This window comes from Pan paniscus, chromosome Y (assembly GCF_029289425.2).
Source record: "Pan paniscus chromosome Y, NHGRI_mPanPan1-v2.0_pri, whole genome shotgun sequence".
NCBI lineage: Eukaryota > Metazoa > Chordata > Mammalia > Primates > Hominidae > Pan > Pan paniscus.
The window spans coordinates 42,379,497-42,523,675 of record NC_073273.2 but is presented as its reverse complement, the minus strand read 5'-3'; positions in this window follow the sequence as shown (position 1 = coordinate 42,523,675).

Genomic DNA, 144,179 nt, shown 5'->3' with positions numbered 1-144,179 from the left:
ACATACTGATGACATCTAGTGTGTCCTGGCCTTGCCTTCCTTATTCAAGTCGACTGCATATATTACTAAGAAATCCTGTGTGTTGAATGAAAAAGGCTGAAGCCAATGAGGTCTGCATGTTGACAGAAAAGAAGAGAGGCCAGCATGTGAGAGAGAGGAAATAGGAACAAATCATTGTGATTTGCAAATTCACTAAAGTTACCAATAACGCCTAAATCAATACTCATGGTGGGCTGGGGATCCCTCAAAGATACTTGTAGGGTAGCAAAAAATCAGCACACAGGTTTGCAGTTGAGGGGAAATGAGGTGACTCTCTGTGTTCTTGTTTCGACTCTCATGTAGTAAACATGTGTTCTTTTCATGAACTATTTTGTGCTAGGTTTTTCATGTTTTTGTCCTTTTTGTTGGTGACTTTGATGTTTTAAATGGTCCCCAAATGTACCCTGGAAGTGATGTTTAATGTTCCTAAGTTCAGGAAGGCTGTGACTTGCCATACAAAGAAACTGTTCAGGCATGAGTGTCAGCACAATTGGTCATGAATTCAATGTCAAAGTATAGAAAGCATATCTCTAATAAGGTATTGTATCTTTAAAAGAGAAACATGCATTTAAAAAGTTTTATATTTGCCAGGAGCCATGACTCATGCCTGTAATCCCAGCACTTTGGGTTTGAATTTTCTGTGAAAAAATAGAAAAAAAACAGAAACCCATTAGGAATAGGATTAGAATTTAGTTATGATAGAATTTAATTTATGATTGCTCTGGGGACAGTTGCCATCTGTCCCCTCTTAAGTCTTTCTGGCCTTGACTGTTGAATGGAGATACATCTTGCATTGGAGCAAGACTTAAGAGAAAAGGTGAGCGATTAAACAGATTCATCAAGATAAATAAGGTGATCTGAAAAGATACCTCTGGACAAACACAGAAGGGAGTGTGAACCAGGGATCAGATACATGAGAGAGGAACAGATAGAATGGGTTATTTCTGTGCACTGGTGGTAAATGAGCTGAAGGCATCTGACAAGATCCAATTTATAGAACAGAAAATACTTCCCAGCAAAATTCTATTCCTCCTAGCTATTTTGACTGTTATCTCAAATATTGCCTCCTCAGAGATTTTTTTTTGCTTATCATATAGTCTACTCTATTTACCCAGTTTTACTATTTTTAATAATTTATGCACACTTGATTTTTGGCATGACACTCATCTGCAATCCTCAAACAAAATGTAACCTCTGTATGAACATATGCTGTATATTCTTGGTGTTCTTTACATATTTGCTTGCCTGCACCATAGAGAATGCAGCATGGAGGTGGCATTGAGTAGAGAAAGATACCTGTGCTCTGAGGTTTTGGCATTTGGTCAATATAAGTACAGGTGATAGAATCTCAACATATCAATCATTCTTTCAAAGAAGGCTCAAATTTCTGAAAGAAAGGAGGGTATAAAATAGTGCACAGGTTTTGAAGAACATCTGGCAGTAATGAACTCATTATACTCAGGAGCATAGGCATTTCCGGTAGTAAGAATATGGAATATTATTAAAGAATACAACATATAGAGTACTATTCAATGAATATAAAAAATCTTAAGGGTTTCAGACTGTTCCTGTATCCAGTGGGTCCTTTTGAGGTGGTTGGGCATACATTCATCTTTGGGCTAGATTGTACATTCTTTGAGATAGGGCTCCTTTAAATGTATCAATACTGGCTGGACACAGTGGCTCAAGCCTGTAATCCCAGAACTCTGGGAGGCCAAGGCAGGAGGATTACTTGAGCCCAGGAGTTGATACAAGCCTGAGCAATGTAATGAGACCCTATTAAAAATTAGCCAAGTGTGGTAGAACGCACTTCAGGTGTCTGAGTTGAGAGGATCACTTAAGCTCCAGAATTTGAGGCTGCAGTGAGCCTCAAATGATCATGCCATTTCACTTTAGCCTGGGCAACAGAGTAAGACCTTGTCTCAATTTTTTTTTTTAAAGTATTAATATATCCTCAGCACATACAAATAAATAGTTTTTCACTCAGGAGTTGTTCCATAGCAATTATTGAATTAATTTTGTGTATATAAACTTTTTCTTTAACATGCAAAATGTATATATATGTCAGCATGTAATAATGTAAATTCTTCAGAAAAAGTTTCATTAAAATGCCATACAGAGAAGTGTCATTTGATCAAATTTCTTTGGAAAACTCTTTCTATCATAACCCTTGATTTCCAGTCATTAACATCCTGGATCTTAATCCATTCTTAAGAATAATTATGGCTATATTTACAAGCCTGAAATTATCCCCAAAGCAGTTTAAATTTTATATCTCCTAATACAATTTTTATATTTATGTGAAATACAGTTGCTTTCAGTATGTCTAAAGATAGTATGGAGACTCAGAAAACAAATTAATATCATTTCAGGTATCTAATTTCATGTAGCGTGCACTGCAGGACCAGTTGAAATATTGACATAATTGTCCTTTCCTAAATTGGATTTCTTCTCCTTGATGTTGTTTATTATTATTATTATTGTAGAGACAGGGTCTTGCTCTGTCACCCAGACTGGAGTGCAGTGGTTTAATCACAGTTCACTGCAGCCTTGACTTCCTGGGCTCATGTGATCCTCCCACATTAGCCTCTTGAGTAGCTGGGATGTCAGGCAGCTGTTCTTTTTTTATTTTTTGTAGAGATGAGACCTCATTATTTTTCTCAGGCTGGTCACAAACTCCTGGGCTCAAGTGATATTCCCATCTGGGCCTGCCAAAGTGCTAGTATTTTAAGCGTGAGCCACAGCACCTGGCCTTCCCTGGATATTCTGTACATGTGATGTGTATGTTTTCTTGTTGTACTTACTCTATATTATATTTAAAGCTTTTCTGATTTACTTATGATTTAGGATGTAAGATAAGATGAAATATTTGGAGGTCAGCCTGTAGACACATTAGCTCAGGTATTCCTATGAACTCCTACTAATGCTATTGGTAGTAGGACAGATGTATAACTAGTATACTTCCCATTGCTTTAAATTTTTACTCTTGTATCTGCAAATGGTGAATGACTATAACGGAAAGATGCATTGCAATTTAAATAGAAAATCCATTGCAATTTCTACAGAAATAAAATATCACTAATAGAGTTTTTATAGAATCTGTTTAAATCAAATTTTAAGGAATGTCATATTAAAATGTATCAGACTAGTAAAGGCTGTACATTTTTGGATGTATCCTGTAAAAGGAGAAAATGAAACTTGTTAATCTAAGGACTCTTGAATTCGTACTATCTCTATTTTATCAAATATGCTAACGTATTTAATTAAAGGTATTTGTCAGATGTATAGCTAAGTCATTGTTAAGATTGCCTAATGAATCAAAATGTGTTGGAGCATTTCCCCCTGGAAATGTGGAAGCTGGAGATTGGGGTGTTTTGTTGAAAGAAAATTATGCTCCTTAATGATTTGTTTACATGTCACTGGAGCAGGCTGGCAACTGCTGGGGATTAAGTGCATGGTGATTTTTTAAAAACATTGTTGAAATATTACTGGGATTTTAAAGATCATTTTAGCTAGTGATTTATTTGCTTCTGTTAAATCTGGCTTAAATATATTTCTCATTGATTCAGCATGTCTTATGGTGAACATGCCAAATTTCTTTTTCTCCAAATCAATAGAAACAAAACCTTAAATGTTTTGAACATATATGTTTATATAGGAGAAATATGCCCATGCATGAGACTGAGATATTTGATCCAAAGCAAATGAATTTTTGGGCTTAAATGTTTTATCTTTGGTGAACACACGTAGAATCATGGTTAACCACAAGGTAATAACACTTAGGATGTACATGAATGCAGGGACTGGAATTGACTGTTTCTATATGAGACAAATATTCCAAAAGAATTTCTGTACTAAACCATGATGCCAAGACATGTATCCTTGTGCCTTGGCCGACAGAAATTCAAAATGCCTTCTCTGGAAACTTTGCATACAGCAAGTGTTCTGGCTTGGAGAGCCAAACAGGTTAGTTTAGAATATGTCTGACATTGAAATGACAAGACAGCTCATCAGCAGAATTTGCAGCACACTCTAGGAGAGCAATGATGCAAGAGGAAGTGAAGATATAAAACAATGTAAATAAAATTTTTAAAATAAATATGACTGAAGTTTATATTTTAAAAAGAAAAAGACGCATAAGTAAAGAAAGAACGTAAATATGACAGGAATATACATATGTATGAGGATATATATGATAGAAAAATGTATGGAACATGTACATATACACACACACGCACACACACAGCACACATGCAAAAATACAGGACAAGGATATACATACAAATCTAAACATAAATGTACATTTTCATACACAATAAATTGAAGTGCATATCTATATCCTAAAAACATTTTTTTTGATATTTTTAAATATCAAAACTCGTGTTCAAGTTAAGGAACTAGAAACGCGTTTAATCATCTAACTTCTTTCATAACTGTGAAATACTGTACATGAATTGTTTATCAGATGGTGTTGGAAGTTATGATCAAGAATATTAGCTTACTGATGCTTACTGATAATAATATTATTTTCCTGTAAATGTGAAAATACATTGGAAAATTTGAACAGTTCTTTATTTTGAATGGTGTAAATGTAGATATATTTTAACTTATCTATATGATGTATCTATTAATTTATGCATATCTTATGTATGTATTATCTGTATATACGTAAGTGTATATATCCATGTTTTACTGTTAGCATGTGTTTATGTTAAGTAAACATAAGTAGATTTTTTTTATATTGGGAGCAGGATATATAATCATTTAAATGAATATAAAAGCATTTCTGTTTTTCCCTAAATTGTGTATAAAGAACAATGCTTCAACTAGTAACAACTAAAAAATAGCAACAATAACAATAGAGAACAAAAAACAATTTAATGAAGCGTCAGATGGTTGTGGTGAAAGCAAGAACTGAAAATACTACAACCACATGGATAAGGGCAAAACGTACAGGTTGGTGAGCTGCAGCTATTTTTTTACTTCTGGGCATTTTTCAAGTCACAGTGCTAGAAAACAAGCTAAGGCATCCATGAAGAAATTCCTACTAGGCAAGAAAAGAAATCACCAGCAAGTGAACTGCAGAGCTGTTGACCCTATAACACAAGAAAGACAAAATTGAGAGACTTGAGAGGCCAGGATGCCGGTAAAAATGAATTCTCAGAGTCTCAGCCTGAGTTTCTGACCATTTTCCTCATTAGATATTTGCTGATTCTAGATCTTTATGAAGAAGGACACTAATATGCCTAGTATCTCTCAGAATATCATTGTTTCCTGAATTATTTAATATAAATATGTTAATTTCAATATTTGGGTTACCGAGGGGTGTATTTCTATTGCCTCATTTTCTCTTTCTGGTTGAAGATTTTGTCCCATCTCTCTTTTTGCAAGCATCATTTGTTCTTATCTAATTTGCAGTTGTAAATAACATTTGCAAAATCTCTGAAAGATCATTTTGCCTTATCAAATATCATACATATTACAAATGTATGGTTACTAAGTGGAAGGAAGTAGTGCAGATACAGCCCAAGCACTTTTTTCATGCAGTATTATAATTTCATATTGACAATCAAAATATTTAGAATATTTTTGAGAATCTGATGATAATAGTTTTGGATGTTTGAGAGGATAAATATAATAAGTTGCTTTCCATGTGTAAATTATCATAGCCATGTGGAAGGGTTTAGAATTGTTTTTGTGTAACTGGAAATGTATATTTTATATACAACACGTTCAAATAAACGTCTATACATTAGAGAAACTTTGATTCATTTTCATATTCGAGAATATGTGACATTTTCATGTCTACCCTGTTTGTAAGTGTGAAATACTGCAAATAAATTATTCATCAGATGGTGTTGGAAGTTATCATCAAAAAAGTTGTTAGCTTAGTGGTATGACTTTTTTTTCCTTTAAATGTGAAAATATACCGGAAAATTTGAATGAGTGTTTGTGAATGGTGAAAATGAAGGTGAATTTTAGATTGTAAGCTCAGGATGAGAATGGAACTAATAATAAACATTGGTGCTTATTACATGCCCATTCTTTTTCCAGATTATATTTTATTTACTAATGGTTAGTTATATTTGTTACATTATTCTTTGTATTTTAATGTGATCACTCTCTCTTTTTCTTTCTTTCTTCTTGAGATGGGATCTTGCTTTATCACCCAGGCAGGAGTGCAGTTGTGCAATCCTAGCTCAGGGTAACCTCGAACACCTGGGCTCAAGCAATCCTCCCAGTTCAGTTCTCAGATAGCTGAGACTTGGTATATTAGTCCATTCTTATCCTGCTAATAAAGACATATCTCAGACTGGGTAATTTATAAACAAAAGAGGTTTAATTGACTCACAGTTCTGCAGGGCTGGGGAAGCCTCAGGAAACTTACAATCATGGCAGAAAGGGAAGCAAACATGTCCTTCTTCACATGGCAGGATCAAGAAGTGCTGAACACATGGGGAAAAAAGCCTCCTATAAAATCATCAGATGTTGTGAAAACTCATGCGCTATCATGAGAACAGCAGCATGGAGGTAACCACCCCCATGGTTTAATTTCCTCTTACTGGGTCCCTTTTATGACCTGTGGGGATTACAGAAACTACAATTCAACATGAGATTTGGGTGGGGACACAGCCAAGCCATATCACCTGGCCTCAAGCAATCTTCCTGCCTCAGCCTTTCAAAGGTTAGGGATTACAGGCATAAGCCGCCACACCTGGACCACTCTTCTTTTCTAAAAATAAAAAGCCCTTTAGCACTGGTGAAATAAAGTATGCTTATAACTTTTTTTTTATTTTTTAGAGAAACTAATTAGAACACATAAAATAAATTTTGGCAACTATTAGTTTAACTTTCTTTAAAATACACAGTCTGATTTTCTTTACAATGATTTAATTGTAGCATATTTGATAATTAAATGTATCTAAGCAATTATATGAAAAGTCCTTTAGATACTATGAAGTAATAATTTTTTTCTGAGTTTTGGATTCTCTAACTTAAATTCTAATTAACTGTACAGTTAATTTCTGTATCTGACTTTTCAAAAATAAAAAAAGATAAAAGCAAGGTTATTATTTGCAAATGTATGTTGAACATTGATAGTACCCCTGTATTTCCATTTTCACTTGATTTTTACAATAACCTTTTGCAATATACAATGTATATTGCAGTCTACATTTGATATGTAAAAACAGAGATTTAGGCAAGATGTGTTTTTGCTAGATGCCTATCTGTTAACAACTGGTTGGGCTGGCTTGTGAAAACCCAGCATTAAATTGATAGAATATTTAGTTGACTCAGGTCTCTCTCTCTCTTCTTCTCTCCTTGTCTCACTCTCTGTGTGTGTGTGTGTGTGTGTGTGTGTGTGTGTGTGTTTCTGAAGACAAAACCATGGCTTGATTATCCATCAAAATTCGCATTTATAAATCATCACATTCAGTGTGTCATTTCTAAAGTTTTGTCACTTATCACTTTTATTATTATATTTTTTTGCACATCTTCTTTCTCCTAAGTGAAAGGTGGCCTCTGAGTATCTAATCCCCTCCACAACCTAGAATAGAAATGTTTAATCTGAAGTTCTTGTTCAGTTAATTGGTGTGTAAATATCAATGGAACAGTTAGCAAAATAGAACATCAAGTAGACAACATAAAAAGCTGTAATACTTTTGTTTTAGCCTAGTTTGTTAAATCAACACCTCATGAATGCTGTCAAAATAGCAACATAACCTGCATACCATACTGTTTTGCTCCAGCAAAATAGAGAGTATCACATCAAATTTGCAAACAAGTTCAAGTCTGCTTAAATATGTATTTCAGAATAGTTTTGCAGAAAAATCATTGTGAGTGGACTTGGCTACCACGGTATCTATAACTGATCTAAGTACTGGAAACTGAGTATCTATTCTTACCTTTGAAGAAAAATCTTTTTCAAACCTCTGAGACATTGACTATGGCTCAGATTATGGACCACTAATTGCCTGGCTACTGTGCTGTCATTACAAGGAAACCATCAAGAAATGTATTAGGAACATTCATTAATCACTTCAGCAGCTCAATGTTCATCTATAGAAATATCTGCTGGAGGTGAAGGATTCTGTGTAATAAGAACAATGTGTTGCCCCATCTTTCTGGAGTGACAGTCAACTCAGGATTCAATATCTAATTTCTGTTAAATTTGTCCCTTCCTTCACCTCATGGTCATCTTCTCAGTTTAGATATCCATAATCTCTGTCAAAAATTATTGCCATAGTTTCTCAGCCAGTTTCCCAATCTATAGTTTAAATTTATTTTCTGAATTGTTAGACTTATGAAATGAGAAGAGCTTTCTAATACTCAGATAGAATCCCATCACCATAAGATACTGGCTTCCTTCTATATCCTATTATTCAACAATTACAGATAACAACAGTCTCCTAGCCTATAGTAAGACAGTCCTTTATCCACCACATCCTCATCTCTATCTCTCCAGCCCCCCATACACATTGACTTAAAATTGCTAGAAGCTTCAGAATTTGTGCTTCATAATTATATTGGGGAATATTTTCTTCAACTTCTGTAGCTAGTAATCTTTTCTGGGACTTTCAAAACCTCTCCATAACAGTTTAAGCATTTTAAAATCTATATTCCCTGGCCATTTGGGACTGTTAATGTCTGAGTAATTAAGCAGATGAAAGGGTTACATTACTGAGCATGATATTTGATCCCGTTTTTCAGAAGGCATTTCTTTTTACACAAAAGGGGACAAAAAGCAGTTAGTTTTTAGTACAGGGAATTAATGGGGTGCCGCTTTTATCTCATTAAACTAATAATGTTTGCCAGTGGGAAAATGAGTTACCCCAACAAAATCAAAACAATCAATGAGTCAGACCCTAAAAAAGGTAAAGGATTGGAAGAACTTACCAGGAAAAACCTACCCAATTCAACTCACTTGCTAGAAGAAAGCAAAGAGAACATGGAATGATTTGTGGAGCATCTATTAATAGAATACTGATAAAATATGATACCATGTACACTTTTTTATTGCTTATTAGTACAATAATGTTTTCAGGCTTATTAATCTGTACCAGAGAAACCAGAGAAAATTAGCGGTGAGGCACCATTGTGGTATGGCTCTCTAGCATCTCGCTACAGATGCTGTTAATTGATTCAAGACCAGCGGATGCCCTTCAAAATCTAGCCCAGCATGTTTGCAGAGGTAGTTGCTTATGCATGGTAGCTAACATTCTTCCACCTAAGCGAGACATGCTTCTCCTCTTTTCTCCTTCATTCTGTGTTAAACTATCCTTACTTACTGCTGGCTCACAGAGCCTTTCCCAGATTTCTCCAGACTTCTTTCCCACCTACATTTTTCCTAATAAAAATAAAAGACTGGGCCAGGCACAGTGGATCGTGCCTATAATCCCAGAAGTTTGGGAGGCCAATGCTGGTAGGTCACTTGAGCCCAAGAGTTCGAGACCAGCCTGGGTAACGTAGTCAGATCCCCATTTCTACAAAAAAGTTAGCTGGAGCTGACGGCATGAGCATATAGTACCAACTACATGGGAGGCTATAGTGGGAGAATCACTTGAGCCCAGAAAGTCAAGTCTTCAGTGAGCTATGACTATGCCACAGCACTCCAGCCTGGACAACATAGTAAGACCCAGCATCAAAAATAAAAAAAATAAAAAATAAATAAAAGAACAAAAGATTGATGATAATTTCATGGGCAGCAGTAATATATTGCTTTTGCAAGTTAAGTGATATAAAATAAAATAAAGAAGGTTTACAATGCAGAAATACCAAATGACCAAGGTAGTTTTATTGATATTAAGAGTTAGGATAAAAGGCTGGGCAACATAGCAATACCTGTCTATAATTTCTTTTTTAACTAGCTGGATGTGGTTATTTATGTCTGTGGTTGCAGCTACTCAGGATACTGAGGGAAAAGTATCACTTGAGCCCATGAGTTTGAAGCTACAGTGAGCTAGGATAACACCACTATAATCCAGCCTGGGCAACAGAGCAAGACCCTGTCTGTAAAATACATACATACATACATATATACATACATACATACATACATACATACACACAAATTTTAGCAAGTGCTAGGATCCAAAACTATGGTTCAGAGGACAAACACTTAGTTCAATTACACGGATGTAAAAGACCAAGTACTAAAATTGAGAAAGAATGAAATATAAACTTAGCCGTATAGCTAAGAGAAAATAAGAATGTATCAGTGATTTTTTTCTCTTGATTCTTCTAATAACTATGATGGAAAAAACAAACAGAAGGTACCATGCACAATCACATTGGTGCCTTGTGATTTATGTTTAGCTTAGATACTAAATGTCAAAACCCAATGTTTATTTAATATAACATTTAAGTTTCATCAGTGCCACCTGCATGAGTTTCTCGATAATATAAACTTCTTACTTAACAAAGCATAATTTTGTATAAGGAATTACTGGCAAATTAGACCCTGCAATGCCACATCAACAAACAGGTCCTAAAAATCCAACCAAGAATTCATAAACTCTATCTGCTTGGGCATAAGCTCTTAGCTGTTCATGAAAAGCAAAGGCAAACTCAACTATCATGGTGGATGAGCAATGTTTATCTCTTCCTGTGTCTAATTTGTGTTTAGGTAAATTTACAACATCCAGGAAACCGCAATATGGTCAACTCAGCCATCAGCCCTGTGGCTCTTAATAATTCAGAGATCAAACTTTTGTTATCATCAGTGAATTGCAGGCCAATAAGAATTTTTCTTTGTCCTGTTGAAGACACTAAAAGGTAGACACAGTTTTTTTCATAACTACTTAGGATGCCCAGAACTGACCAAATAATTCTAGGGAATTGAAGCATGCAAAATGTGCAAAAATAGCAAGAGGCAAAGGAAGTAAAATCCTGTGTCCATAGCTCCAAAGCGTTTTCTTTAACTTCAAGGCCATTTTATTTTAATTTTTCATAAACTGTCTTCTCTTGATGTACAATTTTTATACATATGATAGGCATTGTGGATATTATTTCTCAGTAGAATATAATCTAAGAAAATAATTTGACTACTGTATGCCATTATATGACCGGGGTAGATTGCACTTTTACCTGTAACATGGTTTTCATCACATATTTTAATTCTAATCACACAGAGCTCATCAAAAGGGACAAAGAAAATGCTACATATCCCAGTGTAGTAAAGGTTGTTATCACTAAGTAGTAATTTTTAATAAGTAATAAATTTTAATTAATGATTATATATTTTCACTGCCATTAAATTCACTTTTCTTCAGAGGTTATTTGGTACTAAAATTTTAGTTAATTCTTTTGAATAGTTGTGTCAACTCTAAATATGTTTTGAACAGATATATATATGTGCATATATATGTGTGTGTGTATACATATATATTTATTTATTTTATTTTTTAATTTTTTTTGAGACGGAGTCTCGCTCTGTTGCCCAGGCTGGAGTGCAGTGGCACAATCTCAGCTCACTGCAAGCTCCGCCTCCCAGGTTCACGCCATTCTCCTGCCTCAGCCTCCTGAGTAGCTGGGACTACAGGCGCCCGCCACCACGCCTGGCTTATTTTTTTGTATTTTTAGTAGAGAGAGGGTTCTACCGTGTTAGCCAGGATGTTCTCGATCTCCTGACCTCATGATCCGCCCGCCTCGGCCTCCCAAAGTGCTGGCATTACAGGCGTGAGCCATGGCGCACCGCCGCAACTTAATATGTTGTTAATAGTATCTTACTACCTGCCAGGCATTCTTGCAATCACTTACCAACTATTAACTTATTGAATTCTCACAGTAACTCCATGGAGTAGGTATTTATTTTTATGTTTATTTCACATCTATAAGAATCAGATGCATACATGATAATGAACTCTTCCAAAATCTCAACAGTCAATAAATTCCTGACCTCTGATGCTATAAGCGATATTTGAAAACCAGCATAATTTAGATCTTCATGTCTGTATTTCATTTTAATTTCTGCCTCTCCTACGAAATTTTAGGGTCTCATCTTCTCATTTGCTTTGTAATTAAAAGTATTAATACAGGATGTTGGAGTTCTGTTAGTATTTGTCAGCATTATCTTTGAATATGTGAGTTTAAAGCAGATGTAAATGCATTTATTTATTAGTTTGAAGAGCTATAGAAAAAAGTAAAACTCTTCAAATGATATCTTTGGATAATATGCAAATACCAAATGATCAAGGTAGTCTTCAAATGTGAACCTTAATAGTTCTGCGATCCAAATTTTATTTTGAATTAAGCAAAGTAAAAGCTATGAGACATTTCCTAGAAAGTTGTATTCAACACTTATACTTTATTTCCTTGAAATTTTAAGATACCTATGATGCAAATAAAATATACTATTATTAAGTTAAAACAATGAAAACATGACTATTGCACACATTTTTATTAAAAAGTTACAGTCATTAATTCTATGTTGTGTGGCATTTAAAATATGCCTGAATCATTTCAAACTTTGTGCGACACATCTCCTTCCTTATATTCTTAAGGATTGTCTTTTGCATGAGATGAACAGAGCCATTTGCATGCAGTTCTCATTCTTGGCTGATATAATAACGTCTACAACTCAATAAATAAATTAACGTACTTGAAAGAGCTGTGACAGTGATACAGTAATTACGTGTCATGTTGAATCTGCCTTTGATGACCATGTTTGCAGATTGTATCTCCAGTTCTTAATTTGTTACTCTCTTCTTTCCTTGTTCCCTTGCCATCCCAATCCCTTAATCTATTTTCATGTTCTTGCAAGTTTACTTCACCTATTGTCTTAAATTTTCATGTTTTCTAAATTTCCTCCATTGGCATATCCTCTGAAACAGCTTAGTTAAAAGCAAAAGGACAAAATGATCAACAATGCATAAAAATAGTCCAGGTGCAGCGGTTCATGCTGCTATTTTTATATTTCACTCATGCCAATATCTTATTTTACTAGGCAAATTTATCTGAGATTGGCTTTTGAGAAAGGCTTATGAAGGCAGGCGTGTAGAAATAAAGCAAATGTTTCTCTTCTTCCGTCTTTTTTTTAATCATAGAGTCTGCACCATTCTTATAAGGGAGCACCAGCGACTCTCACATTTTGAAGCATGTAGCAATAGAAATGGATTCAGCCCCTTGGGCAAATGCTTTGCCATCTGTGTGAAATTTATATGTCCTTTTTATGACGAAGAAATTTCACTTGTTATTTATCCAAGATAATTCAAATAAGATGTAAACAAAGACACTTGTTTATGAATGTTCATTTCAGTTTCATTCATTACAGCCTCAAGTTGACAATAGCTCAGATGCTCATCAACAAGATAATAGACCAACAAATGATAGCATATGCATAACACAGTTCTAGTAAACAAATACAGCAACTTACTCAGGCAGACAGTGACAAGGATCAAATGAAAAGTTGAGAATAAAAGAAATCATGCATTTCTTTTAGAAAACTTTAACTTGAGTACTTTTTTTAAAAAATAAAGATCATTTATAATTCTAACCACTTCGAAATAAGAAAATTAACTATGAGGTCAAGGGAGAAATTACATGTGCAATAACAGATTATTTATAAAACAAAACCAATGAGAACACTAGACATTATAGACAAAGATTTTTAAATCGTTATTATAAATACGGTAAGTAAATTAGGGGAAATGATGAACCAAATGGGTGAAAATATGGAGAAATCAGCATAAAAATGTAATCTGTTTTTAAAGTTCATCTAAACTTATGGGGTATACCTGCAATTTGGTTACATGCGTAGATTGTGTAGTGGTCTAGTCAGGGCCCTTAGGATGGGTATCCATCACCCAAGTAACGTGTATCGTACCCGTTTAGTAATTTCTCATCCATCCCCTCACCCTTCCAAGTCTTTGTTGTCTCTCATTCCACTCTCTACATCCATGTGCACACGTTTTAGCACCCACTTAGGGATGCTGTCTCAACATTTAGTGGGTGCAGTGCACCAGCATGGCACATGTATACATATATCACTTGAGTACTTTTAAGAAAATTTAAAATGCCAATTTCTGCTTTTAATTGGAGTATTGTATCTATTTATAGTCAATGTAGTTAATGATACATGTAGGCTTAGGTATAGTATTTTTCTGTTCATTTTGTATTTGCCCATTGATTCTATTTTTCTGATCCATTAATTCCATTTCTCAGTAGATAGCTTTCTAACTTATCCCAAGGAGTGCAAGTAATTTTTAATGTTGTAATTTGTCTAATGGTTATTTATCTACAGCTCTTTTTAAAATTACTTTTCTAGTTGATATAGGAAAGTAAACAAGTATCTTTTATTTAATATAGCCTATGGAATGTTTTCTTTTGCATTTGTTTTTTCAAGATGTAGTCTCACTTTGTCACCCAGGCCAGAGTGCAGTGGTACAATCTCAGCTCACTGCAATCCCTGCCTCCCAAGTTCAAGTGATTCTCCTGCCTCAGTCTCCTGACTAGCTGGGATTACAGGCATGCATTACCATGCCCCAGCTAACTTTTGTATTTTTAGAAGAGATGGAGTTTCACCATGTTGGCCAGGCTGGTCTCAAACTCCTGACCTCAAGTGATCCATCCGGTAGCTCAACCTCCCAAAGTGATAGAATTACAGATGTGAGCCACCATGCCCAGCCTATTTAATATAGCTTATAATAACGTAATTATTACTATTCCTCTTCACTTATAAGTAAGAATGTTAGTATAATCCAAATGAACTCCATGTGTACTTTGGTTGCCATAAACTTAATATCTACACATGTTAATGACTCTACAATGAAATGACACAATTTATATCATAAGATGCCTTTAAACATATTATTAAAAAGGAAAAAAAAATATTTCTTTACCCTGATGAGTTCCCCAATCATTCATTCCTTATGATCATGTTGTCCTTTAAATCTTTGAAGATACGTGTAGTTATGGCTTTAAAGGAGTTGATTGCTAAGTTCAATATTTGTACTATTTTGGATTCAGTTGTTTTATCTGCTTTTTCTCTAGAACACAGGCCATAATTGTCTGTGTATTTGCAATAGACAGTTATTACTTTTTCATGGTGGATTGTGTATTGCAGAGAATTTTGGTACTTATGACCTTTCGAGCAATTTTTGGTTATTCTTATTATATGACTGGTTGATAGTCTTGGTTCTGTGAAGGACTGGATTTATTTTTTGTTAGTGTGTTTGTTTTTTGGTTTTCCAGTTAGTCTTAGATCAATTCTATAAGCTCCAGTACATGGCATTAACTCCTAAAGTGTGGACTTCAGGAGTTTAACTCCACACTTTTGGAGTTAATGCCATGTACTAGAGCACCTTCTGACTAATCAAGACTCAAACCCTAAAATCCCTTTCCTGTGGGTGGCAGCAAATGAAACTAGCACTTCAGTGTTTCAGTCTTCTGCTGCTGGTTTTGATGAGATCTCCTGAAATTTCCCACCAGGAATTGACAGTTCAGTCACTACTCCAGAGCTTGAGTACAGTTGTTAATCCAATGAATCTTTTGTTTCAAGACATTCCATTGAGATACCTCTAGGAAAAAATGACATTGTTTTTTTTTGAGTTCTAATTGTCTATCTCACACCAGCTTATGTTGCTCTTAAGCTAAATGACAAAGTATAAATGTGTAAACCACCAAGTGTGTCTCCTTTCAGGAGTTAACATCTGCTAGTTTTGGCCTACTTTTCATCATTCCTCAATCTCTTTTGTTTGCAATTCCTATCAGTTGAACTAGTATTTATTTAAAATGCAATCAATGTAACTTAAAATAAAAAGAGAAAAAACGTAATATTATTTTTATATATTGTGTGAATCATTATAAAATTCAAAAGGCATTGATGTGTATAAAATAATGTTTTTTTATTTTATTATTATTATACCTTAAGTTTTAGGGTACATGTGCACAATGTGCAGGTTAGTTACATATGTATACATATGCCATGCTTGTGTGTACACCCATTAACTCATCATTTAGCATTAGGTATATCTCCTAATGCTATCCCTCCCCCCTCCCCCCACCCCACAACAGTCCCCAGAGTGTGATGTTCCCCTTCCTGTGTCCATGTGTTCTCATTGTTCAGTTCCCACCTATGAGTGAGAACATGTGGTGTTTGGTTTTTTGTCCATCCCATAGTTCACTGAGAATGATGATTTCCAGTGTCATCCATGTCCCTACAAAGGACACGAACTCATCATTTTTTATGGCTGCATAGTATTCCATGATGTATATGTGCCACATTTTCTTAATCCAGTCTATCATTGCTAGACATTTGGATTGGTTCCAAGTCTTTGCTGTTCTGAATAGTGCCGCAATAAACATACGTGTGCATGTGCCTTTGTAGCAGCATGATTTATAGTCCTTTGGGTATATACCCAGTAATGGGATGGCTGGGTCAAATGGTATTTCTAGTTCTAGATCTCTGAGGAATCGCCACACTGACTTCCACAATGGTTGAACTAGTTTACAGTCCCACCAACAGTGTAAAAGTGTTCCTATTTCTCCACATCCTCTCCAGCACCTGTTGTTTCCTGCCTTTTTAATGACTGCCATTCTAACTGGTGTGAGATGGTATCTCATTATGGTATTGATTTGCATTTCTCTGATGGGCAGTGATGGTGAGCATTTTTTCATGTGTTTTTTGGCTGCATCAATGTCTTCTTTTGAGAAGTGTCAGTTCATGTCCTTTGCCCACTTTTTGATGGGGTCGTTTGTTTTTTTCTTGTAAATTTATTTGAGTTCATTGTAGATTCTGGATATTAGCACTTTGTCAGATGAGTAGGTTGCGAAAATTTTCTCCCATTTTGTAGGTTGCGTGTTCACTCTGATGGTAGTTTTTTTTTTTTGCTGTGCAGAAGCTCTTTAGTTTAATTAGATCTCATTTGTCAATTTTGGCTTTTGTTGCCATTGCTTTAGGTGTTTTAGACATGAAGTCCTTGCCTATGCCTATGTACTGAAGGGTAATGTCTAGGTTTTCTTCTAGGGTTTCTATGGTTTTAGTTCTAACGTTTAAGTCTTTAATCCATCTTGAATTAATTTTTGTATAAGGTTTAAGGAAGGGATCCAGTTTCAGCTTTCTACATATGGCTAGCCAGTTTTCCCAGTACCATTTAGTAAATAGGGAATCCTTTCCCCATTGCTTGTTTTTCTCAGGTTTGTCAAAGATCGGATAGTTGTAGATATGTGGCATTATTTCTGAGGGCTCTGTTCTGTTCCCTTGATCTATATCTCTGTTTTGGTACCAGTACCATGCTGTTTTGGTTACTGTAGCCTTGTAGTGTAGTTTGAAGTCAGGTAGTGTGATGCCTCCAGCTTTGTTCTTTTGGCTTAGGATTGACTTGATGATGCAGGCTCCTTTTGGTTCCATATGAACTTTAAATTAGTTTTTTTCCAATTCTGTGAAGAAAATCATTGATAGCTTTATGGGGATGGCATTTAATCTATAAATTACCTTGGGCAGTATGGCCATTTTCACGATATTGATTCTTCCTACCCATGAGGATGGAATGTTCTTCCATTTGTTTATATCCTCTTTTATTTCATTGAGCAGTGGTTTGTAGTTTTCCTTGAAGAGGTCCTTCACGTCCCTTGTAAGTTGGATTCCTAGATATTTTATTCTCTTTGAAGCAATTGTGAATGGGAGTTCACTCATGATTTGGCTCTCTGTTTGTCTGTTTTTGTTGTATAAGAATGCCTGTGATTTTTCTACATTGATTTTGTAGCCTGAGACTTTGCTGTAGTTGCTTATCAGCTTAAGGAGATTTTGGGCTGAGACAATGGGGTTTTCTAGATACACAATCATGTCATCTGCAAACAGGGACAATTTGACTTCCTCTTTTCCTAATTGAATACCCTTTATTTCCTTCTCCTGCCAAATTGCCCTTGCCAGAACTTCCAAAACTATGTTGACTAGGAATGATGAGAGAGGGCATCCCTGTCTTGTGCCAGTTTTCAAAGGGAATGCTTCCAGTTTTTGCCCATTCAGTATGATATTGGCGGTGGGTTTGTCATAGATAGCTCTTATTATTTGGAGATACGTCTCATCAATACAGAATTTATTGAGAGTTTTTAGCATGAAGGGTTGTTGAATTTTGTCAAAGGCATTTCCTGCATCTGTGGAGACAATCATGTGGTTTTTGTCTTTGGTTCTGTTTATATGCTGGATTACCTTTATTGATTTGCATATATTGAGCCAGCCTTGCATCCCAGGGATGGAGCCCACTTGATCATGGTGGATAAGCTTTTTGATGTGCTGCTGGCTTCAGTTTGCCAGTATTTTATTGAGGATTTTTGCATCAATGTTCATCAAGGATATTGGTCTAAAATTCTCTTTTTTGGTTGTGTCTCTGCCCAGCTTTGGTATCAGGATGATGCTGGCCTCATAAAATGAGTTAGGGAGGATTCTCTCTTTTTCTATTGATTGGAATAGTTTCAGAAGGAATGGTACCAGCTCCTCCTTGTACCTCTGGTAGAATTCGGCTGTTAATCCATCTGGTCCTGGACTCTTATTGGTTGGTAAGCTATTGATTATTGCCACAGTTTCAGAGCCTGTTATTGGTCTATTCAGATATTCAACTTCTTCCTGGTTTAGTCTTGGGAGGGTATATGTGTTGAGGAATTTACCCATTTCTTCTAGATTTTCTAGTTTATTTGCACAGAGATGTTTGTAGTATTCTCTGATGGTAGTTTGTATTTCTGTGGGATTGGTGGTGATATCCCCTTTATCATTTTTTATTGCATCTATTTGATCCCTCTCTCTTTTCTTCTGTATTAGTCTTGCTAGTGGTCTATCAAGTTTGTTGATCCTTTCAAAGAACCAGCTCCTGGGTTCATTAATTTTTTGAAGGGATTTTTGTGTCTCTATTTCCTTCAGTTCTGCTCTGATTTTAGTTATTTCTTGCCTTCTGCTAACTTTTGAATGTGTTTGCTCTTGCTTTTCTAGTTCTTTTAATTGTGATGTTAGGGTGTCAATTTTGGATCTTTCCTGCTTTCTCTTGTGTGCATTTAGTGCTATAAATTTCAATCTACATGCTGCTTTGAATGTGTCCCAGAGATTCTGGTATGTTATGTCTTTGTTCTCATTGGTTTCAAAGAACATCTTTATTTCTGCCTTCATTTTGTTATGTACCCAGTAGTCATTCTGGAGCAGGTTGTTCTGTTTCCATGTAGTTGAGCGATTTTGAGTGAGTTTCTTAATCCTGAGTTCTAGTTTGTTTGCACTGTGTTCTGAGAGACAGTTTGTTATAATTTCTGTTCTTTTACATTTGCTGAGGATAGCTTTACTTCCAAGTATGTGGTCAATTTTGGAATAGGTGTGGTGTGGTGCTGATAAAAATCAATATTCTGTTGATTTGGGGTGGAGAGTTCTGTAGGTCCATTAGGTGGAGAGGTCTATTAGGTCTGCTTAGTGCAGAGCTGCGTTCAATTCCTGGGTATTCTTGTCAACTTTCTGTCTCATTGATCTGACTAATGTTGACAGTGGGGTGTTAAAGGCTCCCATTATTATTGTGTGGGAGTCTAATTCTCTTTGTAGGTCATTCAGGACTTGCTTTATGAATCTGGGTGCTCCTGTATTGGGTACATATATATTTAGGATAGTTAGCCTTTCTTGTTGAATTGATCCCTTTACCATTATGTAATGGGCTTCTTTGTCTCTTTTGATCTTTCTTGGTTTAAATTCTGTTTTATCAGAGACTAGGATTGCAATCCCTGCCTTTTTTTGTTTTCCATTTGCTTGATAGATCTTCCTCCATCCTTTTATTTTGAGCCTATGTGTGTCTCTGCACGTGAGATGGGTTTCCTGAATACAGCACACTGATGGGTCTTGACTCTTTATCCAATTTGCCAGTCTGTGTCTTTTAATTGGATCATTTAGTCCATTTACATTTAAAGTTAATATTGTTATTTGTGAATTTGATCCTGTCATTATGATGTTAACTGGTTATTTTACTGGTTAATTGATGCAGTTTATCCCTAGCCTCGATAGTCTTTACAATTTGGCATGATTTTGTAGTGGCTGGTACTCGTTGTTCCTTTCCATGTTTAGTGCTTCCTTCAGGAACTCTTTTAGGGCAGGCCTGGTGGTGACAAAATCTCTCATCATTTGCTTGTCTGTAAAGTATTTTATTTCTCCTTCACTTATGAAGCTTAGTTTGGCTGGATATGAAATTCTGCTGAGAGATCCACTGTTAGTCTGATGGGCCTCCCTTTGAGGGTAACCTGACCTTTCTCTCTGGCTGCCCTTAACATTTTTTCCTTCATTTCAACTTTGGTGAATCTGACAATTATGTGTCTTGGAGTTGCTCTTCTCGAGGATTATCTTTGTGGCATTCTCTGTATTTCCTGAATCTGAATGTTGGCCTGCCTTGCTAGATTGGGGAGTTTCTCCTGGATAATATCTTGCGGAGAGTTTTCCAACTTGGTTCCATTCTCCCCATCACTTTCAGGTACACCAATCAGATATAGATTTGGTCTTTTCACATAGTCCCATATTTCTTGGAGGTTTGTTCATTTCTTTTTATTCTTTTTTCTCTAAACTTCCCTTCTCACTTCATTTCATTCATTTCATCTTCCATCACTGATACCTTTTCTTCCAGTTGATCACATCGACTCCTGAGGCTTCTGCATTCATCATGTAGTTCTTGAGCCTTGGCTTTCAGCTCCTTCAGCTCCTTTATGCACTTCTCTGTGTTGGTTATTCTAGTTATACAATCATCTAAATATTTTTCAAAGTTTTTAACTTCTTTACCTTTGGTTTGAATTTCCTCCTGTAGCTAAGAGTAGTTTGATCATCTGAAGCCACCTTCTCTCAGCTCGTCAAAGTTATTCCTCATCCAGTTTTGTTCTGTTGTTGGTGAGGAACTGTTCCTTTGGAGGAAGAGAGGTGCTCTGCTTTTTAGAGTTTCCAGCTTTTCTGCTCTGTTTTTTTCCCCATCTTTGTGGTTTTATCTACTTTTGGTCTTTGATGGTGGTGATGTACAGAGGGGTTTTTGGTGTGGATGTCCTTTCTGTTTGTTACTTTTCCTTCTAACAGACAGGACCCTCAGCTGCAGGTTTGTTGGAGTTTGCTAGAGGTCCACTCCAGACCCTGTTTGCCTGGGTATCAGCAGTGGTGGCTGCAGAGCAGTGGATTTTCATGAACCATGAATGCTGCTGTCTGATCGTTCCTCTGGAAGTTTTGTCTCAGAGGAGTACCCGGCCATGTGAAGTATCAGTCTACCTCTACTGGGTGGTGCCTCCCAATTTGGCTGCTTGGGGGTCAGTGGTCAGGGACCAACTTGAGGAGGCAGTCTGCCCATTCTCAGATCTCCAGCTGCATGCTGGGAGAACCATTGCTCTCTTCAAAGCTGTCAGACAGGGTTATGTAAGTCTGCAGAGGTTACTGCTGTCTTTTTGTTCATTTGTGCCCTGCCCCCAGAGGTGGAGCCTACAGAGGCAGGCAGGCCTCCTTGAGCTGTGGTGGGCTCCACTCAGTTCGAGCTTCCTGGCTGCTTTGTTTACCTAATCAAGCCTGGGCAATGGCGGGCGCCCCTCCCCAAGCCTTGCTGCCACCTTGCAGTTTGATATCAGACTGCTGTGCTAGCAATCAGCGAGACTCCATGGACGTAGGACTCTCCAAGCCATGTGCGGGATATAATCTCCTGGCGTGCTGTTTTTTAAGCCCATTGGAAAATCACAGCATTAGGGTGGGAGTGACCCAATTTTCCAGGTGCCGTCTGTCACCCCTTTCTTTGACTAGGAGAGGGAACTCCCTGACCCCTTGCACTTCCCAAGTGAGGCAATGCCTCGCCCTGCTTTGGCTCGCGCACGGTGTGCTGCACCCACTGTCCTGCGCCCACTGTCTGGCACTCCCTAGTGAGATGAACCCAGTACCTCAGATGGAAATGCAGAAATCACACGTCTTCTGCATTGCTCATGCTGGGAGCTGTAGACTGGAGCTGTTTCTATTCGGCCATCTTGGCTGCCAGCCTAAAATAATGTTTAGCAAAGTAGAGATGAAAGAGACATTCCTAAATCTGATCAAGAATATCTGCAAAATATCTCATTTAGATATTATGATAATGGCAAAATACATTTTAAAAATAGTGAATAAGTTAACTAGCCACTCTTCATCATATTCTGGATATCTTAAGTAACTCAAGGAAAAACAAACATTATCTATATATATAGGGAAGAAAGAGAGAAATGGGACATTATTTGTAAGTGTCAAATCCAGTCAATAGAAAAATCTGAAAGAAACTATGGGCAGACTATGGGAATTATTAAGTGATTCTACAAGATTGTGAATAAAATTGTATTTTTATATCCCAGAGAGAATCAAAGAGCATATCTGAAAAGATTATACTCGAAATAACACAATAACAGTCCAATATTTGAATATATGTTTACTAATTTTGAAATTGTTTAAATATTCATGTAAGGGAGAAATAGTCTACATTTTTGGTTCAAAAGAATATTTTAAAGTTGTCTTTATGGTATGTACCTTCCACGGTACAAGGGGCAACAGAAAGAGTACCTGATCCCTGAGTTAACCTAGAGAGTCAGTGTTTTTCAGAGATGAGATTTCTACTTCTACTTTATGTTTCCCTTCAGTGCTGATTTTGGAATTTGAACAAGAATCTCCACCTGAGACTGGCTGTGAGCCATAGTAGTGTCTGTTTAACGCACCAAGTATTAGCACCACCTCCTGCACACTGCTAGGAGCAGCCAGTGCTCTAAGGGCTGGAGTTTCCCCCAGAGGAGTTTGCAGGGTGCCCAAGGAATACAATCAAGAAAAAAACCTTAGGATGTGTTGACCCATCAAAAGAGAGGAATGAACCCTGGGACAGCTGGCAGGAAAATAATATAAGATAGAATTATATATATACACACACACATACAGAATTTTATATATGGAATTTTCTATATATTTTTGGAATCATTTTACAGATAAATATATATGTAGAATTCTATATATGTATAATCATATACATAAAACTAGATATATATGCACATATACACACATTATATATAAAAACACATATATACACATACACTGTGTATATATATATATGTATACTATTGTTAAAATAAAAACTTTCAGTATATTAAACTTAACAGAGTTTAATTGATCAAAGAAAGATTCCAAAATCAGACAGCCCTAAACTATAGCGGCTCAGAAAGTTTCTGGCACAGCAGAAACTTTCGTCTTTCAGCATCATTTCAACTATTTCACCCCGTTACAGGCATTGTAGTTAATGCCCTGAAATGTAGTTTCCTGCCAAACAAAATATCTTGAGAACACATTGTGGCTGAGCCTGTATATTTATCTACATTGTCTAAATAGCTATAGGTCATCGGAGAGCAGAAATATGCTATGCACTTATGTGACCCTTTCAATAGAGTTAACCACTTAGGACATCTCCAAATTCCTACAAGTGCAATGTTGCAATGATGTTTTCTAGTTGGTGGCTCACTGTGAACATAACCTATTGAAATATCTATAAAGATAGATATATAAATGTGCCCACTTTGGTCACTGGTCTTACTATGCTCACATCATGTGAAAAAGATGAAGTAACTGACTAAATATGAAATATTGATAGGAACAGGAGGCAGGTAAATTCTGGGTAGAAGAGGGTGGGTCCCTGGCAAGGGCCTCACCCTCAAGCTAAAAAGGCTAACACTGAAACTGACAGTGAGAATTGACATCCTTGCTTTCCCACTCAGATGTTGCCTTTTCTAAAACCACCCATTGTCTGCCCTATCCTGCTCCTGTGCCCAGAAAAACCCCAGGCTCAGCAAGCAGAGAAAGGAGAAGAGGAGAAGCAGCAGGACCTCAGGGACTACGGTTGGACATCAGAGAGATGCAGCTTGACTTCACAGGGACAGCTTGACAGTGTAGCTTTGGTGAGGAGTCCAGCTGTCCCCAGGGGAAGATTACTTTCCCTCTCTGTCACTGTTTCATCTCTCTTCCCGCTGAGAGCCACTTTCATCATCAATAAAATCCCCACATTTACCTCCTTCAATTCATTTGTGTGACCTCTTTCCTCCTGGATGCAGGACGACTTGGGTGCCAAGAGTGTAAGTGCAAACGGCTGTAGCACTGACCCTCCACTGAGCTGTTAACTTTTAAGCCATCCATGGGTGGCAAAGCTAAAAAGGTACTGTAACACTTCTTTGGGGATTCAGGAGTCATAGGTGAGGGGTGGAGCGCAGTGGGTCAAGTGAGTGGGGTTCGCTCCTGCTGACACCTGTGCACTGCAATTCCCACCCCTGAAAGGGTCAGGGAACTATCCTGTTTCAGTATCATATCTGATAATATAGAATTTGCTGTTATTTGCATTCAATAAATCTGGAGTTAAACAAAACAAAACCATTTGTAATTCCAAATAATAAACACACACCTCCTCAATGATAGTTTCAGAAGGAATGATACCAGCTCCTCTTTGTACCTCTAGAAGAATTCAGCTGTGATGCCTTCTAGCCCTGGGCTTTTTTTGGTTAGTAGGCTATTAGTTACTGCCTCAATTTCAGAAGTTGTTATTGTTATATTCAGGGATTCAAATTCTTCCTCGTTTAGTATTTGGAGGGTGTAGGTGTCCAGGAATGTATCCATTTCTTCTGGATTTTCTAGTTCCGTTGCATATAGGTGTTTATAGTGTTCTCTGATGGTAGTTTGTATTTCTGTGGGATAAAATACTCCCTTTATCATTTTTTGGGGGAGTTAGACATAAATATTATGGAAGTTAAGAAACGATAAAACCCTAAGCTTCTCTGGCTTAACAGGATCAACTCTGTTGGAGATGAGATCACTGTGGTGGGGAATAGATTGGAAGCCCCTTACCACCATGAGTGCCTTCTGTTGGAGAGTCATTTCTTCTTCCAGCCTGTATGCATTCTGTTCTCTAAACTCATATTTTTATTGCTATAAACTACAGCAGCATTATTTCTGGAATTATTTTCTTTCTTCAACACCTATGTTTGTGATTAATTTATAACATATGAGATATATAGGAATCTATATCTATATAATTTTTGCAGATGTAATTGACATAAGATGAAGCAATACTGGATTATGGCAGAACCTAAATCTGACAGCTGGTATCTTTGTAACAGAAGGAGAGGAAGAATTGGATAAAGAGACATATGGAAGATCTGAAGATGGAAGCTATGTTCGAATGATGTGGTAACAAGCCAAGGGATTCCTGAATCAACCAGGAGCTGGGAAAGGCAGGAAAGGTCCTCCCTTGGAGCCTGTGGAGGGAGAGACGCACTGCCTCACTTTGATTTTTAAACTCCCAGCATCAGGAGAGACTACATTTCCTAAGTAGTGGGGATTACAAGCATGAGCCACCAGGCCTGGGGAATTTTTGTAATTTTAATAGAGAAAGGGTTTCACCATGTTGGCCACACTACTCATCAAGTCCTGACCTTAGGTGGTCTGCCCACCTCGGCCTCCCAAAGTGCTAGAATTACAGGCATAAACCAATGCGCCTGGCCAGAAATTCTTATTGTTTTAAGCCACCCAGTTTGTAGTTATTTCAATGGCAGGCATGGGAAACTTCTAAAACACATATACATGGATGTATAGGCATATTCACATACACACTTGTATGTACAGTCATATGCTACATAATGACATTTTAGTCAATGACAGACTACATATATGATAAGAATTCCATGAGATTATAATGGACCTCAGATATTCCTATTATAATGCGCTGTCCTAGGCTTCCTAAGGTTGTAGCACAAAAGCATTACTCATGTGATTGTGTCCATGCTAGTGTAAAGGCATGTTGCCAGTTAAATAAAAGTGTGCAATAATGTTGCAGGTCTTCATATCCCCTCATCACCCACTCACAGACTCACCCAGAGCAACCTCCAGTCTTGCAAACTCCATTCACGGTAACTGCCCTATACAGAGCTACCATTTCATATTTTTGATGCTGCATTCTTACTGTACGTTTTCAGTGTTTAGATGAACAAGTACTTGCCACTGTGTTGCAGTTGTCTGTGGTGTTTAGCATGGTATTGTGTGTACAGGTTTGTGGCCTAGGAGCAATAGGCTCTACCATATAGCCTAAGTGTGTAGTAGGCTGTACCATCTAAGACTGCATAAGTACACTCTAGGATGTTCGCACGAGAACTAAATCAAACAAGGACACATTTCTCAGAAGTATTGTCATTAAGTAACACATGACTGTTTATACATACACATAGGCATAGGCATATAGAAAAAACAAATGTAACTGAAATGGGATCTGGCAATGTGCAGAAACCAAGGCAGCTTTTCTCTGGGTCTCTCTCACAGGAGTCAGCATCCCTTTGCACATGGGATCCAACATGCTTCTCTGCGTATATGATTCGTCTTCTATCATGGGCCATCATTAGTCCTAGCTTAGAGTACATTAATAAAATCATGGCCTTTAATAGGTGGGAGTCACATCAAGTTTTACATTATCCAAGTGGCTGTGTGTGACACCCTATAAACAGTAGCAACAACCCCTGAGATCTCTGTATCTCTGTATCTTGCTTGTCTTTCTAGAGAGTTATAGCAGAAACACAAGGTTTGTAACCTATTTGCCAGAGTGTAACCATAAGCTCCCCTTTTTCCCATAACTAATGAGGTAGTGGTAAATTCAGAATAGGTCTATATATGCAGGTGTGTGTGTGTGTGTATATGTATATGTGTGTATATATGCGTATATGTGTGTGTGTATATATATATATGATATAGTGTTCTTTATACTCCTTGTGAGAGAATGTAATATATATCCACATATAGATAATATTGTGTATGATATTATATAATACATATGAACTGTATTGTATGTTTATATTTATTAAATATAATGCTTTTATATTATAGAAATATACATATATTTTTATGTTTTAAAAGTAAATATATAAATATAATTGTACAAATATGATGTGTAATATAAGTATTACATATTTTATTTATATGTAAGTTGTATTTTATTTTCATGTAAGTTATATATTACATATATGTAAATATTTGTGTACTGTATGTTTGCATATTTTATATTTACTATATGTAAAATTTATATATATAAATATACATATATTACATGTTTAAGGTATATTTCTATTATAGTACAAGTTTATATTAGAAATAAATATATACATATATTTCTATATTAGAAATTTATATATTATATGTATTACATGTATATGTTTTTATACATAATATGCCCATTATACATATTCTAGTATCTATTATATTTACATATTACATATTATTTAGTCTTTGTGTGAACATCCTAGAGTGTACTTACACAATCTTAGATGGTACAGCCATGTATATATACTCATATATATATGAGGTTCTCCAAAGTGTTTCCGGTAAAAACACTAGGTCACTGGCCATTGTGCTGTGCTAGGATTCATGACTAGAAGCTACACTAGTATCTTCCCTCAAGAGTTTAACATTAAAGATGCATGGACACACAATAATAAATATAGTGGTAATATTGTAACTTCTATGTTTCTTGCCTAGCCACACCAAATAATTAGTGTGGCAGCTGACTGCAGCCGGTGATAGAGACACAGACCGATAGAAAAAGCTGTAGGCTTTATTGAGCAGAGTGAAAGTACAAAGATTCCACAGCGTGGAAGGGATCCTGAACAGGTAGCCAGAGTTAGATTATAGAAATGCCTTCTAATTTCTTTAAGGTGGGAAATACCTGTGGTGGGAAAATGTTACCAAAGCAAGAAACAAAGACAGTTAACAATTTGCGGCATGTTTTAGATCTTGAGGAAAACTGGAATTGTAACTTAGGATTTATCTACTTTAGGACCTTGCCGCAGTATGGCAAAGGAGACAGAATATCACAGAACTTTACAAAGCATGTTTACAAGGAATTGGAATTGGGAGCATAGATAAGGTCTGCTGATCCCAGAAAAATGGACAGCTAACATTCCTTTTACTTTAGTTTTGTGGGAGGGGAAGGCGGAGAGGGAGAGAAGACACAGGAAAACTTACAGCAAAATTGTTCCTGTTCATAGCTTTCTTGGGGGAGAAAACACATGCACAAATCCTGGTGTTAGGAATAGTTTAAGCCTATATCTTCGGTATCATTCATCCAGGATTGAGGTAATTCCTGATGCAGGAAATCAGTGAGTTTCACAGCTTTCTGGGTCCCTACTGAATCCAGGAAGCCCAGCTGGCCCCTCCTTTCAGTCCCCCCTGTAAACAGGACCCTCCAACTGCTCTTGAGAACTGGGTGGCGGTCGTTCTGGCTACTTCCTGCTTGTTAGGGGCAAAGAAGGGACCCTGTAGTTGTGGTGTTCTTCAGAGGGGAACTTTCTAGGCCAGTCAAGGATCCAATGTGTCAATCCAGGTGTCCTCGGTAGAAGCTGTGATTTGAGCTCATTTGAGGTTCCATTTGTAAGGCCATTTGTAGCATGATGGCCTCGATCCTGGAGGAAACAAATTTGACACAGAGGTTAAAAATGCAAGGCCTAAAGGTGAGTAAAAATAGTATGGGTGTCACAGGACCTAGAAAGGGGAGTAGCCAAGGTATCCATAGGTTAAACATATTTCAGGGTTCAGAGTGATCAAACTCCTTTTTCCTACTTTTTTCCGTTCTCTTATTTATTTAAACTTTTCAGTAATGATTGCTGACTGGTTAATGAAATAGCAACATTCTTCTCCCAAGAAGATGAAGGTTCCTCTTCTTTTAGCTGTTAATAGGTCCAGGGATCTTTGGTTTTGGAGGACCACTGCAGCTAGAGAAGTAAGCTGGCTTTGTAGGGTCACTAGGGAGTTGGAAATTTGTTCCATGTCATCATTTAATTTTCGTGATAATTTATAATAGAATTGAGTGGAGGAGGTTATGCCTCCAATTCCAATAGGAGCCCACCTATTATTCTGGCTCCTACAATAAAAGAGACAATAAGGGCTCATATGTGGCAAGATTGTGTTATAAGGAGACTTTGTAACTCTTGTTCAGTGCATATGGACATGGGAGTTGCTATAAAGAAGAGAAAGCATAATTCTTTTGGAGTGCTATTTAGGCATCAACAGGCTGTGTTATTATAGATGAAAAAGATGCCTGAAGTTAGACAGGTGAAACCTGACATTACTGACATCCAGGAATGACATTGGGAGGTGTTTTTATTGAGAGTCATGCTGAAGTTCATGCATGTGAGATTTGAGGCCTCTGTGGCTGGTAAATTGGTGACTATGGGACCGATTAATTTGGTGGTGTTTAGGACTGGGATGGATAAGTTCCACTGTCTGGGGACAGGGACTGGGACATATGGCTGGAAACACAAGGGGAGACACATCCAATAGTTGGTTGGATTATCAGGAGAGGTCTCTTGTATTCTTGTAAGGGTGGTGTTAAACAGGCTCCAAGGAACAGTTTTATAACATTCTTTTCTCATGTAAGTATGAGTGGCAAAAGATGTGGCTGTTTGGAAGGGGCTACCCAATCTGCAAGAGTTTCTGATAGAATGCCAGTTGTCTCCTCCAGGGGAGGCACACTGACACGGGTGTGTGTTGTTGTTGGAGAAAGGGACACGAGAGGAATCATGAAGTGTTGTAAGTGAAATGGTCACAGGAAAGAGGAGGGAAAAAGGAGTGAATTGCTGTTACAAGGAAGGAAGATAGAAGAAACGTTGATGTGATTAAGATTTTTGTCCCACCCGGAGCTACAGTATATAATCCTACTGCAAAGAGTATAGTTAGTATACTGCTTAATAGTGTAACAAAACAGTAGAAGTCTTCCATTAAAGAGAGCAAGGAGAGAAGTTAAAGATCATGTTGGGTTTTTTTTTTTTTTTCCCCCCCCACTGATCCTCCTTTAGGTAAGGAGAAGTCCCTCTTTAGGATTAACTGCAGGGTTTTTTCTGGTCTGAGGTGTTCCTTTCCAAAATAGGAGATGCAGGTCCTCTTGTGGCGGCCAGGTGTATCGAAGCTGGTCTGGCTGACTTGTGACTCATGAGTTGATGATCCTGTAAGTTTCTCAGGAGGTGTCCAAGGTTTAATTTGGGTGTGGTGAATCCAGGATTCCATTCCGATCACTTTAACTGCAGTGGGGGTAGAGAGGATTACCAAGTATGGTTCCTCCCATAAGGGATCCATAGAAGGAGAGCTAGAGGGGAGAGACTTGACCAATACTAGATCTCCTGGTTGAAACAACTGTATTCCTTTTTCCCTGTCACACTTTTCAGGTAAAGTTTTAAGATTTTGTTGATATTTTGCCAGAGAAGTTATATCTTTTAGTAAATTGGCCTTTTCCTGATTGAGCAGGAGGTCATCTGTGAGAAAAGCCATCCATACAACATTTCATATGGACTGAGCCCCATTCTGTGAGGGGAGTTTCAGATTCTTAATAAGGCCATGGGCAACAGAGTGGGCCGAGCAAGATGAGTTTCTTGCTCTAGTTTTCTCAAATGCCTCTTGAGAGTTTCATTTGCCTTTTCAACTTTCCTTGAGGATTGTGCCCTCCAGGCACAGTGAAGTTGATATTGTATTCCTAGTGCCTTGGAAATTCCTTAAGTTGTTGTAGCTTTAAAAGCTGGACAGTTGTCACTCTGTAAGCTATGGGAAGTCCAAATCTAGGAATTATTTCATGAACTAAGACTTTAACCACTTCTTGGACCTTCTCTATTCTACAAGGGAAGGCTCCTACTCAATTTGTAAAGGTATCAACCCAGACCAATAAGTATTGAAATTCTCTTGGGTTTGGCATATGGGTAAAATCTAACTGCCAGTCCTCTCTGGGATAATGTCCTGTTCTTTGTCCTCCTGGAGAGGCCTTACAGTGGGCCAAGGGGTTGTTCTTTTGGCACATTTCACAGGCTTTGACTACTTGCCTGATGGTTTTGAGGAGGTTTGGCCCTGTAAATAGAGACGTGGTCATGTTATGGGTACTTTCAATAACAGTATGAAAAGTTTGGTGGAAGGTTTTAAGCATTTTCCAGTGGCTGGCTTCAGGTATGAGCACCTTTCCTTCCTATGTTATTAGCCACCCCGATGGGAGAAAACTATGTCCTTGTGAAAGTCCCCATTCTATTTCAGTTGGAGAGTACTGGGGCTTAACCTCCTGGAGGGAGGTTTCTCCATACCAGGTGTCCTTCCTTGGGCATTTCTGAAGGAAACTCCTGCCTGGCAGCAATTTTGGCCTCAGACTCTGTTTGGCACTTTCCTTCTGCTTCTTCTCCTTCACCTTTCTGATGGCCCCAGCAGTGTAAAACTGCCACCTCTTTAGGTTTTTGCACTGTGTGCATTAATTCCATGATTTATCTGTGGTATTTAATAGGTGTTCCTCTGGAGGTTAAGAACTCTCTTTCTTTCCATATTGCAGCATGTGCATGTAAGACTAGAAAAGCATACTTGCTATCTGTGTATACATTTATGCTTTCTTCTTCTCCCAGTTCTAAGGCTCAGATTAGCACAATGAATTCTGCTAACTGAGCACTGGTCCCTAGAGGAAGAAGTTTATTTTCAAGTACTGCTGTATCACTAACTGTGGCATAGCCTGCCTTTTGTACCCAATTTTCTACAAATGAACTTCCATCAGAGTACAGATTAAGGTCAGGGTCAGTTAAGGGGACTTCTAAGAGATCTTTTCGGGTGGCAAAAGTATGAGCTAAAATTTGTTGGCAGTCATACTCAATTGGCTCCTCACCCTCTGGGAGAAAAGTGGCAGGATTGAGGGCCACACACATGCATATTTGAAATACTGGTACTCAAGTAGTAGTGCCTGGTATTTAAGTAGTCCATTATCCGACAGCCACAGACTTCGTTTAGCATTTAATATACCATTTACATCATGAGTGGTCCAGAAAGTGAGATCTTTTCCTTGTATTATTTTAACAGCCTCTGACACTAAGATGGCTACTGCTGCAACCACCCATAAACAGTGAGGCCAGCCTTTGACTACTACATCAATTTCTTTACTTAGGTATGCCACTGGTTGTGGGGCTGTACCAGGAGTCTGAGTAAGAACTCCAAGAGCTATTCCTACTCTTTCAGTGACATATAAAGATAAATTTTGTCCTGGGGGATGCTCAGGGCTGGAGCTTGTACCAGGGTCTGCTTTAAAGTTTTGAAGGCTGTTTCCACCTCCAGTTCCCATTCTACTAGGTGGGTATTTGCCTTCTGATTCTCCTTTATCAGGGTATAGAGTGGCCTGGCCATTTCACTCTATCCAGGAATTCACAGTTGGCAAAAGTCAGTGATTCCAAGGAACCCCCCTCAACTTTTTCAAAGTCTTAGGGTGAGGATAGGCCAGTATAAGATAAATACACTCTTTGCTGAGGACTCTAGTTCATTTGGCCAGGATTAGGCCTAGATACTTAACTTGTTGTAGACAGAGCTGGGCCTTTGTCCTAGATGTTTTGTGCCCTTGATTAGCTAGAAAGTTTAAGAGGTCTAGAGTAACCTGCTAACATGTGGCTTCCAAACTCATAGCCAGAAGTATGTCATCCACGTATTGAAAGGAACAGAGTGCCTGGACTTGAGAATAGGCCTAGGTCCCGGGCCAGTGCCTGCCCAAACAGATGAGGGCTATCTCTAAACCCTTGGGATAAGACTGTCCACATAAGCTGGGACGTGTGCTCTGTATAATCCTCAAAGGCAAAGAGGAACTGGGAGTCAGAGTGCAGAAGAAGGCATCTTTGAGGTCCAGAACAGTGAACCATTCTGCTTTTTCTGGTATCTGAGAGAGCAGTGTATAGGGGTTGGGTACAGCTGGATATAAAGTAATTACTTCTTCATTGATGATTCTGAGGTCTTGCACTAGTCTCCACTGACCATTTGGTTTTTGTATTCCTAGGATTGGGGTGTTGCAATGACTGCTACATTTTCTTACTAAGCCTTGAGCTTTTAACTGTCTAAAAATATCTTGTAATCCTTTGTGAGCTTCAGGCCTTAAGGGATATTGACTTTGATAAGGAAAAGAGGTGGGGTCTTTTAGCCTGATTTTAACTGGATGGGCATTCTTTGCCCTTCTGAATTGTCCATCCAAGGACCAGACTTCAGAGTTGACTCATTCTTCAAGTAGGGGACAACAAAGGGGTAATTTGTTTCCCATATTCATGTAGATAATAGCCCCAGCTTTGGCTAATATGTCCCTCCCTAATAAAGGTGTGGGACTTTCAGGCATAACAAGAAAGGCATGTGAAAAGAGCAAAGTGTCCCAATTATAGCTGAGGAGGTGAGAGAAATGCCTGGTTACAAGCTATCCTAAGATTCCTCGGATAGTAACAGACTTTGCAGACAGTCGTCTGGGGCAGGTGATTAAAATTGAGAAGGCAGGGCCAGTGTCTAGGAGGGAGTCCACTTCCTGGCCCTCAATGTTCAAAGTTACCTGGGGCTCTTTGAGGGTGATGGCCTGAGCTGTCGCTTGCCCTGGCACCCTCAATCCTGTTGCTGAATCACCTGAGTGGGTGCTTCTGGCCCAGAGGGCCTTCATCCTCTGGGGCAGTGTGACTTCCAGCGATTACCTTGGCATCTTGGACATGGGTAAGGGGGCAGCAACTGGCCTACTCCTCTTTTGGTTCCCTCTGAGCTGCCAAGGTCTGCCTGTCTGAGGGCCATGACTAAGGCTGGAGACTTTCTCTTATATCTCTTTTCCCTTTTGGCATGTTCCTCTTGGTCCCTATTATAGAACACTGAGGTTGCCAAGTTCAATAATGCCTCCAAATTTTGTTCTGGGCCTAAGGCAGACTTTTGGAGTTTTTTCCTAATGTCAGTCACTGACTGGGTGATAAATTTATCCTTTATGATAAGTTGGCTTTCCATGGAATCCAGAGCTAAGGAGGTGTGCTTTCTTAGGGTCTCCTTTAACCTTTGTAGAAAAGTTGAGGGGTTTTCCTCTTTTCCTTGCACAACTGTGGATAGCATTGAGTAGTTCATAGGCTTTTTCCTAGTTTTCCTCAACTCTTCCAAAATGCAAATTAGCAAATGCCTGTGGCTCCAGTCTCCAGGATCTGAGTCAGTATCTCAGTGAGGGTTTACAGTAGGGACTGCCTTTTGCCCTGTGGGGAATTTTTCCCTCACCTTCTGGGCCATTTGATCATTTACCTGGCTAAGGTACCACAGATCCCAAATTGCCAGGTTGTTGTTAAAGCTTCTTGCTTTTCAGTAGGACATAATGTCTAATCAAGAAGTAAAATTATATCTCTCCATGTTAGATCAAAGGACTGCCTTAATCCTTGCAAGACATCTATATAGTTATCACGATCATCTGAGAATTTCCCTAAGTTTGACTTTATTTGTTTTAAGTCTGAGAGTGTGAAGAGACACGTACAAGGAAGGGCCCAAATTCCTCTCCTACTGCTTGTAAGGGACATAGTTTGGGTGCCTGGCTTGGGGAGTTTACATTCTCTTTACCACTTCAGTGGGGCAGGATGGAGGAGAGTCAGTGGGGGAAGAGAGTGGGGCTGAGGGAAGAGGCTGTGAGTATGGAGGTAACTGTGGGCCTTTGTCATTTTGGCAAAGCTTGTAGGCTTGGCACAGGGCAGTATTGTCATGAAGGGCAAAGAAAGCCTGTACATAAGGGACTATACTCTATTTATCTTCCTGTTCACAGAAAAGATCTAGCTGTAGAAGGGTATTATAATTAATACTTCCCTCAGGGGGCCAAGTTTTTCCATTTTGTAAGAAATTCCGTGGCCAGGCAGTGGTATAGAAGAAAATTAGCTGCTTCTTTTGTAAGGTTTCAGGGTTGAATTTGTCCCAGTTATTCAGGATACATCTTAAGGGGGTGTCCAGTTTTGAAGGTATGGAGCCCATCTGGAATTTTACACACAGAGATGCCCACACCCCTGGTTAGTACTGGGACTCTTCTTCTCTTAGGGTGTCCCCCAAGGGTCAGGTCCTATTGTGCTCAAAGCTCATGGCTGCATTTCCTGAGCCCTCCGTCTACCGGATTTAACCATGCTTACCAGCAGGATGGAAACTTCCTTTGCCCCTGCCATGCACCCATTGACCACTAAATGGGGCACAAGGACTGTTGGATTTATTGTGGTCCTTCCTCCAACACATCCTACCTTTTCCAGGGTGACAAGGCCTGGGTCGGGGCACCACTGATGCTTGCATGCTAAAGCCCAATTTATGTGGGCCTGGTCATCAAAACTGTCCTTCAAGGAGAAATCTCTGAATTAGCCACAGGAGGCTTAAGAAGCTTTAAGGGCGTGGTGGATGTCCTCTAGGCCAGGGCCGAGAGAACAGCTGCTGTACTCTAGCCTTCTGTCCCCACTTGCCATCAAAGTAGTAAGCCCCCCTTTCAAGGTGGTACTAGTATCACGTGTCCAAACTGACAGTATATTCACCCTTCCATTACCAATTATTGAATGGTTGAAACAACCATTCAACAACTCTAAGACTTTGCCTATGCACCACAGATTGTCCTTGAGTGGCCCCAGGTAGGTGAAAGTCTATCTGGGGAGCAATGGTGGAAGTGCCCTAAGGCTTCTACTATCCACATGAAAATTACAGACCTGTCTTTAAATTGTCCTGATGTGGGTGACCATACACTATGATGGGGGACTGGCCTTTCAAAGTGGCCATCAAATGGTGACACCTGCCTAAATCCCAGAGGGCAACATGAACAGAGGTCTTCTGGGCACCACCCCAAGAATTTAAGACTTCTAAATAGGGAATCTTGATCCTGCCTAGCAGGAATAATCTACTTGTGAGATGAGGAAAGAAGTTTAGCCATTGGACATAAGGACCCAGGAGGCAGGAGTCAGAAGATGTCTCATGCTCAGTAACCTCTGCAGGGGTAGACTCTGGTGGGACCATGGTCTCAACCAGGGTATCTGGAGACTAAGATGTTCACTGAGCACTCCCAGTTGTACTTTGGGACCACCATGGAAAGCAAAACTGGGAACAAATTCTCCCAACCCCAAAGAGTCGTGGGTTGTTAGAGAGCCCTTTTCCAGACAGCCTGACATCCGTGTCTTTAGTCCAGTGGCCATGCTAATTGCCTCTAAGTGGCCAACTGGTTTTTATCCTCCTAATTCTAATGAAGGATACAACAGAATAGCAAGAGAAGTAGGTCCAATCATACCCACCACCTGAAGATCTAGGTGCTTTTCCTGGAGCCTCCTGGCTGGCTCACCGAAATGTCACAGCTAAGGTTGTTGCCTAGCCATGCCAAAGAATTGGTGTGGTGGCTGAACCTGGGCAAGTGATAGTGACATGGCCCGATGGAGAGAAAAAGCTGTACATTTTGTTGAGCAGAGTGAAAGTACAAAGCTTCCACAGCATGGAAGGGGTCCCAAATGTGTAGCCAGAATTAGAGTATATGAATGCCTTTTAAACTCCATAAGGTGGAAAATATATGCAACTTAGGTTTTATCTACTTTATGACCTTGCCACAGCATGGCAAAGGAGACAGGATTTTACAGGATTTTACAAGTATGTTTACAAGGAATTGGAATTGAGAGCATAGATAAGGTCTGCTGGTCACAGAAAAGTGGACAGCTAACATTCCTTTTACTTTAGTTTTGGGAGAGGGGGAAGGCAGAGAGGGAGAGAGGACACAGGAAAACTTAGAGCAAAATTGTTCCTGTTTATAGCTTTCTTGGGGAAGAAAACACATGCACAAATCCTGGTGTTAGGAATAGTTTAAGCATGTATCTTCAATACTATCCATCCAGGATGGAAATAATTCCTAATGCAGGAAATCAGTGAGTTTCACAGCTTTCTGAGCCCCTACTCAACCCAGGAAACCTAGCTAGCTTCTCCAGTCAATATTGCAAGTTATTACATTAAAAACGTAATTATCTGAACAAAGCTTTATGAATGACAGTGCTTAACAAGGTGGCAGTGAAAAAGTGAAGATAAAGAAGACAGGGTTTCAAGAACTGTATACCTACTTTGCAGCCATGTCAATAAACCAGTTGTGATCAGAATGACAATTCAGAGAAAGAGGAGTATTCTGTTTAAATTGTCTCTGAGCTTGAGGAATAAGAAGTATAAAACATAGGAGAGACTGATTGCATGGAAATATAGTGGAAACAAATTGTGGATGAGAGTTTGCATCCACAGAAGCTAGTGATGGGATGGGAATTCAAGGAACTCCTAGTGAAATGCTCAAACATTTTCAGGGACATAAGAGAAAATTCCTGGAAAGTTTACAGAATTGGAAAAAGCACAGGCAGTACAGTCTCATTGTGAAAATAATTGCAGCTAAGTTATAATGGATGTTTAGACTATATCACATTTGGCACCAGCTATTTATGCTCATTTCATAATTTATCAGTGCATCAGTTGTACCAGGCAGATAATAATATTCAGCTGCTTTCCCAGAGTCTGAAATCATCTGGACACATTCCAAGGGTGACAGATGGCAGACTTGCTAGGGGACAACTGTCTTCTTCCCTCTCCCATAGAAACCTTTCAAATTCTAGCACGTGTAAAAGAGGAAGCCATTTCCTCAAAGCACCATTTTTTCTTTGCTTATTTCCCCTACCAAACTTCTTCCTTTGATTTTAAGTCCAACTGCTGTCCTTTCAAAGAATCAAAATCAGCAGCAATGCTGTTACTTAACAGCAAAAGTTACTCAAATTCTGAATTAATAAGTGCCATTTGGAAATTTAGCTGCAGAAACTCAAAAAATGAAACTAGAGAAACCCATAACATAATAGGGGATTTGACAAACTTCTCTAGGGAACTGATAAAATAACTAGACAAAAAATCAGTAGAAGGTTATAAATATTTAAAATTGGAATACATGATTAGTAAACTAGTCTTGTAATCTATAAAACCTTACATCCACGGTGTAAAATACACATTCTTTAGAACATGTGAAATAATAACTGTGGAAGGAAAATATCTGGGGGCTCCAAAATCACTAATCTAAATGGAAAAGTCAAGCTGGGAACTGCTTAGGGCAAATCTGCCTCCCCTTCTATTCAAAGTCTTCCCTCTGTTTACTGAGATAAATGCATATCTGATTTTCTCCTTTAAAGAGGCTAATCGGAAACTCAAAAGAATGCAACCATTTATCACCTATCTACTTCCAACCTAGAAGACCCCTCCCAACTTGAACCCTTCTAGGCTGAACCAATGTTTATCTTACATATATGTTGATTGATGTCTCCCATCTCCTTACAGTGTGTAAAACCAAACTGTACTCTGACCAACTTGGGCATATGTCCATGTGTCCATATAGAAGACCACATGAACAGGCTTCGTGTGAGCAACAAGTCTGTTTATTCAGTTGGGTGCAAGTGGGCTGAGTCTGAAAAGAAAGTCAGAGAAGGGAGATAGGAGAGGAGAAGCTTTATAGGGCTTGGGTAGGCAGTGGAAAGTTAGAGTTAAAGGTGGTTGTCTGTTTTCAGTAGGGGAGGGGGTCACATGGTTCCTGGTGGAGAGATGATGAGACTCATTGTCCAGGAGAAGAATGTCACAGGATCAATTGATCAGTTTGGGCAAGGCAGAAACAAGTCATAATGGTGGAATGTCATAAGTTGGTGGAATGTCATGAGGTCGGTCAATCAGTTAGGGCATGTTAGAATCTTGCTCAAGATTCTACTTCGGGATGGGGCCACCGCCAGAGACCACCCGACACGGAGATCACAGCAAAGAGCACACTTTATTACTAGCGCGCTAGGGTCTCCAGCACAAGAGGCCGAGAGACCCCGAACGGCTGTTTTCACACAGTTTATATAGGCAAAAACCACACATCAAAACAAGGGAGGGGTTACACAGCAATTAGCGGGAGGTTACAAATTCAAACAAGGGGGGGATACACACATTTGATTGGGTCACATATTAAGGCGCGAGGATTGGGAGTAACTGATTGGTTCTTAATTATGGCCTGAGCCAGCTGTCTCACTCTGGTTGGTCAGGGGGCTTACAGGTGGCGGGCAGTATTTCCTGGAAATGTTTTTCTGTTTTTAGTTCCCGGAACAGGGGAGGGGGACCGGGACTCCCTGCCCTGCCCTGGGCTTCTGGTGCCCTTGATAGCCATCGACACACCCTGACTCCTGACCATCAGGTGTTTTTCAAGTGGCCATCTGGTGTTTTTCTCTAAGAGACTAGCTGGTGTTTTTCCTTAAGAGACTGTCTAGCGTTTTTCTCTAGGGTCTCTCATTCCCTCCTCTTTTTGTGACTTAGAGGCTCAATCTTGAGTCTCTTCGTCAGTTTTGATGGCCTGGTACCGCTGAGCCAGGACCATAGCCTGCACTATGTTTAACTTACTCTGAATAAAAGCCATCAAGCGGTTAAAAATGCAAGGTCCAAAAGTTAAAATGACTAGAAGCAAGATTAGGGGTCCTAAGATAGTGGAAATGAGAGTGCTAAACCAGGGGGATTGGTTATACCAAGATTCAAACCAGCTTTGTTGGGATTCTCTTTCTTTTTGTCTATCATCTAGTCTGTTTCTAAGTTTTGCCATAGAGTCTTTAACTACTCCTGAATGATCAGCATAAAAGCAACACTGTTCTTTAAGGGCTGCACAAAGGCCGCCCTCTTTCAGAAAAATTATGTCCAGTCCCCGTCGATTTTGGAGTACTACTTCAGACAGGGAGGTTAAAGATTCTTCAAGTTTGGTAATGGAGTGTTCTATGGCCCTGAGGTCTTCATCTACAGCTGCCCTGAGTTGTTGCATTTGATAACTGCCGGGCACTAATGCTGCGGTGCCTGTCCCGACCCCAGCCGCTACTCCTAATCCTAACATAACAGCTAGGGTGAGGGAAACAGGCTCTCTCTTTATTCTAGCAGTTAGGTATTTTTGCTGAAACTGGGACTCAAAAGACTCTCCAGTTTGATAATAAACTCGGGGCACAATTTGGACTAATATACAATAGTCCTCACCGTCCTTGAAGACAGCTGCGGACACACAAGGGGTGAGCCCAGTCTTGCAAGCCCACCAGTCTGGCCCAGAGGGTATTAGATAGTGACTAGTTCTGGGCACTGCCAGGGTTCTATTACAAAGATGCTGATGACTAGGGGGCACCCGGCCTATACAAGTTCCCGACCCTGACACTTCTGCTAGGGTAAGTTTCTTATGCTGGTCCCATGCACACCCAGAATGGCTAGTGGAGTTAGTAAGATTACCAATAGAGGCAATACCTTCATAGTAAGGGGGGCTCGCGGCCAGGCAGAGCCAACAGGAGGTGGTGAATTCGGGCTTTGTCTGGTTCAGGGCGAGGTAGGCGCCTTTGATGAGGTTGAAGAGCCTATTGGTTACTTCCGGGTCGGGAGGCCGGTGGGGGGTCCCCGGGAGCGCCGAGGGGGAGGAGTTGGTCGACGAAGGGGACAGGGAGGAGTTGGATGACAGAGTGGAGTTGGACGACGAAAGAGACGGGGTAGGGGCCGGGGAAGTGGTGGTAGTGGTGGTTGGGACTTTTTGCCGACTCCCTGACTGAGGAGGTGCTCTCCCTGTTAGAACCGGGTTTGGCCCTACCGGGACTGAGGCTGAGACCGGGTTAACTAATAGCCTAATTTGGATAGGGAGCCCAGATGCTGGAGTTTGGTATAAATTTAGGCCCCAAATTAGTCCAGTTGTCCAGCGGGGGTCAGTTTTTGCGGCCTCCTCAAATTTGACACGGATTAAGTTACAAGTGGCCGAATACCTGGTCCTAGTACAGGGCTGGACATAGGACATGGTCACATACCAGGGTTGGGTTTCCCATTTCCATTCTCCATCATTAGTAGTTACACATGACCAACTTGCACAGTATAGGGACATTATTTCACCACAGGTCTTTTTCATAGGCCCCGTCCGGAATCCAGGGCAGGCATAAAACCCGTTTCTACTTAGGGAGACTCTCCTTGCTCGTTTTCTCCACTCGCCATCCTCCATTTCATCGATCATGGCTATTTTGTCAAGATTAAAGTACAAGTCAGGGAACCAGGTATTTAAAGGGGCTACATGTGAAGTCTCGTTGAGGACTTCATGGGTTTCAAAGTTAGTTATTTGCCAAGTCAAGCGATAGGGCTGGTGGGGGTTACTGCTGCTGGTAACACAGGGAAGCAAAAGCAAAAGGGCTAACAGTAGGTGGGAGGTTAGGCACGAGAGAGTCTTATCTTGAGGGGGTCGTCGGAGCGGCGAAGTTTCCATTTCTCAGGCGATGCTGATCCTGACGCCTTCGGAGCAGCTTTCACGTGGGATGCGTGGATCCAGGCGGCGACCCCATCAACTTTCACAGCAGTGGGTGTGGTGAGAAGAACGATGTATGGTCCCTTCCACCGGGGTTCTAGTCCTTGGGAGCAGTGTCGTCTGACATAGACGGAGTCTCCCACTTGGAATGGGTGACTGGTGTGTGGGTGGCCCGGCTGGTAAAGTTCTGCCAAAGGAGCCCAAATTTGGGCTTGCACTGCCTGTAGTCCTTTTAGCCGAGCCTGCAAGTCAGTCTCAGGGTTAGAGGGGGAGAAAGAATCAAGCAAGGTTGACAAGGGAGGTGGTCCTCCGTAGAGGATTTCATAAGGGGTGAGCCCAAAGCGATTAGGCGTGTTTCGGGCCCTTAAGAGAGCTAAGGATAGGAGGCATCTCCAATCTTTTAAGCCAGTCTCTAAGGTCAATTTTGTCAAGGTCTCTTTAATAGTTCTATTCATCCGTTCTACCTGCCCTGAACTCTGGGGCCTGTATGCACAATGAAGTTTCCAATTAATCCCCAGTATCCTGGCAAGTCCCTGACTTACCTGGGAGACGAAGGCTGGCCCATTGTCTGACCCGATTACCTTGGGAAGTCCAAATCTGGGGAAAATTTCTTCTAATATCTTCTTGGCCACTATGTGGGCCGTTTCTTGACGGGTGGGGTAGGCTTCTACCCATCCTGAAAATGTATCTACAAACACTAATAAATACTTATATCCAGCATGGTGAGGCTTTCTTTCAGTAAAGTCTACTTCCCAATAGGTCCCAGGGCGGTTGCCCCGTGCCCTTGTCCCCGCTGGGACTCGCGTAGCCCCGGCGTTTACTTGTTGGCAGGCCTTGCAAGCGAGCGTTACTTGCTACAGGAGGGCGCCGACCCTGGGGATTAGGAAGTCAGTCTTTTCAATGAGCAGTTTTAGCTTCTTACTACTTAAATGTGTCCAAGAGTGCATCTGCTGCAGCATGGCCTTGGCCTCTTTTTGTGGGAGGACTGTCTTCCCGTCTTTTTCCCAATTTTTAGTCTCTGGGTTTTCTGTGGCTCCTAAGGCTACTGCTTCTTCCCGGTCCTCTGGTGTATAGATATAGCTTGTGGAAGGGGGTACCTGGTCAGCCTCTTTGGTTCCTGAAACTAAAGTCAATGTCTCTACTCTAGCGGCCTGCTTGGCCGCCTGGTCAGCTTGCCTGTTACCCTGGGCGACAGGGTCTTGCCCTTTTTGATGTCCAGGACAATGGATTATGGCCACCTTCTTAGGGAGGAAAAGGGCCTTTAATAAGGCGATTATTTCGGCCTTATTCTTGATTTCCTTTCCTTCTGATGTCAGGAGACCTCGTCTCTCGTAAATGCTCCCATGGGTGTGGGCTGTGGCAAAGGCATACCGACTGTCTGTGTAGATGTTAGCCTTTTTCCCCTGTGATAGCTCTAAGGCCTTTGTCAAAGCTATCAGTTCAGCCTTTTGAGCAGACGTGCCAGGAGGCAGTGCTTGCGCCCATACTGTGGCATGTCCATCCACTACCACCGCCCCCGCCCTCCGGGTACCTGCGTCCATGAAGCTGCTACCGTCTGTGTACCAAGTGTGGTCCGCGTCTGGGAGTTCGTAGTCCTGGAGGTCTTCTCGAGTTCCGTGGGTCTCCGCTAGCACTTGCCGGCAGTCGTGGGAGCTCAGCGGGACCTCCGGTACAGGTAGCAAGGTGGCAGGATTCAGAGTGACTGGAGGGCCAAAGCTGACACGGTCCGTGTCTAGTAGGAGGGCTTGGTAGTGGGTTAGGCGGGCGTTGGTGATCCAACGGTCCGGGGGCTGCCGCACTATGGCCTCCAAGGCATGCGGGGTAATGTCAGTCAGTGGTTGCCCAAGGGTTAACTTAGCAGAGTCTTTGACTAGCATAGCGGTGGCTGCCATGATGCGGAGGCAAGGAGGCCATCCAGCCGCCACAGGGTCCAGTTTCTTAGATAAGTAGGCTACCGGTCTCTTCCAGGGCCCCAGTTTTTGAGTCAAGACTCCTTTGGCTATCCCCTGCCTCTCGTCTACATAGAGGGTGAAAGGCTTGGATGTGTCAGGTAGCCCGAGGGCTGGGGCAGAGAGGAGCGCCTTCTTTAAAGCCTCGAAGGCCTGCTGGTGTTCTTCCGACCAGGTAAAGGGGTTGCTCCCTTTAGTGAGGGCATAAAGAGGGGCTGCCAACTCAGCAAAACCAGGTATCCACAGGCGGCAGAACCCGGCAGTCCCTAGGAACTCACGCACCTCCTTGGGACTCCGGGGCGGTGGAATGCTGGCTACAGTCTCTATTCGCCCAGGGGTGAGCCACCTCTTTCCTTCACTTAGGATGTACCCCAGGTAGGTTACCTTAGTCTGGCAGATTTGTGCTTTCTTGGCAGATGCTCGGTATCCTTTCTCTCCGAGCTCCTGGAGCAGGTGTCTGGTGCCCTGCAGGCAGGCTTCCTTGGTGGGGGCGGCCAGGAGGAGGTCATCTACATACTGGAGCAGAGTTAAATCTGGGTGCTGGGTGCGAAAATTAGTCAAGTCTCGGTGAAGAGCCTCATCAAAGAGGGTAGGAGAGTTCTTGAACCCTTGGGGAAGCCGAGTCCAAGTTAATTGGCCCGAGATCCCCTTCTCTGGGTCTCTCCATTCAAAGGCAAAGAGTCCCTGGCTTTGGGGAGCCAGGGGCAAGCAAAAGAATGCATCTTTCAGGTCTAGCACCGTATACCAGTTGTGATCTGGCCTTAAGGTACTCAGCAGGTTGTAAGGGTTGGGGACTGTGGGATGTATGTCCATGGTTCTCTTATTAATTTCTCTCAAGTCCTGGACGGGCCTATAATCTTGGGTACCAGGTTTCTTTACCGGGAGGAGCGGCGTGTTCCAAGGTGAGCGGCATGGCCGCAAGACTCCTAATTCCAGAAATTTATCAATATGCTGCCGGATGCCCATACGGGCTTCTTGGCTCATGGGGTATTGCTTAATGGACATGGCACTGCAGTGGGTTTGAGGTCAACTATAATCGGAGCTTGAAATTTAGCCAGTCCAAGTCCCCCTGTCTCTGCCCAAGCCTGGGGAAATTCTTGCAGCCAATTATCAGAAGGGCTGGTGGGGATAGGAGTCTCAAAAAGCCGGTACTCATCTTGCAAGGATACGGTCCGAATTTGGATAGGCTGGCCATCCTCATTTAGCACCTGGGCCCCTCTCTCCGAGAAACGTATCTGGGCTCCGAGCTTGGTCAACAGATCCTGCCCCAGAAGGGGATATGGGCATTCAGGTACTACTAAGAAAGAATGAGTCACCATACCTTTTCCAAGGTTTACTGTTCGGTGGGTCATCCACTTGTGCAGCTTTCCTCCTGTTGCTCCTTGGACCCAAGAGGTGCGGGATGAAAGAGGCCCGTCTGCTTTTGTCAAAACTGAATGCTGGGCCCCGGTGTCTACTAGAAAGGTGGTGGGGCGCCCCCCTGTAGAAAGGGTTAGCCGGGGCTCGGGGGGGGGGGCTTCGGAGCCCTGACGCCTCTAATCACTGTCCTCTCCCAGGGTCAGGACAGGAGTGGGCTTCTTCCGGTCCTTAGGACGTTTAGGACATTCCTTGACCCAATGTCCTCATTCCTTGCAATAGGCACATTGGTCTTTATCCACCTTCGGGCGCCTTCGTTCTCCCCCCTCTCTCCCTGGCCCTGGCCCTTTCCCTGTCACTACTGCTGCCAGGATTTTAGTCAAATGCCTGTCTCTCTTACGATCTCGTCGATCTTCTCGTTCCTCCTGTTCCTTTGCTAGCCTAGCTTCTTTCTCCTCAATAGTCTCTCTTTTATTATAAACTTTTTCTGCCTCTCTAACTAGTTCTTGCAGCCCATAGGTCTGGATCCCGTCCAATCTTTGGAGCTTACTCTTTATGTCTAGTGCTGCCTGATCTATGAATGACATTGCCACGGTGGCCTTGTGCTCTGGAGCCTCGGGGTTAAATGGAGTGTACATCCGGAACCCCTCTAAGAGCCTTTCCATGAAGGCCGCCGTGCTTTCATTCTTTCCCTGAGTAATAGTTCTTACCTTAGCCAAATTGGTGGGGCGCTTTCCGGCCCCTTTGAGACCTGCCAACAGAGCCTGGCGATAGATTCGGAGACTCTCCCTACCTGTTGCAGTTTCATAGTCCCAGTCCGGGCGGGTGAGGGGAAATCCCTCATCTATCTCATTAGGGAGTTGGGTCGGGAATCCTCCTGGCCCCAGCACATTTTTGCGGGCCTCGAGGAGGACTCACTGTCTCTCTTCTGTGGTCAGAAGAACCTGTAAGAGCTGTTGGCAGTCATCCCAGGTGGGTTGGTGAGTGAGGAGAATGGACTCTATCAGAGAGGTCAGAGCCTGCGGGTCTTGGGAGAAAGGGGGGTTATGGGTCTTCCAATTGTAGAGATCTGAGGCCGAAAAGGGCCAATACTGGACCGTGCGGTTCACGGTGCGGAGGCGAAAGAGAGAAGACTGCCAGGTGGGCTGGTCACCGGAGTCCTTGGCCCGCCGTAAGCGGAGGCGGGGTGTCTGAGGCGGGGTCTGAGGGGTGAGTTCAGGTGGAGCCGGAGAAAGGGATGGGTACAGAGAGGGGGTGGAAGAAGAGGAGGTCGGTGCCGAAGAAGGGGAGGTTGGAGAAAGAGTAGGAGCCGAAGGGGTGGAAGAAGGGGCAGGGGACAACATGGGGGCTGAGGGTGTGGAGTAGGGAGGGGGGTTGAGGAGAGGGTTGTGAGGCGGAGGAGGGAGAGGGTCTAGAAGGAGGAGGTCCCTCTGACCCTCATCCGGGAGAACAGGTTTCAGGGGGACCGAGGTCAGGTTTCGGGGGGCTTTCAAGGCGAGGAAGGTCGACTGGGAAGGAGGAGCTGAGGAGATGAAGGGCTTCACCCAAGAGGGTGGATCCCGAACCAGGTCTACCGAGGTGATGATATAGGCCACCTGGTCAGGGCGGCCTCGTGGCCCTGGATCCATCACTTTTGCCTTAACCTGTAAGATAATTGAGAGGTCAAAAGTTCCATCCTGGGGCCACCCTACACCGAGGATGGGCCATTCGGAAGAGCAAAAGGTTTTCCATCGCCCTTTGCGAATTTCAACAGAAAGATTGTGGGCTCGAGCCTTTACGTCAGGAAAGTGAGTCAGAGTCAGAGAGAGAGGAGTCGTCAGTGTCTGTCCCATAGTCAAGCCCAAGTCAATTTCTAACACACAGACAAACAGGACAACAGCAAAAACAGTGACTGCACACACACACAGAAGCCGCGTGGCGAGAGAACGGCGCCACAATTCCACGAAGGATTCAGATGGCCGGGAGAACCGGCCTACAGAGGTGAGGAGACTGACGGTATCGTCAGTTCTCCTCCAGACAACCGCCAGAGTGGTTCAGATGGCCGGGAGAACCGGCCTACAGATGGCAGGAAAAACCCGCCTACAGAGGTGAGAAGACCGACGGGATCGTCAGTTTTCCTCCAGACTACCACCAGGGCGTCCCCCGGGGCGTAAGTGGGAAGGTGCCGGGCATGTCTACCCCCCTTCCACACTTATACAGACTGAGCACCAGTACTCTTCAGATGGCAGGAAGAACCCGCCTGCAGATTTAGCCAGCTACAAAAATACACAAGTCAAGCAGACAAACAGAACAAAACGAAAGTACCTGCGCAGGAGGTTTGGACGTCCGTCGTTGGCCCGGGCCGAGCGGGTCTTCACCATGCGGGTCGTGGGGGTGTCGTCAGGCAGTGACCAATCCCGGACGAGCCCCCAAATGTTAGAATCTTGCTCAAGATTCTACTTCGGGATGGGGCCGCCGCCAGAGACCACCCGACACGGAGATCACAGCAAAGAGCACACTTTATTACTAGCGCGCTAGGGTCTCCAGCACAAGAGGCCAAGAGACCCCGAACAGCTGTTTTCACACAGTTTATATAGGCAAAAACCACACATCAAAACAAGGGAGGGGTTACACAGCAATTAGCGGGAGGTTACAAATTCAAACAAGGGGAGGATACACACATTTGATTGGGTCACATATTAAGGCGCGAGGATTGGGAGTAACTGATTGGTTCTTAATTATGGCCTGAGCCAGCTGTCTCACTCTGGTTGGTCAGGGGGCTTACAGGTGGCGGGCAGTATTTCCTGGAAATGTTTTTCTGTTTTTAGTTCCCGGAACAGGGGAGGGGGACCGGGACTCCCTGCCCTGCCCTGGGCTTCTGGTGCCCTTGATAGCCATCGACACACCCTGACTCCTGACCATCAGGTGTTTTTCAAGTGGCCATCTGGTGTTTTTCTCTAAGAGACTAGCTGGTGTTTTTCCTTAAGAGACTGTCTAGCGTTTTTCTCTAGGGTCTCTCAGGCAGGAGCTGGCTGTTTCACCTCTCTTGTGGTTTTTCAGCTGCTCCAGACTTCTTGGCTCCTGCAGGCCATCTAGATGTATATGTGAAGGTCACAGAGGCTATAATGGCTGAGCTTTGGCTCAGAGACCTGACAAGACCGCCAAACAGACCACATCCTGGGCTGTAAAGCAAAGTTCAATAACTTCAACAACTCTTTTTCTCGGAACACAAAGTTTCACCACTAGAAAAAACCCTAAAATGTTTGAAATTAAGAAAGAACGTTCTAAGTAGTTCCTTTACCAACTGAAAATAAATATGGAAATGAGAAAATACTCAAAAATAACAAGGAAACTTTCATATGACACCTGGCAATTTTTTGGAGGCCATGAAAAATGGTGCTAAGCAAATTTAATTATTTTAAGTAAATTTGGCCCTACAACAACATAAAGATTAGGGACATGGATCCCCACTGACAATCAACAGTCTGCATTTAATTTCTGACTGCCCTGGAACTCTACTCTTAATAGCGTACTTTTGACCAGAAGCCTTATTGATAATACAAACAGCCAATAAACACATATTTTGTATGATCTATGCATTACATACTGCTATACTGTATTCTTACAATAAAGTAAGCTACAGAACAGAAAATGGTATTAAGAAAATCATAAGGAAGAGAAAATATATTTAGTAATTATTAAGTGGAAGTGGATCATCATAAAGGTCTTCATCTTCATTGTTTTCACATTGAGTAGGCTGAGGAAGAGGAAGATTAGGAAGAGAAAAAGGAGAAGAGGTTGTTCTTGCTGTCTCAGGGGTGTCAGAAGTAGAAGAAAATTCATGCATGTATGAACTCATGTGGTTCAAACCGATGCTTTTCAAGGGTGAACTTAGTCATGTAAAATTGAGTTTGGAAAATAAGTTTGTAGCAGAGGGATTAAAAAATGAGTCTTTCTGATATGTAGATGACATTCAATGGCATCCCACTGTATGAAAGGAGTGAATGTCAGTAAAAGACTGAGTCAGAATTTAACAATATCAGGGAAAAGCAAAGGAAATGGCAAACTGAGAATTAGCAATGGGTATAGTAGGAAAAGAAACACACACACAAGCAAGGCAGTGCATTGTCCTAAAGACCAGTATGCAGAAGTGACAAGTCATTTCAAGATAGAGACTGTGAATTGAAAATAGAATTCAACACTCTGACGTTATCAGTGACCTTTACATAACTTCTCAGAAAGGTAGTAGAAAATTTTGAATGGACATTATTAAAAGAGAATGGCAGGTGGAAAAAACAGGGGCATGGTGAGGAGACACAGCTATCATGGAGGAATTTTGCTGATATAGGAGCACAAAGAAAGGAGTGGGGTTGGTGCCACTATCTGACTGATAAAATGAGATTGTCTTAGCTCACTCAGGCTGTTTTAACAGAATACATTAGACTGGATAATTTGGAAACAACAGAAATTTATTTCTTACAGTTCTGGGGCCTGAGACGTCCAAGATGAAGACATGGCAGATTCAGTGACAACTTGCTTTCTGCCCCTCTTACTGTGTCCTCTCTTGGTGGAAGAGGCAAGGGAGCTCTATGAGGTGCCTTCTATAAGGATACTAATCCCATTCATGAGGATTCACCCTCATGATCTCATCACCACATGAAGCCCCCACCTCCAAATACCATTGTAATATGGTGTGGCTGTGTCCCTTCCCAAATCTCACCTTGAATGATAATGATCCCCACATGTTAAGGGCAGGACCAAGTGGAGATAACTGAATCATGGCAGTAGGTATTCCCCATGCTGTTCTTGTGATAGTGAATAAGTCTCATGAGAACTGATGGTTTTATAAAGGGGAGATCCCCTGCAGAAACTCTTTTTCCTGCCACCATATAAGATGTGCCTTTCTTCATGATTGTGAGCCTTACCCCCCAATCATGTGGAACTGTGAGTCAGTTAAAGCTCTTTCCTTTGTAAATTGCCTTGTCTTGGGTATTAGCAGCATAAGAAGGGACTAATACACATTGCATTGAGGTTTATGATTTCACCATAAACATTTCAGAAGACACAAAAATTCTTACCATAGCAAAGATCAAGATAATTTATTTTACAATTATAGAAAATATGACAAATGTATGTGTTTGTTGGATGGAAAGGTTTCACTAGGGCAAGAGCTAAGTAGCTGTATCCTTGAAAGGAAAAGGGAAGAGAGAATCTATTGCACAGATAAAGGGATTAGGTTTAGAGGAAAACATGTACCACTCACCCACATTAAGAAACTACAGGGAAGAGTGTGTAGGTTGAGATGTTGGTAGCTTGATGCATGTGCAGGTGGAAGCCCATGGAAGCTTGTATCTCATCCCTTCCCTACTCTTGATGAAAGAGAACTTAATCTCCCGATTAGCAGAGAAAAGTGTTGGAATTCCAGGAAAAGAAACTATAAAACATCTCTCAGAAGGAGTTAAAGTATTCATAGACTGGGAAAGTATAGCAACAGCTCCTGGAATCCCAACTTGGAGCTAACTAATCACAAATATAAAGTCTGAGCAGCTGGTATGCTTATTTGTGTGCACAGATGAAGGCCAATGGAGTGTAGGCGGAGTTTTATTTAGCCAGAATTGTGGTTACGACCCAGTATAAAAGAAAGCAAGAACGAAGCAAGAGATTCAGGGAATCCCCGTGGGAGTGATTGTGAGGTTTGGCAATGTGATTTCAGTGGGGAAATAGGAAAAAGAAAAGAAGATGCATTTCAGTAAAATGTAGTGGTGTGCTGCAAATACTTGAGTTATTAGAAAGGGGAAGTTGTGCTATTAAGATTATAGAGGAGTGGTACTTATTGGAACTTATAACACGTAAGAAATTACGTAAAATATAGAAAAATATATTGGAGGTAAGATTTTAGAGAATTTGAGAGGTGAGTGTGCTGAAAAATTACATGTATATATCCTAATATCAAGAATTAGGGCTTGGTGAAGTGGTTCACACCTGTAATCACAAGACTTTAGAAGGCTGAGGTGGTAGGATCACTTGTGGCCAGGAGTTTGAGAACATCCTGGGTAACATAGTAGACCCAGTTTCTACAAAATAATTAAAATAATTAGCTGGGCATCATGGTGCATGCCTGTATTCCCAGCTATTCCAGAGGTTGAGGCAGGATGATCACTTGCCCTCAGGTGTTCCAGGCTGTAGTGAGCCATAATTGCACCACTGTACTCCAGCCTGGGCCGTAGAATTAGATCCTGTCTCAAAAGAAAACAAAAAAGAATAACCTCACTAGGAGATGATGAAAATTAAGAAGGAGGAACAATGTTGAGAAATAATTGGGACTAAGTTGGGTGTCAGTATAGGAGGTTGATATAATTTGATATCATAAGATCATAAAACGATGAAATTGATAAAATCAGATGCCATGACATCCGAAGCTGGTTGGTTTAAGAAGCCAGAGGACAAATGATCTGAAGGTGGAAATTTGAACGAGGCAAACATGGAAGCTAATTCCAGCATTAAGAGTCCAAGGCTTTAAGGCATTTCTTCTTATGACCCCTCCACTTAACCCAGAATCTTAAATAACTGCAGGGGTGGTGATGTCCTTGAGGGAGGGTTTTAGAAGCAGTAGTAACAAGATCACCATAATTCCATGAAGCAATAAGAAAATTTCAGAGGTTGTATACAGGAAGGAGATGAATCATCAGATGGGTTCCATGGATTATTGGAGTCCAGGAGGTGAAGCGTGATGACCTGTAAGCTACTGCTATTGTATGACTGATAAACACAGAGAAATGGAATGCCAGGCCACAGTGGGAGCCAGGACATGAGTGCCGCAGGTTAGGGCTGTCTGCATTTCAAAAGTTTTCTTGTTACCCCTGGCAATGGAGCCTGGAAGAGGAGGTAAAGTATTATCATGTCCCAGAGCCTCACTTTTGGGTAGTTATGTGGCTCTGGATTCTCTGAAATATCTAAAATCACTCTTATCTACACAACTGTATAAGTATTTAAGCGTTAGACCTAAAACCATAAACACCCTAGAAGAAAACCTAGGCATTACCATTCAGGACATAGGCATGGGGAAGGACTTCATGTCTAAAACAACAAAAGCAATGGCAACAAAAGCCAAAATTGACAAATGGGATCTAATTAAACTAAAGAGCTTCTGCACAGCAAAAAAAAAAAAAAAAAAACTAACATCAGAGTGAACAAGCAACCTACAAAACGGGAGAAAATTTTCACAACCTACTCATCTGACAAAGGGCTAATATCCAGAATCTACAATGAACTCAAACAAATTTACAAGAAAAAAACCAACAACCCCATCAAAAAGTGGGCAAAGGACATGAACAGACACTTCTCAAAAGAAGACATTGATGCAGCCAAAAAACATATGAAAAAATGCTCACCATCACTTGCCATCAGAGAAATGCAAATCAAAACCACAATGAGATACCATCTCACACCATTTAGAATGGTGATCATTAAAAAGTCAGCAAACAACAGGTGCTGGAGATGATGTGGAGAAATAGGAACGCTTTTACACTGTTGGCGGGACTGTAAACTAGTTCAAACATTGTGGAAATCAGTGTGGCGATTCCTCAGGGATCTAGAATTAGAAATACCATTTGACCCAGCCACCCCATTACTGGGTATATACCCAAAGGACTATAAATCATGCTGCTATAAAGACACATGCACACGTATGTTTATTGTGGCACTATTCACAATAGCAAAGACTTGGAACCAACCCAAATGTCCAACAATGATGGACTGGATTAAGAAAATGTGGCACATATACACCATGGAATACTATGCAGCCATAAAAAATGATGAGTTCATGTCCTTTGTAGGGACATGGATGAAATTGGAAATCATCATTCTCAGTAAACTATCGCCAGAACAAAAAACCAAACACCGCATATTCTCACTTATAGGTGGGAATTGAACAGTGAGAACACATGGACACAGGAAGGGGAACATCACACTCTGGGGACTGTTGTGGGGTGGGGGGAGGGGGGAGGGATAGCATTAGGAGATATACCTAATGCTAAATGACGAGTAAATGGGTGCAGCACACCAGCATGGCACATGTATACATATGTAACTAACCTGCACATTGTGCACATGTACCCTAAAACTTAAAGTATAATAATAAAAAAATCTATGGTGGCATTTAGGAATTGCCTGGATACACTAGAAACGAAACCCAGGCAAAACCAACCAACAATCCTCAGTATGCATTTATTAAATCAATGCTATAAAATCATCTTACGTTGTTAACATTTACAAAGTCCCCTGGAGGTTTTCTTCAGTGACTTAATCAGCTTGTGTCTTCAACACCTTCCTATATCCCTTATTCATTATAGATCCTTCCTATATAGATGGTCTATGGGAACTGGCTGATTATTTTTAACATAGCACACATCGAAATAGTTTTCCACTTTTTTACCTTGGAATTCAATAATTTTTAACAAAAGACACTGGTATTGTTTTCTTTCCATGAGTCAGAAATAAGTCAATTTGCTTTTTAACTTTCACTAAGTAAGTCATAGCAAAGAATCAAAAGTAAGTATCTTATGTATGCAAAATGTAGACAATGCTATTGGAAGTTTAGCAGTAATAGGTGTATACATGTTAAAGAAAAAGTTGAGTATACCATATAGCACAAAATATTACTGAAGTTGGCTTCCCGATCTTTCAACAGCACTGAACAACAAGGTGCATAAAATTTCAGAGACATGGGAAATACTCTCAAGCAGAAAACAGAGTCAGCTCCTTATGGGACAAAATTGGCTCGAGCAATTATTCCTTGGAAATGTTGCAAAGAGTTCAATGGCCACCTATTGTCACCAAGAGCTGCTGATTTTGCTGGAAAGAGCTTCCCACAATTGCCTCAGGCAGCTGCTAGTGGAAGACAATCTGAAGCTCATGGGACTGGACTTGACTTCAAGTTTGTAAAAAGTAAAGTAGAGGTTCCTCTTCAAAGACTTTCCTCCCCATTTAGGAATAAATAGTAACTTCTCTTAGAAGCAATATTTATTCAAAGACCTGTGCTAACATTCTTAAATGTCTGCTAGCCATAATGAATCAATGTATTTTATGTTCTTAGCTCCCACAATTTAGCATAAATATTTGCCCTGGCATGCTTATACTGGTCCAAGCAAGTGTTAGGTCATAGTGTGTTCTTCTTCCTTATTTAAAAGTGTTTTTAACTTTCTCAGCATCTCACAAGTTACTTCCTCCTTCCTTTGTTCTCCTATACCTTTGTGTCTTTTGAAAAATTGCAAGTTGCTGGCCAATCGGGACAAATACAGAATGTGAGGTCACATTCCAGCTGATGGAGACTGGACACGGCAGTAGGATGGACGCATCAGGATATAAATGACCCTGTCACCTTTGTTCGGTGTACTCTCGTGACAAAACTGCTGGAGAGTGTACCCTTTCTACAGGAAGTAAAAATTGCCTTACTAAATAGATTAAATTTATGTTCGGGTGCTATTTCTTTATGGCACCAGGCCACAAACACTTCAGACAAGTTCATAAACTACCAGGTATGTTAAATTGATTGGCCCCAATATTTCTATTGTCTACTGCTATACCAGTGTAAATCATTTTATTGGACATTTAAAGATGTTCGCAAATTTGAAGTTAAGAGTTTATGTGAGATAAGTAGGCAGGGTTGAAGGGAGAAGAAAGGAATTCTGTTACAACTATGATTACCATTTTTAGTAAGAAAGAAGAAAAATAAAAAGAGAATATTTAATGGCATTTTAAAAAATGTTCAGATACATAGTCATAAAGAGAAAAACAGTAGTTCTTAGGGATGGGGTGACAAGTAGGAAATGGTAAGATGTACATCAAAAGATATAAAGTAGCAAATATGTGGATGAATAAATCTAAAGATCTAATATACAGCCTATGGACTATAAGTAATAACACTATTGTTTGTAGGATTTCTACTAAAGGAGTAGATTATAACTCATCTTGCCAGAGGGGTGAAGTGAGTAACATGTTATGATAAATATGTAAATTAATTCCATCATAGTAAATGTTTTACTATATGTATGTAACTTATAACATCATGTTGTATACCTTAAATATATACAATAGATTTATTTTGTAAACAGTACATAATATGCAATACACATGTGTGTATACATATACACACATATGTGCAAATATAAAATTTAAATATGCTTATAATTTACAATTGCCTATACCATAATTTACACTTGAATTTACAGAATTTTTCACATGCTCAGAAGAGAAGAGAATAAAATGTAAAGGCAGAAAGAAAATACGATGGAATTAAAGCAAAGTTACACAAACAACCTGTTTTCAGATTCCCTCGATCATGCTATTCTCATTGCCAGAGAATGTTTTGGGTTTAATGCCATAATTTGCTATGGTTGACCATACTTTATGCATTGAGCACAGTGTGGAAATATGAAAATAAAGATTGTCTGCAGACAATCTTTTTTATTTATGCAACCTACACTTAGAAAATGCAATTTCATTTTGCTAAATTAGGTCTTTAGTAAAATCTCATACATGTATTCTAGGACTTCAGTTTTCAAAGGATGTTTATTGTATATCCTGAGTTTGAAAATTAAGTACAGTCTTCAGATGGATTCACTCCACTTTCTGTTAAAAGTCTATGATAACTTCTTCTAAAATGTGAGGTTAAATATTTTTATTGTCGAACAACCATGTCAATAACCATGCGTTTAAAGATTCACGATACATGAGGAAAGGGCTTATGTAAAGAATATGCTAAAACAGAAGTCTCTGTAAGTAGTGATGATATTAAGAAATATTTCTGGACAAAGACTGTACAACCAGTCATAATCAGTGATAACCTAGCTAAAGAATATGGTAACATTGTACTTTATCTCTACAAACAGGTTTTATTAACCTAATGTATCTTCTTTATGTTTGTTTATAAGTTAGCAAATTATTAGACTGTCTTCACCTGTTCAACTACATTAAACAGTTTTATCACTATCCTTGCTGTCATAGTAAATTACCTTGTGTTCACAAGATAACATAACATACATTGTCCTGCTTGTCTTTCTGATGTAGTTTTGCTTGGTGAAAATGCCTAAAATTGAGGAATAAATGTATGGTAGATTTTCTAGTTGGATCTTTGAGGTGGAGTCTCATTCTCTGGACCAGGCTGTAGTGTAGTGGCCTGATCTCGGCTCACTGCAACCTCTGCTTCCTGGGTTCAAGCAATTATCCTTCCTCAGACTCCCAAGTAGCTGGGATTACAGGTGTGCACCACCACGTCCAGTGAATTTTTGTATCTTAGTAGGGATGGGCTTTCATCATGTTGTCCAGGCTGCTCTCAAACTTGTGACATCAAGTTGTCATTCCACCTCAGTCTCCCAAAGTGCTGAAATTACAGGTGTTACCAACCATGCCCAGCCAACTATAAACATATTTAGTGATACACAACACACATATAAATATAAATATTTCTAACAGAGTATTAGATTGCTTCTTTCTTTAAATTTTGCAGAGACAATTGATAAACGAATCGAATGGTGACTCCTACCTTAAAGGGAAGTCAAATAATTTTCTTATAAGAGGTCTAAAATCTTCAGATTGTTTTATTACAATATGCAGCAGTAAAAGCACAAAAAGTTTCATTACTTATTGGCAGCTCGGCCTTACTGTATTTTCCCAGAAACTGTTATAACATTTTTATGTGTTGGGTTTATTAAACACTTCTATGGCATTTAACCTGTAATAAAATGTGTAATTTATTGGCCGGGCGCGGTGGCTCACGCCTGTAATCCCAGCACTTTGGGAGGCCGAGGCGGGCGGATCACGAGGTCAGGAGATCGAGACCATCCTGGCTAACACGGTGAAACCCCGTCTCTACTAAAAATACAAAAAAATTAGCCGGGCGTGGTAGCGGGCGCCTGTAGTCCCAGCTACTCGGGAGGCTGAGGCAGGAGAATGGCGTGAACCCAGGAGGCGGAGCTTGCAGTGAGCCGAGATCGCGCCACTGCACTCCAGCCTGGGCGACAGAGCCAGACTCCGTCTCAAAAAAAAAAAAAAAAAAAAATTTGTAATTTATTATAAGGCATATATGTTGTATAATGCTTAAGTGTCAGGAACTACAGAGTAATACTTCATATACCTTATCTTCCAAAACCATACTTGATTATGCCTAATGCTCTTGGGTCAACAAGAAGTCTAGAAATAGAATAGTCCCTGATTCTGATCTTTGATAATGAAAGAAAATCCTGCATTTGACATATATAAAGGAAGAAATAGAAAATCCATCTATTGCCTCTGATCAAGGAGGGTCAAGATCTGTGTGAGAAGGAGAAAGGTGTTTGCTGAGCATCCAACATCGGTTGGGGTTGGGGGAGGCATTTTCTAATGGTGATGTAGGTGCAAAGTGATCATCTCAATGGCAGGCAGGAAGACTATTTTTTTTAGCTGGAAAGAAAGACCAGTGGACTGCCCATCACTGTTATTTTTTGCACAGTAAAAATAACTAACAGCTTTATTATTTGTACTTTAACCAGTTTTTATTGTTTTGTTTTGTTTTTGAGACAGGGTCTCATTCTATCTGCCAGCCTGGAGTACAGCGCTGCAATCAAAACTCACTGAATCCTCAACTGCCTTGGCTCCAGTGGTCATCCCATCTCAGCCTCCCAAGTACAGGTGTGCAGCACCATGAGAAGGTAATTTTTAAATTACTTGTAGAGATGGAGTTCTCACTATGTTTCCCATGCTGGTCTCAAACCCCTGGGCTTAACCAGTTCTTCCCACCTTGACTTCCAAAGTGCTGGAATTACAGGCCTAAACTGTTGCTCCCAAACTTTTTTTTTCCTTATATGCAGGATATTTATAGATAACTAGTTTTTACTGATTAACACTATCTCATACTAATTTCTAAAAATACAAATTATATATTATTTTCTATGATAAACAACAATATACACACCACTACATATACACACATACATATATATAATGCACATCCTATACAGGCAATAATGTGCATATGTTAAACACACATATATACACATATTTGTGTGTGTGTTTATATATACTCAATACATGCACACTCATACCTGTATAGAGTGTGCTTTATCTACATTCCTAGAGCACCTGCAGCTCAAACTTTAGAAAACATTTCCTCAGTATTCCTCTTTCCTTTGTTGAATATTCACCACCCAGAAGAGGGAGGGCTTATGGAAATAACTCATGGCTGTTGGTATAGCAGATTTGAAGTGAATTTTATACTACTGGGAAAAAATATACAAAATCATACATGCACACATGTGCGCGCGCACACACACACACACACACACACACACACAGAGCTGGTTGAATTTCACCTGGCACAACTTTGATACATTCTTTTCTTTATCTACTACATTTATGGACCCATGTGATTACATTGGCACTACCTGGAGAATTCAGGAAAATTTTCCATTGTCAAGGTCAACAAATAAATACTAAATTCAAAGCAGAAAAAGAAAACACACCTATTGAAAAATTTCACTAAGCCACCAAATATTCTTAATGGTAAAACAATAATAGATAACATACTTTGACTGCTTACTGAATTCTATGTGTTATGATAAGCATCTCCAAACATTCTCATTTCTTTCTCATTTCCACCCTATGAACTAGGTATTTATTGTTATCCCATTTCACAGAAGAAGAAACTGGAAATGGGGACCTAAATAAAAACAATATTCATTGGGAAAGATACACTGATTTTCTGGGTTAGGGCTAACTAGTAGGAAAACCAGAGTTTTGTTTTTTTAAAGACTCTTCCCATTTTGGATAAAAATAAGATTCAATTTTTCTTTTACATCAGTTTCAGAAGGTTTATTTGATGATTAAACATGGTAATAATAATTAACAACCTTAGAATAATTCTTGGTTTTTCATAGTTGCGGTCTATCTCTCTTATTAGTTTTAGTTACTGCTCATCTTCTCTTATTAATATCAAGATATGTTAATGCGAAGAGAACTAGCCTAATAGAAAGTCTGTACTCTGAAAAAATCCTAGGTCTAAAGCATATGCATTTTAAAATAGCAACAAAATGAATCTTCTTGCCCATCACAACAGATTGCTTCTAGTATTGTATTTGAAGAGAATGAATTAGTTATTTCAGTCTAAATATATACAATGTATACATAAATATATATATATATATCTAGGTGATAATGTATGTTATTATTTTCTGTCAACTTCATGGAAACTAATCCAGTCTAAGATTTTTTTATGGGCTAATTTGTTAAAAATTGCATTTATCTCATAAGATACCAAAAGAGAGTAAGTCAATTAGAAATCTACATAATTTTAAAGTCATATTATTGTGAGAGGCTTTAAAACCTTAAAATATTTTTAAAAGCAAACAATAGAGAACATATAATTGTGTAACATGCTAAGAGACTACTCTTCCTGTTTACCCTAACAATAATTTTCTGCCTATCTTCTATACTATTCCTATTGTTAAGAAACCAAGCAAGTTTTTTACAGTGACTTTCTTCTTTTTTTTTTTTTTTTTTTTTTTTTTTTTTTTTTTTTTTTTTGATTCAGAGTCTCACTGTTTCACCCAGGCTTTAGTGCAGTGGTATTAATACAATCATAGATTACTGTAGCTTCAACCTCCTGGGCTCAAGTGATCCTTCTACTCAGCCTCTTGAGTAGCTGGGCCTATAGGCATGTGCCACCACATCTGACTAACTTTTAAATTTTTTGTAGAGACAAGATCTTGCTGTGTTGCTGAGACTCATCTTAAATTCCCTACCTCAAGGGATTCTCTCATCTCAGCCACTCAAAGCTCTGGGATCTCTGGTGTGAGTCACTGCACTCGGCCTCCCTTCCACATTTAAAGCTAGCAGAGCCTGGTCAAGTCTTTCTCATGAAAGACCCTATCTATGGTTTTAACTCCTCTGCCTCCCTGTTCCTGTTATGTAACATCAACAGAGACATATTGCATTGATGGTTTTGTGCTTTACAATTTTCATTTAGTGATGTTTGTCTTACTATTAAGGATTTATTAATATTAAGCAAGGCTTGTTCTGATTTTCTTTACATGTATTTTCATAGAGGTGTTGACCTCTCTTAAATTAAAAACTCTTCCGATTAGATTTGAGTGTATGTATTGACTGTATAAGTTTACATTTCATTTATTGATATGGTGTCAGAATTCATAAAATGTTAATCCAGCATTTGATTGTGATAATTTTTTATGATATCTCTTGTTATCACATGTCTTTCAACGGGCAGCATGTACATTATTTTAGTACTTTACCTCCCTTATTTGATGCACCCTTTTGGTGGATGAATGATGTGGTAGTGGTTCATGCAACTATTTCTCTGTTTGTAACAAAACAGTCGAGAGTAAGGCTTTGGTTCCTCAGGTGCAGTATTTCTCAAGATAAGGGAAAAGACCATTGCAATAAACCAGCTGAGTGATTGAAAAATATGATTTCCCTTTCAGATAACCACTTAACTAGACTCTCTTAAGGACAGCATTTTGGAATATGTATTTCATAAGAACTCATGTAATTTTAATACACTGTAATGTCTAAATAACACCCTTCCAGGCATTACCTATTCTGAAACACTATTTGCCCATTTTCACCATTAGAATATCTTGTACACCTACCGGGGAAACAAACAAACAAACAAAAACTATGAAACTAGCAAGTGTTAAATCTTCCATCTTTCTCAATTGACATCAAAATATTTAAAGGTGCATTATAGGTACTTTCAGTTTTGTAACTGAAGTTTAAAAATTGTGGACAGATGGCTATTTATTTCAGTGGATTCAAAGTTCACTGAGAATCGTTTATAGACTTGTTTTCATACATGATGAGATATTTACTTCACTTTCTTTCTTTGGCTGGCTGGAGTTTTATTTTTCCAAAAATTGTCTCAATTATTTGTTTGCCATTTGGGTTTTGATTAGATGATTTATAAAGAGGTGGTGACCTCTATGATTCCAGTCTTCTTACTTTTCATAATGACTGCTTTCTTCTGATTTAAGTGGGAAGTAATCGAGGTATCCAAATTTGAGAATCTAAATGTATTTACTATGTAAAAATTGTGTTAATCTATTCTCCCAGTTAGTGTAGCCGTGGAGATGTCTGAAGGAAACGTTATCACTTTCTGCCAGTAAATTGCTTGCACTCTGAACCTTATTCACATATATATATATACACATATATATGCATAATATATCATATAGATTATATGAGTGTATGTGTCAATAACATATGGTTACTCTTTACTGTGGATTGAAATTGAGCTCTATTTTTCCTTGGGAAATAATGTATAATTTTGTATCTGTACTTTGGAAAATTATTTGATTTTCTTTCATGATGTAATTGCCCAATAGATTCTTCTTGCCTGCTACATAGACAGAGCCAATTCACTGATACAGCAGAAGTGGAAGGGTTTAATCAATGCAGAGCTAGGCACAGGGAAGACATTAGTTTATTATTCAAATCAGCCTTGCTGGACATTCAGAGACTAGGTTTTTAAAATAATAATTAGGTGGGCAGGTGGCTAGGAAATGGGGAATACTGACTGCTCAGGTTGGGGTTGAAATGATAGGGAATTTTGGCTTTCTTCTTGCTGTCTCCAGTTTCTGTGTGGGAGTCACAAGACTAGTTTGAGCCGGTTTCTTGGTATGGGTGATGGATCTGACTGGCACCAGCTTGTTCACCAGAATGCAGGGTCTGAAAAATACGTCACTCACCAATCTTAGGTTTTACAATAGTAGTTTCATCTATAGGAGGAACTAGGGAGATTGGGAATCTTGTGGCCTCTGGCTACTTGGCTCCTGAGACATAATTTCCAATCTTGTAGTTAACTTGTCAGTTTTCCAAAGACAGTGTTAATATATTTATTTTTTAATTAAACTATGAACTAAATTCAATAGATTCATAGACATATACTTATCTTAAAACACATCACAGTGTGTATAATACATATGTACAGCTTTTTGTATGACAACCATACTTCAATAAACTGGTTTTAGAAAAAGAACCATTTATAGGGTAAAATACTTTAATTTCTTTCAATATTTATGTAATAAATATTAACATTTATTTTAATATTTTGATATTTATATTTAAATATACTTAATAATAATTTACTATTATGTAATAATAACATAACTATTGAAATAATCAAAATATTTTACCCCAAAATGTTGTCAACCAAGCGCAATAAAAAAATGTCAGAATCTAGTCTCAAGATAGTTTATTCAAGTCTGAGGATGGATGACATTCCAATCAAAGATTCTGAAGAAGAGAAATCCGGGTTCCAAAGGGTAGATGTTTTGAATTCCTTATGTGGACAAAGTTTAGAAAAGTGTGACAGAATTTCATCATCTTTCTCTGTATCGCTTGATGCATGGTTAAAACAATCTGGTTACTTAAAGTGGTGTTCTTCTTTTGGGAAAGGTGTATGCAACATTCCACACTGAAGATGTAACTGACATCTTGGGCACCATCTAGTCTGAGCTAGGTACAGGATGATAAAGAAGGCAGTTAGTCTGTAAGATCGATCAAGGATTGTTAGGGGGAAGTCTAGTTTCTGGTCTCTGGTAGGAATTTACAGAACAACATCAATACGGAAGATAGTTAATCTACAATCTAAAAAGCAAAATTGCAGACATACTATGTGTCTAAGTGTCCAGGATTTAACTTTTCCCTTGGCATCATGAACATAGAGGGTTCTGAAATTTTGTTTTCTTTTACAATGTATTTCGTTTGCATATTTCTGTATGGGTAGTCAGAAGTGCAGTAAATACAAGAATTGTTCAAAAGCTGTCTTTTGTGGGGGAGATTTGCATCTGTAGAAAAAATCTGAGGCCAGATGCAGTGACTCATACCTGTAATCCCTGTACTTTGGGAGGCCCAAGCAGGCAGATCACTTGAAGTCTGGAGTTTGAGACCAGCCTTCCCAACATGGTGATAGCTTTTCTCTACTAAAAATACAAAAATTAGCTGGGCATGGTGGCAGTGCCAGTAATTCCAGCTAATCAGGAGGCTGAAGCAAGATAATTGCTTTAACCCAAGAGACAGAGATTGCAGTGAGCCAAGACTGCACCACTGCACTCCAGCTTGGGGGACAGAGTGAGACTCTGTCTTAAAAACAACCACAACAACAACAGCAACAGCAACAAAAACCAAAAGAAAAATCTGCATTGATACAATCAGGTTTTCTCTGAGGTCCTGTTTGTCTAATCTAGGAAAGATGAACTGAGAATCCAACACCATTACCGATCTGAAAGAAACATTCACCATCTATTCTCTCTGAGTGCTGCTACCTGTGAGGTTTCATCTGCATGCCACCACCACCTTTGCTAGCTAGATGCTCTTCTCCCTCTTCCACAACCTGTCTGGTGTCCATAACCTGAGTTACCAGGTTTTATAATCTGTTTTTGCACATGCTGTAAGACCCAAGCCCAGGATGGTATAAAAGCATCAATAATCTGGCCACTTCTTTAAGAAATTTTGTACTTTTCCATCCAAATTAATAAATTCGTATAGAAACCTCCTTTGCAAAATTATGACAGTAAGAGAAACCTGACATAGCTCACTCCATCTTGCTTCTAGCCTCACAGGTTGGCTATCTTCACTCTTTCCTGGGCATGTGCCAAAGCTAATGTTGAGAGAAATTTAGTTTATAGTTTATTTTATTATCTTTATTATTTTTTTAAGAAAGGGACTCCCTCTGTCACCCAGGCTGGAGTGCAGTGGCATGATCTCGGCTCACTGCAACCTTCAACTAGCTTGGGAGTTGAAGCTATTCTCCCACATCAACCTTTTAAGTAGCTTAGACTACAGGCACGAGCCACCATTGCTGGCTAATTGTTTTATTTTTTATTTTTTGTTTATTTTTTTTTAAGTAGAGATGGGTTTTTTCCATGCTGCCCAGGCTAATTTTGAACTCCTGAACTCAAGCAATCTTCGTGCCTCAGCCTCCCATGGTGCTGGGATTACAGGTGTCAGCCACCACTCCTGGCCTGCAAGTTAAATTATAAAAGCATTTTCCAAAACAAAATTGCCTGTATAAAGCTAAGGAAAGCCTACCAGGTCAGGAGGATAAAGGTCTGAATTCTACTATGATATAAGCATAGTTAAATAATTACCAGCCATTATTTAGGTGGTCATAAGATTTTGAACTTCCCCAATTACTCCTTCAGATAACATCACTATTGTAGAACCCAGGATTGACATTTTGAGATAGCTTTTCAGATTTTTTGCATTTCTGACTACCAATAGCTGTACCAGGACTCACCAACTGGTCCTTTGCCTTCTACTCAGGAACTGATGCAGGGCAAGAGGACAGCTTCAACTCCCTATGATTTCATCTCTGACACAACCAGTGGGCACTTCCCACTCCTGGGCCCCCTGCCCACCAAACTATCTTTGAAAAACCCTGATCTCCAAATTTTTGAGAAGACTGATTTGAATAATAATAAAACTCTGGTCTCTTGTTTGTCTGTGTATGCATGAATTAAACTCTTCCTCTATTGCACTTACCTTGTCTTGATCATTTAGTTCTCTCTGGGCAATAGGAAAAAAGATCCCACAGGGCAGTTAGGTTGTGGAACGTTATTAATCTACCTTTCATCAGGTGATTTGTAGCGAACCTTCAGAGAGCAAAGGGCAAGTTTTTCCTTGGCTTCTATAATATGAACAGGCATGGTTATAAACATAGACATAGACATTGACATGGAAAATGATGTAAGCTGTTTACAGTTAAGGAGGTGCCATAGACTAAATGTCTGTGTCCCATCACAGTCACACACCATATGCTGAAACCCTAGCCCCCAGTGGGTTGGTATTTGGAAATGGGGCATTAGAAGGTAATCAGTTTTAGATGACATCCTGAAAGTGGGTCTCCCATGATGGGATCAATGTTTTTATGAGAAGATGACCAGCCCAGTGCTCTTTTTTTTTCTCTCTGCCTTTGAAACCACCTTTGCAAAATTATGACTGAGAGTGAAAGACATCTTGTTATAGGTAGGTCTTTGTTCTTAGAGCTCCCAAGATGGTGGTGGGCTGCTCCCAAGATGGTGGCAGCTGCTCCCAAGATTGCAGCCAGACTTTTATTCTCTGACCTGGGTTTCTTGGCCTCTCAGGTTCCAAGGAATGGAACTTTGGGCCACACGGTGAGTGTTATACCTCTACTACAAGCCATGGGACATGGAAGAGAACTGTGGAAACTGGTGACTAGTGTTCAGCTCTATTAGGATGACCCTGGGCACCTAGCCATGCAGGAACAATAGCAAGCCTCTAGCTTGAACGGGAACAGCAATAGGGGCCTCATTGGATCAGAAATGCAGCAGACACCCTGCCAGATCTGGAGGGGTGGAAGTCAGTGGCAGGTCTATGATGGTGGTGTACAGCAGTGGTGGACAATGAGCGAAAACTCAGCTTGAGCTGGAGCAAACACAGAACAGAAGAGTGTGCAACCGTAAGATTTAATAGAGTGAAAACAGAGCTCCCATACAATGGGAGGGGACCCAAAGGGGGTTCCCAATCCCAGCTCAAATGCCTGGGGTTTATATCCCAATCATTGTCCCTCCCCCTGTGCTCTCAGATGATAGATGATTTGACCATTTCTTTAACTCCTGTTTTTAGCCTGATTGATATTTAGTGAGCTCTCTTTACTACCTGATTGGTCAGGTGTGAGCTGAGTTACAAACCCTGGGTTTAAAGGTGGTTGTGGTCACCTTCCCCAGCTAGGCTTAGGAATTCTTAGTCGGCATAGGAAATCCAGCTAGTCCTGTCTCTGAATCTGACTTAACTCCATCTTGCTTTCAACCTCCAAGCTGTTGTTGCTTATTCCTGGGTGTAGGCTGAACTACTTTTGGGAGGGACTTACGGTTTAAAACAAAGATGATAACAGCCCTTTCTCAAAACAAGGCTTATTTTTCCCTTGGGACTAGACTGCCTTTGTTGGACTAACAAATCAGCCACAAGATTACAAATTATGGTTTAGGAGTCGACTATTCAGCTGAAAACTACAAGATTCTGACGTTCTCTAAAGTGCTCCTAAGACCAATGCTTGAGATATTTTGCAGAGCCTACACTTGATTGATCAGCTGGAACCACCCAGACTGATAAACTGGCTCACCTGATGTTGTGGCCCCCACCCAGGAAATGACTCAGCACAAGAGGATGGCCACGACTTCCCATGATTTCATCTCCAATCCCACCAATCAGCACTCTTGACTCACTGCTGCACTACCCACCAAATTATCCTTAAATACTCTGATCCCCAAATGCTCAGGGAGACTAATTTCAGTAATAATAAAACTTCAGTTTCCCATACAGCCAGCTCTGCATAACATACTCTTTCTCTACTGTAATTCCCCTATCTTGAGAAATTGGCTCTGTTTAGGCAGTGGGCAAGGTGAACCCACTGGACAGCTATACTATGTGGACTTAGAGTGAGAAACTGACCGTCAACAAACCAGGAAGAGAGCTCTCTCCAGAAACCAGGTTGACATCTTGATGATCTTGGACTTCCAAAATTCTGATAAATAATTTTTGTAAGCCCTCCAGTTCATGGTATCTGTTACAGCAGACTGAGCAGTCCTTCAAGAATCCCTCACATAGCCATAGATCTACCTACACACATACAAAAATCTTTAACAACCTAGGACTTGTCTTTCAGGTACCTATGAAAGTGTCACAGATACAAAGATAGTGTCAACTTTAAATAACCAAAAAGGTTAGAGTATAATTCAAACAAAGTTTAAATTCAAGACCCAAGTGTGAAGATGGATGGTTCACACCCATCATACCAACTCCAAAATTATGGAGTAGGGAAGTTAAGGTTTCATGTATAGAGCCAGAGACAGATGAGTTTTTAGCAAGATTACCACATCATTCCTACAAGATTGGCACAGAGTTGCAGCCATTAGATTGGTTATAGGCAGTTTTTATGGGGGGAAGAGTACATTTAACAATTTTTTTAAACAGAGGCTGTAACAGTCATGGATTTTCTTTATCTACTCTCAGTGAAGCTGGACAACCCAGGGGAGCTTAATCTATCACAAGTATCATTAATTAAGAAGGGCAGACAGGGGCCTGGCATGGTGGCTCATGCCTGTAATCTGGAGGCTGAGATGGGCAGATCACAAGGTCAGGAGAGCAAGACCATCCTGGCTAACATGGTGAAACCATGTTAAAAATCTACTGAAAAAAAAAAAAAAAATAGCCAGGCATGGTTGTGGGTGCCTGTAGTCCAAGCTACTTGGGAGGCTGAGGCAGGAGAATGGTGTGGACCTGGGAGGAGAAGCTTGCAGTGAGCTGAGGTCATGCCACTGCACTCAGCCTGATGTTGCTTAATTCTCCCTAGTGTTTTTACAGAACACGGAGAATTAAAAAGTGAGTTAATCTATAATCTGAGAACAGAAGTTGCTACCATATGTGACTCAGATGACAGTCACATCTCTCTCATGGCTTAAAGTGCTCTTGTGGGGGAGTGCCATAGCTTTTAAATTATACATATTTTCACAATAAACATAGTCATAGGCATAGATGCAAACTGTTAACAATAAATGAGATATCCTTCAGGAATCAAGGATATAGACATGACAAGGATGAGGTTAGCTCAGGAGTTTAATAAAGGAAAGAAAGCCCTATGCCGCAGAGAGGCATCCCAAAAAAGGGTTGCAATTTCACAGTTGAATATAGAGCCTTTTATAAGAAATCGTTGAGGGATGAGTGTTTCATTTGCATAAGGTGTGAAGTTCTGGTAGCTCCACCCCATCCTCCTAGTGCACCCACAGGCCTTTAGCTTGAGTTACTCCATATTGTTTTGTTCTCCTTACTATGCCTGTGTCAGGGGATGGAATTTTCCATTGCAGGCAAGTCTAGTCAAATCAGCTATATAGACTTTCTTATCTGCATGGCTGTGGGCATGTCTCAGTCAAGCTCCCCTGTGTAAGTTCCCTTATGTGTGCCTGCAGGCTATTCTTTTGTTTAAAAGAATTCAACCATTTAACCTTGGAACAACTCTAACTGGCTGCTTAATGGGTTTCTTCCTTTTTTCCCTCTCAGTACTAGATGATCTAGGCAGAAATCTTGACCCCTACTAGATGATCTAGGCAGAAATCTTGACCCCCAAGCTCATCTCCTATCTTCAACATATGTAAGGATAAGCTTAGTATTCAGCAAAATAACTGAGAGCTGGTGAGGGCTACTTTGCGGGACATTTTCAAGTTCTGTGCATTTCTCTTCTGTTAGGAGAGTATCAAGGAGATTCCACGTGAAATTGATTGAAGGGACGTCAAGTGTCTCATCCAGTTTGGGCTGCAATAATGAAAATACCATAGACTGCGTAGCTTCTAAAAAGGATAAATTGATTGCATACTCTTCTGAAAGCTGGAAGTCCAAGATCAAAACGTGGTAGATTTAGTGTCCCGTGGGGACTTAGGTCCGGTGAGGACTTATGTCCATAGACAGTATCTTCTAGCTGTATTCTCACACAGTGAAAGAGGTGAAGAAGATCTACTGGGTCCCTTTTATAACAGCACTAATTCCATTCAGGTGGGCTCCACTCTCTTCACCTTCCATCTCCTAATACCATCACCTTGGAAGTTAGGACTCAAGATGTTATTCTGGAAAAACACAAACATTTGGAGCATAGCATCAAGAGACTTTCTCAGTGAATCTGGGGGTCACAGAATAGAGAGACTATAGGCTGACTCTTCTTTGAAGAAGGTGAATGATACTAGGTTGTCTGCAAGTTTAGTGAAGGGTGAATAAAGAGGTGAGACTGCAAGAACACAGGCTTGGCCATCTGGTGTTGTTGGGCAGCAGAGAATGATTGACAATTTCTTTTGGCCAAGTGTGCTCTGAAAGATGACAGCCTTGATCACCCAGATGGGACACTGACAAAGTTTCTCCCTTCTGAGAATGTGACACTACAGGAAAAATAGAACCAGAAGTATAGTCAGAAGCTAGAAGCCAGAGATGTGGGTGTTGCAATAAGTCCTATAAAAGCAACAATGCCCCAAGGAAAAAAAAAAAAAAATTCTGTAAGTGAGTATGACATCCTTCTTCAAATATCTTTGCAAACTTGATAAAGTTTGACAGATGAATGGAAAGTGAGATTGTTTTTGTTTGTTTTGAGACAGGGTCTCATTCTGTTGCCCAGGCTGAAGTGCAATGGCTTGCTCTTGGTTCACTGCAACCTCTACATCCCAGGCTCTAGTGATCTTCTCATCTTAGCTTCCTGAGTAGCTGGGACTATCGGTGTGCACCACCTTGCCAAGCTAATTCTTTTATTTTATTGTATAGGTGGGCTCTCACTGTGCTGCCCAGGCTGGTCTTGAAATCCTGAGCTCAAGCAATCCATCCCAAAATGTTGGGACTACAGATGTGAGCCACTGCATCTGGTCTGGAATTTTCAAATATAATGAGATATTGAAATTATACTTTAGGTTGCATTGGTCATTTAAACATACGTGAATCAGATTATTCACCAATATCTTGAATAGTCCAGAAAATATTTGAAGTGTGCCTGAAATATCACCTACAGAAAAGATATGAAAATGTGATAGCATGACAAACTTATATTTTCCCATCATTTTATCCAGTGACTCAAAGAAAGAGAGAAGCCTGCTGAGAGACATACTGAGAAGAAAAATGTAAAAAGACTATTCAAAGAAGGTTGAGTGTCAACAAGGAACTCTTATTGGGACAAGAGAGGAAGAATAGACGTCTCTTCTTGCAACAAGAAATAGAAGAGTAGTTGTGAACTCTAGGGAAAATCACAATCATGCAATGTTTTCAAGTAATGTGCTAGACTTTAACAAAGAAGGATATGACTCTCCCGATACATGAACTCTTCTTAAAGCAGTTCATGTTGAATATCGTGGGACCAAATCACATGGGTTTCTGTAGATTCATTCATACTCTCTGGGGTCCACTGGTAAATATCCACACAAGGATTATTCTCAATTCTATTGATCGGTTTTTGATTTTCAGAATTAACTTTATTGGAAACCAATAGTAAGTCATTATTTTTACGGATTAAAAAACATCAGTTTCAAACGTTAATTAATTAATGAATGGAAAAGCCAATGTAAATTAAGGACGGAAAGAGAGGATATCAAGGAAAATATATAATGCTTACTTTGCTAATCACTTAAGAGTAAGATGTTATATCCTACAGTCCAAATGTAATGGTTCAAGAAATAAACATAGAAAAAATTACTTTTAGATTCAATCTTTCAAAAAATGCAGAATTATAAAAGTTATGATATTATGAGCAAGTATTATTTGTCATTGTTATGTTGGAGTAAATAAATATATCTTAATGTTTGTAAAGATGTTGGAAGTATCATCTTGGCTCAAGAAGACTTAAAGAAAAAATGATGAGAAATGATTAACGTGGTGAGAGAACTTGGCCTGAGGGCAGGTGAACAATTTTTCCATTCCATTATTAGTCTTTTGTGTGGCTAAGCTTTTTTTTTTTTTTTTTTCCCATGGACATCCCAAAATATTAGTTTTAAATGGCATTTGAAGTCATTCTCCTTTAAGAATTTTCCTCCCTCCAGTGAGTAAAGAGGGGCTTAGTGGACATAAGTCACTTGCAAGTAACTTGCCTGTATTTAAGGTCACAGTGTGATATCCTACCTTGTTTTAACCTGAATTGACTCTCCCTTAGCTGAGAGAAGTGGACAGACTCCATTTTGGCTCCTTCACTTGCAGCCCCTTACCCACCCCCTTCCTCAAAGACTTAACTTGTGCAAGCTGACTCCCAGCACATCCAGGAATGCAATTACTGATAAGATACTGTGGCAAGCTATATCCACAGTTCCCAGGAATTCACCTGGTTGATAGTACTCAAAGCCCCAGTGTTTGTGTCCAGTTGATAGCGCCCAAAGCCCCCACATCTATCACCTTGTGATAGATTTAAAGCCCCTGCACCTGGAACTGTTTGTTTGCCCGTAACCGTTCATCTTTTTAACTTTTTTTGTCTGTTGTGCTTCTGTAAGATTGCTTCAGCTAGGCTCCCCCTTCCCTTTCTAAACCAAAGTATAAAAGAAAATCTAGCCCCTTCTTTGGGGCAGAGAGAATTTTGAGCACTAGCCGTCTCTCGGTCACCAGCAAATAAAGGACTGCTAAATTAGTCTCAAAGTGTGGCGTTTCTCTACAACTCGCTCAGTTACAACATTTGGAAGTCCCGGCGAGATTTATTTGCCATCAGATGAGTACTGAATTCATTCCAGGCTCCCCTGGACAGACAGTGGTCTTATAGGGGAGGTGCCACCTGAAGACTTTCCAAGGCACCATAGGCCACCGTATTCCGGAGGGGGAACGGATCGACTGCTGGTGTGTGCCCACCAAATTCAACTCCTGAGTCCTCAGTCTCTGGTCCTGGGAAGGTAAGTCAGATCTGACTCTGTTTCTCTGGGAGGGAAATGGCCCTATTGAGGGCCCTCCCTCAGACTCTGTCCACACTCCAGGACACTGGAGGGCAAAGTCCTGGTTTCTGTCAGGCTTCTCTGTTAAGACTCTCACACTCCCTCTCTGTCTCTTCTTCTTCTCTCATTCAGGTCTCAAGGAGACCTCTGTTTAAATGGGTATAAAAAATTATAATAAACTCTGAAGGAGTGAGTGAGTGAATGTGGAGTTCAAGGGCTTTTGCTTGAATTTCAAGTTTGTAGCTCCATGGCAAAAGCTACAGAGTTTGAGTGGGCCCTCACCTGCGGTTCCAGGTGACCTCATAAGGCTTAGGGTAGCAAAGGGCATAGCTCGACCTGAGCTGGGGGTTTATACTGGCCTGCCAATGTCAAGAGGAGCCTAAGTCCCTGCAAGGGGAGTGGCCAGGCAGGCATCTGACTGATCACATCACAGAAGCCCCTCATCTTGTCTGTCTATAAAAACTTTCATAACTGTTTATATACCCCAGTGTCTATTCTCCTGTCTGGTGTTTGCCTAAGTTTCACATGTCAGGTCTTCAGTACTGCCCAAGATGACTGGGCAAGGACTTCTTGAAGGTCCTTAGTACAGATTTTCTATCCCAGGAGTTCAAATCTTTCATTAGTCATTTGGGCTGGCCATCCCAGTCCTGTCTTTTCTGTCAGAAAAAAATCAGGTGTTGTTATGGGGAGGTGTATGGGAAACAGTCTCTCGTTTGGGATTTCTGGCACCATAAAGGTTGCTGGCATTTGGATTGCCATACCCCAAACCCCAGTGACTGAAACACCTCCTCCTTAGATCAGTGGGGGATTCAAAATAGCCACCCTGCAGATTTCCTTGCTCACCTTTTCTGTCATCCTGTAACTTTTCCCATGCCCTTGGATAAGGCACTGTGCAGAGAAACCTACGCCTGTACTGCCTTATTCCATCTGGACTCTTATTCTATCCCTCTGTAGCTACTCTCCTACCTTAGGAAAGATCCAAGTGGCCCCTTTCCTACTCATCCCCATCCCTTAACCCGTACATCTCATTTTCCTGTGTCACAGCAAGCCCAGCACCTCCAAGACTTGGCTCTGCTCACCCTCCTAAAACCCTTAAAAGAAAAAGCCAAGTTTGAACTTTTTGCCTTTGAGTCATGAAGACACCAAAAATATTCAGGCTATAAGTCAAAAAGGAAGGAGGGAACATGTAGGTCCCACAGGCCTCAGACCCACCCCTTGTCCTCTCCCTAGATCTCAACACCTAAAGAGAAAGAGCTTATGTGGCAAGAAGTGTTGGCTATAGTTGCTTTCCTACTTCTTCTGGTCGTAATATTTCTGTTCTTCTGATACTACAGGCCCCCAGAGAGTGAATTTCTCTGTCCGTGCTGGATTTAATATTTCTGCTCAATCCTTGTTAAATTGCTTCCAGAATGGGAAGCTCTTCTTCCTGGCCTCATAGAGATTGGAGCCCTCTCCAATGTATGTTACAAAATTTCTCCCTGGGCTTCTCAGAGGATTATGGGGTTTGCCTTAAAAAAGGCAAATTCTGGACACTCTGTGAAGTAGAACAGCTACAGTTTGGAACCGGGTGGCCCCCGGAAGGGTCACTGAATGTGTGTGGCAGTTCGTTGCTGGAACTCCCAGTCACCCTGATCAGTTTCCCTACATTGATCAATGGCTGAGCTTGGTCTGGGGCCCTTCCCCTTGGCTCCACTCATGTGCTGTTCATAATCCTACCTCCAAGGTCCTTTTGAGCCAGGCCTCACTGTCATTCTGACCCTCAGCCCCCTCAGCTCCTCCTGTACTGCCTTTTTCTGAAGAAGAGGAAAGTTTTTCTCACGCATTTCCACCACCCCATAACCCTCCTGCTCCACCAAAATCTTGCCTCGTTTCTTTGACTACATCCCCTGTGGCCTCTCTGCCTACAGCCTCCTGATTATGACCGCTGGAGAATAAAGCTAATCCTCTCCTATTGTATCTACAGATTGTGTTTCCTTGAGTCTGGGCCGAGTCAAAATCCCCAGGACTAGCAAAGCGTCATCCACTGTTAGTTGTAGAACTCCTGGTCACTGCCCTGCCAGTCCAGGTAAAAAAAACTATCCTATGAGTCAGCGGGCTAGAGAGGGAATCAATCCCCATATTCAGGGGCTATTACAAGCTGGTATACTCACAGCGTGTTAGTTTGCCTGGAATACTCCATTTTTGTCGGTCCAGAAACCTGGAACAAATAATTACCAGCCTGTACAGGACTTGCAGGAAGTTAACAAGTGGACAGTCACTGTCCATCCAACTGTCCCTAACCCTTATACTTTATTCAGCCTGCTTCTGCCAGAACATACAGTATGTGCTGTCCTGGACTTAAAAGAGGCTTTCTTTGCTATTTCTCTGGTCCCCAAATGCCAACCTATCTTTGCTTTTGAATGGACAGATCCTGGCTTGGGAGACACCACTCAATTAACCTGGACTCAGCTACCCCAGGGTTTTAAAAATTCCCCCACACTTTTTGGAGAAGCCCTCCAACAAGATCTCATACCATTCCGAGCCAGTCACCCTAACTGCACTTTTCTCCAGTACGTGGATGACCTTTTATTAGCTGCTAAAACTACTGACAGCCGCCTGCAATATACTCGAGACCTGCTTTGCCTTCTCCAGAAACTTGGGTACTGGGTTTCAGCTAAGAAGTCCAAGCTTTATCTCCCCAGGGTTTCCTATCTGGGGTATGAGATGGACAAGGGAAAAAGGGCACTCACCAGTGCTCAAAAGGAAACCATCCTGTGGATCCCCACTCCCATCACCAAGAGACAGGTACATGAATTCCTGGGGTCTGTAGGATACTGTCATCTATGGATATCAGGGTTTGCGGAAATCACCAAGCCCCTAAACTCTGTTATAGGAGAAAATGACCTGCTAGCTTGGACTTACACAGAGGAACAGGCTTTTCAATACTGGAAAAAACCATTAACTGAGGACCCTGCTCTAGCCCTCCCAAATAATCTCAAAACCATTTCACCTTTTTGTTCATGAAAGCCAGGGAGTCACTAGACGGGTACTCACTCAAACTTTGGGGCCATGGTGATGCCCAGTGGCCTATTTGTCTAAGAAACTGGACCCTGTGGCCTCCAGGTGGCCAAGATGTCTGCGAGCCATAGCAGCCCCAGCAAGCCTGGTTCAGGAGTCTGATAAACTGACTCTAGGTAAAAATTTAACCCTTATGGCTCCTCGTGCCATAGAGACATTGCTACAAAGTGCTTCTGCCAAATAGATGTCGAACACTTGCATCCTGCAGTATCAAAATTTACTGTTAGATCAGCCTCGTTTAACTTTCTCTCCCACAAGGTGTTTAAATCCATCTACCTTGCTCCCTGATCCAGACCTTACCACACCTATCCATGACTGTGAGGAACTGTTAGTGACTATAGAAATTGGCTAACCTGATCTCCAAGATGTGCCTTTAAAGGGGGCAGACACCACCACATTTACAGAGAGTAGCAGCTTCCTCAAACAAGGAGTATGAAAGGCTGCTCCAGCCATTACTATGGAAACAGATATACTGTGGTCCCAGGTGCTGCTGGCAGGCAACTTGGAAAAGAGGGCTGATTAGTTGCCCTCACTCAAGCCTCCGATAGGGTAAAAATAAATGCATTAACATCTACACTGACAGCAGATACACGTTTGCTACTGTGCATGTACACAGAGCCATCTATCAGGAGCATGGGCTACTCACCTCAGAAGGAAAAACTATCAAAAATAAAGAAGAAATTTTGGCCTCGCTTGAAGCTGTTTGGTTCCCTCAACAGGTGGCTGTAATTCACTGCGAAGGACAACAAAAAGAAGATATGGTCGTTGCTTGTGGTAACCAAAGAGCAGATTCTGCAGCTAAAAAGACAGCTCAGTTTCCAGTCATGCCTTTGACTCTGCTGCCCTCTATATCCTTTCGGCAGCCTGACTTTCGAGACCACCCAGAATACTCCCTAGAGGAGGAAAAAGAGGCTTCAGATCTTCAGGCCAGTAAAAATCAGGAAGGTTGGTGAATTCTTCCTGATCCCAGAATCTTCATGCCCCAAGTCCTCGGGGAAACTTTAATCCGTCATCTGCATTCTACCACACATTTGAGAGCAATAAAACTGGCCCAGCTTCTAAAGAGCCATTTCAAGATCCTCCACCTTCAGGGCTTAGCTAACCAAGCAGCCCTCTGGTGTATAGGTTGTGCTCAGGTAAATGCCAAGGAAGGTCCTAAACCCAGCCCAGGCCACCGCCTCTGGGGAGACTCACCAGGAGAAAGGTGGGAATTGACTTTACAGAGATAAAACCACACCGGGAAGTGTATAAATACCTCCTGGTGCTAGTAGACACCTTTTCCAGATGGACCGAGGCATTTGCCACCAAAAACGAGACTGCCACCATGGCAGTTAAGCTATTACTCAATGAAATCATTCCTTGACATGGGCTGCCTGCTGCCATAGGGTCTGATAATGGACCAGCCTTCACCTCATCTGTAGCTCAATCAGTTAGTGAGACATTAAACATTCAATGGAAACTCCATTGTGCCTATCAACCCCAGAGCTCTAGGCAGGTAGAATGCATGAACTGCATCCTAAAAAGTAATCTTACAATATTAATCCTAGAGACCAGTGAGAATTGGGTAAAACTCCTTTCTCTAGACCTTCTTAAAGTAAGATGCACCCCTTACCAGGCTAGGTTTTCACCTTTTGAAATCATGTCTGGGAGGGCTCCTACTACTTTGTCCAAACTAAGAGATACCCATTTAGCAGAAATCTCACAAGCTAATTTGTTACAGTACCAGCAGTCTCTGCAACAGGTACAAGACCTTATCCAGCCACATGTCTGAGGAGCACATCCCAATCCAGTTCCTGACCACAAGGGGCTCTGCCACTCTTTCCAGCCAGGTGACCTGGTGTATGTTAAAAAGTTCCAGAAAGAAGGACTTACTCCTGCCTGAAAAGGACCTGATACTGTCATCCTCACCACACCAAGAGCTCTAAAAGTAGATAACATTCCTGCTTGGATACATCACTCTTGCATCAAGAAGACTAACAAAACCCAGCAAGAAACATGGGTCCCCAAGACTGGGAGAGGCCCCTTACAACTGCACCTAAGTCAAGTGAAGCCAGTAGATTAATTCTTTTTCTCTTTTGTTTGTTTCTGCCTGTCGTGCCCTCTGCTTCTTCCTACTCTTTATTCCTGACTTCTTTCATGACAGGAAGTGTGTTAGCAAACACCACCTGGAAGTCGGGGACCTACAAGGAAGTCTCTTTGGCAGTCGATTTATGTGCTCTGTTTCCAGAGCCTGCTCATACGTTCGAAGAGCAACACAATCTGCCAATCATAGGAGCAGGGAACATCGACCTTGCTGCAGAGTTTGGACACTCCAGAGGCTAGACTGGATGTGGGAGCTCCAAAGGTGCAGAAAAAGGACTCCAGAACGTTGAACTTTACTTCTGTCCTGGAAATCACCCTGACTCTAGGTGTCAAGATTCTTACCAATTTTTCTGCCCTGACTAGACATGTATAACTTTGGCCACCTACTCTGGGGGATCAATCCGACCTTCAACCTTTTCCATAGCTCATGCTTCCCATCCTAAACTGTGTGCAAGGGGAAATTGCAATCTTCTTACTATAACCATCCATAACCCCAATTTAGCTCAATGGCATTATGGCATGTCATGGGGATTAAGGCTTTATATCGCTGGATTTGATGTTGAAACTGTGTTCAGCATCCTATGTTCCAAAAACACCCAGACAGGGTCAATTTAACTGTTACACCACCACTCCTGGTTGCTAAACCTCAGCTGCAATGACAAGACCTCCAGCTCAGCCTGATATCCATTCTGGGTGGGGTACATCAGCAAATAAAGGACTGCTAAATTAGTCTCAAAGTGTGGCATTTCTCTATAACTAGCTCAGTTACAACAACAGGACCAGTTTAAAAGGGGGCAATGAAATAAGCCAGGTATGTTTAATTTCAACGTCCGTTTTTTTCTTTTCATCCACAATTATATCATCAATAAAAATATCTTCAGAGATTCAAAAAAAAGCCATTGATTTTTGTTATATTTCCTGAACAAATTCTGAGATCAGGATAGCCCTTGTTCTCCTTACTTGAATTTTGGCATATGGGCTGGGCACAGTGGCTCACGCCGTAATCTCAGCACTTTGGGAGGCCAAGGTGGACAGACCACTTGAGGTCAGGAGTTCAAGACCAGCCTTGCAAACATGGCAAACCAAGTATCTACTAAAAATACATAAAGTTGGCCAGGCATGGTGATGGGCACCTGTAGTCCCAGCTACTCACGACGCTGAGGCAGGAAAATTGCTTGAACCTGGGAGGCAGAGGTTGCAGTGAGCTGAGATCATGCTACTGAACTCCAGCCTGAGTGACAGACTGAAACTCTGTCACAAAAAAAAAAAAAAAAAAGGAAATGTTGGTGTACGTGAAAAGAAAATTTGGATTTAGGTAAGGAGACTTTTTTTTTTTTTTTTTTTTTTTTTTCTGGATAGGATGATTGCCACAGGAGAGAGAAGAGGACTATAGCAGTCAGGTAAACTCTCCTTTTATGATATCTGCTGGCAGTTCACAGGTTAAGTGGAAAATAAGCTTTTCTTTTATGGGTATGTAGGATGAAAAGGTAACTGTACCAACTAGTAGCTGAGAGGATGTTTTAACCCAGGCCACCCTTTTCTCAAAAGGGCCTCTTAACAGTAGGCAATGTGCTTGTTAACCATTCAGTTAGTCATTGAAAAGTCAATGAATTCCCACCAAATGGATCCACTAGCATGTAAACCCCCATCAGATATGGGAGAACTAAGGACTTAACTCTTGCCAGTATTCTTTGTTTTAAATTTCTTCCTGATGAGATTGGAGGAAGTCACACCCACAGACCAGAGTTAACATTCTTTTCTGCTGAAGGCAAGTTTTTAGATAAAACTTTCCCTCCTTAACCAATCAGAAATCAGAAAATATTTCAACCCAGCTGTCATTTTTGGGTGGCCCACTTCAAAATATCCTGCCTTTTTAATTCAAACTGTGGGATATGAGGAGGTTTCTCTTTAAATAGCCTGATCAATCCTTTATTGTTTAATTTATAGCATCCCCCCTATATCCCTTTTTCCTTTTTCTCTCTTTTTTCTTCCTTTCTCCCTTTTTTACATGCCCAGACATGCCGCAGTACCAGGCGTTGCCAGCTCACATTCCTTTCACTATTTAGAAACAAGACTAGCTGTCTAGCTCATTACAGACACTGTTTCTCCCCCCTCTCTCCTTTATGTGCCCAACTTATTTAAAAAGAAAAAAAAAAGTTCAGATGTTTAGCCAACCAGGATTAGTTTAGAGAGTATGACCCGACCCTGGCCAATGGGGAAAGGGTACATACGGGGCAGGACTTGTCACACACATCTGTGTGAAAAGAACAATTAAACAGCCTTTGCGTGAGCAATAAAGCTGTTTTTTTTCACCTGGGTGCAGGCAGGCTGAGTCTGAAAAGGAGTCGGCAAAGAGAGTTATGCGTGGGGCAGTTTTATAGGATTTGGGTAGGTAGTGCAAAATTATAGTCAAAGGGTGTTTGCTCTCTTGCAGGAAGGGGTGGGGGTCACAAGGTGCACAGTGGGGGAGCTCCTGAGCCAGGAGAAGGAATTTCACAAGATAATGTTATCAGTTAAACAGGAATGGGCCATTTTCACTTCTTTTGTAATTCTTCAGTTGCTTCAGGTCATCTGGATGTATACGTGTAGGCTTAGACTCAGAGGCCTCACATGACTTGCACCAGGAATGATGTCTCTTGTGCCCCTTTATTCAGGTGTGCTCTCATGGCTACTGGCCAAGGAGAAGCACCCCTCTGTGCAGAAATAAAATGGCTTTGCTAAGAATCCTTTGTTTGAGTGTCCAATTTCCTCAGGATTTTGAATATTATTCCCATTAAAACCAATGTGTGATCTCCACGTATTCATTTACAATGTTACCTGTGGCTTCTCCATTCCTGAAATGTACTACTGCCTTTAAAAACCATTACTTGCAAGCCACTGGGAGGTTAGGTCTTCAGTGAGAACTGCCCAATTCTCTTTGCTTGGTGTCCTGCAAATATAAACACCCTCCTTTCCGCTGCTTCAAAACCTCAGTGTGAATGTTTGCCCTTACTGTGCCAGGCAAGGAACCCCTAGATGGGTCCAGTAACACCTCCAGCATTTTGTTGGAATCATAAAGACTGAGTAATCTTCAAGGTCAAGACTGCAGAGCCTCAGAGCTTGTCTGCTGCCGATTACAATTAAACCCTACTCACAATCCCTCCTTTCCCGTGCTTAAATCATGGAATGAGAGACATGTGAGACACCAGGACAAAAATCTTGGAAATGCCAAATACCTGTAGTTATCTACTTCTCATATGCTCTTTCCAAAACAGAAAGTGAAAAATTTTAAAGTGGTTGATATTCCCAATAGATTCCAAGTTTATCATATCTGTCTGAAAATGTTAATCTGTGATTACCCTATCAAATGTGCCCATAAGTCTGCAGTATTTTATTTATTTATTTTTTAGGGCACTTTCCTTCATAATTCTTCTATTGTGTGAATAATTCTCCAAAAATAAAATAAAAGATGGAAAAATAAACCTCAGTAAAATACAGGAAAGTAATTGTTTCTGTGATTCTCAATACATATTAAACAGAAAAAAAAAGCAGTTGAGTTTTGAAGAAAACCGATGTTGAAAATGTGTGACTTCATTAAGCCAGAGATCAAATTAATTGCTATGAAGGCAGTCCACTGAGGTAGCCAGCAAATTAGTGAAAGCAGGTTTTCAGTATTAAAAAAAGGAAATGAAAATTATGACTTAGGCACAATTCTGTAAGTACGGTATTTTAAAAATACATTATAAAATTTACAGTGTATATTTTCAGGTTTCATCAATGCATGTGTCAAGATGCTGGCATAATTTTATTGATCCTAAACATCAAACTACTTTGGAAAAATATCAAAACCTGTAGAAAAATACATTAATTTAGAAAAATGAATTAGAAAAATGAATAAATTTTCCATCATGTCTCAGGGTTACAAAAATTTTATCTTCAAAGAAAAGCAATCATTACACCCTGAAATAACGGATGGATAACCAAGGCATATGATAGTTTGCCTCGTATTTCTTTCAGAAAATGAACAAAATTACTGAAAATTGTCCTGTTATATACAACTTAGAGTTATGTTGAAAAAGACAATACTTTCTCCTTCATAGACTCAGTAGCAGAGGGATGTCATAGAATTGTCAATAAAGTCATAAGGGTTCCCTTCTATAAGTGTAATGCCTAAGGGTCTTGTCTTAGCCATGCCAAAGTGTTGGTGTGGCGGCAGCCTGTGGTGAGAGAGAGATACAGATAGGACTGAGAGAAAGAGGTTGTAGGCTTTATTAAGCAGAGTAACAGTACTAAGCTTCCACAGCATGGAAGGGCTCCCAAGCGGGTAGCCAGTGTTAGATTTTTCAATCACCTTTTAAACTCTTTAAGGCGGGAAATACGTGTGGACGGAAGATGTTACCAGAGCGAGAAACAAAGACAATTAACGTGTCTCAGATCTTGAAGAAAACCAGAACTGCCACTTGTTTTATCTACTTTATGACCCTGCAGAGTCAAGGCAAAGGAGTCAGTATCTCACAGGATTTTACAAATTGTGTTTCCAAATAATTGGAATTGGGAGAATAGATAACCTCTGCTTGTCACAGAAAAACAGGCTTTTAATATTCCTTTTAGTTTCAGGGGATGGGGAAGGGAGAGAGGACACAGGGAAGCTTACAACAACATTTTCACTGTTTCTAGCTTCCTTGGGGAAGAAAACACATGTACAAATTCTGATGTTAGGAATATTTTAAACATATATCTTCAATATTATTCATCCAAGACCAAAGTATGTCCTGATGCAGGAAATAAGTGAGTTTCACAGCTTTCTGAGCCCCTACTCTACCCAGGAAGCCCAGATGGCACCTCCTCTCATAAGCATCAACTCCCCTTGAAAGTGGCACAGTTACATATACAAACAAGAATAATATTAATGCCAATTAATAGAGATATTGAATGGAATTTTGCAAATAAAATACGTAACCTAAATTGACAGCTTCCATAGGCCCTGGGGAATGACTTCAAAGTACACTGCCTACTTGCTTTTCTCTTTTCTTTTCTGTTAACAGACTAACTTGCAGTAAACACTCAGCCTTCTCTGTCTCACAGAACCACACCATCTAGTCCCATTCTGGAAAATGTGGGTAGAATACTGGGAAGAGGGTATCTTGGAAATATGCCTCAGGTTTTTACTCTTCTCCTTCTCTTTCTCCTTGAAATTTACAATCTGTGGACAGTCAGTACTACTCAGATGTTTGTGTATGTTTCTGTAGATGGATACGCCAGATAGATAAGATTGATAGATGATAGATAGGTGAGATTGATAGATGATGGATAGATGGATAATAGAAGATATATTTAAATAATAGATATAAAATATAGATAATTGATAATCGATGTATATAATTTGGATGATAGATGGGTACATAAATGGGAGAGACAGATGTTGGATGGATGGATAGACAGTGGAAATGCTATTTCAATAATAGATATGAAATATAGATATTTGAAGAAAGTAATAGATATACATGATGAATGGATACATGAAGAAATGATAGAAAATATGTTTAGATGCCAGCGATGAATATAGCTTATTGATAATAGATAATTGATAAATGGATAAATAGGATAGATAGGTAGTTTAGCTAGATAATATAAAAGACACATAAATAATATATATATAATTTAGGATATTAATAAATATTTAGTAACAAGTGATGCTGGATTGAGGGACAGAGAGGTAACAGAAAAGATACTTAAGTTTTATATAAAATATTGATTATTGATGATAGAGAATATTTGATGAAATAGAGGATGAACGATGGATGAACAGGAGATATGAATGAAAAGTTGGATGGATAACAAGATAGGTGTAAATATTCACTTCTATAGCTCACTCTTTTTCTATGCAAACATACACATACACACGTACACACTATGTATGTGTATACCCCTCTATATGCAAATTTTTTTTCTGTTTTTTTTTTTTTTTTTTTTTTTTTTTTTTTTTTTTTTTTTTTTTTTTTAAAGATGGAGTCTCACTCACTGTCTTGCCCAGGCTGGAGTGCAGTGGCTTGATCTCAGCTCACTGCAGCCTCCACCTCCTGGGTTCAACTTGTTCTCCTGCCTCAGCCTCCAGAGTAGCTGGAATTACTGACAGGCACCACAATTTCCAGCAATTTTTTTTTTTTTTTTTTGGTGTGTGTGTATTTTTAGTAGATATGGGGTTTCACCATGTTGGCCAGGTTGGTCTTGAACTCCTGGTTTCAAGTGATCTGCCTGCCTTGGCCTCCCAAATTGCTGAAATTAGAGGTATGAGCCACTGTGCCTGGCCAATATTTTTCTTGTTATGTTTTTGGTAAAATACACTTGGGTCAAAAATTGTATGCAATTACGATATTTTCAGATTCCATTTCATTACTTGCTGTAACATTCTAGCATTGAATTTCCACCTATTTATTTAAAGATGTTTTCCCTTGCATCACTGCTCTCTTTAAACCTTTTGAACCTTGCAAGACTGAGTGCAGTAGTAAAGTGGCCTGTTCTCAGTGTTTTGGCAGGTGTTTGAATGGATCTGCCTGAGGCACAATGAAGAGGCAGTGCCTCTCACATGGTTTCCAAGAAGGCAGTGACTACCTGAGTCACTAATAAACAGGAAGGGAAAAAATACGTTTGTCCTGACAGATTCCTAGAGAATTCAGCATATCATTGCTCAGATTCAATTAAAGATAAAAATCTTTTTCCTCTTACAGGAACACACAGTCTCAGAATTTATATATATTTTTCCTATTTGCATTTATTGCTCATTTAGATTTATAATGTTTCTGTTTTGCTTTGTATTTGCCTCTCTTGGTTTTAAGTTTTACCGTGAGAGTAACCCTTCTCATTAACTCATCTATTTGCCCATTCTCTTTTTTATCTCTTCATACGTTTATGAAATTCCCATTCATTCTGTTCTTCCATGTTCAGCTTCAACACTTAATTTTATAAGAAATATTTTTATTATTGGTTTTGAAATTATTTTCTCCTTGAGTCAATAACTTTTAGGCAAATCTTTTGTCAGAGTACACCATCGAGAGATTTAATCAGTGGGGATAACCGAGGTGGTAGATTTTCAGAGAAGTTGGCTGTACTAAGTGTTTTCTTCACCTTCTAGAAAACCATTAAACAGAATTCTATCCATTGAACAGAAATCCAGCCCTTGAATATTCACTACTGATTTTTATTTATGAAATTTTTTAAAATTAGGAAATAAAAATATAAAAATAAATTTTAGTTTCAACTCTACCCACAATCAAAAATTAATTTCAAAATTTAATTTACATTCATCTGTGCATTGCTGCCTTTATATAGACGATGAATTAAGAGAACTTAGTTAATTCTGTGCTTTAGTCATGGATTTTTAATAGTGTTATTGTCTCTACTTCCCAATTGGCCCTCTTACCTGTTTTATTTTTAATTGATTTTTAAATGAAATAGCCCATTTTATTTGAGGACAGAAATTGGTCCTAAGAATAACATTACTTGCCTGAATCTTTGGCATAGGTACAAGGGCCCTACCTGTGAAGAGAAAAATATATGGAGGTTCAAAGGTAAGAAGAATATTTTCCTGATCCTATAAATGCCCATTTTTTTTTTTTTCCAAATAAAGGTGTTTTATAGAGCAATGTATTAACCTTCTTTATGTCTTCGGGTTGACATGCATAAGTGTGTTAATACTGACTATTAGGATATTTATAAACATTCAGTCATGGGGTATTTTGTACAGTGGTAGTGCCATGGGGTATCGAGCGGCATGAGGATTGAGTGCAGTGGCACAATCATGACTCACTGCAGCCTCAATCTCCCAGGCTCAAGCAGTCCTCCTGAAGCTGGCTACCAAGTATCTGGGACCACAGGCGTGCACCACCATACCTGCCTAATCATTGTTATTTTGTATCTCTGTGTCATCCAGGCTGGTCTCGAAATTCCTGGCCTTGAGCAATCCTCTTGCCTTAGCCTCCCAAAGTACTAAAATTACAGGTATAAGCCTTTACGCCTTGTTAAAAAAATGATTTTCATTCAACTTAATTCAATGAGATTTTATAGAGTCTAAACACCGTTCCTAAAACAACCTCCACCACAAAAAGATAAACCACTTCAGTGTAATATAGAAAGATAGAAAGATATATAGATAAGGTAAATAGATAGAATGCATAGGTATGGTAATGAGAAAGATAGGTAATACCTAAGAATGGATGATAGGTATAGTAGATGATAGCTACATAATTTGATGACGGATATACATCATGATGATGATGGATAATATATAGAGACATATGGTAGATAAATATAGATATAGACAATAGATATACAGATATTGTCTGTGTAATAATTAAAACAGCACATACTAAATTTTCAAGATACAATACTAAACTAATGACAAACAAAAGTGACAATATGTGATTGTTTAAATAGAAAATCTCATAAGTAACATTTAGCAGAATATTGATCAACTGTTTACCCACATAGTCTGTCACTAGGCAAGTAACATAAGGGGTTCGTTGAAGTATAATTAACACGAACCAAACTGCACTATTAAATGTTTACTTAAAAAGAAATTATTTTGCCAAATGTATTATGAATTAAATAATGAAAAAATAATAATTGTATATCCAATTTAAGTAAAAAATACAAGAATCAGGGAAACTTAAAGGGAGGGGAAACCTTGGGAATAATTTATTCTAACTCTGATACTTAGATAGCAATTATTTTTAACTTTGTTCTAACTTTATGGGTTCATTGTAAGAGTTTACAATGCTGAATTGAGATGTCAAATTCAAGTAACCTAGAAAAGAATGTAATGGACTGATTTACTCCACACCTGTCTCACTCATCACCACAGAAATGAAATTAGAGATACACACATGTAAAAAAGTTGATTGCATAAAATGTAATATCATGATCTCTTGAAGTTGATTCCAGGAACACATAATATTTTTCTTAGTGCTGGAATATTTTTATATATAATTTACACTCACTAATGTATGCACCATCATCTCAATATGTTCACTTATTTATAGATACAAATAAATTCATAATATATTATAAACTTTCATGCGCAGAACTCTTAGAGAACTGGAATTCAAAGGTGCTTTCTTGATGAGGGACAGGACACTAAGAAAACCTATAGCAAACAACGTTTGTTGTATTTAAGATCAGGAAATGCAATAATGCTTTTTATCAGAGCCTCTCTTCTTTATTTTGCTGGATAGAAGAGGAAAGAAAGAACAGTTTTATGAATGGAAAAGGAGGAAAATGTCACTATTTATCAATCATATGATAATACATAGAGAAAATCTACACAAATATACTGTCAAACTCATATTGGTCAAATCAACATGAATATTTAATAGTGTTGTTAGATACAAAATCAGCTTTTAAAAATCAATTTTCTTATCTTCAATAGTAATAATCATTTAGAAAATGCAGATTATCATATAATTTATAAAGACAACAAACAAAAATTTTACTTGACAAAATATACTTAGACTCAATAAATAATGATGTCAATTGTCTCTTAATTAACCTATGGAGTCAATAAAATTTAAATAAAATTCCCAAAAAGAGGTTTTGTAGAAATCAATAAGCTAATCCAAAAATTTATATAGAGAGACAATTGCATGAGATACACCAAGAAACCCTTTATGGAAATGATGAAGGTGGAAGATGTGTTCCACGAGATTCCATATGCCTTACTGTTAAATCTTAGAAGAGCATAATATTGATGCTAGGATAGGTTTACCTACCAACAAAAAAAAAGTGAGACCAAACAGACATTTATGGAAACATAATTTATTCATGAATGAAGAAAGGTAAACATTTTAGTAAACTATCTTGTACAAATTATAAAATTTAAATAAGTAATTAAATTAAAAAATAATTACAGGTTTGCTTAGACCTTAAAGCCTGATATTAGAACTTTAAAACTTAGGAGCAATTAAAAACCTTAAAAATATCAAAGTGTTTGAAAATATCTTTATCATACTGTAGCGGGATTGATAAGGAATCAGAAAGACTGATGGGGTTGAGGAGGATATTTATTTTTTAGGTGCACCCATCCAGTCAGATTAACATGCAAAGGACTGAGCACTGAACAAAGAGGTAAGTTACATTTTAAGCATTTTGTGGGTTGGGGGTGGATCTGTGCAGGGACAAGCGTATTACAGAAGTGAGAAACAAAGACAGTTATTCAATTAAGACACGCATTACATCGTTTCTACTTTTCAAGAAAAAACATGTTTTATGACTTGAGTTTATCTGTCTAGTGACCTTGCAACTGCACAGCTGGAGAAACAGGATCTTCGCCATGCCTGGGAAAGTAGGAGAGATAAGGCTCACTAGTGACAGAAAAACAGGCAGTTAATTTATAAAGTGTTCCAGCTCTTTCTCTTTCTCGGGGATTTTTTTTTTTTTTTTTTTTTTTACATATAACAGAGTTTCTGCTTACATATTCTTTAATTTCCTTTCATTCCTGCTCCAATACTAGATGATTAAGTATATAAAAAACTGGGCCAGACATGGTGGCCCAGACCTGTAATCTCAACATTTTGGGAGGCCAAGGCAGATGGATCACCTGAGGCCAGGCATTAGAGACCAGCCTGGCCAACATGGCAGAAACCTATCTACTAAAAATACAAATACTAGCTGGCTATGATGACGGGTGCCTGTAATCCCAGCAACTCAGGAGTCTGAGGCACGGGAATCCCTTGAACCTAGGAGGCAGACGTTGCATTGAGCAGAGATTACAGCAACACACTCCAGCCTGGGCCACAGAGTGAAACTCTGTAATCTTAAACAAAGAAAAGGAATATAAAAAACTATAACCAAGGTTAAAAGTTTGATTAATTCAACTACATTAAAGTTAAAAATTTTGCCCATCCAATGTTAAAATTGAGTGATATGTGATGCATCTAATTTGGAGAATGTATCTTCAATATATTCTACCAGCAAATATACCAATAACATATATACATGCATATACTATGCTTATAATAATGGGAATTTTTCAAACAGGTGGTGTAGAAAAGTTATCATTTGGGTTTTATAAAAATATAAAACCATAAAGTTTGTTCATAAAAAATTATAAATTTCATTAACAACGAGGCATCATTTCTTACCATATAGTTGGCTGAAACACTGTGATGTTGAGGCTTAGATCAGTTTGAACTTTCTCTCATACCTACTTGGATTATAAATTGTTACCGTGCTTTCAGAATACAGTTTGCTGTCACTCTACAATGTCTGTTCTAAAAATGAACCATAAGTGTAGAACTCTACTTGAATGCATATGTAACAGATACTCAGGAACTCCTTACACCATGAAATGCATATAGGGGTATTTCTAACAACGTCTTTTGATGGAGCTAGAAAATATAATATTCATCACGATCAATTGAAGTTCATTTCAGGAATGCACAACACTTTTCCTAGTGCTTGAATATTTTAAAAATATAATTCAAACATGTTAATATATCAACTATAATCTAAATAGATTCACTTATCAATAGATGCCAAAATATCAATAAAATATTACAAACATACATGCACAGAACTCTCATAAAAGTGAAATTCAAAGGAGCTTCAGAATGCTGAAAAAAACTCAAAATGCACACATACTTATCAAAAAGAAGATGGATAATCAATTTGTGTTAAATCAGTTACTCAGAAATATTATACAGCAATGAAGATCACTAAACTTCATGATTATGAATCACCCTGCGTGAATCTCTGAAAAATACCGTGTTCAAGGAAAGAACCTAAGGAAGACATTATAAACAGTATGATTCTCTTATATAACATTCAAATTCAAGCAAAACTTAAGAATGTATTCTCTAACAATAGAGTAGTGCTAGAAAAGTTAGCAGGACATTCAGTATAGTTGTCTCTTTTGATGAGGAAGGAAAATATTGATTGAAAACAGAAATTAGGCAGCATTCATTTACATTTCCATTCCATACCTCAGTGTCTCTTCCACAGGTGTGTGGCCTCAAGCAATCCACAGGGTCCTGGGGTTCAGAGCGCCCCATGCTAGGTTTAGAGTTCTGCTACTGCTGTCTTGAAATTCTGAAAGAATTAATCTTTGCACTTTCCTTTTATATGTGGAATGCAATGAAAGAAGAGGAATGCATGCACATGGTTAGAGGAGATATGCACCATATGCACTTCTGCCACTGTTCTTTCCTACCCAGTTGCATACAGTGTTCATGAACCCTCTTGGGCACAGAATTCTGCTGGACTGGCAATAAGGGAAAATTCAGTGAGATTCACAAAGTGAGGTTATTACTTCTATGACAAAGTGAGTGCTCTTGCATCCCAGAGAGGTCATGCTTTGTGTACAAATTAAAACTTACTTTAAACATAGATAAGTGGCAATGAAATTCTAAAAAAAATCCCAGAACAAACAAGAATTCTATCCTATCTCTTATTCTTCTTGCTGTGTCAGGCAACCACTTATGCGGAAAATGATGTTATAGAGGAGATGGGGATGAGAGGACAACCTGTGGTTCCTGTTAGTTACATGCCTTCCTTATCATCAGTGAGCTGAAGGTACAGTGTTGCTAGAATATGTCAATATCAAGAAGTAAAATAAAATCAGCTGAGTTCATTTTGTGTGGCACACTTCCCCTGTTCTGGTAAGAATGCAGTAGATACTTATGCATATGCTACAAAATAACAGCTTGTGTAATTTCAGTGATTCTGAATACATGTTAACTGCTCAGATACTGGAGTTCAAAATTGGCATTACACAATATAAAGGTAAAAATGGAAAACCATGCCAGTGACTAAATATTTTATTTTTTCCTTACTTAGAACAACAGCAAATATAAATTTATTTTGTAAAGACATGACAAGTTGAGAAAGATTAGAAAAAAATGGGGAGACAGCTTTATATTTTAGTACTGTTAATAGTTCTATGAAATTGGCCTACTTTTAATAAAAAGAGTCAAATAGTAAATATTTTCATCTCTGTGAGATACATAAACTCTCTTGTAGTAACTGAGCTCTTCTATCATACCACAAAAGCAGGCACAGACAATATATAAATGAATGGGCATGGCTGTTTTCCAGTAAAACTTTATTTACAGAAACAAGTAGTGGGCTGGATTTGACCCACGGAATGTAATTAGTCCATGGATGTCCTAAGGTAAGAAGTCCACTGTAAGACTTCTTAGCAATTCAAACAACATCAGGGGAAACTCTCCTAAAACCTTATAAATTTTTAAACATTTCTGAGTTTCACGCTAATGAGTCATTTGCATGATGCTGGGCAGTAATTGTAGATACATTTATAGCAACATTTTCAGTGTTTCAGAGTTACAGATGAAGGGATTGACTCAGGTAGTTCCGCTATGGATCATTGAGTCTATTTTCATGCTGCTCTTTTGGCAAAGTATAGGAATAATGCCAGCAGTCTAGTGATATAGAATTTCTGTTTCTTGAAGCTATGGGTTATAACTTTCTGAGAATTGTTTCTCTAAAAAAAAAAAAAAAAAACTTGAGAGAGTCACGTGCAGCTATGGCCAGTGGTATGAATGTTTCATGCTCTCCAACTGCAGAATCTAGATACTTTCTGCTTCTATGTTAGTTATATAGAAAAACTGCAGCATGGTAGGACAATTGAATACAGAGATCAAGATTCAGGATAGTAAATCTCTATGCCTTGTGAAGAGTTTTGCTTTTGCTAAAGGGAAGAGTAAATCATATGGGTGTGTAAAACTCACCACTGGAATCACCTTTTTTTTTTTTTTTCTTCAGGAGTTCAGAACTGATGAAAGGGTCAAAAAATAGATGATGTTTTGATTTTCCACAGGATTACCCAACATTTCTTCTGACAGTATTTGTCAGCTATTTCTTCCTCGGGTGCCCAGAGAAAGTCTTGAGTTTAGCCAAAATTTCTCTATAATATCTTTGTCGTTGCCCCATGTGTTTTAGGAAGCGGTATCCATCTTGTGCCAAGAAAGGCTAATCAAGGCAACTTCCTGAAGTATAAGCTGAGATGAGGGGTGGAAGAGGATTAATGCAGGACTGTTACAGAAATAAAGAAAAAATCTGCAGCAGAGCAACAACTCCAACCCTTGCTGGAATGTTTCATTCAGACACTGAAATTTCCAAGGTGCCCAGAAATCAACATTTAATATACTGTGGGATGCATAGAGGAAGCTGTCCCTATGTTTCTTCTTTTTGAAGTTTTAGGCATTTTTTTTTTTCAGTTCAAAGGTTCTTTTAACCTTAATAAGTTCAATTAAACAAAAATACACATAAGTACTACTAATAACATGACTTGGCAAATTGTGAAACGTAAATTTAAAATGTAACAACAAACACACGTGTATGTTAATTTGATATCCATTTATAAATTTACATACAAGCTTGTATATACATTAATATACATAAAGTTAAAATATATTATGTATATGTAAATATATATACTTTTTAAATTTTATTATTATTATACTTTAAGTTTTAGGGCACATGTGCACAATGTGCAGGTTTGTTACATATGTATACATGTGCCATGCTGGCATGCGGCACCCATTAACTTGTCATTTAGCATTAGGTATCTCCTATTGCTATCCCTCCCCCCTCCCCGCACCCCACAACAGTCCCCGAGTGTGATGTTCCCCTTCCTATGTCCATGTGTTCTCATTGTTCAATTCACGCCTATGAGTGAGAACATGTGGTGTTTGGTTTTTTGTCCTTGCAATAGTTTGCTAAGAACGATGATTTCCAGTTTCATCCATGTCCCTGCAAAGGACATGAACTCATCATTTTTTGTGGCTGCATACTATTCCATGGTGTATATGTGCCACAGTTTCTTAATCCATTCTATCATTGTTGGACATTTGGGTTGGTTCCAAGTCTTTGCTATTGTGGATAGTGTCGCAATAAACATACGTGTGCATGTGTCTTTATAGCAGCATGATTTATAGTCCTTTGGGTATATACCCAGTAATGGGATGTCTGGGTCAAATGGTATTTCTAGTTCTAGATCCCTGAGGAATCGCCACACTGATTTCCACAATGGTTGAACTAGTGTACAGTCCCACCAGCAGTGTAAAAGTGTTCCTATTTCTCCACATCCTCTCCAGCACCTGTTGTTTCCTGACTTTTTAATGATCGCCATTCTAACTGGTGTGAGATGGTATCTCACTGTGGTTTCAATTTGCATTTCTCTGATGGCCAGTGATGATGAGCATTTTTTCATGTGTTTTTTGGCTGCATAAATGTCTTCTTCTGAGAAGTGTCTGTTCATATCCTTGGCCCACTTTTTGATGGGATTGTTTGTTTTTTTCTTGTAAATTTGTTTGAGTTCATTGTAGATTCTGGATGTTAGCCCTTTGTCAGATGAGTAAGTTGCAAAAATTTTCTCCCAATTTGTAGGTTGCCTGTTCACTCTGATGGTAGTTTCTTTTGCTGTGCAGAAGCTCTTTAGTTTAATTAGATCCCATTTGCCAATTTTGGCATTTGTTGCCATTGCTTTTGGTGTTTTAGGCATGAAGTCCTTGCCCATGCCTATGTCCTGAATCATATTGCCTAGGTTTTCTTCTAGGGTTTTTATGGTTTTAGGTCTAACATGGAAGTCTTTAATCCATCTTGAATTAATTTTTGTATAAGGTGTAAGAAAGGGATCCAGTTTCGGCTTTCTACATATGGCTAGCCTGTTTCCCCAGCACCGTTTATCAAATAGGGAATCCTTTCCCCATTGCTTGTTTTTGTCAGGTTTGCCAAAGATCAGATGGTTGTAGATATGCAGCATTATTTCTGAGGGCTCTGTTCTGTTCCATTGATCTATGTCTCTGTTTTGGTACCAGTACCATGCTGTTTTGGTTACCATAGTCTTGTAGTATAGTTTGAAGTCAGGTAGCATGATGCCTCTGGCTTTGTTCTTTTGGTTTACGATTGACCTTGCAATGCGGGCTCTTTTTTGGTTCCATATGAACTTTAAAGTAGTTTTTTCCAATTCTGTGAAGAAAGTCATTGGTAGCTTCATGGGGATGGCATTGAATCTATAAATTACCTTGGGCAGTACGGCCATTTTCACGATATTGATTCTTACTACCCATGAGCATGGAATGTTCTTCCATTTCTTTGTATCCTCTTTTATTTCATTGAGCAGTGGTTTGTAGTTCTCCTTGAAGAGGTCCTTCATGTCCCTTGTAAGTTGGATTCTTAGGTATTTTATTCTCTTTGAAGCAATTTTGAATGGGAGTTCACTCATGATTTGGCTCTCTGTTTGTCTGTTGTTGTGTATAAGAATGCTTGTGATTTTTGCACATTGATTTTGTATCCTGAGACTTTGCTGAAATTGCTTATCAGCTTAAGGAGATTTTGGGCTGAGACAATGGGGTTTTCTAGATATACAGTCATGTCACCTGCAAACAGGAACAATTTGACTTCCTCTTTTCCTAATTGAATACTTTTTTTCCTTCTCCTGCCTGATTGCCCTGGCCAGAACTTCCAACACTATGTGGAATAGGAGTGGTGTGAGAGGGCATCCCTGTCTTGTGCCCATTTTCAAAGGTAATGCTTCCAGTTTTTGCCCATTCAGTATGATATTGGCTGTGGGTTTGTCATAGATATCTCTTATTGTTTGGAGATACGTCCCATCAATACAGAATTTATTGAGAGATTTTAGCATGAAGCGTTGTTGAATTTTGTCAAAGGCCTTTTCTGCATCTATTGACATAATCATGTGGTTTCTGTCTTTGGTTCTGTTTATAAGCTGGATTACATTTTTTGATTTGGGTATGTTGTACCAGCCTTGCATCCCAGGGATGAAGCCCACTTGATCATGGTGGATAAGCTTTTTGATGTGCTGCTGGATTTGGTTTGCCAGTATTTTACTGAGGATTTTTACATCGATATTCATCAGGGATATTGGTCTAAAATTCTCTTTTTTGGTTGTGTCTCTGCCAGGCTTTGGTATCAGGATGTTGTTGCCCTCATAAAATGAGTTAGGGAGGATTCTCTCTTTTTCTATTGATTGGATTGGTTTCAGAAGGAATGGTACAAGCTCCTCCTTGTACCTCTGGTAGAATTGGGCTGTGAATCCATCTGGTCCTTGACTTTTTTTGGTTGGTAAGCTATTGATTATTGCCACAATTTCAGATCCTGTTATTGGTCTATTCAGAGATTCAACTTCTTCCTGGTTTACCCTTGGGAGGGAGTATGTGTCGAGGAATTTTTCCATTTCTTCTAGATTTTCTAGTTTATTTGCATAGAGATGTTTGTAGTATTCTCTGATAGTAGATTGTATTTCTGTGGGATCGGTGGTGATATCCCTTTTATTGTTTTTTATTGCATCTATTTGATTCTTCTCTGTGTTCTTCTTTATTAGTCTTGCTAGCGGTCTATCAATTTTGTTGATCTTTTCAAAAAACCAGCTCCTGGATTCATTAATTTTTTGAAGAGTTTTTTTGTGTCTCTATTTCCTTCAGTTCTGCTCTGATGTTAGTTATTTCTTGCCTTCTGCTAGCTTTTGAATGTGTTTGCTCTTGCTTTTCTAGTTCTTTTAATTGTGATGTTAGGGTGTCAATTTTGGATCTTTCCTGCTTTGTCTTGTGGGCATTTAGTGCTATAAATTTCCCTCTACAGACTGCTTTGAATGTGTCCCAGCGATTCTGGTATGTTGTGTCTTTATTCTCATTGGTTTCAAAGAACATCTTTATTTCTGCCTTCATTTCATTATGTACCCAGTAGTCATTCAGGAGCAGGTTGTTCAGTTTCCATGTAGTTGAGCGGTTTTGAGTGAGTTTCTTAATCCTGAGTTCTAGTTTGATTGCACTGTGGTTGGAGAGACAGTTTGCTACAATTTCTGTGCTTTTACATTTGCTGAGGAGTGCTTTACTTCCAACTATGTGGTCAATTTTGGAATAGGTGAGATGTGGTGTTGAAAAAAATGTATATTCTGTTGTTTTGGGGTGGAGAGTTCTGTAGATGTCTATTAGGTCTGTTTGGTGCAGAGCTGAGTTCAATTCCTGGGTATGCTTTTTAACTTTCTGTCTCATTGATCTGTCTAATGTTGACAGTGGGGTGTTAAAGTCTCCAATTATTATTGCATGGGAGTCTAAGTCTGTTTGTGGGTCACTGAGGGCTTGCTTTATGAATCTGGGTACTCCTGTATTGGGTGCACATATATTTAGGATAGTTAGCTCTTCTTGTTGAATTGATCCCTTTTCCATTATGTTATGGCTTTCTTTGTCTCTTTAGATCTTTGTTGGTTTAAAGTCTGTTTTATCAGAGACTAAGATTGCAACCCCTACCTTTTTTTGTTTTCCATTTGCTTGGTAGATCTTCCTCCATCCCTTTATTTTGAGCTTATGTGTGTCTCTGCATGTGAGATGGGTTTCCTGAATAAAGCACACTGATGGGTCTTGTCTCTTTATCCAATTTGCCAGTCTGTGTCTTTTAATTGGAGCATTTAGCCCATTTACATTTAAAGTTAATATGGTTATGTGTGAATTTGATCCTGTCATTATGATGTTAGCTGGTTATTTTGCTCATTAGTTGATGCAGTTTCTTCCTGGCCTCGATGGTCTTTACAATTTGGCATGATTTTGCAGTGGCTGTTACTGGTTGTTCCTTTCCATGTTTAGTGCTTCCCTCAGGAGGTCTTTTAAGGCAAGCCTGGTGGTGACAAAATCTCTCAGCATTTGCTTGTCTGTAAAGTATTTTATTTCTCCTTCACTTATGAAGCCTAGTTTGGCTGGATATGAAATTCTGGGCTTAAGAATGCTGAATATTGGCCCCCACTCTCTTCTGGCTTGTAGAGTTTGGGGTGAGAGATCCGCTGTTAGTTTGATGGGCTTCCATTTGTGGGTAACCCGACCTTTCTCTCTGGCTGCCCTGAACAATTTTTCCTTCATTTCGCCTTTGATGAATCTGACAATTATGTGTCTTGGAGTTGCTCTTCTCTAGGAGTATCTTTGTGGAGTTCTCTGTATTTCCTGAATCTGAATGTTGGCCTGCCTTGCTAGATTGGGTAAGTTCTCCTGGATAATATCTTGCAGAGTGTTTTCCAACTTGGTTCCATTCCCCCCCGTCACTTTCAGGTATACCAATCAGATGTAGATTTGGTCTTTTCACATAGTCCCATATTTCTTGAAGGCTTTGTTCGTTTCTTTGTATTCTTTTTTCTCTAAACTTCCCTTCTCGCTTCATTTCATTCATTTCATCTTCCATCACTGATATCCTTTCTTCCAGATAATCGCATCAGCTCCTGAGGTTTCTGCATTCTTCACATAGTTCTCGAGCCTTGCCTTTCAGCTCCATCAGCTCCTTTAAGGACTTCTCTGCATTGATTATTCTGGTTATCCATTCATCTAATTTTTTTTCAAAGTTTTTAACTTCTTTGCCATTGGTTTAAATTTCTCCTGTAGCTCGGAGTAGTTTGATCATCTGAAGCCTTCTTTTCTCAACTCATCAAAGTCATTCTCCGTCCAGCTTTTTTCCATTGCTGGTGAGGAGCTGCATTCCTTTGGAGGAGGAGAAGCACTCTGCTTTTTCGGGTTTCCAGTTTTTCTGCTCTGTTTTTTCCCCATGTTTGTGGTTTTATCTACTTTTCGTCTTTGATGATGGTGACATACAGATGGGTTTTTGGTGTGGATGTCCTTTCTGTTTGTTAGTTTTCCCTCTAACAGACAGGACCCTCAGCTGCAGGTCTGTTGGAGTTTGCTAGAGGTCCACTCCAGACCCTGTTTGCCTGGGTATCAGCAGCCATGGCTGCAGAACAGTGGTGGCGGTAGAACAGTGGATATTTGTGAACCGCAAATGCTGCTGCCTGATCGTTCCCCTGGAAGTTTTGTCTCAGAGGAGTACCCGGCCGTGTGAGGTGTCAGTCTGCCCTTACTGCAGGGTGCCTCCCAGTTAGGCTGCTCGGGGGTCAGGGACCCACTTGAGGAGGCAGTCTGCCATTCTCAGATCTCCAGCTGCGTGTTGGGAGAACCACTACTCTCTTCAAAGGTGTCAGACATGGACATTTAAGTCTGCAGAGGTTACTGCTGTCTTTTTGTTTGTCCGTGCCCTGCCCCCAGAGGTGGAGCCTACAGAGGCAGGCAGGCCTCCTTGAGCTGTGGTGGGCTCCACCCAGTTGGAGCTTCCCAGCTGCTTTGTTTACCTAATCAAGCCTGGGCAATGGCAGGCACCCTTCCCCCAGCCTTACTGCCACCTTGCAGTTTGATCTCAGACTGCTGTGCTAGCAAACAGCAAGACTCCGTGGGTGTAGGACCCTCTGAGCCATGTGCAGGATATAATCTCCTGGTGTGCTGTTTTTCAAGCCCGTTGGAAAAGCTCAGTATTAGGTTGAGAGTGACCCGATCTTCCAGGTGCCATCTGTCACCCCTTTCTTTGACTAGGAAAGGGAACTCCCTGACGCCTTGCACTTCCCGAGTGAGGCAATGCCTAGCCCTGCTTCAGCTCCTGCATGGGGCACTGCACCCACTGTCCTGCACCCACTGTCTGGCACTCCCTAGTGAGATGAATCCGGTACCTCAGATGGAAATGCAGAAATCACCCATCTTCTGCGTCGCTCACACTGGGAGCTGTGGACCGGAGCTGTTCTTATTCGGCCATCTTGGCTCCACCCCCATATATACTTTTTTATAATATATAAATGAATACCCATCTCCATATTTAAATTACAGCTTTTTTTGGGGGCACGGCAGATCATGCCTGTAAGTCCCAGGACTTGGCGAGTTTGGGATGGAAAGACCGCGAGAGCTCAGGAATTGGAGAGCAGCCTGCACAACATGGTAAATCCCTGTCTCTACCAAACATACAAAAATTATATAGGCATCACAGTGCATGCCTGTGGTCCCAGCTACTGGAGACAGCGGCTGAGGTAAGGGGTTTCCTTGAACCCCAGATGTTTAGGTTGCGGTGAGTCCAGATCACACCACTGCACCATAGCCTAGGCCACACAGCAAGATCCAGTCTCAAATAAATAAATAAATAAAATAAAATAAAATAAAATATATTACATCTTTATATGTGTACCTAGTTCTGTTTAGTAAAATTATTATAAATAGTAATAATATATACAATATACTTACATATCACTGTATTAGTTCATTTTCAGACTGTTTTAAAGAACTACTGGAGACTGGGTAATTTTTAAAGAAAAGAGGTTTAATAACTTAGAGTGCTGCAGGGCCTGGGAGGCCTCACGGAACTTATAATCATGGCGGAAGGGGAAGCGGAAGCAAGGCACATCTTCTCATGGCAGCAGGAGGGAGAGGGAGCAAGGAAGTGCCACATTTTTAAACCATTAGATCTCGTGAGAACTCACTATCTTGAGAACAGCAAGGGAAAAATCCCCTAGGATCCAATCACCTCCCATCAGGCACCTCCCTGGACACGTGGGGATTACACTTCACAGTGAGGTTTTAGTGGGAACGCAGAGCCAAATGCCATCAATAATATGTAATTACATTTATTTATACATGTACACTTATATATTTATATATACACTTGTATATATGTAAACATAGATTTGTGTATTTATTTACAAACTTGTATACATATAAATTGATATACAGATGGTCTTTCACTTAAGATGGTCCCATTTACAACTTCTGGACTTAATGGTGGTGTGAGAATAGCATGCATGCAGTGGAAAGTGCTGTTTTCCCCTCTTGCCAGGCTACAGGGAGCCAGTTCCCACTCAGCCTTGCAATCACAAAGGTTCATAGGCAAAACTCTACAGTGTTCTGTGTTGCTAGAGGAGTTTGCTCCATGATAGGTTATACAAGTGCTTTGAGCATATTTAAGGTATGCTAGGCAAAGCTATGATGTTTAGTAGGTTAGGTGTATTCAGGGCATTTTCAAATTTTGGTATTTTCAACTTGCTATGGGTTTATTGGGACATAACCCCATCATAAGTTAAGGAGCATTTGTACATAAACTTGTGTTTGTGTGTGTGAGTGTGTGTGTGTGTGTGTGTATACACACCTACACATATATATGTATATGGTACATATCTATAACTTGGATGTACGCATATTTCATATGTTTTTGAATGTTTAATATATACATTTTAAACCAATACATACATTTATATGAACATTTAACATATACAGTTAGCCGTTGAGCAACATGGGAGGTAAGGAACAAAGCTCCATCCGACTCTCATGTATAGTTGAAAATCCATGTATAATTTTTACTCCCGCAAAACTGAAGTATTAATAGTATACTGTAGATTGGCTATTACCAATGATATGAATGGTCAATTAACACACATTTTGTCCATTATATGTATTATATACTGTATTTTTACAATAACGTAAGATATAGAAAAGAAAATGTCATTAAGAATATTCCAAGAAAGAGAAAATACATTTATTATTCACAAAGTGGAAGTGGATCATCTTGAAGGCCTTCAGCCCCATTGTCTTCACCTGGAGTGGACTGAGGAGGAAGAAGGGAAAGGGTTGGTCTTGCTATCTCAATGGTGGCAGAGGTGGAAGGAAATCCACATATTAGTGACTCACACAGTTCAAACCCATGTTGTTCAAGGGTCAGCTGTATATGCATATACACACATACATACACATTTATATTTAAATTATATCATTATATATGTAGCTACTTGTGTTCAGTAAAATTAATTTTGTTACACTCTTGAATATTTTTTGTTATTTACATTTCTTCCATATGTTTCATGATTTCAAGACACAAAAAAATAGACACAATATTCTGACTGAATAATTATGTTATGGGCATCCAGGTAGTTCTGTTTAGACAGTTGCTAAACCACCAGCTACACAGACACATTTTATAGAATTGCCATATAAAAGGAGATACACTAGATTATTTTTATGTCATTAATTGATATACAACATGGGCATTTTTACCCAAGGGCTTCCTCTGTCATAGGATGTTTACTTAATTTATGTGAACAAATTCCAATTTGCAGTGGTGTGCCCTAAAAGCCAAAAAGAATGCAGTGAATTTTAAATCTAGTGTGTTTGATGTTCTAAATTTGGAAAATATTTTAAAAATGTTCATTGTTACAGCAATTCTTACATGTGTGTATATACATGTGTGTGTGTCTGTGTGTGTGTATAAAATAAATGTCATATATATACATATACATTTATATATTCGTTGCATTTGTGCTTTTTATTAAATATAATGATTATTGGTAAATTTGAAGCTTGTTTGATGGCAGTCCCCTCCCTATAGCTGCCAAGGTGATGGTGGATTGTTGCTTTCAACAAATTTCACTTGGTAAACTTCAACTTTACCAATAATAATTTTATTTAATGAAAAAAAGTAATGTAAATTTAATATTTTAAAAATTCATCTCTAATCTCTGTTTTTTTCAAGGGTCAACTGTACATGTTAAATGCTTATTAAAATGTATATATTGTTCAAAAGTATATATAAATGTGTATGACATTTGTTTTATTATGTATACACAAATCTATATACATACATTTACACATACATACTGATTATTCTAACAGTGCATATGTACATATTGATATAAATATGTATATATAAATGTATATGACATTTTTCTTTATGTATATACACATATAAGCATACCTATATGTAACATGCTGACTTACTATAACAGAGCACATGTATATGTTGATATAAAATATATATAAATGTATAGGACATTAGTTTTACACATATATACACACATACACATACACAACACACACATGCTAATTATAACAGTGCACATCTTTTAAATGTTTTCCAAATTAAGAACATCAAGCACACTATATTTAAAATTCACTCTATTCTATTTGCCTTCTAGGGCATTCCTTTGCAAATTGAAACTTGTTCACATACAGTGTGTAAACATCTTGTGAGAGAGAAAACCACTGGGGACAAATGCTGAAGTTGTGTATCAATCAATTATATTCTCATAATGTCTTCCAAAGTACATTTTTATATTGTCAGTAAAAATATATGTATCAATAAACTATAGCTGGTGAATATTTTTTAAATTTACTTTAGAAGTACATTATTATATACATCTTTTTGTAATTATTTTATTGCCCTTTTAGATAGAGCCAATTTGTATAACTGTAATATACCTGGTATGCATACACTATGAGCTATTAATCCTTAATTACTCCCTTTTCCTTGATCTAAGTCATTTCCACTTTTCCTCTTCTACAAACAATATGGCAAGAAACAAAATTATTAATGCCTCTTTGTGTACATATGTGAGCATTTATTTGGCGGTATTTTGTTAATGCTCTTTATAAATATTAAGCTTATTTGCCTCAACAAAAGTCTAGTTGCCTTAATTCATAAAATGAAAATCTAAAGCCTAGTTACTAAATTGCTCAAATCACACACCTAGCAGGAAAAAAGCTGAGATCAAATCCAGCCTGTCTGTCCCAAAAACCCCAATAATTAAACATGTCTTGCCTTCTTAAAGGTACTGTTGAGTAACAAATGCCATTGCAGACTTTCCATTTCATTAGACAATACCAAATGGCTTTTCCAAAATTGGGTACAAATTCCCTTTTGCTACAATTCTGCAACAATGAATACAGCAGACATTTGAATTTTTGCTAAGCTAATGGCTGGGAAATTCCCTTTCTTTGTTTAAATTTTTCATGGCTTTGATTTCTGGTGGATTGGAATTTAATGACCTATGTTTATTGAATGATCTGTCAGATTTTCCACATTAGGGGAATTAGGCTTGTCTTGTTTTGTTTGTTTGTTTGTTTGTTTGTTTGTTTGTTTTAAGACCCAGAGACTGGAGTTCCTGTCACCCACCCTAATTTAGTATTATTTTTTTAGTTGAATGGGTCGAAATGAAATTTGACAATGATACATATTTACTTTTATTTTCTAATTATTAAAAGTGGCTCTTTCAACAGGCATTCCCAGAGGAAATGGGAAAGCTTTGTGGAAATATGAGAACAAGGCTGTGAAAATCTCATTTTGCTTCATTGAAAGCTGACACGAGATAGATAGTGCCTACTTTTAAATTTAATTTTCCTCATACTTGTCAGTAAAAAATGTTTCTTATGCTTGAAAAGTTCCTTGCCAGAATATGTTATCTGTGAAGTTTGTGCAAAAGTCATTATAAAATGGATGGCTCAGCATTATACTTGTATAATCATGTCACCCCAGCAAAAGCTTTAAAGCCGTGAGAAATGCTATTTTACTTGCCCACTACAAAACTTGAATGGCATAAATTGAAACCATTTATATGTATACAGACACACACACACACACACACACACACACACACACACACAAATATATAACACTTCTATTCATTTTAATTTTATTTTATTTTATTAATTAATTTTGAGACAGCCTGTTGTCCAGGGTGGAATGCAGTGGAATGATCCCTGCTCAGTGCAGCCTCTGCCGCCCAGGTTCAATTGATTCTTCTGCTTCAGCTGGGAGTAGATGGGATTACAGGCACCCACCATCATGCCCAGCTAACTTTTGTATTTTTAGTAAAGATGGTTTTTTTTTTTCATGTTAGCCAGGATGGTTGGTGTCAGACTCCTGGCCTCAAGTGATTCGCCTGCTTCAGACTCCCAAAGTGCTGTGATTACAGGCACGAGCCACCGCGCCCAGCTTCTACTTGTTTTAAAACACCTCATTTGCTCATTTTATACCTTAGATATAAATTTTATCAAGGACTGCTTTTTTTGTAAGCAGTCCTAGACAGTCGTAGATAGCATTTGTATTTATATTAAAAATAATATATGTATGTAATATAAATAAATTTATATTTATAATATATAATATAATATATAAATATAATTATGTTATTTAATATATAATATAGTATATTTATAGAATATATAATAATTTACCATAAGTATATTTATAGTATATATTATATTTTTATTATATAAATATGTTTCATATGATAGATAATATGAGTATTGTATTTATATTCTCCATTTATAGAGAATATAAATATTATCTATTATTTATATAATAGAAATATAATTATAGTAATAGATGTTTATATTATAGAGACCATATAATTACCGTTCAAGGAACTGAGACTACAGGGGTGAACTACCAAGCCTGGTTAATTAAAATTATTGTTATTATTTATATCTATACATAAATAATATAAATATCATAGATATACATAAAAATAGAACTATATTTATAAATAATATAAATATATTCATATTTATATTAGCTATATTTATAGATAATATGTATACACATCCATCAATAATTAAGAAAATAATTATTTTAGTAATATACTAATACTATAAAAGTAATAGTCTTGCAAATAATTGCTTATGTATTTGGAACCTTATTTAATCTTCTTAGCTTTCATTTGAAAACATGTTTGTCTGTGTCCTGTGAGCGTGTTTTCCTATTCTATTTTTATGTACAGATCAACTCTGTCTCAGTCTGCTTTGCATTGCTATAAAGAAATACCTGAGCCTGGGTAATTTACCAATTTATAAAGCCTGGTGTTTACCTGAGTCACGATTTTTCAGGCTGTATAAGAAGACTTTTCTTCTTGTAAACACCTCAGGATGCTTCCAGTAATGGCAAATGTGAAAGGTAAATGGAGAGTCATATGCAAGGGAAGAAAAGACAGAGGAAGAGGGGTGCCATGCTCAGATGAACTATACAGTAGGGACTCACTCCTTCCAAAGGGCACCAAGTCATTCATGAGGAATCCACCCTCATGACTCAAACACCTCTCGCCAGGCCCCACATACAACGTGGGGATAAAATTTCAATATGAGTTATGGCGGATCCAATATCCAAACTCTACCGATGCCTAACTCAGTCTTGTAGAACAGCAATTGTTTTATTATGCTAAAGATTTTGTGCTTTAGGGATTCTGAAAGGGTTCGTTGTATATGGCTGTCTTTGCCTGTGGTGTTTGGAGTTTACAAAGTTGGGGAGGCACTCTGTGGCTGAGGAATAGAATGAAGTGAAGGTTTCATCACTCCTATGTGTGTGGATGGATGCTGGCTCAGCAAGAGCTCTCAGATGAAATGTACAAAGCACCTCCCCGAAGTGGCTTAGGCTTCATTTACAATCCAGCCTCAGAATGTACATAGTGTCACTTCCTCTGTTTTCACAGCCTTGCTCAGATTCCAGAGGAGAGAGCGTCTTTTTATTTATTTATGTATTTATTTATTTACTTATTTATTCAATTAATTTATTTTTGAGACATGGTCTTGCTCTGTCTCCTAGACTGGAGTGCAGTGGTTCTATCATGGCTCACTGCAGACTCAACTTCCTGGACTGAAGTGATCCTCCTGCCTGAGCCTCCCAAGTAACTGGGACTACAGAGGTGAACTGCCATGCATGGTTATATTTTAAAATAATAATAGTTATTATTATTACATTGTAGAAAAAGGGTGTCACTATGTTGCTGGTCTCCAATTCCCGGCCTCAACAATCCTCCCACCCTGGCCTCCAAAATGCTATTATTTCAGGCTTGAGCACACACACCTGCCAGGAGAATCTTTTGTCTGAGAAGAATCTTAAAGCTTTAAAGTTGCTCTATATGAAGGGTCTGTGGAATGGAAGAAATGCTCTGAACACCTTTGGTAAATAAAATTGATCACAAGGAATATGTTTGTGAAGTTTTGAAAAATGAGTTTATTTGAGACATGCATGTGATTCTAACATTCTGATTTCTTTCAGCTCCACTTGCAAATTTTTCTGTTCAGAATAAAAGTAGGTAATGATAGACAATCTATAACACTATAAAATAGTGGTAATTTTTCCCATGATGATGTTAAAATTTCCTCAAGTAAAGGATAGTTTCATCAAAATAGTGGCCCTATCATTTATTCTGTATTATTACATAGCCCTTAGCTGAAACTTACATGGAAGAAATTTCTCCATTCCAATCACATTCTTGTCCTAGCAGGCTACTGAAAACCTTTGTTTCAAACTGAGAAATCAATCTTAAAAAAAAAATAAAATAAGCATAAAATGTTAAACCAGAAAAAATGACCAACGGCTTTTTCTTAATGAAAAATTAAGAAAACTTAGGCAATAAACACTTATGTTTGTTTTTGAGACAAGATTTCACTCTATGACCCAGGCTGGAGTGCAAATGGGATGATTATGGTTCACTACAGCCTTTTTCTTTGGAGATCAGCAATCATCACACTTCAGCCTCCCAAACAGCTAGAACCACAGGCATGTGCCACCACGCCCAGCTAATTTTCAAAAATAAATTATTTTTAGAGATGAAGTGTCACTATGTTGTCTAGGCTGTTCTCAAATGCCTGGCCTCAAGCGACCCTCCCACCTTGATTTTGTAAATTGTTGGGATTACAGGTGTGACCCAACATGCTTGACCAAAACTAATTTTAATATTATCACCCTGCTTTTTTTTTTTTTTTTTTTCTGTAGGAAACTTTTGCCTAACCTAGAAACAGCATCAACATTTCTTAAAAAAAAAAAAAAAATCAAGCTATACCCTTGTCAATATGGGCAGATATACACTAATGATCTAGACCAAGAGGTCACTTATTAAAGAATATCCTATTATTGGGAAAAAAGAAACTTTAAGGTAACATGGACAAGAATCCCATTCGGAAACACATTTTGAAGTTTGATGGTATTTAAGCGCACGGTTAACCACATTATACATAGCGGAAGCCAAAGTTCCTAGTATGGAAAGAATGGAGATACAAGTATGTCCCATTATAATGAGGAAAGGCCCAAGACAAGGAAACAGTGTGCAAGGTACAAGAAAAGTGTGATTTTTCACACCCATCAGATGCTGACATTCTTGGAGTGATGCAGAGAACAGGAAAAGCACATGATGGATTAGGCTAAATCCATTTTCTCCTTTCTAGCCTTAATTATTTTTGCTAAAATCAAACTCTGTGATGTCAGTCTCTCCTAATTCTACCTGGGAAATGCTGTTCATGCATTTAGCATCCAGTTAAGGGACAATGTGGTGGTTGGGGATGTTGCCCAAGGTTGGCACCCAGATATCAAAATCCGTATTGTACCTGGATTCCTGGTTGATGTTTTAACATTTCTTCTCACTTTAGTGTCTTCATCTATAGATCAACCCAGCCAAATTTCTCCTCCATCAGCTTGCTGTGGTAATTTTTTTTAAAAAAATATTTATTTATTTTATTTTTAGAGACAATTTCTCATTCTGTTGCCCAGGATGGATTGTAGTGTCCCAGATTTCACTTCAGCCTTGACATCCTGGGCTCAAGAAATCCTCCCATGTCAACACCCCCAGAGTAGCTGAGTCTACAGACATACACCATCATGCATGGCTAATTTTGTGTGCGTGTGTGTGTGTGTGTGTGTGTGTGTGTGTGTGTGTGTGTAAGACAGGTGTTTGTTATGTTGCCCAGGAGGGTCTCAGATTCTTGGCCTCAAATGATCCCGCCTCCTTTCTCTACCAAAGCAGTGGGACTACAGGCATAAGCCACTGCATCTGGCCAGTTTATAGTGATGATGAATCTCCTAACTGATGCCTTAAACTGCCTGACACATAGTAAACCTTCCGGTCATGTTGCTTATTATTACTCCTATAATTATTTGTATTGTTATTTATGCCATTAATTTTTCTTCTACTTGAAGTCTTTCTCTTCAATTACAAAATAAATGTCATTTCATGTTAAAGAATTTCAAAGCATTGTCGATATGACATATGATTTTCTCAGTGGGTATCAAAGAAATAATATATACTTATATAATCATATTTAACAATCTATTACTATAAAATAGTTGTTTCAAAATTCTGAAAAAGTTATCTTTAACTAGAGGAAAATTTTAGAGAAATGGTGAAATTAAGTTGGGCTGTATAAAAGAAAATTAATATGTTTTTAGTAAACTAATATAAAAATTCCAACTGACAATGTTTAAAATACTAAATGAATTTTGCATATAACTATAACACCTAAAGCATATACAACATGTTTAATGGTGATTGTAAAATGTTATGATTTTCCAAGTGATTGGCATTAAAATGTTTCACCGTTAAAGTCATTCATTTATGTAGCCCTCATATTCAGGGATTGAAAATAATTAGCTACAATGCAAAAACGTGAATCAATTTTATTTTCTTTCATTAAATTTAGGTAGAACAGGAGACAGGACTGTTGTTATTAATGAGAATACTACTACTGAACTGGTACAATTGTAGACAAAAAGCCCAGGGAATTTGTGGTATTGCTAGCTTCAGGAAAATTTTTAAACATAATTTAGGACTGTTAAGTCCATACGTAAAATGCTATACCTCTTCTTTCAAACCATCACAAAAAGTACACCATGAAGTCTAATGTTGAAGGCAAGTACATTTGGGATAGGTGTGTTCTCAGTGTGCTATTTGAAATACAAGTAACATCAATGTTAGCAGAAGCAGTAACCTTTCATTTCTTTGGTGTTCAATTCTACCACTATCACTCTTTTTTGTGTCACTACACATGGAGGGTGTATTAGTTCATTCTTATGCTGCTATAACGAGATGCCTGAGACTGGGTAATTTATAACAGAAAGGTTTAATTCACTCACTATTCTGCATGGATGGAGAGGCCTCAGGAAACTTACAGTACTGGTGGAAGGCAAAGGAGAAGCAAATACCTTCTTCACAAAGTGTCAGGCCGAGGCAGGAGAATTGCTTGAACCCAGGAGGTAGAGGTTGCAGTGAGCCAAGATCATGCCACTGCACTCCAACATGAGCAACACAGTGATACGCCATCTCAAAAATAAATACATACATACATACATACATACATACATACATAATAAGGAGGAACTGTCAAACACTTATAAAGCCATCAGATCTCCAGAGAACTCACTCACATCATGAGAATGGCATGGGGGAGCCTCCACCATGATACAATCACCTCCCACCAGTCCTTTCCTCAACATATGGGGATTATGAGAATTACAATCCCAGATGAGATTTGGGTGAGGACACAGAGCCAAACCATATCAAAGAATTGACTATGAGCAATGATGACCCTGATAGCTCATTATTATTTAAAAAACACACACACACAAAAACTGATGCTTCTCTATACTTACTCCAGGACAATACAATTGCTTCACCTCCAGAGTTATAAGGCTATTTAATATGCATATATTCACATATTTAATCATTTTTTTCACTTACGTGCATGCATAATGATGCGCACACACAGAGAGATAAATCTACCTTCATTTCTCATGCTACAAGTTCAAATCTGTATGAGAACTTTGATGCTATGTTTTTATGACATGTGTATTTGCTAATTCCTGTGTGTGTGTGTGTGTGTGTGTGTGTGTATTTATACATATGTGTGTTTTCCTGTGTCTTTTGGTGTGTTTCTTGTTATTCTTCTGCTTTTTAAATTCCAGCTTGTTCCAACATTATTCTTTTGAATCTAATGTGTCTGAGGTCCCTCTAAAATCTGAAGTTAGAAATGGATATGCCTGCCTTAGGATAGTGAGATTTAGTCAAGATTTCCAAATTGCATAGCCAATGGGAAAAAGAAAAATACAATGACTCTTTTGCTGCTTGCCAACTTGACCTTCACAGAATTGAAGACTGCCTTCTTGGAAGCATTTCCTTTTCCATATGAAAAAGCTCTGCATTTCTCCCCAGTTTCACAATAATTAAATAAACCTAGGCATCTTCTAGGTCTGTAAGGCACTTTGGGCAAAAGTTCCTAAGAAAGGGATTGTGCAATTGCTTCCCAGAAGACCACGTCTAGGCAGAATAAATCAGCCAGCTCTCCTGTGATGAAAGAAACACAGAACAGAGAAGAATGTGGGGTTTGATAATGTTAGTGCTAAGAATACCTCAAAACATTTTAAATACAAATTCAGACCCCCAGAAAATGGTATCTTTCCCCTCCAGGAACCCCAAAGTAGTCTCATTCACCTCCTTTACTAAATCTAGTTCCATAAACTTGACCCCTTTAGCATCATCCAAAACATCTCCCAGTACTTCAATGTCTTAACCAGAAGGTATACAACTAATAGAATCGTAAAAATTACAAGGGTCCAACCCAACAGTAATGAGGCTGGTATTCAGGAAATCGCACTAAAGAATGCTTGATGGACTTGCTGGAATTTGTCAGGGAAACATTAACTATTGCAAGAATAATAAACCTTCCCAAACTTAGCTGTGCTGGGGGGAATTATTTTTATTATCCAGGAAAGCAAACAAATGTGGACATTATCTCTACCATCTAAGGCCACTCACTACACAAATATCCTGGAAAAACGTAGTACAGAACAAAAGCTCTTTCTTTATATTTTTGTGTTTTTTATTTGTTTCTTTGTTTGTCTGAGACAGAGTCTTTCTTTGTTGCCCAGGCTGGAGTACGGTGGTGTGATCACAACTAACTACAGCCTCCACTTCCCAGGCTCAATCAATACTCCTGCCTCAGCCTCTTGAATAGGTGGGATTAGAAGCATGCACCCCCATGCCTACCTAATTTTTCTATTTTTTATCGTGAGATGGGGTCTCACTATATTGCCCAGGCTGATCTTGAACTCCTAGCCTCAAGCAATCCTCCTACCTCAGCCCTTCAAAGTGCTGGGATTACAAACATGAGCCACCATACCAAGGCAGATCAAGGGTTGTCATGACATTGCTTGCAAGTCATGCAAACACATCAGTGACTCAGAGGAAATCAGCTTCTAGAAACCTGAAAGAAATGGGGTAGATAGAAAAGGTCACATTGGGATCACCAGTCATTTTAGGTTGAGAGACACTGCATGCCTAAGCTGGTTCTGCAAGCAGGAAGGCCATGATGGAAATCTCTAATCTCAATCCCCTGCCATCTTTTGAAATCTTAGTTTACCCCACATGGAAGCCTCAAGTCAATGGATCCTATTATTATACAAAACTCAATCCTGGGCACAGGGTAGGGTGGAGAGACATAAACAGTTGTGGCAGAATCTATGTTCTGCAGTCACTCTACTCATCCATTCAACTTCACACTGCCTTCGTAAGGATCATCTGAGGTGATTTTAGTATAATATCAGCATCTGGATGGAAAAGAATGGGTCAGGCAGGAGACCCAGTTCTCTTTTATTAGTCTAGCAAGAATCCATAATTGTTTCCCACTCCTGACAAATTTGGGACAAAATCCTTCTTCTCCTTTGAACTCCAAACACTGACCCTATCTATTATTCAGTTGTGACTCAGTATAAACCACAGCACCGTGATAGTCTTATTGTCTAGGTTCAGGCAAAAGTTTCAGATTTATCCACTTGCATATATATCTGTGTGTTTTTCTCTTATCTCCCTAATAGCATTATTTAAATGTGGTGGATTTGATGTTAGTCCCTTGGTCTCTCACTTTAGTAGCTGGATGTAACATTAAGGTAAATTACTGAGTGTGTCTAGATCTGCATTTCATCACAAGATAGCACTAGTATTTATGCAAATTTCCAATTATATATTGCTAGGTTCTAAATGTGTGTACCTTCTGAATTTTTTTTGTTGAAGACTTAATCATCAAATTGATGGCATTATGAGATGAGGTGTTTGGAAAGTGATTAAATCATGAGGACAGAACCCTCATGAAGATTTGTATCCTTATAAAAGAAGAAACAACCGGAAGTCACCATCTATGTACAGAAAATTGCCCCTCACCAGAAATTCAATCAGCATTACTCTTGCACTTTCCAGACTCCTGAATTATAAGAAACAAATTTTTATTGTTGATAAGCCACCCATTTTATGCCTGAAACACATTTGTATTTAACATGTTAGCAAGGGATAAGACCCCAGGTGTACTCAATAAGTATTAAGGCGAAAGAACAGCACTCAATGGTAAATTCTTATCATTGATGTTTCATTAATAGTTCTTAATCAAATGCTAACTTTAGGTCTCCATGTTTAAAGAACTAAACCCCAATAAAAACCCTGGACATCAAGTCTCAGGTGAGCCTCTCTAGTCAACAATGCTTCATAAGTATTGTAATACATTGTTGATGTCATACATTGTTGATGTTACACATTGTTGCTTATAAGTCAAATCAAAGGGGACAACTTGTGCCTTGTTTCCTGAACTCAGCCATATGCCCCTTTTCCTTTGTTGATTCTAATCTGTAACCTTTCCCTGTAATCATCCATAACCATTAACATGATAGATTTTCTGGGTACCATAAGTTCTCCAGCATATCATCCTACCTGAGGATGGGCTGACACAATAACCAACTAGAAAATTTGAAATTTGCAAAAATGTTTAATGATCTTAATTAAAACTAAGCATTAACCTCAAGAAAACATTAAAGATTATCTTCTTTGCATTTAAATTCTGGATTAATTTTAATATGAGGTTCCCTGTAAATATTCATTCTCTGTCTATTCAAAGAGGGTAGTTAATTTTTACTGATTCCATTGCAAACTCACATTAAAATATTTCTATACTTAGTGAACATATACAGTAGAGATTCTGTTTTGTGTATCCAAATCATTTTATGAAATAAATCTTCTTTACATATTTATCTCAATTGCTAACTTATTGGTTATAGTTCATATGCCATGCAGTACTCTGTATTAGAAATAACAGATTATTCTTTGACAAACCTGAAAAAAACAAGCAATGGGAAAGGATTCTCTATTTAATAAGTGGTGCTGGGAAAACTGGCTAGACATATGCAGCAAGCTGAAACTGGATCCCTTCCTTACACCTTATACAAAAATTAATTCAAGATGGATTAAAGACTTAAACATAATACCTAAAACCATAGAAACCCTAGAAGAAAACCTAGGCAAAACCATTGAGAACATTGGCATGGGCAAGGTCTTCATGACTAAAACACTGAAAGTAATGGCAACAAAAGCCAAAATTGACACATACAGTCTGATTAAACCAAAGAGCTTCTGCACAGCAAAAGAAACTATCATCAGAGTGAAGAAGCAACCTACAGATTGGGAGAAAATTTTTGCAATCTATCCATCTGACAAAGGGCCAATATTCAGAATATACAAAGAAATTAAACAGATTTACAAGAAAAAAAGCAACCCATCAAAAAACGGGTGAAGGATATGAACAGACATTTATCAAAAGAAGACATTTATGCAGCCAACAAACATGAAAAACAGCTCATGATCACGGGTCATTAGAAAAATCCAAGTCAAAACCATCTCACACCAGTTAGAATGGCAATCATTAAAAAGTCAGGAAACAACAGATGCTAGGGAGGGTGTGGAGAAATAGGAATGTGTTTACACTGTTGGTTGGAGTGTAGATTATTCAATCATTGTGGAAGACAGTGTGACAATTCCTCAAGTATCTGGAACCATAAATACCATTGAACCCAGCGATCCCATTACTGGATATATACCCAAAGGATGTTAAATCACTCGACTATAGAGTCATGCACATGTATGTTTATTGCTGCACTGTTCACAAAAGGAAAGATGTGGAACCAACACAAATGCCTGTCAATGATAGACTGGATAAAGAAAATGTGGCAATACACACCATGGAATACTATGCAGCCATGAAAAAGGATGAGTTCATGTCCTTTGCAGGGACACGGATGATGCTGAAATCCATCATTCTCAGCAAACTAACACAAGACAGAAAACCAAACACCAGATGGTCTCACTCGTAAATGAGAGCTGAACAATGAGAACACATGGAGGGGAACATCACACATCAAAGCCTGTCTGGAGTCGGGGGACTAGGGGAAGGACAGCATTCAGAGAAATACCTAATGTAGATGATGGATTGATGGGTGAAGCAAACCACCATGGCATATGTATACCTGTGTAATAAACCTGCACGTTCTGCACATGTACCCCACAACTCAAAGTATAATAATAATCGTAAAGAAATAATAGATTACACATCTTGATCAATTATATTAACTTTAGTATAATTTCCTCTGTTTAATGAGTATAAGGTAGTCTTTTCTGTTTGTTTGTTTGCTTGATTTTTAGAATCAGGGCCACATGCTGTCATCCCAGCTGGAGTACAGTGACGTGATCCTAGCTCACTGCACCCTCAAACTCTTGGCCTCAAGTAATCCCCCCTCCTTAACCTCCTAATGTATTGGGATTAGAGGTGTAAGTTACCATGCCCAGTCAATATAAAATATTCCTGACTGGAAACTTCTATAAGTATTCACAAGACATTTCATTTTTATAACTACTAGTTTCGTCTCTTACATCCTGTTTCCAAAACAGAAAGTTTCTAGTATTATGACTTATAAACTACAGTTTCCCTTCTATGTCACAATTCTGATACTGTGTTCTTTTATGTACTTTATGATATATATAACACTACATCGATATTTTGGAAAATGATTTTTAATTTTGCTTATAAAATAAATATTGTATAATAAACAGTATGTTAACTCTCTTCTAAATTTCCTATTTTTTCCTGAAATGTAGTGGTTCTCATCTTGAGAAGTCTAAATTGGCACTAATTTACATGAAAAGAACTCCCTATTGACTTACTGTGGCAAAGAGGTGATATGTAAAAATTAAATCCATAACACATATAGACATTTGTTTTCTAAATCATTCATGGGCAGAAATCATAAACACGAAAAGAGCTTAAGTCAATGGAGGTTTTATTTTAATATTTAGCTGAAGTATTTTTCTATTACAGTGTTGAAATAGGAGTGTCTGGCATTGTGTCAGCTAGATTTAAAAACAGCTAACTAAAGACAGGAACAAAGTCTGAACATGATTAATAAAAGGTATTAAAGAAATGGCAACAACTTTAGAAAATGCAGTGATAATCTGAAGAAATATTATGGTTATGCAAGTGAAGAAATAAAGAAAAAGTATTTGCAGTTTCTACTGGGATCATGAATTACCTCAGATAAACTGAAATAACATGTCAACAATAACATTTTTTTATTCCTAGGCTTTATCCATTTGATAAAACTCAAAGGTAGACAAGATATAATCAATATCTCAGAAAAAAACATACTTTTATTCCATTTTATTATAAATTTTACACTTAAGTGCCAAGATTGTTTATCCAAGAGGTTTTGTAATGCAAAACATACAAATGTTAGTTTGCTAGAGTGGCATAACAAAATAACACAGACTGGCTGGTTTAAACAAAAGATATTCTGCTGGCTGTAAGTGTGAGATCAAGATGTAGACAAGGCTGGTTTCTGCTAAGGTCTCTCTCTTTGGCTTGTAGATGCCAACTTCTCCCCAGGTCTTCACATGGTTGTCTCTCTGTGTGTGTCTGTGTCCTCATCTCCTATTCTCATAAGATACCCAGTCCCATCCTATGGGATTAGGACTCACCCTTGGGACTTCATTTTATCCTAATCACCTCTTTAAAGATTCCGTCTCCAAATCCAGTCACATTGGGAGTTAGGACTTCAACATATATATTTTGGGAATGGTGTAAAATGTGTTCCATAAAAATATATGTAATCCATATGGGGTACCAGTATAGAAATTAACAAGACTTTTCTCACACATTAGTCATTGTGATAAAACATCAATATTTTATCTCCATATATTAAAATTGCATCTTAATACATAATTTAGAAATATTTGAAGTAGGGGCCAGGCATGGTGGCTCATGCCTATAATCCCAGCAATTTGGGAGGATGAGGTGGGCAGATCACTTGAGATCAGGAGTTTGAGAACAGCCTGGCCCTGTCAGTACTGCAAATACAAAAAATAGCTGGGGAAGTATTATGGTGGGCACTTGTAATCCCAGCTATTTGGGAGGCTGAGGCAGAAGAATTGCTTGAGCCAGGGAGGGGGAGGTTGAAGTGAGCCGAGATCTCGCCATTGCACTCCAGCCCAGGCGACAAAATGAGACCCTGTCTAAAAAAAAAAAAAAAAAAATACATACATGTATATGTGTGTGTATATACATATATACACACACGTATATAGTCTATAGGTCTAAATATGTGTGTGTATATATGTGTGTGTATATATATAAATATATGTATATATTTAGACAGAGTATATATAGTATATATTTATGTGTGTGTGTATATATATATATACACACACGTATATATATGTGTGTGTGTATCTATATATACACACACACATATATATAGAGAGAGAGAGACAGAAAATGACAATCTCTTGACCATTTTTTTCTCTGCAATATGCCACCAATCACAAAAGGAAAATTAGGTCTGAGTAAGGCTCACTTTAGAAATGATGTTACTCTTGGCTAGTTGTGGTGGCTCATGTCTGTAATCCCAGCACTTTGGGAGGATGAGGTGGGCAGATGACTTGAGATCAGGAGTTTGAGAACAGCCTGACCCTCTACTACAAATACAAACAAAAAACAAAAACAAAAAACAAAAAGCTGGGGGAGCGTTATGGTGTGCGCTTGTAATCCCAGCTATTTGAAAGACTGAGGCAGAGGAATTGCTTGAGCTGTGGAGGTAGAAGTTGAAGGGAGCCAAGATTGCTCCATTGCACTCCAGCCTAGGTGACAAAATGAGACTCTGTCTAAATAAATACATAAATAAATAAGAAGTCAGAAAACGGCAATCTCTTGACCATTTTTTTTTCTTCTGGAATATGCCACTAATTAGAAAAGGAAAATTGGGTCTTGAGTAAGGCTCACTTTAGGAATGATGTTACTCTTGGCAAGGTGTGGTGGCTCACGCCTGTAATCCCAGCACTTTGGCAGTCGGAGGCTGGAGAATGGTTTAAGGCCAAGAGTTCAAGAGCTGCCTAGGAAACATAGAAAGCACCAATGCCTATAAAGGATTTTCAAAGTTTAGGTGAGTGGGGTGGTGCGTGCCTGTAGTTCCAGTACTTGGGAGACTGAGGCAGGTGAATTGCTTGAGCCCAGGAGGTTGAGGCTTCAGTGAGCTATCATCATACTGCTGCACTCCAGCCTGGGTGACAGAGCAAGACCATGTCTTGAAAGTAAGGGAAAGCGAGGGGTAAGTAGTGGAAGGGAGGAGGAGGAAAGGGGGGGAGAGAGAGAGAGAGAAAGAAAGAAAGAAATAGGAAGAAAGAAAGAAAGAGAAACAAAGAAAGAAAGAAAGAGAAAGAAAGAAAGAAAGAAAGAGAAAGAAAGAAAGAAAAGAAAGAGGAAGAAAGAAAGAAAAAGAGAAAGAAAAGAGGGAGGGAGGGAAGGAAAGAAGGAAGGAGAGATGTGATGTTACTTTAGAGCTTTGAATATATAAAAGCAAATAATGAGGACTTGCTTACTAACTACATCAGACAATACTTTATTAATTATTACTACAAATGGATCTGCACAATATGCAGTATAGACAGAATAATAGACTATGCACATCCAACAAATATCCTGGATGTATGCATTGTCATTTCTCCTATAGATTTCAAGCTCCATGCTCCATCTTTCCATTGACTGGTTCCCTACTGGGATTATTTGGCCCCTTAGGAGATATTTGAACACTTTTCAGTTGCCCAAACTGGGGAACAGTACTATTGACATCCAGGGATTAAGGCCAGGGCTATATGTCCTAATTACTAATCTTTCATTTTGTCTTTATTGGAAATCAATTTCAAATTAACTTATGATTGAAATATATTATAGTAAAGTGTCAAATCTTGAGTCAGAAAGATTGCTTGAGCCCAGGAGGTCAAGGCTTTGCTGAACTAAGATCACACCACTGCACTCCAGCCAGGGCGGCAGAGTAAGACACCAGCTCTAAAAACATAATAACTAAAAAAGTGTTTAATCCTTTGTTGATTTGTAATTGCAGATACAGAAGAGGAGGTCCAAACTCTTCAATAATTTCTTCTTACTTAACACAATAACTCAGTCCCTTTTGTTACTAGAGTTAAAATAAGTATTTTTTTTTTTTTTTGCCATTTTTCTTGGTTCTGGATTGAAATCAGTTGAGACAACATTGTGTTTAATAGAAACCAAATGAGTAAAGTGAAAAATAACCTGTGTGTTTGCTGTGTCCAACTAATTCATGATCTGTGTAGGAGTGATTATTTCCTACCAAAAAAACAAAACTGAGATTTAATGGTATTTTTTTTTAACTTACTCATAGGGCCAGCAGGAAGTAGGATAATTTCGACTGCCAAAAGTTCCATTAAAATTTTCACAGGCTACATTTCCTCTCAGATAAAATGTCATACCTTTGCCATATATCATCAAAAGTGAACACTCTTAGAAGAACAGACTTCTATTCTGACATGCAAGCTTTGACATATATTCCCTATCACCTATATGGCCAGTTTCATTCCAATTCCATGTAAGTAAACTTAATCTTAGATCAGTTCCTGCTTAAATATTTTTAGGAATCCACAGAGTGCAACCAGTGAAATTGCATGTGGTTCTCGTCTTTAAAAAATATTGACCTCAAGCTTAACTTACTGACATCACTCTGCACTAGTCTTTCACAATTCTGCCTGTGAATTTAATACCCATGTTCAATATTTAATCTAAATATTTTCCCCCTATTTAGTTTCTGCCTACTGGTAATGTATACATCTTTTATATTAGTAATGTGTTATTTATCTTTCTTATAATATTTAATATTTGTGTATATATATTATATATACCTGGGTATACATAATACAGGCACACTCTCTACATGGGTAATGGGATCAGTCAGACCCCAAACCCCAGCATCACACAATATACCCTTGTAACAAACCTGTAGATGTACCCCTGCATCCAACATAAAATCTGAAATTTAAAAAATGTATGTAGTTGTTCTATACTCTTCCTTAGATAGACTATATATTTCTTGAGGCAAATAATGCTGTCACAGATTGGTTTGCTCAATAAATTATTTTTTATTGAGACTAAACATTTCAAGGCACAATTTTTCTCCAAAATTTTTGTGAAGATTTGATGTCATAAATCAGAATTGAATAGCTTTATCTCCTCCTGCATCACCATCTGTAATCTTTGCTATCTACTGTAGCCTCAGTAATTTCTCTAGGGGTCCTTCTTTAATTTTCTTTTTTCAGAACCTATGGCCATTGTCTGAACATCATTTCCTCCATGAGCCTGCACTTCCTAAAATGTTAATCCATAATAACATTTTGAAATTTGGCATTATACATAGATGTCATTAGAGTTTGCTCTACACCAAACCCAAACTACTTAAAAAACAAATCCAAAAGTACATTTTTGTATCCAAGTGCTCTTTTATTCCCTGAATAAATTTCACTGGTACAGTCTATGGAAAAATGTGTATTTTGCATGTTTCATATACCTAAGCTTTCAGTTAGTTTTCCTGCAAGCAATCAAAATACAGTTAAGGTTTCCTAGCAATAGGGTGAAATGGGGCACTTAAAGTCATGAAAAACACCACAACCTACCAAGTCACAGAATAAAACTTTGTCAATTCACTTAGATATTGTGGGTCAGAGTCAGATTCATGTGTTACTTATATAACCTCCTTTTATTTGGGCTGAAAGGCTGTTTCTTATCAAAATAATAAGTGTGATTCAATTGTTGTAATTTTTTTGCAAATCTTTTCTGGCTGCTATTTAACATTTTGTTAAAATTGTATCAGTTGTAACAGTGGGATCAAGTATAACAATTGCATCAATTTTAATAATTGTATCCACTGATACTGATACAGACCCCTTCCAGATACAATGCATACCTCTTCCTGGATTACTATATTGTCAATTTGAAAAAGGCTCTTGAAAATAATCTTTAAAGATAAAATTGTACAAACAGCTCAGAATCACTGCCATTTGTAGCCACAGCATGTCTAAGGTTGATTTGATTAGTCAAACTGCAACCGTTTCAACTTACAATCTTTAGACCTATGTTCATGACCTGTGTTCATGATAAATTTTGTATAATCATGTTATCTCTTCATTTGATCTAATAAACACTACGTAATCCTTGCTTTAATTCAACAAAAGGTGCATTTGCATTGCAAATACTTTGAATAATTTGTTTTCTCCTCCTCTTTGGAGAGTGTCCTTTAATCAGTTCTTCACAATTTGGAAGTATCCGCCTCAGAAATGTCTAGAAGACCTGCTTACCTTTTCGTGGTATTAAAATTACTCTCCTTAGCTTAAATCCAATTTTCTGTCTCATGCTCAGCAGGCTTTTCCTACAGTTGTTCATGTTCTTGCTTTCATCCTTCTCATATACAATTTTTAATTCCTAAATTACTATGGCTGTCCCTAATACAAGAAAAACATTATTTTCAGCAGTACGTTGCAGTGTGTGAATATACTTTACTTCAGTTCCTTTCCACAGCTATGAAAATGTATATAAAAATTCATGAAACATAAAGTCATACTACGTTTTTAACTAGAATAAGCCTACTCATGATCTCTTCCTACAAAAAACTATATTTTTTCTCATCATTACTTTCATAATGAGTAATCCTTCTCAAAGTGTTTCTGCTTGACGCTTCTAATCTTTGTGTTAAATTATAACACAGATAAATATTCTAGTTGTAATTTAAAATGACAACTCTGAATATAAATGAAAATATTTAGAGGTGAACTTATGACTTTATTCTAAATGCTTTCAACAGGTATTGTAAAATAAAATGGTAATGTTTTCCTTATTTGAGTAAAATTTAGAGGAATCGAATATATTCAGAAGATCCATTGTAAGTTCTTCTAAAGAAATCTGCAAAAATTTCAAAAAGAGTTTTACAGTTACTTATCATTTTTTCCCATTGTTTTTGGTAACAAAATCACAATGTTTTAGAAAAGATTGAATCATTGTGAAGTGAAAGGAAATGGAATGATGTATAATGCCTCACAAACCTGTTTGTTTGTTTGGTGGGGGTCAAAAGAAGAGTTTCATGGAAGTAAAGGTATAGTTTTACAATTGTAAGCTTGCTTTCTAAATAATTCACAGTTGTTTTATCATGGCATTTCTGAAGAACTTCTCTCTGACGTGTCCCAAGTTCTGACTGAAGTAGATATTCCAGCAGAAATACCCACTAGATAGTTATTTCTTTGGATGGTTTCATCATCACGTAATTCTAGTTTCATCCAGCCTGACAAGTCCCTGGGGATATTGATGCAGCCTTGTTTCGTTTTTAAATACACTCACTTTATTCAATTACAATATGCAGAGAGAGAAGGGCACAAATCATATGAATACAGCTCAGCGAACTGCCACCACATCAGGATGCTGGAAAAGCACTATGCAAATCCAGGCATAGAATGATGGAAATATATACTATGTTCTTTTGCAACTCTGCCTAAGTGTTTTATTCAACATTATGTTCACCAAATTTATAATTCTGTCTCACTTGGCACTGGCACATTCATTCTTCTTGCTCTGTAGCTTTCCCCAAATCTCTTTATGGATCTTTTGTTGATTGTTACCTTGATTGTTTCCATGTAGGGATTATTAACAAAATGCTATCATGAAATGTATTGTATGTGTGCCAGTAGGTTTACTGTGTACAATATTTTCTTGGGCACATATATTGGAGTGAAAATTCCAGGTGCTAGGGAATTTATTCATTCAGCTTTAAGATATTTTGGTTTTGCTTTTGCTTTTGCTTTTATAGGCAGGATCCTGCTCTGTCACCTAGGCTGGAGTACAGAGGTGTGGTCATAGCTCGCTGCAGTATAGAGCAACTGGGCTCAAGTGATCCTCCCAACTCAGCTTCCAAAGTCGTTGGGAATACAAGTGCTCACCACATGCACAGCTAGTTTTTTAGTTTTTGTAGTGTCTGGTTCTCACTATGCTGTCCAAGCTGGTATGGAATTCCTGGCTTCAAGTGATCCTCCCACCTAAGCCTCCCAAAGTGCTGTGATTACAGGTATGAGCCACTGTGCCCAGCCAGCATAAAGTTTTATGTGCTAGTTCAGGAGATACACATTCTGACCTGTTTTGTCAGTTTTGTTTTGTTCAAGTGAGTATTTACTGCCATATCATGGTGGTTCATATCCCTTCCCTTGTTGCTAGACATTTTTATTAAGTTTATTGGGAAATCAGATATGCTTTTTTAAAAAGCTAGTAAATTATTCACATATTTTCATTTGAAATCCATTATATATTTTGGACAAAAACACAAACCCTTGTGGAATATATTCATCACATCTACAAAGTTTATTTATTTATTTATTTATTTATTTATTTTTGAGGCAGGATCTCATTATGTTGCCCAGGCTGGTCTCGAACTCTTGGGCTCATGTCTCCCACCTCAGCCTCCAGAGTAGCTGGGATTATAGATGCACATGCTCTGCTGGGCAAAAACTTCTATTCTTGTCATGGCACCTTTTGCAGAACAGAATATTTGGAGTTTAAGTAAGTATCACTTACTAATTCCTTGATTAAATTATGATGAAACACATTTGCATCTTCTTTGAAAAACTCCTACTTACTCTAAGGCCAAAAAGAACTCCTACAAATACCTTCTAAAAACTTTATTTTCTGTTGCACAGCTAGATTGACATAATCAATACTTGGAATCATATGCTTTTGTTTCTGTTGTTTTGTTTTTCTTTTTGTGCATAGCACTAAGTGGGACTATGTGAGTCCCTCAAATTGATATCCTGCCAATTATTGAGAAGACTATTCTAACAGCACTGAATTTTTCAGAAAGCAAAACATGGTGTAGATGGCTGGCCGTGGTGGCTCATGCCTGTAATCCTAGCACTTTGGGAGGCCTAGGCAGGTGGATCAATTGAGTTCAGGAGTTCCAGGCCAGCCTGCCCCACATGATGAAAACCCATCTCTACTTAAAATAGAAAAAATTAGCCAGGCATGGTGGCGCATGCCTATAATCCCAGCTACTCGGGAGGCTGAGGCAGGAGAGTCATTTAAACCTGGGAGATGGAGTTTGTAGTGAGCTAAGATTGCACCACTGTACTCCAGCCTGGGAGACAGAGACAGCATCTCAAAAAGCCAAAAAACAAACAAACAAACATAAGCAAAAAACAAACAAAGAAAGAAACAAAAACCAAAATTAAAACAAAACAAAACAAAAACCTGATGTAGCTATCTGCCTCTTTCTGGCTTATATATGCTTCCAATTTCAATAGGACATTGCCTATCACCTTCCCAGCTTGCATGCTTTAATAAAACAAATGAAAGATACCATATTGGAGAGGCCAACGAAGTGGCCTCCTGTCAAAAATCAGGTAGTTTACCAAATCAGGTAGTTTACCTCTAAATGTTAAAATTCCATCTGTATACATAAGTTAAAAATAAACATATTTGAAGTAGAGGCCGGGCATGGTGGCTCATGCCTGTAATCTCAGCAATTTGGGAGGCTGAGGTGGGCAGATCACTTGAGATCAGGAGTTTGAGACCAGACTGGCCCTGTCTCTAATACAAATAGAAAAAATAGCGGGGAAGTGTTATGGTGTGCACTTGTAATCACAGCGATTTGGGAGGCTGAGGCAGAAGTATCACTTGAGCTGGGGGGAGGAAGTTGCAGTGAGCCGAGATCATGCCATTGCACTCCAGCCTAGGTGACAAAATGAGACATTATAAATATATATGAGCTTTAATCATTCGTAGAACTGCTCTCTAATCATGTCAATTATCCACAAGTGTGTTGACTCAGAGTTCTGTTGTTAATTGTAAACTAATTGTACACATATCGTTAATTGTATACGTGTGTATATATATGTATGTATGTTGTGAATTGTATACATGTATATATATGTGTGTGTGTGTGTGTGTGTGTGTGTGTGTGTGTGTGTAGACAGAAAATGACAATCTCTTGACAATTTTTTTTTTCTGGAATATGCCACTAATTAGAAAAGGAAAATTAGGTCTTGAGTAAGGCTCACTTTAGGAATGATGTTACTCTTGGCAAGGTGTGGTGGCTCATGCCTGTAATCCCAGCACTTTGAGAAGCCGAGGCTGGAGAATGGTTTAAGCCCAGGAGTTCAAGACCTGCCTAGGAAACATAGCAAGGACCAATGTCCACAAAGGATTTTCAAAGATTAGATGAGTGGGGCGGTGCATGCCCGTAGTTCCAGTACTTGGGAGGCTGAGGCAGGAGAATTGCTTGAGCCCGGGAGGTTGACGCTTCAGTGAGCTATGATCACACCACTGCACTCCAGCCTGGGTGACAGAGCAAGACCATGTCTTGAAAGTAAGGGAAAGGGAGAGGTGAGGAGGGGAGGGGAGGGGAGGAGAGGGGAGGGGGAGGGAAAGGGGAGAGAGAGAAAGAAACAGAAAGAAAGAAAAAAAGGAAGGAAGGAAGGATAGAAAAAGAAAGAAAGAGAGAAAGAAAGAAAGAGCAAGAAAAAGAAAGAAAGAAGGAAAGAGAAAGAAAGAAAGGAAAGAAAGAAAGAAAGAAAGAAAGAAAGAAAGAAAGAAAGAAAAGAAAAGACAAGAAAAGGAAAGAAAGGAGGGAGGGAGGGGAGATGTGATGTTACTCTAGAGCTTTGAATATAAAAGCAAATAATGACTTGCTTATTAACTACATCAGAAAATACTTTATTAATTATGAAGACAATGGATCTGCACAGTATCCAGTATAGACAGAATAATAGACTATGTATATCCTACAAATATCCTGAATGTGTATACATTGTCTCTTCTCCTATAGATTTCAAGCTATATGTTCCATTTTTCTATTGACTGGTTCTCCACTAGGGTTATTTGGCCCCTTAGGAGATATTTGGACACATTTCGGTTGCGCAGACTGGGGAACGGTACTATTGATATGCAAGGAGTAAGGCCAGGGATGTGCTAACCATCCTAGCATACACAAGATAGCCTCTACCCAGCCAAGGACCATCCAGCCCCAAATGCCAATACAGCTGTGGTTGAGCAATTGCACAGGGAGTCTCCTATAATTTCTTCAGCATTGCTCACATTCGGCTCATTTGACTGACAACTTGACATAACCAAGGGAAAGAAACTTCTCCCTTTTCTCCTTTTATAGCTTTCCCATAACTAGTCCAATCTAAATTTGTATGCAATGAATCCCAGTGACCAAATGTAGAACAAGGGGGAATTCTCCCCTGTTGCAGTGCTTGTTGCAAATTTGAAGGATTAATTATATCATTATGTTATGTGGTAATTAATTGGCTCAATTTTCTGTCTTCTCATACCTAGCCATGGGGAATCTGTGCTTCCTGGCTGGAAAACCCCTAATGAACATTCTAAAAATGCCCGATGAGTCATTGTTCTCTTTTACCACTTTAAGGAGGAACTGAACAAATTTAATGTCAGTTGGTGTAGTTGCCATAATAGGTGGATTGCATTTCAAAACTACTTTGGGCAACAGATTTTAAATAATATAGAGGTAAAAGAGTTTAAATGTGTCCTGTGAAAGTCCATAATGAGAATCTTCTGTTCTCTCTTTCTCCATTATTACAGTGATTTATAGTGAGGAATAAAATCTAATAAATAATGAATGCTTCAACTAAAGCTTCATTTTAATTGAAAACTAGGGCACAGGCCACCTTGGAAAATATTAAAATAAAAAATGTGACTCCTTAACTACTGACTGGTTTTTAAAACTTACTTCTGTGAGTGATGCTATTAAATAAACTCTGCTGTTTTTATTGATGGGCTCAAACAATTCTAAAAAGGGTATCTTATTAATGTTGGGCTTCACTGAGGATGGTGGCAGAAATATTACTGGGAAATATTAGGGAAAGTTATATGGAATAGTCACAAACCTTTCTGGAAGTCTGAAAGGTCACATAGTTTGTGTAATAATTGAACGGGCCGAAGGCAGCCGGTTCTGACCTTAGAGCATTAGATCATAGAGTAAATACCACGGAAAATAGAAGCTTCCACAGTTAAGTCTGTTTATCCTACCTCCATTAACTAACCTTTAAGCCAGATGGCCCCCTGGGGGGAGGTTGACCAAGGATATTGCCCCCTAATGGTATTTACTTTAGACCCCAGTACCTGAGCTTTAATCATTTGTAGAACTACTCTCTAATCATTTTAATTATCCACAAGTTTGTTGACTCAGAGCTTCTGTTGTTAATTGCATACAAAATAAATGCCTGAAGTTTGAGCTGTTCAGGGCCGGCTGCAGTGACAAACCTCTCTTGGTATGTATGCCATCAGACACTCAGCTGGACTGGCAAAGCAGAATTTCCGTGTGTCAATGTATGTTTCCTTCATCCATCGTTTGGGTCAGGGTCTGCGGCCAGACCCCTGCAGCTAATGCCCTCTTATGAGGAGCAATATGTCATATTATCCTTTTGGAAAACAATTTTAGTGTTTCTTTTTCTTTTCTTTTTCTAAAATAATGCAATCATTTAAAGGCTAAATAAACCACATATTTCACATGTCATGTGTATATATACGTGTGTGTGTGTTTGTGTGTATATATATATATATATAAATTTTTAAAAATGAATAAAAATTAAACAAAATAAAAACATGAAGGATTTAAAATATGATCATTTTCCAAACAAAAAAGTCTCAGAGCAATGCATTTAGTAAAATCCCACTTTGTAAAAACAAATACAAATATATCCAAGACATATTTGTCCTCCCATTTACATGTAGTAGAAGTGTTTTTCAGTCCCTAAGAGATAAAGCTTTTCAACATAAAATCATTGGTGTCCTAGAAATGTAAACTCTTATAAACAACCTAGATGTCCGCAAGTCTCCCATTCTACGTTAATATTTCCATGTTACTATATATATATATATAAAGTTTATATTATATAAAATGCATATATATTTATATATAAAGTAGAATGGAAATATATATGGAAAGAAATAGTATTTCATTTTATATCAAATTATCCATACCTTATATCTCATATATATTATTAACGATATATGTATAGTGTATACATTAAATTTGTGTGTGTGTGTGTGTGTATCTCCTCAAATTTCTACCTAATATTTACAGAATCTAGTCTCTATCCCAAAATGTCCTAGGAACTCATTAAATAAAGTTTTAAGGGTTGCCAATTTCCCATTATGGTTAATTCTTACTTTTGAAATCCTTTGCTCACAATCTGGAAAGTAACATTGATAACTCATTTAGCAATCCTCCAGTTTGTTTTAATGAATTAAAGTTTCACAAAGTAATAGAGGGTGATATTCATAAAGAACAAGCATAGGTACAGGAATGTGGCAATATATTATGAAACTTCCAAGTGAGTTTGTGTGGCAGATGGGAAATAAGATTGAACATTACAGTGGAAGTAGATTTGAAGGATTAATTACAATGGGTTGGATGGCAGAGGAGAGAAAGAAAGAGCAGAAGAGAAATATTGCAAGTTACAGGTTAAGCACCCCTTATCTAAAATGTTAGAGACCAGAAGCCTTTCAGATATTGAATTTTTAAAATTTTTGGAATATCTGCATATTCACTATGAGATATTTTAGGAATGGGACTCAAGTCTGAGCACAACGTTTGTTAATGTTTCATATACATCTAATACACATAGACTGAAGGTAATCTTATTTAATGTTTAAAACTAAGTTTGTGTGTGAAACAACGTTTATGTATGCTGAACCATCAGAGAGCAAAGATGTCATTATCTCAGGGAACCACGTGGACAAGAGTCTTCCAAACCCTATTGCGAACTGCACATGCGAGGGATCTAAGTTGCACGCTTCATGTGAGAACCTAATGCCCGATGATCTGAGGTGGAACAGCTTCATGCCCAAACCATGCCCTGTCCCCTCCATCCATCGAAAAATTGTCTTCATAAAACCGGTCCTGGGGGTCAAAAAATTGAGGACGGCTGATACAAGCAATACCTTTCTTACATTTATGCACAAATAAGTACTTAGCAGTAAAAATGTAACATAGCATTAATACAGTGGAATATTAATGTGTTCAGAGTAAATAAGCTGCACAGTAGCACTGTACGAATTAAAGAAAGAAGAGAGAAACACAAGGATGTCTTTAGAGTCAACAGGGGCAGGTTTATTTTTAATAAACCTCACCGGGAAGGCTAGCTGAGTTAGGTCAGAGCCACCCTTTCTGTGTCTGTTCCCATGTGTAGCTTTCTGCAGCTGCAGGCATACGACCCAAGACTGCTTTTAGCTTCCCTAACTTCGTGCACCTGAAGGGAAAAGAATGTGCTCATTAAGGCCCACTGTTTTACTGGGGTCCATTGTATGAGGGTGAAGTTTGGCAGTTACCCAAGAGACTTTCCCTGCTACCTCCTCTGTGCCTGAGCTGTCTTATCTGTGTTTTATTGCTCTTTCTGCTTGTAGTTTGAAGAGAAGTGATTTGCTTGGAATGCATGAAGCTAGAAAGGGAGCTGGAACTTAAAATCGTGGTGTTTGTGTGAGATGACGGTGCTCCTGCTCTGTCAGGCACCACCAGAACACCTGTATCCGATGTTAAACAACAGAAGCAACAGACAGTGGCAAGGTGTCCAGAGTCCACCTGTGATGCTGTGTTTTGGTTAAAGGACAACTGTATTTTTTTAATGAGAAGAAACTGTATGTGGTGATCACTCCAACATTGTACTCTTCTCTAAGATGCTGTCCAGTTTCTCCTAGTGCTTGATTTTCGGTGGTATAGATACACATCAACACGTCCTGTTTTTCTTATCACTGTTACCCATAGGGCAGGCTTTGGACATTTTTAACAATATGTTTACACCACAGAGCAAAAATAAGCACGGAAAAAAACCACAGAGAGTAATGCATGTAGGGCGTCCTGTGGGACAACTTCGGGAATCTGACGTTGGTTCACACAGCTGAACAAATGTCCATTATCTTTTTTTTTTTTTTTTTTTTTTGAGATGGAGTCTCTGTTGCCAGGATAGAGTGTTGCTATCTCAGATCACTGTAACTTCCACCTCCCGAGTTCAAGAGATTTTCTTGCCTCAGCCTCTTGAGTAGTTGGGATTACAGACACCTGCCACTGCACCTGGATAGATATGTTTTTTTGAGACGGACTCTTACTCTTTCGCCCAGGCTGAAGTTCAGTGGCGCGATCTCGGCTCATTGCGGGCTCCGCCTCCCGGGTTCACGCCATTCTCCTGCCTGAGCCTCCCGAGTAGCTGGGACTACAGGCGCCCACCATCACACCGGGCTAATTTTTTGTATTCTCAGTAGAGACAGGGTTTCACCATGATCTGCTTGCCTTGGCCTCCCAAAGTGTTGGGATTACAGGTGTGAGCCACCGCGCCCAGGCACACCTGCATAATTTTTGTATATTTAGCAGAGATGTGGTTTCACCATGTTGTCCGGGCTGGTCTTGATCTCCTAACCTCAGGCAATCCACCTGTCTCAGCCTCCCAAAGGGCTGATATTACAGGTGTGAGCCACCGCGCCTGTGCCTCCTGTCCTTTTATTGCTCTTTGTGGGTATGCATACATGGGAGTAGTGTGGCATGCCTGGAAAAGATATACTGCAGCGGATGGGAGCTGCAGGGGTGGAGAGTGAGGGTATTTTTCTTCCTTTAGTGACACTGAATAAACTGTGTGTTCTGCACCTGTGTTTTTACTGTCACCTATCACATGAGGTCAGAGATGCAATTTTCCACATGTGGTGTCATGTCCATGCACAAAATGTTTAAGATTCTGTAGCATTTCATGTTTTAGGTATTCAAATTAGGGATGCACCTATTACCTGAATTTGTTTATTTTGCCTGCTCTCCAAGAGAGGAAGGTGTTCGTTCATGTAGGAAATATCTCATGTTTTGTTTCTCTAAGGCCTTACACTTCTGACAACTACATCAAAGAGTACAGTCTTGGGTTGAGGGCATTCTATGGGCTATGGGTCAAACTTTGGGATTCTTATTCATCATGAAACACCACTGGGCTCCATTGCTGAGCCATATTTCTGAAACTGGATGGCCTAGAACTGTCATCCCCAAGAAAGATTAATGCATCACTTATATTCCAGCAGATATGACTAATCCAAATTACTGTTGTTATCATTTTGTGTCCAAAATTGGTTCCTTCTAGTGGGTTCTTGGTCTTGCTGACTTCAGGAATGAAGCCGCAGATCCTTGTGGTGAGTGTTAACAGTTCTTAAAGATGGTGTGTCCGGAGGTTGTTCCTTCAGATGTTCAAATGTGTCTGGAGTTTCTTCCTTATGGTGGGTTTGTGGTCTCGCTGACTTCAGGATTGAAGCCACAGACCCTCGTGGTAAGTGTTACAGCTCATAAAAGTAGTGAGGACCCAAACAGTGAGCAGCAGCAAGATTTACTGTGAAGAGCAAAAGAACAAAGCTTCCACAGTGTGGAAGGGGACCCAAGTGGGTTGCCGCTGCTGACTTGGGTGGCCAGCTTTTATTCCCTTATTTTGCCCTGCCCATGTCCTGCTGATTGGTCCATTTTACAGAGCGCTGATTTGTCCATTTTACAGAGGGCTGATTGATCAGTTTTTACAGAGTACTGATTGGTACTTACAATCCTTTAGCCAGACACAGAGCACTGATTGGTGTGTTTTTACAGTGTGCTGATTGGTGCTTTTACAAACCTTTACGCAGACGCAGCATACTGATTGGTGTGTTTCTACAGAGTGCTGATTGGTGTGTTTACAAACCTTTAGCTAGACCCAGAGAGCTAATTGGTGCCTTTTTACAGAGTGTTGATTGATGCATTTACAAACCTTTAGCTAGACACAGAGTGCTGATTGGTGCATCTTTACAGAGTTCTGATTGGTGCATTTGCAAACTTTTTGCTAGACACAGAGCACTGATTGGTGCATTTAAAAACCTTTAGCTAGACAGAAATGTTCTCCAAGTCCCCACCCGACCCAGGAAGTCCAGCGGGCTTCACCTCTCAATCCCCCCTATAAACAGGACAGCCCAACTGCTGTTGGGAATTGGGTGATGACCTCTCCAGCTACTTCCTGCTGGATAGGGGTGAAGAAGGGCCCCTCCAGTTGTGGTGTCCTCCAGAGGGGAGCTCTTCAGGCCAGTGAAAGGAACAATGGATTGGTCCAGGGGTCCTCAGTAGAAGTTGTTAGTTTAGCTTGTTTGGGGTTCTATTTGTAAAACCATCTGTAGCTTGATGGCCTTGATCCTAGAGGAAACAAATTTGACAAGGAGGTTAAAAATACAGGGCCCAAAGGTGAGTAGTAGCAAGATGGCTGCTGTGGGACCTCGAAAGTGGGGAAGCCATGTTGCCCAACTCCAGAGTTGGTATAAGAGTTTGAAAGGCGGTATCTGATTTCAGAAGCCTTTTCCTGTAAACACCGGGTGGCAATTCATACTATCCCTGACTGGTTAGCGTAAAAACAACACTCTTCCTCTATGAAGGTGCAGAGTCCTCCTTTCTCAGCAGTGAGGAGGTCCAGGCCTTGGAGAGTCCCTGCTGCCAAAGAATGTATTTGGGATTGTAGAGTAAGGATAAGTTTTGTTAGTTCTTGCAAACTGTCTGAGAAATCCTTTGAGATGAGAGTGTGTGGTATTAGGATAATACATGTTACACTGTAAAGTTTTAGCAAACTTTACTTTTGTTGAAAACCTTGTAAGTTTGGGCTTTCCATTGTTCTGTGCTATTAAAAAGACCTTATTCAGTCCATATTAACTTAGAATTGCTATAGATGGCTCCTTCCTGATTCCGTAAGTACTTTAAGGTTTGACTGAGTGCAAACAGCTCACAGGTTTGAGCAGACCAGTTTTTAGGCAATTTTCCTAACTCTACTTCTACAAGAGTTTCCTTGTCACTTACTGAATGCCCATTGTGTCTTTTTCCTTAATCTTCTGGGAGGAATCGTCTATCTTCCTGTCCTGAAGGGGGTTCCTCCTAGGCCTGGTCAGACCTTTGTATGGTAATTAGTTAAGATTTAGATCCCCTGTTAGGAAACCTGCTGGGTTAAGGATTTTTGATAGGAAGGCTATGGGTTGTCCGTGGCCTCAGTGCTTTGGGGCTATGCCCTTGTTTATGCTGAGAACAAGGTGGTATTGGAGTGCAGTTATAGGGTTATGGAGAAGACCGTCATTATGAATTATAGGTTTTAAATTTACCCTGGCTTTTAAAGGAACAGGGTACCCTGTTTTTTCTTTACTACTTCCATCTCTCTTTCTTTCTCTTTGAATTCTTCTTTGTCTCTCTCTTTCTGACTCCTTCTTTTTCTGTCTCTTGCTCGCTCTCTTTGACTTTCTGTCTCTCTCTTTCTCTCTCTCTCTCTCTGACTCCCTCTTTTTCTCTGTCTCTTCCTCTCTTTCCCTCTGATGTTCTTTCTCTTCTCTCTTTCCTTTCTGCTGGTCTTTCCCTGCCTCTGCCAGATGCTTATCCTGCAGTTCTCCCCTCTCCTTCCCCTTTTTGTTGGTTTTGGCAGTGTAAGACGGCCACCTCCTTGGGTTTTTGCGCTGCGTGCAATAACTCAATGATATCCTTGAGTGATATTTAATAGGGGTTCCCCCAGAGGTTAGGAACTCCCTTTCTTTCCATAGTGCAGCATGGGCATGTAGGATTAGATAAGCATACTTGTTATCTGTATACCCCTTTACTGTTTTTCCCTTTCCCAGTTCTAAGGCTCCGCTAAGTGCCACTAGTTCTGCTAACTGGGCGCTGGTCTCTGGGGGAAGAGGCTTACTTTCAAGTATGGTTACATCACTAACTACGGTATAACATGCCCTTTGTATCCCAGTCTCCACAAATGGACTTCCATCGGTATACAGGTTAAGGTCAGGATCAGCTAAGGGGGCTTCTAAGAGATCCTCTTGGGTGGCATAAGTCTGGACTATAATTTGTTGGCAGTCATGCTCGACTGGTTCCCCATTCTCTGGGGGAAAAGTGGCAGGGCTGAGGGCCTCACATGTCTGTATTTGAAGCACCAGTCCCTCAAGGAGTAGTGCCTGGTATCTAAGCAGGTGGTTGTCTGAAAGCCATAAACTTCCTTTGGCACCTAATATGCCGTTTACATCATGAGTAGTCCAGACAGTGAGATCCTTTCCTTGTAGCCTCTGACACTAAGATGGCCACTGCTGCAACTACCTGTAAACAGTGAGGCTAGCCTTTTTCTACTATATCAGTTTCCTTACTGAGGTATACCACTGGTTGTGGGGTTGTCCCCTGAGTCTGAGTAAGGACCCCAAGAGCTATTCCTGTTCTCTCTGTGATGTATAAAGAGAAGTTTTGTCCTGTGGCAAGGCTTATGGCTGGAGCTTGAGTTTGTTCCTTCCAACACCCAGACTACAGGCTTGATTCCTTCCTCAAGCAGGGGACAACAAATCAGTAACTTGTTCCCCATATTCATGTAGACGATAGCTCCAGCTTTGGCTAATATGTCCCCCCCTAATAAGCGTATGGGATGTTCAGGCATAACAAGAAAGGCATGAGAAAAGAGCAAACTCTCCCAAATACAACTGAGGAGGTGGGAGAAATACCTGGTTACAGGCCATCCCAGGATTCCTTGGATGGTAACGGACCTTGAGGACAGCTGCCCGGGACAGGGGATTAACACTGAAAAAGCTGTTCCAGTGCCAGGAGGAAGTAAATTTCCTGGCCTTCGAAGTTTAAACATACCCAGGGCTCAGTGAGGGTGATGACATGAGCTGGCGCTCACCCCAGGCATCCTCAATCTTGTTGTTGGATTATCTGGCTGGGGGCTTCTGGCCCGGAGAACGTTTGCCCTCTGGGGCAGTGTGCCTTCCAGTGATTGCCTCAGCATAGCCGACATGGATGAGGGGGTCGTTGTTTCTCATTGAACAATCTTTTTAAGGTGTCCTTGAAAACCACACTGGTAACAAGCCCCACCAGGTGATTAGCCTGCTCCATTTTCTGTCCTCTCTGAACCACCAAGGTTTGTTTGTCTGAGGACCATAACTAAGGCTGCAGCCTTTTTCTGATCTTTCTTTTCCTTTTGGGCTGGTTCCTCTTGGTCCCTGTTTAGAACACTGAGATTGCCAGGTTTAATAATGCCTCCAGATTTTGTTCAGGTCCCAGGGCTCACTTTTGGAGCTTTCTCCTGATATCTGTGGCTGATTGGGTAATAAACTTATTTTTTAAGATCAATTGACCCTCGAGTGAGTCAGGTGACAGGGGGGTATATTTTCTTAAGGCCTCCTGTAGCCGCTCAAGGAAGGCAGAAGGATTTTCTTCTTTTCCCTGAGTTATGGTGGACATCATTGAATAATTCATGGGCTTTTTCCTAATTCTCCTTAGTCCTTCTAGAACACAGGTAAACAGAAGTTTATGACTCCAGTCCTGATGATCTGAGTCAAGGTCCCAGTGGGGATCCATACTGGGGAAAACTTGCTGACCAGTAGGGAATTTGTCCCTTTCTTCAGCTGTCATTCTATCATTTACTTGACTAAGATACCAAGTATCTCCAAACTCTCAGGCTGCAGCTAAAGCCACATTCTTTTCACTAAAGGCCAGGTTTTGATCTAACAATAGCATGACATCTGTCCAAGTGAGATCAAAGGTTTGCCCTAGACCCTGTAGGACATCTATGTACCCATCAAGATCATCTGAAGGGTTCCCCAGGTCTGCCTTGATCTGCTTTAAATCAGAGAGGGAGAAGGGGACACGTACCGAGGTTGGGCCAAATTCCCCTCCCCCTACAGCTTGAAGCAGACATAACTGATAGCACGGGGGTGTTTGTGGTCCTTTGGGGATTTCTTTGCTTGTTTCCTTCTGGGTAGGGGAGATTAGAGGAGGTTTACCATTAATAGGAAGGGGAGTTATAGAGAGGCTAGGATATGGGGGTAAGTTAAGAGGTCCTCTTGTGGGATATAAATTGCAAGCTTTGCATCATTGTGGTCTCTTCTTCAGTGAAAAGAAAGCTTGGACATAAGGTATTTTCCTCCATTTGCCTTCCCTCTTACAGAAAACGTCAAGCTTCAGGATAGTATTGTAATTTATACTTCACTCAGGGGGCCATTTTTCCCCATCAGAGAGAGAATACTGGGGCCAGGCCATGGTGCAGAAAAAAATGAGCCACCTCTTTTTCAGGGTTTGTGGGTCAAATTGGTGCCAATGGCTTAGGATGCATTTCAAGGGTGAGCCTGTTGATACCTGAGTGTTTCCCATCTGAAAGACAAAAGTGCCCATGGTTTTGGTATGTTTGTTTCTCCCCCTGCTCAAGAACCCGCAATGGTCCCTGGATACTGCTGATTGGAATAGTTGCACTCACCGATGCAGCAGCAGAAACACCTCTTGCCAATGAACCCGCAATGGTCCCTGGGCCCTGCTGATTGGAATAGTTGCACACACCAACACAGCAGTGGAAACACCTCTTGCCCAAGAACCCACAACAGTCCCTATGCCCTGCTGATCGGAATAGTTGTGCTCACTGGCACAGAGGCAGAAACACTAGTTTTCCTCCTAGACCACAAGGAGGATCGAGGAAGGTTGGATTCAGTGACCCTTTCTGACACATTCTCAAAAAACTTTTAGAGTCTTAAGCATTCTCCTGTTAGTATTGGGACTTTACCCCTGTCCTGTGAAGATGTTATGCCCCAAAACTGAAGTGGAGGGCCATAACCTGAGGGAGGGAAGGGATCTCCAGAATTGGAAGAGTGATGCCTTTTCCCCTCACTTTTATGAATAGGAAGGATACCATTTCTGAAGCTCCCCATATCCTAGGTTCAGGAATAGCTTTCATTAGGCCTGCTAGTCTGAGAATGGATACTAAAATTCCAGATAGTCCCCCGCCCCAATGGGGCTTTTGGCAAAAATTATGTCTTTCTGATTGGTGAGCCCAGGTGCCTAAAGAAGGTAACAGAGTCCTGAAGTTTATACTGGAAATCATTCTTATAAGAGAAACTAGAAAAGCACCAGAGACAGGGAGTGGTTTTTAGAAGCAGTACTAGCCTCAGACAAGAGAGGCAAAAGGAAGTTTGTCTGACAAGCATTAGGACCCGGGAGGCAAGGGTCAGGATAGGTAGGAGAGATGGGTGAGTCTCACTTGGCTGACATGACTTTGAGAGTTCCGCTCATGGCTGCAGGGTCAACTAACTTGTTGTTGGGACCCTGCAGCTGAATCGCTTTCCTCTCTGTCAACCCTCAGCTCAGCCCAGAAGTACAGGAAAAGTGGAAGCTGGTTCCAGGCAAACCAATGCTCTCAACTCCGAAGAGTCAGTGGTTGTTAGAAAACCCTTTCCCAGAAAGCCTGACACCCTTGTCTTTAGTCTGGCAGTCATGCTAGTCGCTTTTAACTGGCCGACAGGTGCCTGGTATTTAGCCCCCAAATTCTAAGGAAAAATAAGACAGAATAGCAAGCAAAAGGGGCCCGATGGTACTCACCGGTTGTTGACAGGTGATTGTCCCTTCATGGTTGCCAAAATGTGTCCAGAATTGGTTCCTTCTGGTGGATTCTTGGTATCACTGACATCAAAAACGAAGCCACGCACCCTCGTGGTGAGTGTTACAGTTCTCAAAGATGGTGTGTCTGGAGTTTGTTCCATCAGATGTTCGGATGTGTCCAGAGTTTTTTCCTTCTGGTGGGTTTGTGGTCTTGCTGACTTCGGGAATGAAGCTGCAGACCGTCATCATGAGTGTTACAGCTCATAAAGTTAGTGTGAACCCAAAGAGTGAGCAGCAGCAAAACTTATTGTGAAGAGAGAAAGAACAAAGCTTCCACAGCATGGAAAGGGACCTGAGCAGGTTGCCGCTGCTGACTTGGGTGGCCAGCTTTTCTTCCCTTACTTGGCCCCACACATGTTCTGCTGATTGGTCCATTTTACAGAGTGCTGATTGGTGTGCTTACAAACATTTAGCTAGACACTGAGCAGTGATTATTGCATTTTTACAGAATGCTGATTGGTGTGTTTACAAACCTTTAGCTAGACACAGAGTGCTGAATGGTGTGTTTTTACAGAATGCTGATTGGTGTGTTTAGAAACCTTTAGCTAGCACAGAGCACTGATTTTTGTGTTTACAAACCTTTAGCTAGACAGAAAAGTTCTCCAAATCCCCACTAGACCCAGGAAGTCCAGCTGGCTTCACCTCTCAATTTAAGATTGACTCTTAGGGTAAAGCACTATTTCCTATATTTCTTCTTTCCTCTAAATCACTTATTTGACTTTTTTTTTTTTTTCCTATTGAGTTGCAGGAGCTCCTTAAATTTTCACGGTGTTATTTACAACATATGCATATTCATAAGAATATGAAAATATAAGGAGTCCATGCAACTCAATTGAAAATATTTCAAATATTTTTAATCCAAGGTTTGTTGAATATGTGGCTGTGAAAGTCACAAATATAAGGGACAGACTATGCGTAAATTACAAGCGTGTGAGTGTTGATGGGGAGAGTTCTGGGTTATATGTTATGAGATGTTGAGTAACATTAACCAGTGAGATATTTGATGATAGCATAGAAGGCCATATACCTAATTTTGGTTATGGGATGATCCTCTCTAAAGACATGGAGTGTGACTTTCATTTGATTTATGTGTTTAAGCATAATTGATTTGAAAATATTGACCTATCATTGTTTACAAAAGTGAGTTTTGTGTTAGTTAAACCATAGAAACCGTTTTGCTAGTATTGCGTACGATACTGGGGAATGATGCCCCAATACAGTACGTTTTCATAGATTGCTTTAAAATAATTCAAGTGCAGTCTTTTTATTTTCCCTCAAGTATAATTCTGTGATGAATAAAATGACAATCTTAGCTAGAGAAACTTTCTTTGTTCTATTTAAAATAAGAACATGGGAGCTTCAGCTTGTGAGAACTTTAAAGTCAGGTATCTATAAAAGAGTGGATAAACTAATGCTATTATTTAACATGGGAATTGAATAATGTATTTAAGAAACTGGTGATATGGCTATAGAAGAAATTTTATGTGAGTATACAGTAAAGTTTATAAAATTCCGGACACCTGGGTGTTCTCACCATGGCATTTTTGAGATATCACTTTTCTCACATCTAGGTTTAAAATGAAATGATATAGCATGTTATACAAGATAAGATGACATTTGGGTGGAATAGCGACATGATGAAAGCTTCTTCATAAAGTTTTTTTTTTTTTTTGACAAGAGGAGGCAAGAGTTGTTAATACTTCTCTTCATTTGACACATACATAAATAGGTGAAGCAGATGAATTCATACATGCAATTATGTAACAGAGACTTAACAAACATTTCAGAGCTGAGATCATCTTTTTTTCTGAATTGAGTTTGTAAAATGGTTGTTTAATGCTTTAGAAATGCTTAGAAATGCTTGTGCAGAGAGGTTTTAATATGTGGGCAAAGGTATTTCACTGAAAATGAATTGCAGTTGTAAATCACCTGGATTTAGCTAGTAGCATAATGAATACAATGCTTGCATGGGACTCCTGTTGGCTTGCTTTCTGAAAAAAGAAGTGATGCTAGCCATCTTGTTTGTTCTCACCTCACTCACACAGAGTATCTCTGGGATAGCTGTGTAAATACTCATTTATGCCACTTCTCTGAGCATGTCTTCAATATTTCATTTTTATTAACCATGAAGTGTGAATTGCCTGGTGTCCTTGAGATGAAGATTTTATGACTAACACGTGGGACTTTCTACTGTGGGGTGATCACTGGCAAACTCATAACCAAAACTAATATCAGACCCTATTCCAAGCTAAAGCTTTGGCCAATGAAATGACAGATTGCGAAGAATGCAGACATTATACTCTTGACTGATTTCTCCTTTCCTGTTTCAAGCAACCTCTCTGAAAGTGGAGGGACTCATGACAATTCTCATGCTGCAGGGAAGAATCATTTTGCTTCTCTTGCAAGAAGTGTTTCTGATTCCCAAGCCAGTTATCAGAGTGTTTCATCCCTCATTGTTGGTGCCATATGCCAGAGACAGACAACTACAGTCAGTGCTGTGTGCTTTCATGTTTATCATCTCCTGGAAGGAAGGATGTGCTCTGGGGACTGAAGAAGACAGAGGGGGCTTTGTCAGCAATTTTGGCCTTGAACGTTAAAGAACTCATTCACTTTTAAAGCCCTAATACATTTGCAGCACTATAAATAAGAACCTGTTTTCCCAATGTATACAGTGATTCCGAGGTGGCCTCAATACTACTATTTAATGTGAAAGAACAATGATTAAATTTGAGTATACTGAAGGCCGTAAACATTATGAAATCACTGTCCTTACTCTCTTGACATTGAAGTTAGTTCCATGATGTACTTATCATCGAGTTAAAGAGATGCCTTTTTCTGAAATTCTGAAATGTGTCCAAGTGGTTCAAAATTATATCATCTTTTCTAGGCCCATAGTTTTACCAGTGGAAAGTAGTTGGGTTACCGGCAGTGTATCTTTATGGGTCTGCAGCAACATCAGTTGTTGCCTCCTCAGAAGAAAGAATTCAACTGAGGGGCATAAAGCAGAAAAAGGGACCAAGGCAAGTTTTGGAGCAGAGAAGTTTATTTAAAAAGGCTTTAAGACACGAAAAAAAGGAAAGTATGCTTGGAAAAGACTCAAGTGGGAAACTTGAAGAACAAGTGTGATGTTTAACCTTTGATATGATTTGTCTGTGTCCCCACCCAAATCTCATCTTGAATTGTGGCTCCCACAATTCCCATGGGTTGTGGGAGGGCCCCAGTGGAAGTAATTAATTCATGGGAGCCGGTCTTTCCCATGCTGCTCTCATGGTAGTGAATAAGACTCATGAGATCTGATTATTTTATAAAGGTTAGTTTCCCTGCACAAGTTCACTTCTCTTGTCTGGCACCATGTGAGATGTGCCTTTCTCCTTCTACCATCATTATGAGGCCACTACAGCCACTTGGACCTATGAGTCTATTAAACTTCTTTTTCTAAATAAATAAATACATTACCCAGTGTTGGATATGTCTTTATCAGCAATATGAAAAAGAACTAATACAACCCTGATCCTAGGACTTTATAGGCTGGCCTCTTCCCCATAATTCTTCCTTTAGGTTGTGCTGCCTGCAGGCACACTTCCCCCACCCCCATGACCTTACCCTTGGCAAGTGAGCATGCACTATGTGTTCCGTAATTTGTATGCATGAACAATTTGAGGCTTTCTTCCCCTTTCTGGAAATGTGCCCAAGAAGATCGTACTCCATTTTGTCTGTTAATGCACATTCCCAGGAAATTGCTTCTCCCTGGTGTGTGCATTCCACTAACACTTTACTGCAACAGTTGTGGCCCATCAGCCTATAGCTTTTCACTGGCTCAGGCTTCCAATTATCATTTTTAGAGAGGCAAATAGATAATTGTGAAACCATCATCTGACATTCTTAGTCTGCTGTGGAGAGCCCTTTCCTGCCCTGCTTATGCCTGCCTAAGTACCTGAAACAACAGGTGACCTTTCTACATGTAGAATCCAGTTTTACTCAGAGATTCATCCAAGTTTAGACTCCCACCACTTGCAACTGTCATTACTTTGAAAGCCTTTTGGAAAATGTTTATCAAAGAGAAAATTATGACACTGAAACAAACGTGATCTAACATACCCTTTACTTACCTTTAGCTTACAAGCTACCTTCATTATTCCTGGGCTAACTTTGGAAGACTTTTAGTTTCCAGTTTAAATAATAGGCCTTTTCCAAAGCTCAACCCCCTTTGTAAAGGTACTGAGAGACACACTTTTGGGCTACAGGGAGGAAAGGAGCCTGATTTCTGCTAATGTATAGACATAAAGGATTGCCAGTCATTATTCTGGATGTTCTGCAGGTAACATCACTAATGTAGAACATACCATTGACCTTTTGAGATCTCTTTTCAGGTTTTTTTTTTTTTTTTTTTTTTTTTTTCTTGGCTGACACCTGGCTCCACTTGGGCCCATGTGGACCAACCTGGACAAGGCCACTCCTGTGGCCCTACACAGAAGTGACTCAACTCAAGAGGATCACTTTGTCCCATTATGATTTCATCTATAACCCAATGAATCAGCACTAAGTACTCTTTTCCTTTCTACCTCCACCCCATCACCCAAACTGCCTTTGAAAAACCCCTAAAAAAAAACCTTTGGTGACATTGATTTGAATAATAACTCCATCTCCTACATGGCATGGCAGCATGGCTGGCCCTTCCTTCAATTAAAATCTTTCATTTTTTTTTGAAATGGAGTCTTGCCCTGTCACTCATGCTGGAGTGCAGTGGTGTGATCTCACCTCACTTCAGCCTTTGCATCCTGGATTCAAATAACTGTCCCAACTCAGCCTCCCAAGTAGCTGACATTACAGGTGTCTGTCACCATGTTTAGCTAATTTTTTTTTTATTTTCTTTTATTTTTAGTAGAGACTCTTGACCTCAAGTGATTCACCCAGTGCAGTGTCCCAAAGTGCTGGGATTACAGGCATGAGCAACTGACCTGGTTAAATTCTTTCTTTACTGCAATGCTGTGACTTTTGTTTCTGCAGAGGATAGGAAGAAGTTAACAGGTGGTTACAATATGGGTGTAGTTGTCAAGTAAACTTGGACTTAAGTCCTTTTGTAGGTTGTTTTTTATTCTTTCTATAATTTTATTCATAACTTTCCCTGCCCAGATTTCTTAAACCATTTATTCCTGATAAGGACATACATGTTGTTAAAAATCAAAGAATGTGTTCAATTAGCTAATTTATTCAGAAATGTTAGTATTATTCCACAGGCAATATGATCAGGGAATGGAACACATATATCTTTAAAAAAAATTGACAGGCATTTTGACAATTTCCATGGTGTTAGACACATTTCTTACTGAGACTTCCAAAATTCCATAATTAAATTTCACTCTGGCCATATGGAGGGTCTAATGCCTATAATCCCAGCACTTTGGGAGGCCAAGGTGGGCAGATCACTTGAGGCCAGTAGATTGACACCAGCCTGGGAAACACGGTGAACCCCCACCTTTACTAAAAATACAAAATTAGCCAGTCATTGGGGTGGGCATCCATAATCCAGCTCTTTGAGAGTCAGAGGCATGAGAATCGCTTGAACCCAGGAGGGGTAGTCTGTAGTTAGCTGAGGACACTCCACTACCCTCCAGCCTGGGCAACAGAGTGAGAGCCCATTTCAGAAAAAAACCAACCAAACAAACACAAATGCAGTAAGTTTTTAAAAATTAAATGTAATAAGTTTCTGTCACTACTTTTTAGTTTACATGTGTATTCAATCTAAAATAGTTGTAATTGCATGTGATTATCCCCCAAAGGCATAATTCAGGTAACTGTTAACTAGCTACAACTTGCGGTTTTCAACCTTACCTTTCATGAGATATAAGAGTTTTCTTACCACAAGGACATTAGGCTGGTTGTTTCTAGGTTCTTATGCAGTTTCCCTTTGGAAATCCTTTTAGTTTCTATCTATATTTTCTTTCGTCAATAATTTAAACATTGGAACATTTCTCAAAATGTCCAGATGGTTGGTATATTTTTCAAACATTTTTACCTATTAAAAAACACCGCTTCTAATAATTGGGAAAGTGTTATTAAAATATATGATGGTGGTGGCAAGTGTTTCGGTTTCTATTTGCATCCATGTTACTTTTATGCATTTTGATCTTCTACTTGTATAAATATTGTACTTATTCCATTTTCTTGACACATTGACCAACTTATCATTTTGGAATGTGCTAATGTATCTGGAAATATTTTTTGCCTTTACTCAAATTGGTTTTGTCTCATATTAGTATCAGAATCCCACCTTTCTAATTAGTGTTTATATGGCATAACTTTTTCATCCTTTTATTTTGAGTCTTTATAGTTGAAGTACATTTCTTATAGGTAAAATGTAATTGGATCTTTCTTCTATGAAATATTATAATCTCTACTTTCATTCAGAGTGTTTACATAGGCCCTAACCAATATGTAGCTATGAACCATATGTGTCTATTTTGATTTACATTTAAATTAAGTCAATATTTAAAAATCAGTATATTAGTCGCATTAAAAAATACTCAATGAACACATATGTCCAATAGACACTATATTAAATAGTGTAAAATAAAAATTTTCCATCATTTTTTAGGTCTATTGGACACTCCATATACAGACTGTATTATAAATACTATTGATTCCATTGGCCTTCCACATCAAAATGATATAATATACAATATGTTAAAATAAATGTCAACGAATTCATAACATAAATACAATGAATGAAGATCTTTAGAATAATCCGTGAATGATAGGTGTATAATCTTTAAAAAGAAAGGTTTATTTTATTTTATTTTGTACATATTTTTTGAGACTGGGTCTTGCTCTGTTGTCCAGGCTGGAGTTCAGTGGTGTGATCACACCTCACTGCAACCTCAACCTCATGGCTCAAGTAGTTCTCCTACCTCAGCTTACCAGGTAGCTGGGACTAAAGGTGCACACCACCACACCTGGCGAATTTCTCTCTCTTTTTTTTTGTTTTTTGTTTTTTGTTTTTTTGTTTTTTGAGAGACAAATTCTCACTATGTTGCCCAGTCTGGTCTCACACTTCTGGATACAAGTGATTTTCCTATCTTGACCTCCTAAAGTGCTGGGATTACAGATAGGGGCCACCATCCTTGGCCAAAGTTCATTTTAAACAAGATAAAACATGTACAAACCATTAAATATAATTAATATTATTTAATATGATAAGGGCATCTGTTATGAAACCTGCTTATAAACAAACAAACACAATTTTTGCTTTCTTATTAACATTTGGAAAGTAATGAGGTAAAACTATTCCATATATATTGTTACACAGATACAACAGACAGTAAAGTACACTAAATGTATTATTCTGAATAAAGATTTCAATAATATTTTACCTTCTTAATTACTCTATCCCACACTCTCCAACATTTCTACAAAGGGTATGCAATAGTATTCAATTAGAAAAAGATGTAGTATCTCCTGTGAAGTATAAAAACGTGACTTTTAAAAATACTGTAAAAATATATTTACAAAGTTGTGATAACATGTATTATGTGAGCAGTGTTCAAGAGTTTTCTGAAAACTAAGCTACTTTATAGCAGACTTAATTTTTCAAGTTAATATTTTGAAGGCAATAGTATGTTCATTAGACTAAACACCTCACTTCATCTCTGCATCAGCATGAACTACATAGTAGCTCTTGAAATTCATGTCATGGCTCAGATGTTTGGTGAGCACAGATTCTGGGTGATGCAGGATTTTGACTCCAGCACCCAGAGTTAAAATAACAGATATGTGTCACATTGTGTCTGGAATTGGTTCCTTCCAGTGTATTCTTGGTCTTGCTGACTTCAAAAATGAAGCCACAGATCCTCGCGGTGAGTACTACAGTTCTTAAAGATGATGTGTCCAGAGTTTGTTCCTTCAGATGTTCAGATGTGTCTGGAGTTTCTTCCAGGTGGTTCTGGTCTTGCTGACTTCAAGAGTGAAGCTGCAGACCTTCGCAGTGAGTATTACAGCTCTTAAAGGTGGTGCAGCATCTGGAGTTGTTTGTTCCTCCTAGTGGGGTTGTCGTCACACTGACTTCAGGAGTGAAGCCACAGACCCTCACTGTGAGCATTACAGCTCATAAAGGGAGTACAGACCCAAAGAGTGAGCAGCAGCAAGATTTATTGTGAAGAGCAAAATAACAAAGCTTCCACAGCATGGAAGGAGACCCCAGTGAGTTGCCTGCTGCTGGCTCCATGGCCAGCTTTTATTCTCTTATTTGGCCCCTCCCACAACCTGCTAAGTGGTCCATTTTACAGAGTACTGATTGGTCATTTTACAGAGTGCTGATTGGTCCATTTTACAAAGTGCTGATTGGTGCGTTTACAATCCGTTAGCTAGAATGCTGATTGGTGCGATTTTATAAGAGTGCTGATTGGTGCATTTACAATCCTTTAAGTAGACACAGAGCACTGATTGTGCATTTATAATCCTTTAGCTAGACACAAAAGTTCTCCAAGTCTTTCTTCATCTCTCAATATATTTTAGAAAGTGTAGGTATTAGCAGCAGGCAGGATGACATCCCTTCTCTCTCTTGTTTCTTTTGATGCTCTGTCTTTTTTTCTTCTCCATTTTCATGCTTTATTTTAATTTATGATATGATTTCACCTGCACACAGGGTACAGCCCTATTCACATGTTGGCACTTGTTGCTGGGCCCTGCAGAAGGCGAAAGCCCTCCTCAGTTGCATAATACATTATTCAAGGTGTCTACAGGATATTTACATCCAACCTTGGGAAGAACATCTCACCTTAGAACATTCAAATGCCCAAAGTTGCATTGCTGAGACACCAACAGATGTTGCTCTAATATTAAGTAGATAACCATACAGCCTTCGTGCTGGATTTTCTATAGTCAATTTATTTCTCCTTCCCATATGCTACCCAACACCATATCAAAAAAATGGTAGGAACTGCCTTCATCAGATACAGTTTAGGTGAGAGATTTTCATGGTAGAAGAGAGGATGGGTTTTTCTTTCTGTAGGGCTTCTGAAGTCAGATGTATGAGCAGAGCGTGGGTCTCTATGAATCCACAAGTTTGGTATTGCTAGAAGCTTCCACTGAGATGTTTGTTTTGAAACAGACTTGCTCTGTCACCCAGGATGGAGAGCAGTGGCACGAACTTGATTCACTGTATCCTCCACCTCCTGGGTTCAGCGATTCTTGTGCCTCAGCCTCCAGAGTAGCTGGAACTACAGGGGCATACCACCATGCCCGGCTAATTTTTTGTATTTTTAGTAGAGACAGCTTTTCACCATGTTAGCCAGGACGGTCTCGATCTCCTGATCTTGTGATCTGCCCGCCTTGGCCTCCCAAAGTGCTGGGATTACAGGGGTGAGACACTGCTCCTGGCCCCATAGAGATTTTTTTAAAATCTGCCTTTGGTTTCAGGGTACACTTCTCTCTTCTCTTCTGAGGGATAGGATTATATTTCCTTGGAGAGAGACTTTTCTTTTTTAAAGTACCTACAGCAGCTTCTGTTTAGATGGCAAAACTCTAACAGACGTCATCCTAAATCGATAGGAAAGGTGAATTCTGTGGTTCAGAAACACTACACTTTGCTTCACGGATGAGTGAATTTTGAATTGTGATGATAGGGGAAGTCCGCTACTGTAGAATGGATAGTTCTTATCGATGAGTACAGCTCATCGATAGTTATTTAATTCTAATTCATTAGGGTTATTTATGTTAGACCAATTAAGCATTTGAATTCACATCTTCACACATCAAAGGCACAGATAACAGTCTTCATTGCATTTTAATGTCTAACTCAAGTTTCCTTTAGTATTGGAAAGACCTGTTTCCTAAAGCAAACAAGTATATCTCTGCCTTGCCATACTGTAGAATTTGGAAAATGATAATGTATATTTTATTCATTACTTTTATTTTGTAATTGGAGGAACATCATGTTGATCCATAAAGAGTAATTAGTTTGGGTTGGATTGTGAATAGAATACTTGATCTTGAAAAATCAGGACAATAATTTTTTATATCCTGATTTTTCAAACTCAGTCTAATAAAAGTAATTATAAGGGGATTCATGCAACTGGTGATATAAATTTGAGAGGCATTATAAAACAATTATAACTTGAAACTATTTCTTTTAGTAGTGTTTACAACTCCTGAGTTTTCATTCTTGAAACTTCTTTCTTTATAGCTTATCTTTTATAGAGAATAAAGTTTAAATTACTAAGCAAATGATTCATAAAACCATATTTAATTGATTTTATTTCTTT